The sequence below is a fragment of the Molossus molossus genome, unplaced genomic scaffold (genome assembly GCF_014108415.1).
Source record: "Molossus molossus isolate mMolMol1 unplaced genomic scaffold, mMolMol1.p scaffold_m16_p_11, whole genome shotgun sequence".
In the NCBI taxonomy this organism is placed as follows: domain Eukaryota; kingdom Metazoa; phylum Chordata; class Mammalia; order Chiroptera; family Molossidae; genus Molossus; species Molossus molossus.
Window position 1 is genome coordinate 4012588 of NW_023425346.1, and position 144179 is coordinate 4156766.

Consider the following 144179-nt stretch of genomic DNA (forward strand, 5'->3'; position numbering starts at 1 on the left):
GATTCAATTATCCTAGAGCTTTCACCTGCAGGCTGATTATTAGCTTCAATTACTTAATGTGCCTCAGGTTGTAGCATTCAGCTAGAGGAAACATCTCCCAGGAGGGCAGGGTAAGAGGATTTATAGGGGTGGGACAATTTCTCTTGGGCTGAAGTTGCTTTGAGAAGAAAATGGTTTCTCCAGTCTGGGTAAATGGCTCAGCACAGCGACCCAGGTCTCAGCCTTCACAGCTCAGTCCTCAGAGCCACAACCCCTAACACTGAGAGCCAGGTCCAAAGCTCAAAGCTTTCAGAGGCTCTCCTCTGCCTATTGGCTTGATGGTAGTCTTTGGCTGTTAATGAATCTCAGGTTGTACTCCTCTGGGTGGGTCAGAAGGGTGTTAAGTTCCCAAGGAAGGGCAGTTGCTTCTCCCCCAAACTAAAACCACTCTTATGGGCATACTTGACAGAGATGGCTACTGAAGCATGGTGGAGTGATTCGGCATAGAAACTCAGGCCTCAGCCTTCACTACTCCATCCCCAGAGCCAGAACACCCAACAGTGTGAACTATATCCAAAGCTCAAAGCTGTCAGAGGCTCTTTTCTGCTTACTGACTGGCAGGTAGTCTCTGGCTACTAATGAGCCTCAGATTGCACGTCTCTGGGTCAGGTGGTATTAAATTCCCAAGGGAGGGACAGTTGCTTCTTCCCTAGGCTAAAGCTACTCTAGGAAGCAGCTTTTTGATGAACATGGCTACTATCTTGTGGAGGAGTGACTCAGCATAGAGCTCCTGATTACCTGCTTCCCAGCTCACTCTCCAGTGCCATAAACCACTTACTATCCTCACCCAGCTCCAGTCCAGTCCACCCTTCCTCTGCTGGAGCCCAAGATGCATGGCTGTAGCTGTAATTTAGTGCACAGACCTGCAGGGAAGTGCTGGTGTTCCCAGCGCCTGTCCCTACTGGACAGAACCTCTGCTCTGGTGATTTTCTCAGCCAGATGTTATGTGGGCACCTTTCCCTGTTCTGCCACTGTGCTGGGGAGCCAGCTTGGGGTTTTAACCCTTGCCTTCTCAGAGGGAACTGCTCACAATTAAGAGACCCCCTCAGCTGCTGCCTTGTGTACCGAGCCACAGCTCCTACCAGTCTCAATCCGGGGTCCTTTCTACGTCCCTGTTTATAAGGGTTCTATCCAGCTGCTCTTCCATTGTTTTTTTTCCAGATGATTTGTCTTTATTTTAGTTGTAATTCCAGTGTAGTCCTGGGACACGGTCTGTGTAGCTTCCATTCACTCTGCTGACATTTTCCTCTCCCCTTATCTTGTTCTTGATTTTCCAAATTGCTCTGCTGTTCTTGAGTATCCAAAATGTCATTGGAAATTATAATTAATGGTGTTACATGGGTTTTATATACTTACTTAAAGATAATTTTCATATATCAATTAATAAACTTTGGATATAGCAAGTTTCATTTCCTTCAATTGAGGGTTAAAATTTTCTTGTTTCTTGAAATTATTTTTAATAATTTAATCTCAGTCTTTTTAGAACCATAATATATGAACTCAAAGCTATAGATTTACTTAAAGCTAGTTTAAGTATGTAAGGCTTTATTTATGTGTTGATTGAATAATCATTCAGCTCTAAATCTACTAATGTTAATGTATGTTTATTATAATTTATGAGGTATTTAGAGTGACATTATTTATTTTCCAAATATGTTGGAATTTTTGTCACTCTTACTATTCAGTTATAATTGTATTGCCTTTTGCCAGTAAATGTTTTCCCTTTGACACATCCTCATTGGAATTATCTGTTTTTCATTGGACAGTCAAGTTTCATAAGAGTAAATTGTGTTTTGGAGACATTCTTTTTATCACAATTTTTTAGAAAATTGATTATAATATGAACCAGGTTATGATTTTTTTTTTTTTTTTTTTTTTTGCCTGTAGTTCTTTGAGCTTTGTCTGACTCGTGGTGTTATAGTTTTTCTCAAATTTAAGAAATTTCCATTCATTACTCTTTCATAGGTTAGATACGTAGATCACACTGCTCTCTCCTGGGGACCCTAACCACTTATATGTCAGTGTCTTAGTCAGTTGGACACTATAGCAAAAGTGCCACAGACTGGGTAGCTTAAATAACAAACATTTATTTTTCATAATTGTAGAGGCCCAGATGTTGAAAATTAAGGTACAGATGTATCCATTGTCTAGTGGAGATCCAGTTTCGAGATTTCAGACAGCCCTCTTATTTTTATATTCATATGGTGCAGAGAGCAAGTCTCATCTTCCCTTATGTGGGCTCTAGTCCTGTTCATGTTAGCTCCACACTCATGATCTAATTGCACCCCACAGGCCCCACCTTAAATCACAAATCCTATTTTGGTTTTAGAGTACAACATATGATTTGGGAGATGGGTATAAACATTCAGACCAAAGCAGTTAGATATCGTAGATTATTTGTTAATGTCCCACAGGTCATTAATGTTTTGTTTAGTATTTTTCTTTTTTCTCTCTCTCTGGCATTTATTTGAATAGTTTGTATTGTTATAATATAAGGCAACAAATTAGGATATAAAAAGAAACAGAAAACTCAGGGTTCATTGTCATTTCCTCCACTTTATTTCCAAACTGCTATTATCATAGACAGTGTTTTGTTTGTTTTTTAATTTTTTTTCTTTATTAATTTTAGAAAGAGAGGAAGGGAGAGAGAGAGACAGAAACATCAATAACAGAGAACATTGATTGGCTGCTTCCTGCATGCCCCCACTGGGGATCGGGCCCACAACTTGGGCATGTGCCCTGAACGGGAATCGAACCAGCAACCTCCTGTTGCATAGGTTGATGCTCATTTACTGAGCCACACTGGCTAGACATACACAGTGTTTTTGTTTTTGTTTTAGTTTTTTTAAATTTCAGGTATTGTGTTTTGATGTATAAAATTCTATTTAGTTCTTTTTGTATAATGTGTTTCACTTCTTTTCATGTTCATTTTTCTTTATATCAATGAAAATATGAATCATTTTCATAACAGTGTGCAAATGGCCTTTTCTGTTAAATCTATCATCTCTGAAATTTCTAAGTCAGTTTCCATTGATGAGTTTATTTTTTCCTGGTTTTGAGTAGTATTTTTTGATTTATTTTTTTAAGTTATTTTGGATTGAATGTTTGATATTAGAAATTCTATATTTTGAATCTCATGTTTTTTGTATTTCTCTAAAGAGTAAAAAATGTTGGATTTTTCTTTTTTCTTTTTTTTGGCATGTGCCCCTAGTGGGAACCAAACCTGAGACTCTCTGGTCCGCAGGCCGACGCTCCATCCACTGAGCCAAACAAGCCAGGGCTGTTGGGTTTTTCTTACCAGTCACTAAAGATTCTTTTGGATTACTTTAGTGCTGTGGAAGGTTTTTAGATTGTCTTAGGTAGATTTAGAGTGGACAGTATTCTCAAGCTAATTTAGATTTTTTAAAGGCATGAACTGAAGACTCAGCATACTCAATGGAGTCTCTACACTCTGGGTGAAGAAACATGGTGCAGTTCCTGGCTCTGAGTGACATCTGAGAGGAGTTCATCTTATCATTCTGTATGATTATTCTTTTCTCAGCAGTTGTCCTATTCAGTCCTATGAGATGTCATACTGTGGATATCACATGCAGGGAAGGGCGCACGGGCTCTTACGCAGATTTCTGGAGCTGCACATTTCTGTAGCTGGTTCTCTAGTTCTTTCTGTCCCTCTATACAGTTTCTAGTTGCCTTGGCCTCTGAAAATTACAAGTGAATTTCTGAATTGAGGGGTATTTTCAAGCTTGATTTGAATTTCACCTGTCTTTTGCTGTAGTATAGACATGACTTCCAGGCAGAACATCTAAGCTGTAGTTTGCTAATGAAATTTATGTCCCTTTCCCGGTGGATTACAGCCCAGTGCTGTCTGCAGAACAATGTCTGAAAATAGCCACTTCCCAATTGTCTTTAGTTGTTTGGTTTTCACAGTGCAAAAGAAATTTTGGAACATCTTATTCCTTCTTGGCTGAAGAGCAGAGATTCTCCCAAGTGGTTTATTTGCCTTTTTAATCATGGTTATGCCATCTATTAAGTACATTTTAAATAGTTTAGCTTTCACTCTGTTTATAGTTGTGTAGACTCCTGTGATGTACTCTCCCACCTTTGTCAAAATTCTCACACTGCTCAATTTAATTTTCTTATTTAAAATGTATTTTCTTTTATTGATTCTAGAGAGAGAGGAAAGGAGAGAAAGATAGAAACATTGATGAGGGAGAACATAGATTGGCCACCTCCTGCATGCCACCCACTGGGGATTGGGCCCACAACCTGGGCATGTGCTCTGACTGGGAACTGAACCAGCAACCTCTTGGTGCATGAATTGTTCCACGCACAACCACTGAGCCACATCTGCAGGACAATTTTCTTATTTTAAAATATCTTAAAAAAACAACATGGAAAGATGGCAGCAGGCAGGACCAGAGGGAGGGTAAATGTGTGAGAGAGTGAGAGAGTGTGTGAGAGAGTGTGAGTGGACGTGAAGGTGGACGGCCACTCGTGCAGTGCAGAGATGCAGAGCAGAAGGTTCCTGTGCTGTGGATGGAGTAACCGGCTACTGTGGTAAGCAGCCCTTCAGGGCATTTCTTGCTGAACCAGAGGGAGGTCCGACCATTGTGGAAGATCCGGGGTCTTCCCTGGGAGGAGGCAGTGGGAGCGGTTAGGGCCCAGCAACCTGATCCCACCTGAATACACCTGGCACCATCGGACCAGTGGACACCCTGTGTCAACACAAACCAATGCACAGTAGTGGAGCTCCCAAGGTGCCAGTTGCAGAAGTCACGAATGGCTAGGAACTCATCACCATCTCCCACAGTAGCAGCCCAATTAGAGTTGAGATATACCCCCAGCAACAGAGGCTGGGGAGCAGACATCCATGCCCAGGCAACAGAAGCACAGACCAGAAGCAGAAAACTATCACCCAAAACTACAGCAAAGGCTGAGCAGGAGCTGAGCTCCACGGGGCAGCAGCACTCCCCAGCCTCCAACAGTGGGACCTGGGGCTCCACAGCAGCCTGTGCAACACTGCTGCCCACAAGATAGGTGTGGAACTGGGTCTCCAAAGGGGCTGTGCAATCCAGCTGCCCAGGGGACCTGTGAGGAGCTGGGGCACCAGAGAGGCCTATGCAACCCAGATGCTCACAAGATAAACATTGAGCCAGGTCTCCAGAAGGGACTGTGTGATCCAGCTCCCCACCGGATCAGTGGGAAGTAGGGGCTTCATCAGGGCCTATACAACCCAGCTGCCTACAAGATCAGAAGAGAGCCAGGGCTCCAGTGAGGCCTTTGTGACACAGCTACCCATGGGGCGGTCAGGGAGTGTAGCTCCAACAGGGCCTGAGCTATATAGCTACAGGTTGCACCAGCAGCCAGCTGGAACACAGGTCCAAAAGAGCCCATGTGATCCAGCAGCAGCACCTACTAGGGCACACCGATACCAGCCCCTAGTAGTCAATCCTCTAGGATCCATCACAGGCAAGATGCGACATGCAACAAAACAGTCTGGGAGGCACAATAGCTTAAATTGATATACAGTGAGCTGCCTACACATCCAAACATTCCTCATCGGGTCTAGAGCTACCAGATGGCTAAAATGGGGAGACAAAGAAACAATACCGAAAGGAAGGAAAAAGAGGAATCACTAGGGAAAAAAAAAAAAACTACAGGAAATTGAAGACAGCAACTTGTCAGATAAAGAATTCAAAGCAATGATTTTAAGGGTGCTCAAACAATTTGGTGAGAACTACAAGCAACTTAATAAGAATTATGACAAGCTCACTGGGAACTACTTCAGCTTAAAAAAAAAGGTAGAAGCTATGCATAAAATTCAAGAGGAAATGAAGAATGACATCGTTGTTATGAAAAATACCTTAGAGGGGCTTAGCAGATTAGAAGAAGTTGAAGACTGAATCAGCACTTAGAAGACAAGGTAGAGAAAAACACCCAAATAGAGCAGCAAATGGAAAAAAAAAAAATTAAAAAAGCAGGAGGAGAATTTAAGGGAGCTGTGGGACAATAAAAACATAACAACATTCACATAGGGATACCAGAAGGAGAAGAATCTGAAAAAGAAATAGAGAACCTGTTTAAAGAAATAATGACAGAAAACTTTCCAAAACTGATGAAGAAAAACATCACACAAATCCAGGAAACACAGAGAGTCCCAAACAAGATGAACTTCAGAAGGCCCACAGCTAGACGCATCATAATAAAAATGGCAAATATTAAAGACAAAGAAAGAATCTTAAAGAAAGCAAGAGAGAGACAGAAAGTTACCTACAAGGGAGCTCCCAATAAACTGTCAGCTGATTTCTCAATAGAAATGCTGCAGGCCAGAAGGGAGGGGCATGAAGCATACAAAGTAAGGCAAAGCAAGGGTCTGAGTCCAAGACTACTCTATCCAGCAAGGCTATCATTCAAAATCGAAGAAAAAATAAAGAGCTTCATGGATAAAAAAACAAAAGCTAAAGGAATTTACCACCACCAAATCAGCAATGCAAGAAGTACTGAAGGGACTGTTAGAAGAAGAAGAAGAAGAAGAAGAAGAAGAAGAAGAAGAAGAAGAAGAAGAAGAAGAAGAAACAGAGAGAGAGAGAAAGAGAGAGAGAGAGAGACATAGGCATGAAATTAAAATGGCAACTAATAATCTATCAATAATTACCTTAAATTTAAATGTCTTAAATGCTCCAATCAAAAGACATAGGGTAGCTGATTAGATAAGAAAGCACAACCCATATGTGTGCTGTCTACAAGACACCCACCTCACAACAAAACACACACCAGATGAAAGAGAAGAGATGGAAAAAAATTTCCCAAGCAAATGGAAATGGAAAAAAGCTGGAGTAGCAATACTCATATCTGACAAGATAGACTTCAAAACAAGGGCCGTAATAAGAGACAAAGAAGGTCACCACATAATATTAAAAGGATCAATTCAGTAAGAGGATATAACCCTAGTAAACATACATACCAAATATGAGAGCACCAAATTATATTAAAAAAACTTCTGGAGGACTTCAAGGGAGAGATTAATAGCAACATGATCATAGTAGGTGACTTTAACATGCCACTGACAACACTGGATAGATCTTCTACACAAAAAATTAACAAGGACATAGTCCTTACAAAATGAACTAGATTACTTGGACTTCATTGATATTTACAGAAAATTATACCCCAAAGCTACAGAATATACATTCTTCTCAAGTGCACATGGGTCATTCTCAAAGATTGACCAAATGTTAGGGCACAAAGCAAGTGTCTACAAATTCAAAAAGATTGAAATCATATCAAGCATCTTCTCAGATCACAGGGGCATGAAACTAGAACTCAATTACAATAAAAACAAACAAAATATTGAAACACTTGGAGGCTAAATAGCATGTTATTAAACAACAAATGGGTTACAAATGAGATCAAGGGAGAAATTAAAAATTTCCTGGAAACCAATGAAAATGAACACAAAACAACACAAAATCTATGGGACATAGCAAAAGCAGTCCTGAGAGGAAAGTTCATAGCACTACAGGCCTACCTCAAGAAACAACAAAAAGCCGTAATTGACTTTCTAACCCTACAACTTAAAAACCTAAAAATTAAACAAAAAGAAAAACCCAGACCTAGCAGGATGAAGGAAATAGTAAAGGTCAGAGCAGAAATAAATGCCATAGAGACTAAAAAAAAACAATCCAAAAGATTAATGAAACCAAAAGATAGTTCTTAGAAAAGATAAACTAGATGGATGGATATTTAGCAAGACTCACCAAGAAACAAAAAATGAGAAACAAAATAAACAAAATCAGAAATAAAAGAGGAGAAGTAACAATTGACATCACAGAAATACAAAAGATCATCAAAACATATGCTAACAAATTGGACAATCTAGGAAAAATGGACAAATTTCTAGAAACACACAGCCTCCCAAAACTGAACCAGGAAGAGATATAAAAGTTGAACAGACCAACAACAACAAAGGTAATTGAAGATGAAATTAAGACACTCCAAGCAAACAAAACCCCAGGCTCAGATGGATTCATGGGGGAGTTTTACTGAACATTCAAAGATGATTCAATACCCATCCTCCTCAAACTATTCCAAAAAATCCAAAAAGAAAAAACACTTCCAAACTCATTTTATGAGGCCAGCATAATCCTAATTCCAAAACTGGATAAAGACACTACAAAGAAAGAAAACTACAGGCCAATAACCCTAAAGAACACAAATGACAAAATCCTTAACAAAATATTAGCAAATTAGATCCAGCAATACATCCAAAAAATTATTTATCATGACCACATGGGTTTCTTCCCAGGCATGCAAGGATACTACACTATTTTCAAATCAATAAATGTAATATACCACATAAACAAACTGAAAGATAAAGATCATATGATCATATAAATAAATACTGAAAAAACATTTGACGAAATCCAGCAACTATTTCTGATAAAAATGCTCAGCATTGTGAAAATAGAGAGATCATATCTTGTCATAGTAAAGGCCATATATGAAAAACCTACAGCCAACATCATATTCAATGGGCAAAAACTAAAAGCATTCTCCTTAAGAATGGGAACAACACAGGGATGCCCAGTTTTGCCACTCTTATTTAATATAGTACTGGAAGTCTTAGCCACAGGAATTACACATGAAGAAAAAATAAAGGGGATCCAAATTGGAAAGGAGGAAGTGAAACTGTCATTATTTGCAGATGACATGCTATTGTACATAGAAAATCCTAAAGACTCCATCAAAAATCTACTAGAAAACTAAAAAAGAAAAAAAAAAAACCCCATTTACCATTGCATCAAAAAAATTAAGATACCTAAGAATCAGAAAACTACAGGTCATTGAAAAAAGACATAGAGGAAGATATAAAAAAGTGGAAGCACATACCTTGTTTATGGATTGGAAAATTAAACATCATTAAATTGTCCATACTATCCAAAGCAACCTATAGATTCAATGCAATTACCATCAAAATACCAATGACATATTTCACAGAACTAGAAAAAACACTCCAAAAGTATATATGGAACCCAAAAAACCCCCAGATAGCCACAGCAATCTTGAAAGCAAAGAACAAAGTAGGAGGGATCACTTTACCAGATATCAGGTTATACTACAAAGTCACTGTAATCAAAACAGCCTGGTACTGGCACGAGAACTGGCATATAGACCAGTGGAACAGAACAGTGAACCCAGAAATTGACCCAAAACAATATGCTCAATTAACATTTGATAAAGGTGGCAAGAGCATACAGTTGAGTCAAGACAGTCTCTTCAATAAATGGTGTTGGGAAAAGTGGACAGCTGCATGCAAAAAAGTGAAACTAGACCATCAACTTACACCATACATGAGAAAAAACTCAAAATGAATAAAAGGCTTAAATGTAGCTTGTGAATATATAAGAATTCTAGAAGAAAATGCAGGCAACAAAATTTCAGATATCATATGCAGCAGAATTTTCACTGATACATCACCTAAGGCAAGAGAAACAAAGGGAAAAAAAACACTTGGAACAACATCAAACTCAAAAACTTCTGCACAGCAAAGAAAGCAATCATCAAAATGGAAAGGGAACCCACTGTAAGGGAGACCATAATTGCCAATGATACATCAGATAAGGGTTAATTTCCAAAATATATAGAGTGCTCATACAGCTCAACAAAAGGAAGACAAAGAACCCAATAAAAAAATGGGCAGAGGACTTAAATAGACACCGCTCCAAACAGGACATACAAATGGCTAAGAGACATATGACAAATGCTCGACATCACTAATCATCGGAGAGATGCAAATTAAAAGAACTATGAGGTATCACCTCACACCTGTCAGAATGGCCACCATCAACAAATCATCAAACAATAAGTGTTGGTGAGGGTGTGGGGAAAAAGGGACTCTAGTACACTGCTGGTGGGAATGCAGACTGCTGGAGACACTAAGGAAATAATATGGTGTTACCTCAAAAAGTTAAAAATGCCATTTGACCCAGTGATCCCACTTCTAGGAATATACCTTAAGAAACCTGAAACACCAATCAGAAAGAATATATGTACCCCTATGCTCATAGCACTACTATTTACAATAGCTAAGATCTGCAAACAACCCAAGAGTCCATCAGTAAATGAGTGAATAAAAAAGCAGTGGTACATATACACAATGGAGTACTATGCAGCTGTCAGAAAGAAAGAGCTCTTATCCTTTGAGATGACATGAGGGACCTGGAGAGTATTATGCTAAGGGAAACAAGCCAATCAGAGAAAGATAAATATCACATGATTTCACTTATTTGTGGAATAATATGAACTAAACAAACTGATGAATAAAATTGACCTAGAATCATAGAGGTGGGGTACAGATTGACAAACCTCAGAGAAGTGGGGTTTGGGCGGGGGAGAGATAAACCACAGAACTTATATGCATGTATGCATGACCAATGGACATAGGCAGTAAAGCTGGGGATGGGGTGAGGGGGAATGGGAAAGAAGTTGTCAATGGGGGAAAAAGGAGAAATATCTGTAACAAAAACAAATTAATGAAATAAATAAATAAATAAATATCTTAAAATACTGGAGTTACACAATTAGAACTTGATAACTTTTAATAAGTAGGTTTATTTCTATTTATAAAATGTAAGTAATAAAATCCCTGTTCAAACTATATCAAGGGAAAAAAATATCATTTATGTATTTGAATTTTTAGTTTTAAGTACTGCTGGCTCCAGGGGCCTGAAAACTATATTTCTGTGTGTGTGTGTGTCCTATTTTACCTATTTGATTATAAACTCCTTTAGGGGAGATATTTTGCTTTATACCCGGAGTGTGATCGTGAATAGTTTTTATAAAAGGACAGAGTTTGGAGTCAGATAACACTGGGTTTGAATTCAAGAACAGCCCCTCATTCTGCATAAGACATTACTCGGTCATGTTACTTAATCTCTGGGTACTAAGTGTCTGTGCTTGTCACACGGCGATAATGATATTTGTCTATAATATATAGAATATCTTAGGTCATATTATAGTGGTGTTGATGCACTATCCCCTTTGGAAACTATCAGTAGGCCTCATACCTAGCCAGAGTTGAATAAATATGTATAATTGATTGACTAGTATAGATTAAGTAAGATTTATACTTTATACGTTTTACTTTAACATTTATTTAGTTTAACACCATTAGATAGAAAATAAAAATACAGGAAAAAAACAGATTATACTCTTTGACTTTGCCTAATGTACAGAAAGTTGGAGTTAGAGCTTTTTGGCAGGACTATGGTGATGTTATTACTTTATTTTTCTTTACTTTGAAAAATGTCTGGCCATAATGATTTTATAATATTTATTAATAGAAAGTGACTGGGCATATTAACAAAATCACTTTCTGAACAGCATAGTTTTAGTTTATGATCTTTGGCCATCTTTCTTTTCTTGAAACAGAAATATATTTATGCTTTGTCAACATCACTATGGCAGGAAAGAATCCCATTAATAATGGCCATTATTAATAACACACAAATTATCTCAGTAAGAAGTTTAGTAATTTTATTATTGCGATGGTGAAGTTAAGGCTCATATTTAAATAATTCGCCCTGGCAGGTATGGCTCATTGGTTGGAGCATTGTCCCAGGCATGACCATGTTGTGGGTTCAATTCTTGGTCAGGGCACATACTTAGGTTGCTGATCGGGTCCCCAGTTTGGGTACACTGAAGAGGCAACCGATGGCCCTGGCTGGTTTGGCTCAGCGGTTAGAGCGTCGGCCTGTGGTCTAGAGAGTTCCGGGTTCGGTTCCCACTAAGAGCACATACCTCCGTTACAGTTTGTCTCCAGCCCTGGTTGGGTTGTGCGGGACAAAGGCAGCCACTCAATGTATCCCTTCCACGTTGATGTTTCTCTCTCTCTCTCTCTCTCTCTCTCTCTCTCTCTATCTCTCCCTCCCTCCCTCCCAGTCTATCTGAACAAAAATTGAAAAAATGTCCTCAGGTGAGGATAAAAAAAAAAAAAAGAGGCAACTGATGTCTCTCTCTCTCTCTGTGTCTCTCTCTCATCAATAAAAATATTCTGGGGTGAGGACAAAAAAATAATTTAGGTAATTCAAGTAGGAGAACTATGGGATTAGATCCCAAATATTTCTGATTTGGACACATTATTCATGCCAATATTATGCTAACTCTGACTAGCTTTGCCAAAAAAAAAAAAAAAAATCTATAAATCACCCTATTATGACATGATCATGACAGATCATCTATAAAATCATCTCACTTTTTAAGACTAGAGATGCCTTTCAGGACAAGAGGATTTTCTATATTGTTCATCTTTAAGCTCTGACACATTTTCGCTTCTTTGAAATCCCTACCTTGTATCCACAAAAAATATCCCCCCTCGGCTCCTGCAGCCCTGTCACAAGTGGAAGATCACACAGTGAGGGATGAATGGAGCAACAACGGAGAGTAAACCCTAGCGCTCTAGCAAAACAAAGGTCTGATTTTCAAGGTAATTGACCATGCAGCATGTACACAGCAGGGCAAAGGCAAAGTGCTCCATCTAGGCCCGTGAAGTGTTCTTTGGAAAATATTACCTCATTATGGAGATTAACTGTTTGTGATGTCACTATTTTTTAAAACACCACTTAGGCTATCAGCAAAGCGTTTCTAACTAAATTTTCTCCTGTTTGGAAATCAAACTATGGGTAGGTATTAGTCTGAGGGCTGTAAAAACAGTGAAGAAAAGCTGTGAATGCTGATAATTTGACTTATTTTTAAAACGTATTACATTACACAATGAGTATCCATTTGTCCATGTTTTATTCTCCACATGTTTATAAATTCTTTTAATGTAAAAATGTTGTTTTATGTAAAATGAAACTACAATTCTAAACATTGGCCTGTAATAGTCACTTGCTCTGTTAGTGTGAATTAACTTTATTACATGAATTTAAGTCTTGTATCTGTTCTTATTAAATACATTTTTATTGAAATATCCAAAACATTAATTTATTTAAAATTATTTTGTTATGAAACAATTCCAAGTAATGACAGGTATCTTATTACCCACCTATAAACCACATAAATTGAATATTAACTGGATAAAATACTTAATGACTCTTGCCCTATAAAAACTAGAACAGTCTAAGTTGCTTTAATTGGTTTATTTAATTCCAGACACACTATTACTTTTTACAGTGAAAGTGCATGTAAGATTTTTCACTGAATTTTTCATATATTTCCATCACAGTCAAATTTTTTGAAATATAATTTAATTTTCTTATCTTCCCAGAACAGAAACCATTAACAAAACAAAAGCAACTAATCAAATGGGAGAAGATATTTGCAAACAACTAAGCCAGTAAGGGGTTAATGTCCAAAGCATATAAAGAACTAATATAACTCAACAACAAAGTACAAACAGTCCAATTAAAAAATGGGCAGAGGCCCTGAACAGATGCATCTCCCAAGGAAACACCAAATGGCCAACAGATATATGAAAAGAGGCTCAATTTCACCAGGTATTAGGAAAATGCAAATTAAAACTGCAATGAGATATCAGCTCACACCTATTAGAATGGCTGCTATCAATAAGCAATAACAAGTGTTGGGGAGGTTGTGGAGAAAAATTAACCCCCATTCACTGCTAGTAGGAATGTACAGCCTCTATGGAAAATAGTATGGTGGTTCCTAAAAAATTTAGAGCTACCATATTACCCTAACCCCTCTTTTGGGTGTCTACCTAAATCTTTTAAAACTATTAATTTGCTAAGATATATGCACATATACACTCCTATGTTCACTGCAGCATTATTCGTGGTGAACAAACATGGAAACAACCCAAGCGTGGTACATATACACAATGGAACACTACTCAGCCATAAGGAAAAATGAAATACTGCCATGTGTGACCACGTGGATGGATCTTGAGAATATCATACTAAGTGAAATTATATTTAGTTTGTTTGTTTATCTATTTATTTATTTACTTAATTATTTTTAAAGAGCATCTAATATTTACTTATTTATTTATTTTTACTTATTTTTGTTACAGATGTTTCTTCTTTTTAACCCCATTGACACCCTCTTCCCAGTCCCGCCCTCCGCCCCCAGCATTATTGTCTTTGTCCCTGTTTACACATACATGCGTAGAAATTCTGTGGTTTACCTCTTCCCTCCCCCCACACCCACCTCTTCTGAGGTTTGTCAGTCTGCACCCCACTTCCATGTCTCTTGGTCTATTTTGTTCCTCAGCTTGTTTTGTTCATTATATTCCACAAATAAGTGAGATCATGTGATACTTGTCTTTCCTAAGTGAAATAATTTAGATGAAAAAAGAAAAGAATACAGGATTTCATCATCTGTGGGATATAACACTGAAAGCATCAAATGAACAAATAAGACATAAAGAAATAAAAAGTCATAGACACAGAAAACAGTGTGGCTGTTACCAGAGGGGGGAGAGGGCTACTGGGGGTTAGTAAATGGTGAAGGGACCAGCACATGGTTACAGAAGGAGATTCAACTCTGCCGAAGATACAATGCAATGTTCAGATGCTGTGTCATAGAACTGCACACTTAGAACATAGCATTTTACTAACTGATGTTACCCCAATAAGTTTACATAAAAAAACAATTTCTGCCCATCAAGGTGCTTAAATTTCAAATCAAATAAATATAAGGTACAAAGCACTTGTTTGGATGTGATTTTTCTAGCTCAGTTTTTTGCTTTCTGCATAGTTTTGGAAAGAATAAGCAGAGAAATGAGGCCCACTGCTTACCCTCTTTGGTCCAGAAGTGACACACGGCGTTCCCTCCACACTCCACCAGGTGTGAGTCCGACCTGTGTCCACAGTGACTGTAAAGAAGCTGGAAATGTAATCTATTTTCATGAACAAACCAAAAAATGTAAGTTGAACAAAAATACAGCCCTCCTCTGTAAAAATTATTAATTGTATTTTATTGTAGAAAATGTTTGTAAAAGAAAACATTTACAAAGAAAAGACAGAAAAATAAATAATTAAAAAATAATTCTAAGAAGAGCCAGTAAAAATGATCAGTTGAAAATAGGGGGAAATGTATGATAGTCATAATATATTGTCACTTTTTATATTTTAATTGCTTTCTATAATTCTTCATTTCCTGACTATTTTGAACACTTTTTTCTTCTCTCTGTTATTTTCTCACTTAATTTTTCTTTTATTTTTCTCCTCACATCCTGTGTTTTTATTTCCCTGTTGTTTTTTTTTTGTTTTGTTTTGTTTTAATTTTTATTCTAGATAGAAAGGGAGAGAGATAGAAACATCAATGAGAGAGAACATTGGTTGGCTGCCTCCTGCATGCCCCCCACTGGGGATCAGGCCCACATCTGGGCATGTGCACTGACTGGTAATCAAACTGGTGACCTCTTGGTGCATGGGTTGATGCTCAACCACTGAGCCACACCGGCCAGACTGTTTTACCTGCCTTATCCCCCTTACTCTTACTACCGTACATTCTTTACAAAATTGTTCTTTGCATATAACCCTTGAGGTCTTCAAAAAAATCAAACCAAACAAAACCCCTTTATTGTCAGTTCAGCTAACAGCTCCTATAGCGAAAATTCCAGGTCAGGCAGAAGGACCAGTGGCTTTTGAGGACAGCCCTGCCAGAGTGGCCAACAAGCACTGTCAGACTCTTGGGGCATCATAAGCTCTGAAGAAAACAAGAACTCTCCTATAAACTCTGACACGTTGTATCCATCCCTTCTTTCAAACAGGACAGCCCTCCTTCATCAATGGAAATATATTCCAGGTACCTATCAGCTGAGAAATGGGAGCTGAAGAGTACTAGACCAAAGTCATTTGCTTTTCTGAGTACATGATGAAGTTCTAAAACCTGGTAAGTGTGCAGGCTCTGTCATGGGGAAGCATCATGATCCGGAATAACTCATCTGTCCGGGACGCAGTGCAGATGTGTTTCGGGTGAAACAAGCCTTGTTTTTCCTCCTTCTGAAATGCAATGTTTGCAAATAGAATAAATGGAGAAGAAGAATTACATTTGATTTTCGATTCAAATTGATGTATTACTGAGGAAGATGTAGCTAAGTCTCCTTTCTATTCTCAGTGATTTTATAGTCAACTTAAATCTGTGAATCTAAATAAATGTAGGCTGCTTGGCTTCAAGTGTGATGTGTATGTGCATATGTTTGCTTGTTCTTGACAGCTCTAAGGAATTCTTCCCACTACGTATACACTTGATTTCTAATGTGTATATATACAAGCAGGGAAAAACGATAAGTAAAATTTAGTTTGAGACTGATAAATTCTAAGAACCTCTATTGAACTCAATTCTTTAGATAATCAGAGATGATCCACAACTTCGATTTCATTTTCTAGGTGATAAATTGAGACACGAAAAAGTTATCTACTCAAGGTCATGACTTTTTTTTTTTCCTTTTTATCCTCACCGGAGGACATTTTTGCATTTATCTTCAGATAGAGCAGCATCGACGTGAGAGAGACACATCCACTGGTTGCCACCCACACACCCGAACCGGGGCCAGGGTCAAACTGCAACCAAGGTACGTGCCCTTCGTGGGAACTGAACCCGGTGCTGGAGCCAACATTCTAACCACTGACCCAAACTGGCCTGGGCTGAAGGTCATGATTATGTAGTGAATGAAACCTTCTATCTCCCCTATAAACTTTCAATAGTACCATTATTACCAAATTTTGAAGCTTCAAGTTTGGTCTTAAAATGTTTTGCTACCCAACATTCTACAGATTTTATTTTTCTCTTTATTGTGTTTCTTCATTTGTTCTTATTGTGGTTCCCTTCCATTTCAATGGTGCTATCCATGACAGCAAGGACTTCTGTCTGTTTCTACATCTCCCTCAAGAAGAATAGAGCTGGGACCAATAGATACTCAATAAATGGATTCAAATTAAATTAAATGGGACACCTGGAAGCCATGGACCCTTAGCGATGTATACAAAAAAGGTGCAATTAACATTTGTGTATAAAAAATTTAGGCTCCAAATATCAACTCTTCTACAATCATGATTTTATTTAAAACGTGTATTTGAGTCAAGTCTCAGTTTTCTACACTCATTTTAACTTTTCAAAATGTATATATGTATTGTCACGGCAAAATTATTATATTAAAATAATTTTGAGGTAAAATTAAACGTGAAATTAAATATTTTAAAATAAGCAGTTTGGTGGCATTTAGGACATTCTCAGTGCTGTGCTACCACCTTCTCAATCTGATTCCAAAATATTTCCGTCATGCGAAAGTAAAACCCATTACCCATGAGGCATTTGTTTTTTCCATTACTCCTTCCTCCATGCCCTGGCAACTGCTAATCTGCACTCTGTCTCTCCAGATTTTTCTATTCGGGACATTTCATATTTCACATATAAACAGAATTATACAAAATGTGACCTTTTCTGACAGGCTCTTTCACTTACTACAATCTTTCAAAGGTACGTCCGAATTGTAGTACGCATCAGTCCTTCATTTTTATTATTAAATAATATTCCATTTTATGTAAAGACCACAATTTATTTATCCATTCATTTGCTGGTAAACATTTGGACATTTTCTACATTTTGGCTATTGTAAATAAGTATGCATGTATTCTTGCTGGAGTACTTTTCTCAATTTAGCGAGGTAAGTACCTAGGGGTGGCATTTTGGGGTTATAGAGTGATCTTATGTTTAACTTTTGAAGAAATGCCAAAGTATTTTCCATAGCAGCTGAACAATTTCTATTTCCACCAGCAAAGTATGAAGATCCTAATTTCTACACATACTCGTGAACACTTATAATTTTTCTCCTTTTATAATTATAGTTTCCTTACTGGGGGTGAAGTGCTACCTTAATGTGATTTTTTATTTACATTTTTCTAATATTAATGAAGTTGAGCAAATTTCCATATGTTGGTTGGTTATTTGTGTATCCTCTTTGGAGAAATGCTTTTGCATGTGGGTATCCACATGTCTAAGCACCATTTGTTAAGGAGACTCTTATTTGCTAATCGTATAATCCTTGTTGAAAAGCAGCTGGCCGTGCTATATGGCTTTATTTCTGAACTCTGAACTCTATTCTGTTGATGTACATGTCTATCTGTATTCCAGAAGTACCACTCTCTTCTGGTTACTGTAGCTTGGAAGTGACTTTTGAAGTTCTGATATGTGAGTACTCTGACTTTGTTTTTGTCTATATTATGTTGGCTATTTGTTGCATCTTCAAAACATTCAAAATTGAAGATTGGCTTTTTTCATTGGGATTTTGGTAGACATTTTATTAAATCACTAAATTAATTGCAGAGCACTGCTCTTATAGCAATATTAAACCTTCCATTCCATGAGCAAAGATGGTCTTTTTATTCAGCTATTACTTAACGTATTTCAGCAATATTTTGTAGTTTTCAGTAAGCATTTTTTTTTCTTTTAATTAATTAATTTTTATTATAGATGTTTCTCATTTTACCCCCAATGACACACTCTTCCTTGCTCCCATCGCCCCCCTTCACAGTATTGTTGTCTGTGTCCATTGGTTGTGTATACGTGCATATAAGTTTCCTGGTTTATCTCTTCCTGCCCTCCCTCCCCCTCACTCTGAGGTTTGTCAGTATGTTTCCTACTTTCATGTCACTGGATCTACTTTGTTTATCAGCTTATTTTTTTCATTAGATTCCACAAATAAGTGAGATCATGTGATACTTGTCTTTCTCTGACTGGCTTATTTTGCTTCAAATAATACCTCATGATGTCTCAAAGGGTAGGAGCTCTTTCTTTCTTACAGCTGCATAATGTTCTATTGTGTAAATGCACCACAGCTTTTTTATTCACTCATCTACTGATAGACACTTGGGCTGTTTACAAATCTTAACTACTGTAGATAGTGCTGCTATGAACATGGGGTGGGGGGGCATATATTCTTTCTATTTAGTGTTTCAGGCTTCTTAGGATATATACCTAGAAGTTGAATCACGGGGTCAAGTGACAGTTCCATTTTTAATTTTTGAGTAAACACCACATTGTTTTCCATAGTGACTGCACCAGTCTGCATTCCCACCAGCAGTGTACTAGAGTCCCCCTTTCTCCACACCCTCGCCAGCACTTGTTGTTTGATGATTTGTTGATGGCGGCCGTTCTGGTAAGTGTGAGGTGATATCTCATAGTTTTTTTTAACTTGCATCTCTCTGGAGAGAGTGACATTGAGCATTTTTTCATATGTATCTTGGCCATTGGTGTGTTCTATTTCAAGATGTGTCTATTCAGGGCCTCTCCCTATTTTTTAAATTGAATTCTTTGTCTTCCCTTTTGTTGAGTTGTATGAGTACTATATATAATTTGGAAATGAACTCCTTATTGGATGTATCATTGGCAAATATGTCCTCCCATACAGTGGATTCCATTTTCATGTTTTTTTCTTTTGCTGTGCAGAAGATTTTTAGTTTGATGTAGTAGCATTTATTAAATTTTTCCTTTGTTTCTCTTACCCTAGGTAATGTACTGGTGAAAATTCTGCTACGTGTGATGTCTGAAATTTGTCTGCCTGCATTTTCTTCTAGGATTTTATGATTTCAGGAGTGACATTTAAGTCTTTTATCTATTTTGAGTTTATTCTTGTGTATGGTGTAAGTTGGTGGTCTAGTTTAATTTTTTTTATGTAGCTGTCCAATTTTTCCAACACCATTTATTAAAGAGGCTGTCTTTTCTCCATTGTACGCTCTTGCCACTTTTGTCAAATATTGATTGTTCATAATGTTTTGGATCTATTGACAGGTTCTGTGTTCTGTTCCATGGATCTATATATTTGTTCATGTGCTAATACCTAGCTGTTTTTATTACAATGGCTTTGTAGTATACCTGATATCTGGAATTGTGATCCCTCCTACTTTGTTCTTCTTTTGCAATATTGTTGTGGCTATTTGGGGTCTCTTTTGGTTCCATATAAGCTTTTGGAGTGTTTGTTCTAGATCTGTGAAATATGTCATTGGTATTTTTTTTTAAATGTAAGATTTCCTTTTTCTTTTCTTCTTTATTGATTTTATTTTTTATTTTTTAACTCATCTTTATTGTTGAATATATTACAGATGTTCCTCCTTTTTCCCCTATTGATCTCCTTCTCCCCACTCCTGCCCATTTCCTGCCTTCCCCACACTGTTGTCTGTATCCACTGGTTATGAATATATGCATATAAGTTCTTTGGTTTATTTATTCCCACCCCCACACCTTGTTCCCTTTGAGGTTTTTCAGTCTGACAACAAATTTGTACTTCTTTAGGGAGAGAGAGAGAGATAGAAACATTGATGAGAGAGAATATTGATTGGCTACCTCCTATATACCCCACACTGGAGATTTGGCCCAGAACTTGGGCATGAGTCCTGACCAGGAATCGAACCAGCGACCTCTTGGTGCATGGGTCGACACTCAACCACTGAGCCTTACCAGCCGGGTTAAAATACATATTTTTAAAGCATTTCTTTTATAATATGTATCTTCTGGAAAGAGTGTTTTGGGGTCTCTTGTGGGGAGTAGGGACTTCCATATCATTGCCTTACAGGGTTATGCTTATAGACACACAGGTGTACTGATACTGTTAAAAACAAAATTCAACTCAGTCAATGTAAAGATCCAATTGCTTTATGTAATGTTTTATGAATTGGGCAGCATCCTATCCAGCAACTAGTGGGCACTCTGAGGGTTGTACAGAATATAAGATTTGTATAGGACAATGGGTGTGGCAGGGCGATTTTTAGGAAAAGAAAAGATTCATTTTAGACTCGGCATCTTCTTTTGGGTGGAAAGGAGGCGAGAGTTCTGGCATGCCCTCTTCTTCCTCTGGGAGATGGAAAGGACCCACAAGTCAGACTACGTGCTGGTGCTTAATCAGGACATTTCAGACTAGTTGATTCAGATGGTAATTCTGGGAGAGGTTGAGCTGTAATTAGATCAGGTATTAAACCTAAGTTTGATATCATGGGCTTTTAACACAAGTGACGGTATTTTCGGCTTGTGGTTTTCTCTTTACCAGTAGATACACATGAATGGCTGGCACTGTTTATCTAGTGAAGCTGCAGCCTTGCAAGGAAACAAGGACGTTTAACAATGCGACATTCACTTTCTTCATTAAATAAAACAATGTATAGATATGATTTTTTTAAAGACACGTTAAATACAAAGCAGAAGCCACCAAATTTTAGTCATTTAAATTCACCATGATGATTTTTAATGCTCACTGTGTCTGTTTATTGTCATAGCAAATGTCATTTGTTTTATTTGAGAACAGATGTGTGTGTGATTATTTGTATGAAATACCCAAACATTGGAGTAAAGCAGCAATCTACAACTGCTGCCTGAGACGCGGTTACGTACACAATTTGTGAACAATGAAATCCTCATTACCTCCTATATCTTTACAGTCAAGGAAACAAACAATTAAAATGGGTAACGTGAAGATCTGTGCAGATAAACTGAGATACACATAAACACTCATCACATTGTCCTGACTTTCCTGAAACTGGAAATCTGCTATCTTATTAGACTCTGCTGCAGATGGGAAATTCACCCAGATGTTGGCGTTGTCTTCATATTCTTTAAGTTTTAGATATTTGTTTAAATTTTTACTTACTTTTGAATAAAAGAAGAGGGAAAAACAACATATGAGAAGCAGGTCATGAGGAGAATTAAATCTATTTAGTTATTATCTCTTTGCTGATAATAGAATGATTTCACATTAGCAATTCCTCCAAATGAGATGTTGAGTTTCCGGTAGCTTTACCCATTTTTATACAAATGAAACATATAGTTATTCACTATTCCCTTCTCCAAATCCTTTTTTTTTTCTCTTACCATTGTGTTTATCAATATCATCTCTTCTAAAATACTTTTGATCCTTTTTTTCCCCCTCAAACATGTACCTCTTCCTCCCTCGCAGTTACATTTAGGCAATGACCGTTTTTTCCTCCACTGAGGCACAGGAGCCGCTGTAAGAGAACATTCACTCTGTCCATTCTGAACTGGCCAACTATACGTTCTCCCTTCGTCCCTGGTGCTATGCATGAGCCCTCCCTGAGTGCAACCCAGTTTTATACCCAGCCCAGGTATTTCCTAAACCTCCAGGCACATACATGCAGCTGTCTAATCACCAACACAATGTGTAAGTGAGTTTGGTTGGAAACTTCTGGTCAAGATGGCAAAGTAGGTAAACGCTACCTTGTTTTCTCCCACAAACACCTAAATGTAACATTTAAAGTATAGAATAGCCCTGGCCGGTTTGGCTCAGCGGTTAGAGCGTCGGCCTGCGGTCCTGAGAGACCCGGGTTCGGTTCCCGCTAAGGGCATGTACCTCGGTTGCAGTTTGTCCCCGGCCCTGGTCAGTCGTGTGGGTGACAGCCACTTGATGTGTCCCTTTCACGTCGATGTTTTCTCTCTCTCTCTCTTTTCCTCTCTCTCCCTCCCGCTCTACCTGAACAAAAAATGGAAAAATGTCCTCGGGTGAGGAAAAAAAAAAAAATAAATAAAGTATAGAACAACCACCCATGAGAAACACCTGAACAAAACCCTTATAACTAAGGATATAAAAAAGAGGATACTTCCAGAGTGGTAAGAGGCGGAAACACAGTACAGGCTGCTCCCACACCCACTGGTGGCAGTAAATAATTGGGAGTGATATCGCAGGGGTAGAGGTTCCCACTGAGGAGTGAGGGGTCCCAGCCACACACAGGGCTCCCATCCTGGAGCACAGTGCTGAGGAGGGATGTCCCCACAGCACCTGGTTGTGAAAATAAGCAGGTGTTTCCTTTGCATGAGGAAAAAGGATGTCGCCATCTCCGGGGTTCCTCCTATGGCCCCGCACCGACTCAGCTCCAGGGCTGGGCAGCAGCTTGGAAAGCACCAGGGACAAAGGTGGCAACACTGCATGATCTGGCTACAGGACAAGGCCTGGAGGGCAGCTATCTCTGGGGCAAAAGTGAGGATAGGCACCACTGTCCCTTTGTTGAGTCCTCCACACACACACACACGCGCACACACACACACACACACAGCCAACAGGTGAACATCATTGTTGTTGTTTTGAGCCCTTCCCCATAAATCCTGTAGCAGGTGCCACTGTTTCCTTGCTGAGCTCTCCCCCATCCCAGCATGCAGGTGAAGCTGGGTGCCAAATCTGAGTCTCAATCAACTGGCCCCACCACAGTGATTTCTTGAGAACTTGACCCCCCCACCTCATTCACAGGTGAGCACCTCTTTCAGCAGCTCTTGCTGTAAGAAGCTAGCCTCAGCTCATGCTGCAGACTTTCTGAAAATATCTGGAAGGGCCACAAACACCAATCAGTTGCTGGCCTCTGCATGCCCTGTTTCTCTTGCTGAGTGGCCACCAGCCTGGCACTTGGGGAAGCCATCCCAAGTTCTCAGTTTATCTTCTCCTGGGGTTTCCAACCCCAACATGGGCAGCTGCAAAATGCAGACAACTTTGTAGGCCTTACCAGGTGGCCCTGGGTTCGACGCAGGTAGTGTCTGACCTGGGTCTGAACCAGTGGTCCTCCCAAGATGCTCCAGAAGAAATATACCTGGTTGTTGGCTTCACATCATGAAAGAGCACCACCCAATTAGTTCCACAAATAAACAGAGCCCTAATATATCTAACCCTGCTCTGTGAAGTCAGCTCCTAATTACAGCTCATGCAGGTAGTCACAGCCTTTTTGCAAGGAAGGTCCCAGTGATTCTAGCCAATTGCCCAAGTCTCAGTCTCAGTCACTAATGTGCCAACAGCAATTAAGTCTTAAATACAACAAGAAGGCCCACACATTCCATATAAGGGACACCCCTAAAGAATTCGGCTCAGGTAGACTGTGCCACTGGACCCCACAGTATAAGGCCACTCTGCAGACTGGGACATGTATGGATCAACCTAATATGTAGAAAGAAACACAGGGAGGCATACAAAAGGAGGAGATAAAGAAATTAGTCTTAAATGAACAGGACAAAACTCCAGAAAAATAACTAAATAAAAGGAAGACAAGTAATTCACCCAAAATAGAGTTTAAAACATTGGTTATAAGAATGCTCAATAAACTTAGGGTAAGAATAGATGAATTTAGTGAGAACTTACACAAAGAGAGAAAAACATAAAATTGAACCAATGGGAAATAAATAATTCAGTAACTAAAATGAAGAATTCATTAGATAGAATCTACAACAGATTAGATTAAGGCTTCTGTGTTCTGGAAGAGAAGGTAGCAGAAAACACCAAATCAGAAAAATAAACAGAAAAAAAGAAGAATAAAACAAAAATGAGGATAGTATAAGGAACATCTTGGACCACATTAAGTGTAGCAATATTCACACCAGAGGGGTACCAAAAGTAGAAGAAAGAGAAAATAAAATTGAAAACCTATTTGAAGAAATAATGACTGAAAATCTAATCTGATAAAGGAAATAGCTATTATAAATCTAGCAAGTGCAGAGATGTGGGGATGGGGGTTGGTGGATGGACAATTTGTAACCTTTTGATATGCATTCTGGCAACCTGGCCAGCCTAGAATCAAAGTGTGTGTGTGGACAGACAGGTTTGATTGATAGGCAGAAAGACTGCCTTGGGTGCATATGAATACTTCATTTGCATGTGTCTAAGATAAGGTTTGTATGACAGTTGCTGGAACACGGCCTAAAGTGGACAAATGAGTCATAGGACTCAAGAATGTCTGGGTTGTTAGTGAGTCCTAGGACTCAAGAATGTCTGGGTTTGTTATTTTTTAGCTTTAAAATCTCTTTCTGCAGTAAAAAACGAGAAACAAGGCTTGGCTGTATGGTTTGCAGAGACGCCATCTCAAGGAAATAATTTACGTAAATCCACATGTAACTTGGGGAACCATTCTGCAAATAAATTGGGCTGGATTCAAAGATCTGGAGCATTTGCTCCCTTGCAAAGCTCCCTCTCACTCCTATCCGCATGTGCTTGTAGTTCATCGCATTGTGCTGACCCCAGCAGGCTGAGAGAGACGGCACAGAGAGCCTCAGACAAGATGACCTCAATCAAGCCCACACCAAGACACATCGTAATTAAAATGCCAAAGATTAAAGACAAGGAGAGAATCTTAAAAACAGCAAGAGGAAAGCAGTTATCTTTTTGCAAGGAAGGTCCCATAGATTGTCCGCTAATTTCTCAACAGACACTTTGTAGGCCCAAATTGTTGCCATGAAATATTTAGAGTAATAAAAAGCAAAAACCTACAACCAAGATTGCTCTACCCAGCAAACTGTCATTAAGAATTAAAGTATAGCCCTGGCCAGTTTGGTTCAGTGGTTAGAACATCAGCCCACAGACCAGAAAGTCCCAGGTTTGACTCCAGATAAGGGCACATACCTCGGTTGCAGTTCATTCCAGCCCCTGTTTGAGTTGTGTGGGTGGAAACCAGTTGATGTGTCTCTCTCACATCAATATTTCTCTCTCTTTTACTTCCTCTCTTCCTCCTGCTCTATCTGAAGATAAATGCAAAAATGTCCTCAGGTGAGGATTTAAAAAAAGAGAGAGAGAGAATTAAAGTATAGCCAGGCTGGAGTGGCTCAGTTGTTGAGCATGGACCCATGCACCAAGAGGTTGCTGGTTTGATTTCTGGCCAGGGCACATGCCCAGGTTGTGGGCCAAATCACCAGTGGGGGAGTGTGCAGGAGGCAGCTAATAGATGTTCTCTCTCATCAGTGTTTCTATCTTTCTCTCCCTTTCTGTCTGTATAAAATCAATAAAGAAAAAAAAATTGTATTATTTTAAAGAATTAAAGTATGGATGTAAATAACTTCCCACAAAGGAAAAAGTTAAAGAAATTTAACACCACCCAACCAGTATTATAATAAATTTTAAAGGCACTTTTTTACGAATAATAAGAAAGAAAAATATGAATGATAAAATGACAATAGCTTTATACTTTTCAATAATTACTTTAAATGTAAATGGATTAAATGTTCAAATAAAAAAACATAGGAGGCTCAACCGACAAGAAAAATGAACGAACAAACAAATACATACGCAGCTACTAGAGATCCATTGCAGATGAAAAGGCAAACACAGACTGAAAGGAAAGGGATGGGGAACAATGTTTCACGCAAATAAAAAGAAAAAGCCTGGGATGCCAATACTTAAATAAAATAGACTTTATAATGTAGACTATACAAAAAACAAAAATGGACATTTCATATACAATAGTAAAGACACAGAAGCAACCGAAGTCTCTAATGATAGATAATTGAATAAAGAAATTGTGATACATCTATGCGGAAAAATATTTCTTTACTTTTGGAGTTTCAGCAATTTATTTTGTTAATACTCTTCACATTTTAAAGTTTTAATGTTATACTTTTTACTTACTTTGTATTACAGAAACCATTTTATATTTACTCCCAATGTTCTTGCTCTTGCCTCTTTATGTGGTTCTATAACAATTTGGGATAAAATTATTGACCACTTTTATGATTGCACCAGTAGTCAAGTCATTTTTTTAACCATGATTTTTTTCACATACTTTATTATTATTTTTTCAAATAGATTGTTTTATGTGCTTGTCATTGGTTAATCTGTAAACTTTCAGATGGGTTTAAAAATTCCTCTCTCTTTTTTAAAAACTTTATCTTTACTATTGAAAGTATTACAGATGTCCCTCGATTTTCCTCCATTAAGTCAAAAAATATATTTATGAACCATAAAAAAGAATGTAGTTTTACCACTTATAAAATACATGGACCTGAAGAGTATTATGCTAAGTGAAATAAGTTAGAGAAAGACAAATATCATATTATTTCACCTATGTGAGGAACCTAAAGAACAAGATAAATAAACAAATAAAACAGAAACAGACTCATAGATACAGAGACCAAACAGATTGCAGAAGGGAGTGGGGTTAGGGAACCGGGTGAAAAGGAAAAGGGATTAAGAATTGAAGATTGGATACATATACACAATGGAGTACTATGCAGCGGTAAGAAAGAAAGATCTCTTATCCTTTGAGACGACATGGAGGGACCTGGAAAGTATTATCCTAAGTGAAATAAGCCAAGCAGAAAAATACAAATACCACATGATCTCACTTATATACGGAATATAATGAACATAACAGTCTGAGGAATACGGTAGACCCAGAAATATGGAAGTAGGGCACAGACTGACATCCCTCAGAAGATAGGGTGGGGCGGGTGGGAAGAGATAAACCACAGAACTTATATGCATGTATGGATGACCAATGGACATGGACAACGAAGCCGGGGACGGAGTGGGGGGGGATGGGGAGGGGGGTGCCAATGGGGTAAAAAAGGTGAAATATCTGTAACAAAAAAAATAAATAAACAATTAAAAAAAAAAAAGAACTGAAGATTGGTAGTTACAAAATCGTCACAGGGATGGAAAGCACAGAATAAGACATATAGTCAATGATGCTGTAATAGCTGTGTATGGTGCCAGGTTGGTACTAGACTTATTGAGGGGTCATTTCATAAGTTTTAGAAATGGTTAATTGTTGTGTTGTACACCTGAAACTAATATAATATTGAATGTCAAATGTATTTAAAAACACAAAATAAATATTAAAAACATAAACTACACAAGGTACCTCAAAAATCATGTTTAAATAGTATTTGTTTTAGATTAAAACATGACTAGTCAAAAGTATATAAAATTTGATTGTACAGTTTAATTTCTAAAAAGACAATGTGTTGTTAATCAGCATCACAGAAAACCCTCTTTTGTCATTTGCCTGTAACTATCAATGCACAAGTTATCAATACGTTAATTTCTGACGGAGACTATTTTGTCTGTCATATACTTCATATAAATAAAAGTATTCACTGTTTACTCTTTTGAAACAATCTAACTCAACATTACTTGTGTGGTCCATTCAGGATGTCATAAATAGTTATGTTGCTGTATCATATTGTTATCATATAAATATATTACAAGTTACTGCTGATCATTATTTAGTTTGTTTCTAGATTTAGGGTATTATAATAGTGGTGCTATGAAATTTCTTGTACATGCTTTCTGGTAAAATTGTACACAACTATATTTGGCATATATGTCAGAGTGGAATTCTCAAATATGTGTATAATTTTCCTTAGTAGACATTTTTCCAATGTGACACCAGTTTACCCTATTTAATAAAGAAAGAGAGAAATAACAGGTCCAAAATGAAAGCATTTGCTCCCAGACTGAAAACAAAAACTTAATTAAGTATTCAACCTCTGCTAAGAATGTGACCTTTAAACAATATGAAATGTCCTGATTAACATTAGGGAGGCAATCTGCATGATAAAATCCATGTCTTTGCCTTCCCCACACCAGAAGGTGTCCTTTCTTTTCTGTTACTAATGCCTTTTTGCCGCACTGATTAGGTAAGACCCATAGTTGCTGCTGAGGTACAAGGAGGGAAAGGGGGAAGTAGCAGTGAGTTTATCTCACCCACTGAGCAAAGAAGTAAGCAGACATGAGAACTGACAAGATAAAATCGCCAGATGTTCTCATAAATTCTGAGATAAGCCACAACTATGTAAATGGGGGATGGGACCTTGAAATATGATCTGTTGCCCAAGATATTCAGCAGGGGGACTTTGAAAGCTATAGAGGGGAAAGTATAAAACCCTTGAACCCCACTAGGCGGGGCACTCAGACTAGCTGAGTTGCCTGCTTGTGCTTTGTGCCAAGTGTACTTTTAATAAATTTCTTTGCTTTGCTTCCTTAATAAATTCAGTTGCTTTGCTTTAACACTGCTTTGTCACTCATCTGAATTATTTATCATGAACGGGACAAGGGCCACTGAGGAATGAGCCCCCTCTGACTCGGGCAGCTCTCCAGTAACATATTTCTGGTGCTGAAACTTGAATTGCTGAATTGCCTGCTTTCACCTTACCAGTGACACAGGAACACAGGAACAAGTTTTGTTCCCAGTCAGGGAACCCTTTATGTATATGTGTGTTAGTTTTCTTGGGGGAATTCTTGGGGCGGAAGAGCGCAGTGACATAAGGGATTCAGCAGTTGGAATAAGGTTATATCCATTGATAGACATGAAGGTCAAAGATGGGTACCTAGGAGAGTCTAGGGTCTGAAAAAACAAGTTAATCCCTCCCTCTAGTTTGAGACACAGATGTCCTTACAGAAGTAAACGCCTTACTGAGGTGTCTTGGGTGGAACCCTAAGATATGCAGAGGCCTCATTAACTGACTGGCTCATCCGAGGAGTCACACATAGGGTTGGTCACCCAATGGTTTACCTGTCTACCCCATCAGGTTTTTGGCCTCTCTGTATGTACCTGTATTCTTTCTGTATGGCTTGCGGAAGGGGAACTTGCTGTGTGTGCAGGGCTGTACATTATAAACCTAATTGGGAGTCCCAGAAGTTTACAAGATATTACCCTAGGTTGGGGGCAGAGGTCCTTTCCCTTGATTGTTTATATGAACATTGCAGGGAAAGACATTGGCCAGAAGCTATTAACTGACTTTTATTGCTGTGTGAGAAGGACAGGTGAGAAACCCTGGTTGAACACATTGAAGCTAAGTTCTCAAGGTCATTTGCTAGGCTGATCAGGGCCCTTTACTCCACCCCATTAACTGGGAGACTGGTTCCATGACAATTATAGAATAAATGGGATAAATGGACCTTCTTTATGTATATACTCTGGGCTGTAATAACTAACTGTAAGACCAAAAAAAGTTTGTTAAATATCTTGAGAAGGCTGACAGGTGCAGCAGGAAATGTTGGCTTTGTCTTACTAAACATTAGCAAAATCTAGGGGATATGAGTAAATCACCCGCTTGGATATGGACCAAGGAAGAGTTTCCACTCTATTCAGGCTCCACAGGACCCATGCGATCGGGTTAGGCAAGAGTGCCCGGTATCACACATCCCACTAGACAAAGATATTGGATAGTAAATTTTTTTGAAGGAATACAAATATTGCAAGAACCTTCCTGAGTCCTATCTTTACAACAGCTAGAGGGATTAGAAATATTGCAATTCTTGCTTCACCAGGGCCTTTGGCAGAAAAAAAGGGTTATTAACTGTTGCAATAGTCATCTAAATAGAATAAGAGTGCACTCAGAAGGTATGAGGTCTCCCTCCATGGTACAGGGAAAAAGGGATTGGAAGCAAATGAGGTTTTACGTTAAGTGGGAGTGGAGATGTCAGGAGGGGCTCAGGAGATCAGTGTGGAGTTGAGTCCCCTTTCTGAGTGAGGTGAAATCCATTCCCAGGGCCCCTGGCTAGTGCCCTGGTCATTGGTAAGGACATGCTCAGGGCACAGGGCAAACATGTCCATGGGTAACTGAGCCAGGAATTTGGGCTACACAGTAAGTAGTTAATTCTGGAAATCCATGCCAGAGAAGGGACACCTTTTCCAGGCGGTGGACACAACACTGGAGAAGGGACAGAGACACCCATTCTCTTCTATGATCTCTATTATCTTCCAGATGGGACACCAAAGTTCAATATAACAAGATTTATTGCTGGGATGCATCCTAAAGAGTTGGCAAAAATTTGACTTTCATATCTTAAAAAATAATAATAATAATTTTATTTTGTAATACACCTTGGCCCCAGTATAAATCAGGAGATGGGGAAGTTCTGTCTCATAATGGAAAGAAGCCTAAATTATAATACAATCTTGCAACTAGATTTAATCTGTCAAAAGCAGGGAAAATAGACTGAAATACCATACATCTAAGTCTTGAGAACTCCGAAGAATAACTCCAAAATGTGTAAAACCAGTAAGGTAGATCCTGTGCTCATAGCAGCCATAGCAAAGAAAGATCTAAATCTTGAGGGTGAAGGTCTATTTCACCCCAAGGTGCCTCAACAACCAAGTGCCCCAGAACTAGCACCACCTTCTATTGACTCTGCAAGGCAGCAGGAGGATAAAACAATAAATTCCAAAGGGGGAAAAAAATACTACCTCAGCTGTTCCCTTTAAGGGAAGTCCCAGGACAGGGGGGAATAATAAGAATTCAGTTTCCCCTTAGCATACAAGACTTTTGGGGCATAAAGGACAAGCTGGGGAGCTTTACTGATGACGTTGGCAAATTTACCCAAGAATGGAAAAAGTGCACCTTAATGTATGATTTATCTTGGAGGGATGTTAATCTAATCCTCCAAGAAGCGCTGACCACCTCAGAAAATGATAGCATTAAGGGAAAGGCATTGCCCTATGCAAATGAGGTCCTTACACAAAGATAACTATTCACCGGGAACAAAGGCCATCCTGTATTCCAATCCTAATTGGGACTATAATTCAGAGGATGGAAGATTGGTCAAAGATCACATGCTGTTTTTCCGCTTGTAAGGAATGAAGAGCTCTTTATGGAAACCTGTTAATTATAAAAAACTGGCCACCACTGAACAAGGTCCCTAAGAAAATTCCACCTCCTTCATAGAATGACTAAGGGAAGCTTTAATTAAGTACACTAATCTGGATCCTAGTGATCCAGCTGGAACAATTGTTCTGAAAGACAAATTCATGACCCAACTTTACTGTTCAGACACACATCAACAACCGAACTCTCTCCTCTATCAGACCCTCCCTGTACATGTCTCCACTCACTCCCCCACCAAACACATCTGTTTCTCAAAAGCAAATTACTCTGGAGGATTCTGTCAGGGAAGACCCCTAAGTTGTTCCCACCTGACTTTAATGGCTAATTCCTACTGGGAAAGTACAGAAACCAGCGACTGCTCCCTCAGTCGTAATAATTCTCAGGGAAATTCCTGAGAATGTTTTTGGTAGGGCAAAACTAACAACGTTTCCCACAATAACAACCCTTGGACTAGCAGGTTTTGCCAATAAATACTTCCGGTAGTACACCATTAAAGATAAAACCAAATTCAGTAAATATCATACGCCAAGATAGGGGTTATATTTTACCTGTGGAGACTCCTGTTTTCAGTGTCTGCTCTCCAACTGGACAGAGTTTTGGATCTTAACATATGTTTTGTCCACTATGTATGTTGCAGTCATACAGCTCCAATAGCTATTCCCTTGAGCACCACTCGTCAATCTCTAGAAGAGGAAGTCCTCGAATTCTCAGTCTAATGGGAATCAGCACCTTGGTTGGAATAGTGGGGGCCACCCCTGGGATCCCTGGAGTAGTCTCAGCAAATAGCATCTATGTCCACCTCTCTTCTGGACTTGCTCAGCTGAATATCCAAATTGCAGCCTCTCTCTACCCCCAGACTCAAGTCAACTCCTTGGTGGCAACTGTCCTTCTCTAGAATAGATGGGGTGTGGACATGCTGACTGCAGGACAGGGAGGGAGGTGTCTGTGCCGTGTTTTAAGAGGAATGGCAACAGTGCAAAAAAAAAAAAAAGAATGCTGATTTGGGGTCGACCAAACAGGTCAAGTTTAGGATCACATCCAGTATTCTCTAACCAAAGCCAGGAAACTCCAGGCCCAGGTCAAACAAGGGTGGAATTCTTTGTCCGGTGTTGGCTAACGGAACATTAGGCTGCTACCCTTTCTAGGACCCCTGGCATCCCTGCTTCTCCTACTTCTTGGAACCTGTATTCTTTTTGTTGCTGTTGCTGCTAATCCTCACGCAAGGACATTTTTGCATTGAATTTTTAAAAGGAGAATAAAAATAAGTGAAGGAGGGAAGGACAGAGAGAGACATTTATGTGAGGGAGACACATTGATTGGTTGCCTCCTGCATGACCCCAACCAGGGTTGGGGACTGAACCTGCAACCTAGGCATGTGCCCTTAACCTGAATCGAACCCATGACCCTTTGGTATGTGGGTCAACACTCTAACCATTGAGCCAAACCAGCCAAGGCTGGATCCTGTATTCTTAATACCCTTGTCTGTTTTGTATCTTCCAGGCTAGAGGTAGTTTGCCTACAAAGTTCTTCCAACAAGGGTATTCGAACACACCTCTCAACACTAGACGAGTCTGCTGAAAAATTCTATACAGAACCCCAGTGCCTACCTGTTTAGACAGGAAACAAGTGATGCCATCCCAGAACGAGCTCTACTTCCTCAGTCAGTGGGAAGTAGATGCGGAAAACTGAACATTGAACCTCAAACCCCAAAAGTATTTGGATGAGAGGGAATGTTCGGCAGGATAGATGGCTGCTATGCCGGGGGGTGGGGGGATCAGGGGAAGGGAGTTTATCTTCCCACTGAGCAAAGAAGTCAGCAGTCTTGGGATTTGCTGAGATAAAATCACCAGATGGTCTCATAAATTCTGGGAAAAGTCACAACGATCTAAAAGGGGGACCTTAAAATCTAGTCTATACAGCAGGGGAACCTTAAAATCTATAAGGAGATAAAGTATAAAACCCTTGAACCCACACTTGTGTTTTGTTTGTTTTTTTGTCCTTTATTAATTTTTATAGAGAGAGGAAGAGCGAGAGAGAGAGAGAGAGAGAGAGAAACATTGATGAGAGAGAGCATCGATTGGCTGCCTCCTGCATGCCCCCCACTGGAGATCAGGCCCACAACCTGGGCACATGCCCTGACCGGGAACTGCACCGGCGACCTCTTGATAGATGGGTTGATGCTCAACCACTGAGCCACACCGGCCAGGCAGCCCACTTGTGTTTTATGCCAACTGTATTCTTAATAAATTTGCTTGCTTTGTTTCAACACTGCTTTCTGTCACTTGTCTGTGTCCTTTGTCCTGAGTGTGACAGCAGCTGAGGTGGGGAGACCACCCTTTGACTCGGGCAGCTCTCTGGGAATACACGCTCCTCTGCCTGCAAACTCTTCCACTTTGTTCAATCCCTCTGCAAGTCTTTTAGTTGCTGCATGAGAGGGTATTTACATCATGAATCACTTCATAGCCAATAAGATTTCCGAATTAACTCAGCTGCAATTTTTAACAATGCTTTCATCATGAATTTACAATGTAATGTCAAGAATAGCATAACCAAAATCAAGACTTTTGCCTTCTGCAAACCAATCTCATCTAATGTCATCTACCAATTGATTAAGTGGCAAATTCATTTTTCTGTTGGATCATTCATGCCCCAAATCAACCTTAACATCAGCCTAAACTTTTGCTTATCTTCTTGCTGCATTTCTAATTCTTCAGCAAATCTAAAGCCTCTCTTTTAAGAAATAACACTATATGTACATGTATATGTGTATATACATATATGTGTGTGTGCATATATGTATAGCCATATAAATGATATATAACATGTATATACATACACATGTACAACCACTTGATCTAAACTTCCATTACTTCTTACTATGTTTTAATTTCTTACATATTTTCATTCTATCTCTCACAGTGTGTTTTCCACTGAGCAGCCAGAATAATTATAGAGCATAAGCAATATATTGGCCTTCTTGGTTTCACATCTCACTAAAAGGAACTCCTCCAGTAACCTCAGACAAGTCATTACCATACCTGTGTTTCCTACCTATCTCATCTCCTACTACTTACCCCTTGCCAGCTATGATAGGTCCTCTAATAATGTTTCATTCAAGATTGTTTCATTATAATACTGATGAGAAGAAAATATCAATTTTCAGCTGGAGCCACTGTCTGTGAAGTCTGCACATTCTGCTCATGTCAGGGAGTCTTTTTCTGCATCCTCCAGCTTCCTGCCACATCCCACAGATGTGCACGTGAGGTGAACTGGCATGTCTAACTGGTCCCGGTGAGTGAGTGTGTGTGTCGGTGTGGGTAAGTGCCCCTTGCAACTGCAGGGCACCTGTCCACAGTGGGTTCCCACTTTGCACTCCCGGCTACTAGGATAAGCTGCAGCTACCCTCAACCCCAAACTAGAATAAGTTATTGGAAACAAGTGTCTAATTTTCAATTAATCTTTCTTAAATGTATGTGTACCTCATGTTGGTTTTCATATTAGAAGTGTTTGGATCTTTATGAGTTGGTGATTTTTTTTGTGTGATCAGAAATGTCTTAGACACTCAACTCTTGTTTATATCATTTAGCCTATGATAAAACTGGTTTCATTATATTTTGTTTCATTAAAGTCACAGTTTCCAGTAACTTAATGACTACATTGAGAGAGGAGTCACCGTACACCCAGCCACGCTGACTTTCTTACTAATGTTTGAATATCCCAAGCCTGCCCGGCCTGTGTGGGTCAGGGGTGAGCGTCCACCCTGCACCAAGAGGTCGGCAGTTTGATTCCTGGTCAGGGCACATGCCCAGGTTACGGATCAGATCCCCATTTGAGGGCAGGCAGGAAGCAGCCAGTCGATGTTCTCTCTCATCAATGTTTCTCTCTCTCACCCTCTCCCTTCCTCTCTAAAATCAATAAAGAAAAAAAAAATTAAAAACATATCTCAAGCCTGCCCTATATATGTTTCTTTACATATGCTCTTTTCCACCCAAGTGTGCTCACCCACTCAGTGCCTTCTCAATGGTCACCTCATTAAAAGTCGCTGTTAGCCCTTGGCATCCCCCTTGGTGTCCCCTTTCCCGAACTGTCATCTGTCTGTGGTGCAGCAATGGAAATAGTAACAGATACTTATAAACCTCCAACACTGTAAAACACACATGGAAAGTGTATGAATTTGTTTTGTAATCAGCTTCCCAATTACTAAAGCAGTGCCTTGTTTAGAATAAAAAGGGATTTGTCAACAGGCTTCTCAGTAGTAAGTACTTTTCAAAATAGAGTGGTAATCCCAGGTTATCTTTAAGAATTGAAATATAGTTTTTAAATTATTTATTCCAAATTCTTCTGTTCAAACTGAAAATCATTAGGCAGATGTTAAGCAATATAGATGCATTTAAAAATGCAAAATAGTAGAAGACTTTTAGTAGGACTAAAGCATTTGTATTTCTAAAAAGTAAATTATTTGCATAAATCAATTATAAATTATATAGTATCTATTTCTGATTACTTAAACAAATAATGTTTGACACTATTCAATATTTTCACATATTTCTTGGTTATCTAAGGTTTCCATTAGATACGGAAGTGATTGCTCTAAACTACGATAACATAAATTCTAAGACTTTGTATATTTCCCCCCTTTTTTTCTTATTAAAAAATTTTAATGTTAACATAATTACAGGTGTCCCATTTTTCTCCGCCCTTTGCCTACCTTTCTGCATGGTGTTTACAGATCAGCCTCAGGATGTAGGTGATTAGAGACTTCTGAAGTAATGTTGTGACAGTGATGCAATCTTAAACATTTATCAATATGACCCACATTAGCTCACCTGAGTTTTATTTATTTTATTTTATTTTTTAATTTTTCCCTTTATTGACTTTAGAGAGAGAGAGAAACATCAATGAGGGAGAACATCGATTGGCCACCTTCTGCATGCCCTCTACTTGGAGTTTGACCCACAACCTGACCATGTGTCCTGACCGGAAATCAAACTGGCGACCTCTTGGTGCATGGGTCTATGCTCAACCCTGAGCCACACCGGCTGGGCATCACCTGAGTTTTAAAATATTCAGTTCAATCATAGTAGCAATTAGAAAAATCATTAGATACTAAAATGCTATTTCTGCATGGTTTTAAATAAATATGTAGACTAAATAATCATTCAATACAAATTAGAATATGCTGGTTTGACAGAAGCAAGCAGACCTTTATCTCCAGGTTTTTCCTTCACTAATTGGTTGCTTCAGGTTATTACAAACTTAGCAATAAATGGTTCCCCCTCTTATCAAGTACACATATGAAATAGTAAAAAATACATACACTGGTCTCTGCCCTCTGGCTCCTGACACAGGGATCCTGAAACCCTTGTTGGCTCCTATGTGGTAAGAGCAGGGGGAGCATCTTTGCTCTGTGTAGGTGACTCCGGGGGGACGTTTGGAAGCCTCCTAGGATCGGAGTTGGTCGTCAGACAGATGAAGTCATGATGAAAAGCTTAGAATTCTCAGCCCTGTTCTTCATGCTCTGACAGGGGAAGAAGGTTGGAATTGAAGCTTATAATTGATGGTGCTTCAGTGAGGCAGCTTCCGTAACATCCCAACAGCGTAGGGTTCAAAGAGCTTCTAGGTTGGTGAACATGTCCCCATATTAAGAGGGTGATACCCCCAAATCCACGGGGATGAAAATTCTTGAACTCTGGACCTTCCCAAACCTCACCCTATGTATCTATTCCTGGCTGTTTATCTGTCTTTCATCACATTCTTTAATCATCTACTAAACTTAAATAAGTGTTTGCTGAATTATGTGAGCTGATCTGGCAAAAATAAAAATTAAAAAAAAAAATCAAATTCAAGAAAAGATCACAGGAACCTCCAATTTGTAACCAAGTCAGACAAAAGTTGGAGGTAACTTGGGGACCCAGTACTTGCAAGTGGCATCTGAAGGAGTGGGAGGGCTTAACTTTCGAGATGTTATGCCATCTCAAAGTAGACTGTCGACACTGAGTTAGAGCAGAGGAACACTGAGCTGGTGTGGGAAAACCCCCATCATGTTTGGTGACCAGAAGCTGAGTGTTTTGTTTGAAAGTAGAGAAAGACAAAGCAGACAAATGTTAGGCTTTTCCAATGTAACACATTAAAATGTGATGATTTCTGACTCAAGTTTCACCTAGAAAATTAGAAAAAATTCCTGTTCTCTGGTTGTAAGGGGGACATGCCATAGGAATGGGGAGGGTGTCATGGAGAAAGAAGGCATTAAAATCCAGCTTCTATACCTCCTGGACAAGTAATGTGATTACAAGAATCACTACGATATAATTTGCAGGAATCATTTGTCATGAAAATATGGTTCATCTCAACCTTGCCTTCACTAACTCTACACACTGAGGTTGAGAAACTTACATCATCCGTGTAGCCTGAAATTCTTCACCTGTAGATTAAGGTAATATTATGTTGTGCTAAGAATAAATAGCAAATACATTAAATGTCTGGTTACATGCTGCACATTGAATACATATTAGCCTTATATTTCTTAATTTTATCTACATGTGTATTTAGGCACAAGTCATGTGACATGTTTCTGAGTCTTTTTTGTGGGGAGGAGGAATTTTTTTTTTATTTTTCAAAATCAGAGATTTTGTGTTAAGCAAACACAGACTTAGTATGTAATTTCCTCTCTCTCTCTCTTGACATTTCACAAAATAGTGAGGAACATAGAGTGATAGGTAATGAATTCTCACTTTAAGTCTACTTTAGCCTCTGATGATAAAAGACCTGATTCAAATTCCAGCTACAAATCATCAATTGGACGGACATAGACAGATCAGAATGCATCAACCAACTCCTGCTGAATTTCAAAACATCCAAGATCACTGAACCACCAAGTACATTTGCAAATATATTTTCACTTAACTTTCTTTTAATCAAAGGTAACTTTAAAAAAATTAGCTTAGTAGTGTGAGTTAATTTGCACTTATATTATCAAAATGCCATTTGGCAAGCACTTTAAGCCATTTTGAGTTCTTCTAATATGTTTAAAAGCTTTGAACAAAAGTATGTTTTATATTTAGAGAAAAGTGGATTACATATATTAACAAAAAGAACAATACCCCAGGCACTCAATTCTTCTCAAACACTTACAGTGGGGCTTTCTCAGTGGCAACAGAGGTAAAATTTGATCCTTCTGCAAAGTTAAACATATACCACTTTCCCCAGAATACAAAACAAAACATTTTCTCTTTTATTATTTTGCTTAAGCATAAAAATAGGGTTTAAATAGGAAAGTGAGGAGGATCTTACAGGGTAAGAATTTAGAAAAAAAAAAAAATTAAAAAATGAACTTCCATTTGACCCCGTGATCCCACTTCTAGGAATATACCCTAAGAAGCCTGAAACACTAATCAGAGAGAATATATGTACCCCCATGTTCATAGCAGCACTATTTCCAATAGCTAAGATCTGGAAACAGCCCTAATGTCCATCAGTAGATGAATGGATAAAACAGGGTGGTACATATTCACAATGGATTACAATGCAGCTGTAAGAAAGAAAGACCTCTTATCCTTTGAGACGACATGGAGGGACCTGGAAAGTGTTTTCCTAAGCGAAACAAGCCAAACAGAGAAAGACAAGTATCACATGATCTCACTTATTTGTGGAATATAATGAACATTACAGTCTGAGGAATGGGGTAGTTCCAGAGATGTGGAAGTGGGGTACAGACTGACAATCCTTAGAAGAGGGGGTAGGGCGGGAGAGGTAAACCACAGAACTTATATGCATGTATGCATGACCAGTGGACATAGACAAGAAAGCTGGGGATAGGGCGAGGAGGGAGAGGGAGGAGGGTGTCTATGGGGAGAAAAGGAGAAACATCTAACACAAAAATAAATAAATAAATAAAATTAAATTAAAAAAAAATTTAGAAAAATAGCAAGGTTTATTAATTTAAAAAATAAATTTAGCCTTGCTGGTGTGGCTCAGTGGTTGAGCGTCGACCCATTCACCAAGAGGTTGATGGTTCAGTTTCCGGTCAGGGCACATGCCCAGGATGTGGGTCCAATCTCCAGTGAGGAGCAGGCAGGAGGTGGCCAATCAATGTTCTCTCTCATTGATATTTCTATCTTTCTCTCCCTCTCCTTTCCTTTCTCTAAAATCAGTGAAGAAAAAAAATTTTTTTTTATTTAAATGTGGGAGTAAACTACTCAAAATTATGGAGGGATGCCTCCTTGTAGAATGTTTGCATAAACCCCTCACAGGTCCTGAAGCTCTGGACAGGGTCCCACCTGAAGTCTACCCAAACCCAGAATCCAAAGGCAGTCTATACACAGACCTAAGTTGCAGTTACCATGTTGCTTTATTCTTTAATAGTTCAGAGTGCTTCTCCTGAAACTAACATTTTCATCTCTTTATATAAAATGAATGATTATCAAAATCCAGAATTTAACATAAAAAGAATGACATTATCTGATCTCCAGACCTTATTCTGATTTTATTAATTGTCCTGATTTTGTGCTTTATAATGGAAGTTGTCTTTAGCTTCTTTTTCATGTGGACATTTTCTTCATCTATGTTGGGCTATCTTGACATTAATTTTGATGAACACATCATTTTAATTTAAACAATTTCTCAGTTGGGCTTTTCTAATAAGTTTTTGGGTAAGACTTACATTGGAAATATGAAGACTTGCTCTTGACTCTTCAGTGGTTCAAGTCAGCACTGTGTGACTTTGACCCTGGGTTTATGATTAGTGCCAGGTTTGACTTCTGTAAAGTTTCTATTTCTTTATTTGTAATTAACAAGTGATTTGTAAGATGACACCATCAGATTATGCAAATATCTTTTTATGTCTCAAATTTTCACATGCAAGTCTAACATTCATTAATGGTACTTATTTGAATTACTATGATGGTAGTTACTGGTGATGATTTTCTAACTCTGTTATTCCTTCACTATTTTTCAGATTGCACCCTTCTAAAACATCTCAAAAGTGTTCTATTTTTCTTTGTATTTATGTATTTATCTATTTCAATGGCTCATAATATATATGCCATCATTGGTTATTTATCTCTGCTCAACTGTCCCTTATGGAGCCAATGGAAGCACCGTAAAGGTAATGAAAACAATTGTTTTCCTTTGACGTTTAGAGAAAGCGGAAGGAAGAGGGAGAGAGATAGAAGCCTTGATGAGAGAGATCTTCAATTGGCCAACTCCTACATGCCCCTACTGGGGATTCGGTCCACAACCTGGGCATGTGTCCTGACCAGGAATGGAACCAGCGACCTCTTGGTGCATGGGTCAACACCCAACCACTGAGCCACACAAGCTGGGCTGTAAAACTAATTTTCATGAACTTACATACTCTCATGATTTTTTGAGACCTTCCTTACCTTCTGGTGCAACATTTTGTGGTTTCATTTTGTATTTTTCTTGTTTCCAGTCACAAATCAGCCATTTCTTTAAGAGCAGATGGTTATTGCTGTGTTTCTTTCAGTGTGGTACCATCTAGCATTTCATCAAAACCCTTCACCAGTTTTACATCTAGTCTTTGTAAACACATAGAACGGGAGACAAAGAGAATTTTGGAGAATACTTATGAACTCCCAAAACTATCTAAATGGGGACAATGTATCCCAAGAGGGAAGTGAGGGACGTTTCTCAGCAATGCAGGGAGATGCTCTCAGCTCTCAGCGCTCAGCGCTCAGCGCTCAGTCCCACAGTGCATCAAGGCTTGCTATTCTCATTCTCCAAAGGGATTGCCTTTCACTCAGAAGAGGGGTCTAGAGTAATTTTAAAAATATAGTTTCTCGCTTTTGTTCTTACAAGACTTTGTATTTCCTAAAAGAGGGGAGGGGGCCATTTTAAATCAATATAAAACTCATTTTATCTTTGAGAATTAGATAACTCAGTAATGATGACAAATACGAATATCAAAGTTAATGGCATTAATTTATGTAATGAATGTTCCCCTTTACTGAAGCATAATTATATGTTCCTCAAAAAGATATAAAGGCATATCCTTTAAGGTTTTGTTTTGAGAAAGTAAGTTGCCAGGACACAGAATTTGATGTTCTATGATGCTGAATGATCACAATGTAAACACTGTAGCTAATCTTTCTACTAACTGGCAGCATTGGTGAAAATAATGGAAATACAGTAGTGTGTCTATTGCTGTATGAATTACTAGGGAGGTATAGGAGCAATATATTGGCAAAACCAAACAAATTGTGAGGTTTCATAGGGAAGATCTGGTTTGGGTCTGAATTGGAATCTCATTCAGTCTTTTAATACCTGTTTGATTTGAGCATAAAATGAATCTAAGCCATATTTTCCTCACGTACAAAATGAGAATGATGCACGCCTCCCAACAAGCTGTGAGGGAGCCCTGGTGGGAAAAACCTTAAGTTGCTTGCTGGAGAGATACATTCAGTGATAACAAGTGGGAGTAAATACGCAAGGTCTCAGGTTGCGCACTCGAAGACGGAGTTCTGTAAGTTCAAATGATAGAATATGAATGCTCTAGTTTGACATGTAAGCCACAGCAAACATGGATGTGGTACACCTTATTATGAAAAATGTTATTTATTATTATTATTTTTAAGTATGTTTTTATTGATTTTTAAGGGAGAGATAGAAACATCGATGTGAGAGAGCTGCATTCATTGGCTGCCTCCTGCACGCCCCCTACTGGGCATGGAACCTACAACCCGGGCATGGAGCCCACAACCCGGGCATGTGCTCTGACTGGGAAGGGAACTGGGACCTCTCAGTCTATAGGACAATGCTCAGTCCACTGAGCCACATCAGCTGGGCAAAAAAAAATATTATTTACATGGGATTAAATGGTAACATATATATTGGTGCAGAACTTATTTTCATTTATGTTTTTGCTGTGAGACTTGGTAATATTATCTCACCTTACAGTAGAATTACATCCACCATGTCATATTCTTGATGATAATGAGGATCAGTTCACAGTTTTGAAAATTTGAAAGTTTGGTAATATTACAAATCTGGGCAGGCATAGAATCTATTGATATTGTTGATAGAAATAGGTGTAAACTATTTCATTCATTCATTTAATCGTAGGTCTACTGTGTTCCAACAATCATGCTAGGAACTAGGGATACAAAAGTGAATACATAAAAACTTTGAGCAAACTTTTTTGAGAACACTTAAGAAATATCTTCTAAAATCAGAAATATACACACTTTTCAACAATAAAATTGTTGTCTCCAGATAATTGTAGGAAGAAATGCAGCATATTCCCAATATTGGATGGTGTGATTACTTTATGCTACAAGTTTAATGACTAACTATTCCATAGATAGTAATAAGAAATAGGGAGATTTCATTAGAGAAAAAAATTCTTATATATTATTATCATATATGAAAATATATGTGGGTGTGGGTGTGTGTATTCTTTTATCTAAAAAGAATTTCCTGTTTACTCAGGAAATTAAATGCATGGTCCAAGTAAGAAAAAATATGTTTACTTATCACAAATTTTACTATCATTTTTAGTTTTTAACACATGAGTGCATTATTATTATTTTTTTAAAAATAAATGAATATGGTCCAGCCAGTGTTACTCAGTGGTTGAGCACCAACCCATGCATTAAGAGGTCACCGGTTCGATTTCCAGTCAGAGCACATGCCCAGATTGTGGGCCTGATCCCCAGTGGGGGGCATGCAGGAGGCGGCCAAACAATGTTTTCTCTCATCGATGTTTCTATCTCTTTCTCCCTCTACCTTCCTCTCTCTCTAAAATCAATAAAGAAAAAGAAATTAAAAATAAATAAATGAACATGAAAGAAGATAAAGATAAATATTCCATGATTTAAAACCTTGCCCATTATTTTACCAAATGCCCTCTTTAATCGAAGTTATGGGAGCAATTGCTCCTAAAATCTCAATGAGCTAGCACCCAAGGACAGAACTTCCCCTATGACTGTCTTCCTCTGTTGGAATATTATTCATATAAGAAGGAAACCTTTCTAGCACTACTGAAAACAAAGGTGGGCTCCTCAAAGACTCTGATCATGAAGTGATAGACGTGAGGGTAGACAGAGACAGACAGGAGGCTAACTTCATAGCCTCTGTCACCAAACGCCTGTGAGAACTGTCGGGGTCTCTTCCCAGCCTGGGTCTATCCACACAATTTGCCTTGTAGCCTTCCCAAGGAGCACTGTCTGGTTAGGTGAGTGTGTCAGGAGGAAGAAAGTGTAAATTTTTGACTCCATGGATTGTTTTTGTTTTTAAATGTAATGAGGCCATTTAGATCCAAATACATAGTTAAGCCATTAACAGAATACACACAGGGTTCTCTTATTTATTTACTTTTCAAATAAATAAGGGTATGAAGGGAAACATGATTGATGAAGCCAGAGAGGAAAATTTGTAAGAAAACATAATAAACAGAGAACATGAATAAAGAAAAAAAAATAACACTGACAAATGAGTTTTTCATTTTATAAGATATATATGTGTACATGTGTGATCTGAAAAATCCAGCTCAGTCTCCTTTATGAATGTAGATATAAATTTTTGAAATAAAATATTACCAAATTTATTCTAGCATGTCATGATCAATGACAGTATCATATGGAATGTAATTTCCTTCTGAAAAACATAAAATTTATTAATGTAACATAATATTAATATATTAAAGAAGGAAAAATAAGCTGACTGCATGTATCTTGACAGGAACACTGATTGCATTTGAGAAGGTATTGTGCATGGCAGAACCTTGGGCATTTCTGGTCTCTCCCCAGTAAACACCAGTGACATTCTCCAGTTATGGAAGCAACCGAAACAGCTGACTCTCTCCTCTCACACAATGTTCAAAAACACCCTGTGGAAGACGGCTGCAGTCTCTGGTTGAACATCAAGTCTAGATGGAAGCTTCAAACTGTCCTAAAATTTAAGGTCTATTTTTTTTTTTTATAGTCTTAACAAAGCAGAACTAGTTAAGACTGTTTTTATTTATTTATTTATTTATTTATTTATTTATTTATTAATTTTTGTTACAGATGTTTCTCCTTTTCCCCCCACTGATTCCCCCTTCCCCCTCCCTCCCTGCCCTTTCCCCAGTTTGTTGTTCATGTCCGCTGCTCATGCATGCATGCATATAAGTTCTGTGGTTTATCTCCCCCCCCCTTTAGGAGATTGTCAGTCTGTACCCCACTTCCACATCTCTGGGACTACCCCCTTCCTCAGACTGTTATGTTCATTATATTCCACAAATAAGTGAGATCATATGAAACTTGTCTTTCTCTGTTTGGCTTGTTTCACTTAGGATGATACTTTCCAGGTCCCTCCATGTAGTCTCAAAGGATAAGAGGTCTTTCTTTCTTACAGCTGAGTAGTACTCCATTGTGTATATGTACCACAGCTTTTTTATGAAAACAAAACAGATATATTTCTTAAAAGTGAAATGTTGAACACATTGCTTTAAAGTCAGAAGCAACAAAAATAAGCTGCTTTGTCATTATTATTTTTGTATTAATTTTTTTCTTTTTTGATATGAGAAAGGGAGAGAAAGAGAGAGATAGAAACATCAATGAGAGAGAACATTGATTGGCCGCCTCCTGCACGCTCCCCACTGGGGATCAGGCCCACAACCTGGGTGCCCTGACCGAAAATTGTACCGGTGACCTCTTGGTACATGAGTTGACACTCAACCACTGAGCCACACCAACCAGGCTGGTTTGCCACCATTATTCATTATTGCTGAAAGTTCATGTCTATGACAGCATAAAAAATGGGAAAAAAAGGAGAAATCAGTCTTAATGGTAGTGGTTGTGATTGTCTCCTTGAAGAATCAGAGATTTGTAAGCATTAAAAGAAAAGAAGTAATTGCATGATGGGCAAGTGTGTGTATGTTTGTCTTATCAAAGGAGGCAGCAGCAAAATATAACTGCAAATGTAGAGCGCTGTGTTTATATCAGCAGTAAATAATGAAAAATGCAAGTCCCAGGAAGTAACATGAACTTACTGTGAGAGCACACCATACTTTTGAAGACCTGTACAAACAAATATTAACTTACTCAAGAACATAAAGCAACTTGGAATAAATGGAGAAACTTCCTGTGTTCTTGGATTCTCTCCAAGATCAATCAAAAATTGTAAACAGAACTTCTATATGTGGACAATTAGCATATAATAAAACCAGTATTTCCATTCAGTAATGATAGGATGTAACATTGAATCAAAGCTTTCAGGTCAAATTTTGACAAAACAATTCTAAAATTCACCAGGAAGAACAAGTTCTGTAAAATATATAAAATAATTTTGAAAGAATAAATAGACAATATTTACCCCAGAAAATTCGAAGTTCTGTTATAAAAATATATGGAGTAGTGAAGCAGGATGGTGTTAACATAAAGAAAAGAACAAATGACAAAATTAGAAACACAGTCAACTAAAAAATAATAATTTTGAGTATAATAAAGATTCCATATTATGTTGCTAGGGGAAGGATGTGGGCGGGTCACTGAGTGGACGGAGGAGGGACATCTGTAATACTTTCAATAATAAAGGTAAATTTAAAAATGAAAAAATAATAGATAAATAAATAAAAATAAAATAATTTAGGTCAATATTTGGTAAAAACAACAGCTCCATGTCTACCTTGAAATTTTCACCAAAATAAGCAGTAGGTGGACTGTACATTTAAACGTACTGAAAATCTAAAGAGTGAAATTTAGATGGAGATACACACACACAGTGTCATACACATGTAGCCACATAGTTGATGGCATTAGAAAAGTTTCTTTTAAGACTGATAGTTAAGTAAAAAGCACAAAATAAAAAGAAGAGTAATAGTTATAACTACTTATAAAAGTAATATTTCTCTTTTGTTTGTTAATCCTCACTGATGGTATTTTTCCATTGTTTTCTTTAGATAAAGTGGAAGGGGGGAGAGAGAGAGAGAGAGAGAGAGAGAGAGAGAGAGAGAGAGAGCACGAGGGTGCTTAGTGGCCTCCCACAGGACCCTGGCCTGGGCTGGGAATGAAACCTGAAACCCAGGTAGGTGCCCTTGACTGGAAATCTAACTTGTGTGCCCACTTCCTAACCGCTGAACCAAAGAGCCCAGGGCAAAGTAATGTTTCTTAATGGGAAACATAAGTAACAAATTAAACATCAAGAAATGAACTGACAAAAGTAGTATATAATTGATTTACATAGGATAACAAAGGATTGGGCTGAGAGCATTAATGGACTAATCACAAAAATGAAATATATAGAAAAAGACACATGAATAGACATTCATCCTCACAAGCAAAGAAATGCAAGTAAATACCAGATAATATGGTTTGTCTATCAAAGGATATAGGTAGAGAGAGATATAGATACCTTTAATAACTGTTGTATATAAATGATAAAAACAAACTTTTATGTGTTTTGTTTTATAAAGGATTAAACATTATGCCTTTGTCCAGAAATTTTATCTGATAATGTATTCTAAGGAACTACTAGAAAACACAGGTAAGTTATATACATAAAGTTGCTTATTGAAACACTGTTTAAAAAAGGAATAATAAAAAAAAAAAGAGGTACACCTTCTCTCTGGCTCTGTCTGCCTCTCTCTGTGTGCACAAAGGCACACACATACACTATTATTTAATTAACTAATATTTATCAAAATGAAAATTGGATATCTTTTTCTACTGATAAAATAATGTCCATGACATATCTTTATGCACAAAAAACACTTACCAAGCACTATCAATATAATTACATGTAATTTTTATAAAAATGTATGCTTAAAAACAATTCTGAAATAGTATGTGTGTATATATATATATATATATATCTTTATTAATGTTTAGTATTACTGAGTTTGGGTATATGGGTGAATTTAATTTACTTTTTAATAATCTATATTTTATTTATTTGAAATGCACAATTTTATGATACATCATCTGTATATTGTTATTTTATAGTAGATAGTAAGGTACGAATAATTATAATTGTCTTTCGAATTAGGAAGAACAGTAAAGCTATTTTTCTGAGCCTCTACAACCATGTAATATCTTTCATCTTGAAGATTTTTAAATGTTTTTTATTCATATTATGAGTTATATTTTTTCTTTTTTGTTCAAGCTCACAAGATGCTCAGAGCCTATTGTCATGTTCAATTCAAATGATTAATTTGTTTTTATAGTTTGGTTCCTGCTCTTTTTTAGAGGTTATATCTTTAATTTTTTTACTATACTTTTTATAATTAACATCAATTTGACCACCTCATTTTACCTATATTTTATTACAAATTCTATTGGAAAGAAGTCAGAATGTTAGAACATAAATAGTGTAATAAGAAGTAGTATATTCTTTATATTATTGCAAACATATTATTTTATGATTGAATTCCACTGTCTCTGTGTCCCTCTCCACCAAAACAAGTGAAGTTGAGTAACATTAGCCAGAAAGCTAAGAAATAATAATTTACTTTTTATCACAGACAAGTTTGTGTTTCCTAATAGTACATTAAGTGGTTCAGAGATAAAGTTGCCAAGAAGTAAAATGGTACCAAATAAAATAAAATAAACTATTCTATGCATGATGGTAGATTTTTAGAATTTCCAAAATATGGTTTTCTCTGTTTTCAATTGTTCATCTTGGCCCTTTTTGAATATAGATATACCGTTATAATCATTCTGTATGTCTTATAACATTTATAATGTTTAGTGTTTTTTCTGTTTAAAATTAATATTATAAATCCCTTTGAGGCAGCCACTCCTAGATCCATTTTCCATATTAATGGAAAGAGACTCAGGCAGGTCCAGTGACTTGCCCAAGATCAAATACTTGGTAGTTCTGGCAGAAGTTGGTTTTGATCTCAGCTTTCTTAAGCATTTTTACTACAGCTTACTTACCATCTATCATCACAAATCAGCATCATTTTCACAAATTCTGAAGAGTTCCTAGCATTGCATGTCTGTAACTGTATCCCCAGTTCCTGAAGCAATGACGAAGCAGAGTGAGCTCATCTTTTCAGTCTAAGCTGCCTTACGATTTTAAAGGACTTGATGTAGGAAGACACTCAAAAGAAAAGACAAGGGTGATTCTCAATATGCTGCCTGAGTTTTGCCCTCAGTCAGAACTTATTTGATCTGTTCTTTGAGATGTCTTAGGGTTAATTCTCCACACACACACACACACACACACACACAAAGGTGGAATTTACAATATAGTAAGGGCAATATGAGAGATATGCTTATTTTCAATTAAATACACTAGATGAAGAAGTTCTCTTCAAAAGTTTACTTAGATAGATTTTGAAGTCATGGACACCTAGGTTGATACTCTATTTTCAACAATTAGCAGTTTTGTTACTGTGGGCAAATCCCATGTTTTCTTGAAACTTCGATTTCCTCATCTATCACATGCAGTACCGTTATGGACCTAATGAGACATTTACTGCAGTTGTTTTATCCACTCATCTACTGATGGGCACTTAGGCTGCTTCCAAATATTGGCCATTGTAAATAAAGCTGCAATGAACTAGGGGTGCACATATTCTTTCAAGTGGTGATCTGGGTTTCTTCGGATAAGTTCCCAGAAGTGGAATTGCTGTGTCATAAGGCAGTTCCATTTTAAATTTATTGAGGTAACTCCATACTGCTTTCCACAGGGGATGCAGCAGTCTGCATGAAGATACTTTTTCTCTACATGCCCGCCACACTTGATTTTTGGTTTATTGATGGTAACTGTTCTGACAGGTGAGGTGATATCCCATTGTGATTTTAATCTGCATCTCTCTGGTGATTAGTGATGTTGAACACAGTTTCATATGTCTATTGGCCATTTGTATGTCCTCCTTAGAGAAGTGTCTATTAAAGTCCTCTGCCCATTTCTTAATTGGATTTTGGGCATTGAGTTTTATAAGTTCCTTATACATTTTGGATATTAAGCCCTGATTAGATGTATCAATGAATATATTCTTCCATTCAGTGGGTTTTTATTTCATGTTTCATGATAATAAAGGCCATATATGACACTCATGGCCCACATCATACTCAATGGTCAAAAACTACAAGGGTTCCCCTTAAGACTGGGAACAAGACAGGGATGTCCACGTTCACAACTCTTATTCAACATAGCACTGGAAATCCTAGCCACAACAATAAGGCAAGAAGAAAACATAGAAGGCATTCAACCTGGAAAGAAAGAAGGGAAACTGTTATTATTTGCAGATGACATGACTCTTTAGGTATACAGAGAAACCTAAAGATTCCACCAAAAAATTGCTAGAACTAATATATGAATTCAGTAAAGTAGAAGGATAAAAATAAATATCCAGAAATCAGTGGCATTTTCATATACAATTAATTATCAAGAAGGAAAACTAAAATAATGACAATAATAATCATAATCCCACTCACAGCTGCTTCAAAACAAATAAAATACCTAGGAATAAATTTAATCAAGGATGCTGAAGACTTGTACTGGACAAACAATTAAGATACCAAAGAAAAAAATTGAATAAGATACAAATAAGTATACTATGATCATGGACATGAAGAATTAACATCATTAAAATGCCCCTACCACCGTCTGGCCAGTGGGTGAGCATCTACCTATGCACCAAGATGTCGCCAGTTCAATTCCCAGTCAGGGCACATGCCCAGGTTGTGGCCCAATCCCCAGTGCCAGGTATGCAGGAGGTGGCCAGTCAATGTTCTCTCTCATCAATTTCTCTCTCTCTCTCTCTCTCTCTCACTTCCTCTCTCTCTAAATATCAATAAAGAAAAAAAAATTTTAAAGTCCCTACTACCTAAATCAATCTACATATTCTATGCAATTCCTGTCAAGATATCAATGGTGTCCTTCAAGGAACAGAAACAAGTGTTCCCAAAATTCACATGACCCCAATAGCTATAGCGATCTTGAGAAAGGAAACGAAGTTGGAGGAGCCATGCTACCTGCTATCAAATTAGACATACTACAAGAGTATAGCAGTCAGAACAGCACGGCACTAGCATGAAAACAGACATGTAGATCAATGCAACAGAAAAGAGAGCCCAGAAATAAGCCCATGCCATTGTAATCCATTAATAATTGACAAATGGGACAAAAACATACAAGAGGCTAAAGATAGTCTATTCAATAAATGGTGTTAGGAAAACAGAATATTTGCAAAAAGAAAAAGAATCTAGACCACCTTCTTATACCATACACAAGAATAAGGTCAAATGGATTAAAGAGGTAACTGTTTGATGTAAAACCATAAAAATACTAGTGAAAAACATAGGTAATGAACTGGCCAGTTTGGCTCAGCCATTAGAATGTCAGCCCAAGAACCAAAAAGTCATAGGTTCAATTCCAGTCAACGGTATGTAACTTGGTTGCAGTTGGGTCTCTGGCCCTGGTCGGGGTCGTGTGGGAAGTAACCACTCTATGTGTCTCTCACATAAATGTCTCTCTCTCTCTCTCTCTCCTCTCTCTCTCTCTCTCTCTCTCTCTCTGTCTCTCTCTCCCTCCCAATCTATCTATAAAAGGGAAATACCCTCAGGTAAATATTTAAAAAACAAAACAAAAAAACATAAGCAGTAAAATCTTGGACATTTCTCATAGCAATATTTTTTTCTACTATACCACCTTGGGCATGGGAAACGGAGGAAAAATAAACAAACGGAACTATATCAACACAGTCTTATTTTTTGTATGAGATAAGACTTTAATAGTTGGCATTTTGTTTTTGGTTTTGTTTTTTCAAATTGTATTTAGAGGAAAGAACATTTGGCCAATGGTTATAGCACCCTATTGCTAATTTCACTCCATAGTGACTGGCAACTCATATTGGTTTTATAATCTTCTTCGTGCAAAAGAAACACATAAATTAAGTAAAATTTGTAAAAGTTTAAAGTTTTAATTTAAAAAAATTAGTTTCTGGTTTCAAGTAAAAAGGTTATCAATTATATTTTATATTACCTCATAGAAAAAACAAAACAAAACATTAACTTTAAATAAATCAACCAAGAGATGGTGAACTTAATCAAATGTCAGGAAATGGGTTCCAGTTGCCATTCTGAGCATACAGTTCAAAAGGTATCTGGTACTTGAATGTATTTTATGCTAATATTGCAAAGAATAAAACAAAGATGTAAAAAGCTAGGTAAAGCCTAACTAAGTTGCAATACTTAGTGGGTACCAAATATCTGAAGTCAGGACATCTGATTCAAGACAGCTCCTCTTTACTTTCTCTTTGCGTAATGCTGGTGAACCATTCAGAGGAAATCCAAACCGTGTGAATGTGATGGGATGTTACCCCATTGCTTATTTGTTACACTACAAAGGAAAAGAAATATTGCAAATGCAGTGAAGATCTCTAATCAATTATCTTTGAAGAAATTAAAAGAAGAATATCCTCTGTAGGTCTGACCTAATCAGATGATTCCTAAACAAAATGGTCTAGAAGTTTAATGGGATCTCTAGCTGTCCTGGAAGAAGCTGGTCACAAAGATTTCTAAGGCACAAAAAAGTGAATCTGCCAATAACCACATAACCTTGGAAGAGGACTCATGGCTTCGTTTGAGAGCACAGCCCAGGCTACCACCTTGATCTCAGCCTTTGTGACACCCTGAGTACAGGACTCGGATGAACTGTGCCCAGACCCCCGACCCACAGATTCTGGGAGATGACAAATAGGTATGGCTGTAAGCCACCAACTGTGAAATAAGACATTATGCACTATATAAAACTAATATAAAATAAAGATAATAATGCAATGATTCGATAAGTAACATAGATGAAAATCTCTATGTTGATGTTATCTAGATAATTTTGAACATACATTTTTTTATCCTCTCAGCTTAACTTTTCTCACCTACAAAAATGAGAAACTTGTATTTTAATGTTTACTTTTATGTCATGCCAATTTGCTTGTGACATTATATATTATATATCTCATAATAAAAGTTTTAAATCTTGAATATAGAAAAACAATAAAACTATGAAGGACAACACTTTTTTTCCAGTATTCTAAAACTCACAATTATAGGCCTTTATTCCACTTTAATGATGCCCTGTCGCTACTTTGCTTTGTTGTCTCTGTTTGCATGTCCCTCTTTAACCAAGCCTCCCAGATACCCTGGTATAATGATTGATACGGTCCTATCAGGAGGGTTTACAACTATGCCACAAATGCAGTACTTTCCTTTGTGTAAGAGAACTGCTTCTATTAATAACTTAAAAAAAAACATGATAGAATTCAGACTAGGATCAATTAAAATAAGTAATAAACTCACAACACCTAAAGAGAATAATCCTAATCCCAATACCTGTAAACCCAAGAATGAAACATTTCTGCAAACTCACTTTCAATTAAATTATCTTGTGTAATTTTTCAAGTGCACAGAAAGGTTTATTTTGTTTGTTTGTTTATTTATTTATTTTTATCCTCACCCGAGAACATTTTTTGTTCAGATAGAGTGGGAGGGAGAGAGAGGGAGAGAGAGAGAAACATCAACATGAAAGGGCCACATTGAGTGGTCACCACCCACATGACCAACCAGGGCCCGGGACAAACTGCAACTGAGGTACGTACCCTTAGTGGGAACCAGACCCGGGTCTCCCTGGACCACAGGCCAACACTCTAACAGCTGAGCCAAACTGGCCAGGGCTCAGAAAGGTTTTTTACTTACTAATTACATTATGTGTCTTAAGGTTGAAAGGAAGGGCTTTCTCTTCTCCCTTGATTCCTTCTTTTCCTAGGTTCTGGAACATGCTGGAGCTCAAACAGCTAAATAGGGCACTGAGTGGTCAGTCTAATGTCACAGGAGGGAAATGCCTCTTTTGGGACAATCATGTTGTGAAATGCAGACACCAACAGTGCAGAAACACTGATGTACGCGCCGCGATCCCAGCACCAACACTGTCCTTACATTTTAGACATATTGTTTGATTGCCGTATAAGGAGTAAAAATACCAGGTGAAAAGACCTGAAGGGAGACCAGTGAAAGGAATTTTCTGTATTCCTTCATAAAGACGATGGTGAACTAAACAGCATTACACCAAGAGACACTGGGTGGGGAAACATGACTCAGGAGTGCTGGCGATGTCAGACTGGCAGGACTAGGCTAAGAGTGACAGAGAGAGAGTCACGGTGGTTCAGGGTCACATCTTGAGAGGAAAATATAAGAACAGAGACAAAACACCTCAGGAAGGGAATCCAGTTGCTGATGTTAAAAGAAGGTGACTTTTATTTCTTTCCTCATTTTTATTTATTTATTTAAATGTTTTCTTTTTTCTTTATTGATTCTAGAGAGAGAGAAAGTGACAGAGAGAGAGAGAGAGAGAGAGAGAGAGAGAGACATCGATGAGAGAGAACATTATTGGCCGCCCCCTGCATGACCCCCACTGGGGATTTGTCCCACAACCTGGGCATGTGCCCTGACCGGGAATTGAACTGGGGAAATCTTGGTGCATGAGTCGACGCTAAACCACTGAGCCACACTGGCTGGGTTCTTTCATCATTTTTTGAAACTGATTGTGCCTGGCTGGTATTCTCTCTCATTGATGTTTCTATCTTTTTCTCCTTCTCCCTTCCTCTCTCCTTAAAAAGAAAAATCTATGAAGAAAAAACAACGTTGATTACCTGTGGAACTCCCCAGATTTGTTTACTAGAGAATTATAGCTATTCATCTAAACCCAGGAGGTGTATCCGAATTGAAGAATGCTTGAAAATCATCAGGACTTGCACAAACATCAAAATGGAAGAGCTTGGTTGGATTGAAGGGGAGGATGGGTTATGTTGGGAACGCGAGCTGAGGCCAGACCCCCACATCTATGAATGGGCAGAGGCAGCGGGGCCTGCCAAGCACCAGAGGAAAAGGACAATGAGGACAGTGCTGTGTCACAGAAGTCCAGAGGAGGGAACGTTTCAAGGAAAAGAAGAGGTTGACAGTCTCAGATACCGCTGAACGGATAAATAAGGGCAAGGATGCGCTTGCCTTTGATGTTGGCCTGACTTGCAGGTCTCCCTGTTATAAATGTCTCTGTAATAAGTCAATACCATTTCTCCCTCTGCCTCTCTGATTCGTGTGGCACAGCTGTCCAGCTTCTAACCACCCTGGTTTCCTTTACTTTGTGGGCACAGCTAGACAACACATCCAAGTTTCCTTCCAGTTGGGTGAAGCTGTATGACTGAATTCTGATAAAAATGAAGCCAAGTCATACACAAAATTAACACAAGCTAATCATTTAATATTTATTTATTTAATATTTATTTAATTATTTAATATTTATGCCGTAAGAGAACCCATCTGCCATCACTTAGTGTCAATAGTTTCAAAGATACTTGGAAGAGAGTGAGGTGTGTGGTGTCTTAGGCAGCTCAGGCTGCTGTAATAGAATACCATAGACTAGGGGATCCAACAACAGACACCTGCTTCTCACAGTTTTTGAGGGAGGGGTGTCGGAAGTCAATGGGGTGGCAAGTTTGGTTGCTGGTGAAGGCTCTCTTCCTGGACTGTAGACAGCTGCACTCCAGCAGTGCTCACGTGGCCTCTCCTTGGAGAGAGGAGGAGGAAGCAGACTCTCCAATATCTCCCCACGTAGAGTCACAGATCCCATCACGTGGGTCCCACCCTCCTGACCTAATTGCCTTCCAATGGCCCCACCTTCTAATACAATCTCATTGGGGGTTATAGGGTTAGAGTTTCAACCTAGGAATTTTTGGGGAGCATGGCACACATATTGGATCCATAACAGAGTGAAAAAGAGGAAATACTGAATCAATTTCTCATGGTCAAGCATCCTATTCGTGTGGAATTTGGAATTCAGGAAGCACTTCTTCTTTGTCTTCCAGTAGACTCTATAATTCGTGTTAGGTTGTGAAGTTTAGCAAACCATTTGAGGGGTTTCCAAAGAAGAAATGTCTGCACAAGTAAGAGGCTGATGGTTTTCTATGGCTGATCATTTTTTGGATCAAGTGAAGTTCTATGTGTTGCTTTTTTGCAGGTAAATTATGTGAGGATCCTTAGGGGGTTTGGATTCCTGGTAGGATCTGCAAGTTCTCATGTCTAAGCAATGATGGAGCACAAAGTAAAATGAAGCACTACTTACAAGCTCAGTGGCGCGTATAAACTCCCAAGCATGCTCCTTCATGTGCTTTGTCTCTGCATTTGCTCTGATACCTTGAGAACACTGGGCAAGACCAGTCCATTGGGATCCCTTGGAGGAAAGCCTAATTGAGGATATGTTTTGGGGATTTCATGAGAGATATATAAGCTTCTATTTTGTTTGTCTTTTGGCATTGGAGGTTTATCTACTACCATCCAATAATTTTCAGTGAAATATTTTATAGTACTTTCTCTTCCCTTTAGTTTTTCTTTGCCTTTTAAAATTGTACTGTTAATATGTATTCTATAATAAGAAAAATAGATTATAAAATGTTAAGTTTTAGTTTCTTCATCATTCAATTATTAAAATGAGGAAAGTTTATGGATGTCTTCTTATATACATCTATTCAGGGGAGTGCACCATTTATAAGACCAATTACCAGAATCAAAGAGGGAGGCTTGGCGAACCCATTTATTCATGAGCCAAACATATTTTACTTGTCATTATGATTGCAGATTAAATGGAATAAAATGAGAGAAAAGGATTGTGTGAAAAGGAAAACAAAACAGCCCACAAGGGGTATTGGTTCCTTTTTACTAGAATATCGTATTTTCTGTGACTGACTAGTCCATCCCACTACCGTGGGTGGAGTCAGCCTGAAGGGCTGAGTCTGAAGTTTCATTGTTGTCTTTGCTCTGCACATCAGACTTCCATGTTCAGTTCTCCAAAGTTTGGGGAACAGCAATCTATCTTATTTTTATTGCAATAAATTGCAGATTTATTGGTATCAGTATCTTTTCAATTTTTCTTTGCATCTCCTGTAACATCTGGGGTATTTCCTTAAATACATGAGTCCCTTCATAAATTTTGTTTAAATAACTTGGATTGAAACATACCTATAAATTCGGGAACAGTTTTCAATTGCTAATAAATCAAAATAAATCTCCTCATAACTAAATTATCAATCTTCCTCCAGAGTACGATTAAGTCCAAAAATCCCATTTATTTGATTAATTCAGGAGATTAATTCCAAAAATCCCATTTATCTCTCAAAACATTTAAATGGCTATTACACTGATAACTAGAATCTGGTGTAACAAGTTATGCAGATCTAAACAATATTAGTGATTATATAGGGAGTATTTGCTAATTATTAAATAAATAAACTTTGAAGAATGCTTACTACATCAAAAAAAATTGTTCTAGAAATAGGATAAAGCAATAAACAATAATGACCAAAGTCCTTTCCCATTCCACTTAGCTTAAATTTGCATGGCAGCAATAGTGGCTGCTTAAAAGCAGCCCATGCCTATCAGTAGATGAGTGGATAAAAAAATTTGTGGAACATTTACACAATGGACTACTACTTGACCAAGAAAAAGAAGGAAATCTTAGCTTTTGGGACAACATGGATGGACCTGGAGAACATTATATGCTAAGTGAAATAAGCCAGTCAGAGAAAGACAAGTACAGTATGATTTCACTTATAGAACCTAATGAACAAAATAATATAACAAACAAAATAGAAAGAGGCTCATAGATTGTCCTAGACATTGTCAGAGGAGAGGGGTGGGGGGGCTGCATGAAAAAGGCAAAGGAATTAAGCAAAAATAATGGTGATGGAAGGAAATTTGACTTGGGGTGGTGAACACACAACACAATATAAAGATGATGTGGTATAGATGTACCCGTGAAACATATATTATTTTATTACCCAATGTCATCCCAATACATTCATTAAGAATAAATAAATAAATAAATAAATAAATAGTAAGCAATAGATGTAAATGGTATAATAAAGTGATATCATTACCAGTAAACCTTTCTATTTATAGAGAGAAGTCATTTTCCAAATGTGACATGAATATATTGAGGCTTTAGGAAAGTGATATAATGTGTTTAATGTCACTCTCTAAATGACAGAGTTCTTATTTCATCTTAGGCATACCCTAGTTTCAGAATTAACACTTTGTCCATTATCTACGTACAAAGTTGATTGAAAGTTATAAAGTTATAAAGAAGACTTAAATAATAGCATAATGCATTATGCTTCAGATTAGTTGATAATATATACTGCTGATAAACAATCTCAGCATCTTGTAACTATTGTTTCCTTGTTGTATAAGTTTAAGTTTACACCTCTGGTTACAAGTATCATCCCCATTATATTTCTTAGGGTCCTTTCCTATACATTTTAACTTTTTCACTCTGTACAACTTCTTTCTCAAGGAATTTAGCTATGTGTATACTGTTAATTACTATGTGTTATGATGGAGTATCAGTCTAAACCCTGACCACAATGACTACTGGACATAATTTAGATTGTCTCAAGATAGATCACAGATGTTTTATAAAAACAGAGTTGTTGCAACTCCTCACTACCCTTGCCACCATCAAAAACACACCCAAGAACCACTGCTCTTGTGTATATTCTAAGGAATTGCATCACTGTTCATCAAGTTGTTGATAGAAAAAAAAAAATGAAAACTTGGGCATAAACTTTATTCCCTATAGTTCTTTTATTTCCAAGTCATGCCAATATTATTACTTAAATATTTATCGAAAACATCCAATCTCTTAGACTTATAGTTCTGTGACCTATAGAGCTAAGGGCAAAGGCCTGACTTAAGGCTATGAGTGGATTTGTTTTGTATTCAGGGTTTGCTGATTTTACTGTGGCTCTCCTGATGTCTGCAGTGGTCTCTGACAATATCTTAGAGGGAGAGAGCCTGGTCAAGGACTCTAATTGCGGTCAACATGGATGAGGGTTTCATATGTTACAAAGTGGGCTTAGAGACTGAGGCCAATGAGAACTGATAAATGACCCAAAGATTCTGGTGTCAGGCAGTTCTTAATGAGGTGTGGTGAGGATAGATATTCAGTTACAAAAGCATCTTAACTAATAATCTTAAAGTGGAAGAAAGCAATGTTTCTAAGAATTTCCTGAGACTAATAAATTGAAGAATATTAGACATGCTGTTATGAATTTAAAAGGGACTTACATGAACAGACACATGTTTAGAACATGATGCCACTCTCATACTTCAGAGGGATCAGTTCTGAGAGCCAGGCTGGAGAGTAGCATGATGCCGACCCTGAAGGCAGCGCATTTGCAAGAACAAGTACGAATTCTTTAATATTGTCTGGTTTTTCAACTAATCATCTCAATAAGTTTTCTTAAAACAAATAGAGATGAAAATAATGATGGTCAAGAAGATGAATTAAAATCTTAGTGATGCAGTGGCAGAGGTGGTGAGGAATTAATGCAGTTCATTGAGCATTATTGCACATCATAACACATCTGGAGGAAACAGCTTTGAAAAATCAAAGGCTCGATATGTGTAATAAATTTCACCTCATATTTTTATTGTCTTTTATTTGGAACACTCTATAGAGTACTATTTCACTATTTGTGTTGCAGATAAAGTCAATTTTCCCGGACTGTCTAGAGATAATGAGTTTCTTAGTGATCATAAGAAACCTATGTGAATGAAATGGACAGAACAGGTTCCCTCCCTGTCAGGGTGCCCACATCCTCAGAACCTGTGGCTGTACTAGGTTACATAGCAAATGGGCTTTGCTGATGTGATTAGGTTTATAGACATTGAGATGGGAAGGTTTTCCTAGATTATTTGGGTGGGTCCATTAAAGTCACAGGGCCCCTCAAAGCAGTGAAGTTTCTCAGGCTGCAGTCAGACAGGTGCAGAATAAGGGGGGTGGAGAAGTAATCAACCCCCTCAGGGCCACAATCCAAGACATACAAGTAGCGTCTGAAATTGGTGGTGATCCACAGGGGACATCAGCTTGGAAGAGGGGGCGTGATTCTGCCAGTGACCTGAATGGATCTGGAAGTGGGTTCTCTCCCAGAGACCCCAGGAAGGAACACAGTCCTGCCTGTCCCCTGAGGTCAGCCCACGCAGTCCACGTGGAGAGGCAGCCGAGGGTGCTTCTGTGGGTTTCGATCTGCATAACTGGGAGTCCATGAATGGGTGCTTTTTTCAGTCACTTATGTTGTGGTAAATTTTTACAGTGGTGATAGGCAACCAATACATTGAACCACCAAAAATAACCCAATAAATGTGCTTTCAGATACAGAGGACTTGCCAGCTCGTTACCCATTTACATAGAGGCTGGGAACCTATAAGGCACACGATGTCAATCACTGGCTGTTTCCCACAAAATGAGATATGGCTTAAATATTTTTATGCTTAATTTTTCTCTGTAGCCATTTACAAATGTTAGAATTATACTTTAAAAATATCATGTTAATGTCATAAGGATTATTGCCTTGAAAAAGATGTGACAATGTAGAACTATGCAAATGTAAAGTCACAGTGTTTCATCTACACTCTCAGTTGATAGGGCAATGGTGATGCATCCCAGATCACTTTTTGCATATTTCTATTTTTTTTATTTGAAGAGTCAGTAGATTATCATAAAGTTTATGAAAAAATCTCTCCCCCACCTGTCCCTCTGTGACCGGATCTTCCCCCACCCAAATGGGTGATCACATTTTTATATTCAAGTGTGTTTTTATAGAGATTTTGTGCATATATAAGTACTGATCTATATTTATCCCCAGTTTTAATCAATTTTAACATGCTATTCATATCATTCTTTCCTTTGCTTTTTAAAAGAACTTAATGTATATATTTGGAGAATGTTCACATTATTAAATAAAGCTTCTAAATTAAGAAATATGATTGAATGACCACTATGTTAAGAACAAGTTCTGAGCATAAAGTTATATAGGCGTGTGCAGCGTGGTCCTTTGACTCAACAGTGATCTCATTGGCAAAGGCGCACAGAGACGAGGAAAGGGTCACTGCAGAGCACGGCCTTTGGAAGCCCCCAGAGTGACTGCAGACATTAAACATTAGAAAACCAAAAATCTCTAGAGTGGAAAGTCACTTTCAAATAGAAAATTTTCATATAATTTCACAGTTGACACAAGTAATTTGTGGTGGTGTAAACAACAACAATAAAATAAGTCTTCTTATTTATTTATTTATTTATTTATTTATTTATTTATTTATTTATTTTTAAAGGGAGAGAAAGACAGAAAGAGATAGAAACATCGATGAGAGAACATCGACTGGCCGCCTCCTGCGTGCCCCACCTAGGGTTTGGCCCACAGCCTGGGCCTGTGCCCTGACCAGGAATAGAACCACCACCTCTTGGTGCAGGGTGGATGCTCATCCACTGAGCCACGCCGCCCGGAGAGAAGTCTTCTGTCGAGACAGCAATGACAGGATGTGTCTCATGGTCAGAACACCTGGCATGATGGGAAAACACAAGTCAAAACAAAGCACAACAAAATTCGCCACTGAGGAGATAAGGCATTGGCCCGACAGCGATTGCTCTGTGGAGAGTTTGAAGTTAAAGCAAACTCAGGTGAAAGTGTGGCGGCACTCCCCACTGGCTTATCACTCGGTGAGCTGGGAAGGCCAGGGGCCGGTGTCCGCGGACGGGAAGGCCCTCTGCGCACAGGCTTTGAGCACGCCCAGAAGGAACGTGATGGTGTAGCACGTCAGGACCACGTTGCAGGCAGAGTGTGGGGAACCGGGAGAGATGGAACGAAAAGGCCGGTGTGGCTGAAACGCAGGAAGCAAAGAGGAAATGAAATGAAATAGGGTTGGAGGGGGAGACCAGTTAACGTGGACGCTGTTCTCCAGGATAAGCAGTGGGCATTTAATAATCCCTGAGATGGGAGTCCACGGACGTGCCTCAGAAGGAATGCGCTGCATGCAGAGAGCAGCACGGCTGCCTCAGGGCCGGCATAACAACCATGCCTGCTATTCTTCTTTGTCTTAGATAGCGAGATCGGCATGGGCACCTTTGTAGTGGGTTCTCATAGAAACTTAATCAGTGAGCACTGATTATACAAATATTTTGTAGTGTATGGACTCAAACCAAGATTTAAGCCTGGCTAGTTTAGCAGTTGCACTTGTAAATCACCACGACCTGGCTGATGAGCATGTGTAAGATGTAAGATGCCGTGGTATCAGAATCTGACACCCCACGGGGTCCCTTTGCCCACTTGGGAAATGACAAGACGATGCGCTCATTCACGGGGAACCAGAACTGCCTTTAGCAAAGCAGATGGGAAAAGAGGAGGGTAGATGGGCAAGGGCTAGATTACATAGGGCCCTGCAGGTAGTTGCAAAGAATTCAGGACATGTCCTGGCCGGTTCAGCTCAGCAGTTAGAGCGTCAGACCACCAACCAGAGAGTCCTGGGTTAGGTTCCCGCTAAGGGCATGTACCTTGGTTGCAGTTTGTCCCCGGGCCTGGTTGGGGTTGTGTAGGTGGTGACCAGTCGATGTGTCTCTCTCACATCCATGTTTCTCTCTCTCTCTCCCTCCTTCTCTCCTTCCTGCTCTATCTGAAGATAAATGAAAGAAAGTCCTCGGGTGAGGATAAAAAGAAAGAATTTAGGACACTGACTTCGAATGAGATGGGGATTCATTGAAGGTGTTGAATTGAGGACAGAAATGACTGAACTTACATTAAAAAAGAAAAAGCTCACTCTGGCTTTTCTGTAGCGGGAGAGGTAAAAGAAGGGCGATAATTACAAAGCTCCTAAAATCACCCTAGAGAAAGATGATTATGACAGAACCCAGGGTGGTGGTTTTGGAGTGTTGCTGATTGTTTCCTTTCTGGAAACATACCAGTGGAAAAGCCCATGGGCTTTGGTAATAGATTGGTCCGGCTTGAGAAACAAAATGCCAAGGATACATTGTGACGGAAATAATACATTACCTCTGTTTCGTTCTTCTCCAAACCCATAACTCAGTCTGCTCCGGAGAGAAACATCACATTCTAATAAGGGGCACCCTACCAAGCACCTGATGTGACTGTCCACGTCCTCAGACGGGTGCAGGGCTGAGAGGCAGGCACAGGCAGGAGAGTTGAAGGAGGCATGAAAAGGGAATGCAATGACGGGTCTTGGATGGAAACCTGGAACAGAAAAAAGACATTAGTGACAAGTTAAAGAAATCTGAAAGAAGTAGGAGTTTCCGTTAATAAAAAGGTACTAATATCAGTTCATTAATTGTTAAAATATTTCTATATTAATCAACTGGGGCTTGCCTGGTAGCACAGTGGCTGGGGTGTCGTCCTGTTCACGGAAGGCCTGTGAGTTCCATTCCTAGTCAGGGCACAGATGTAGACTGTGGGGTGGATGCCCAGCCATGTATGACGTACAGGAGGCAATCTATCCATGTCGCTCTCTCTCTTTCTTCCTTTCTCTCTAAAAATCAATAAAAACATATCCTCAGGTAAGGATAAAATAATAATAATAATAATAATAATATAAAAAACTTGGTCAGTGAATATGGGGACTCCCTGTAGTACTTTTTGTTGTTGCTGTTGTTAATGTAAAAGACTCTAAAAGGTAAAGCCAATTAAAAAATAAAATAAAGCCCAGGCCAGTTTGGCTCAGCAGTTAGAGCATTGGCCTGAGGACCAAAAGAGTCCTGGGTTCGGCTCCTGCTAAGGGCATGCACCTTGGTTGCAGTTTGTCCCCGGTCCTGGAGTGGGTCGTGTGGGTGGCGACCAGTCGGCGTGTCTCTCTCACATCGATGTTTCTCTCTGTCTCTCGTTCCCTCCCTCCCACTCTACCTGATGACAAATAGAAAACTATCCTCGAGTGAGGAATAAAAATAAATAAACAAATGAAACAAAATAAAGGAGGAATTGAAGGTGACAGTACCTTTCTGTACTGAGCACGTGGAAAAGTGGTGTTGCCACTTACAAAGGAAGGACAGGGGCTCTGTGAAGTGAGGTGCGTGAACGTCCCCCTGCCTCCTGACACCCCACATCCTGAGGACACAGACACAGGGTTTATTGCCACAGAAGTGAGCTGGGAAGCAGGCTAGTGAAAGTCAGTGTGAATGTTCTGGGAAGGCTTCCTGGAGGAAGTGGAGCTTCAGAAAGAATTGAAAAATGAACAAGATTTATAAATGCAGAGAGAAAATCCTTCACTGGAAGAGACTCAGTTCCTTTCTTTTTAATCCCCACTTTTTATTCCACACGTTTATTAGTCTTTTTTATTGATGCCTTTGCCATTTGGTAGTGTCGTTTTGATTAACTTTTACTCTTACTCACATTCGTTTGCTTTACTTTTGCTCGAATAAAGGTTATTATTAAGTAGCAAATAATGCTTTGGCGACAAATTGATTTTCTTCAGAAGCCTCTCCAAGCTGTGCTGGTTCACCTTTGTCACCTTGTCCATGCGGCTCCGTCAGCACTGATTCCTGTCTTGTGAAAAGTCTCTGATGGATTACGCTGCTCTCATTGCTATTGTTGCGAAACAGATGTGACTTCTTCCATCTGCAATAACAGGGCTTCCAGAGACACATGAGCTGCACTTAAAACAAGTTCTTCTGGGCCCGGCAGTGTGGCTCAGTGGTTGTGTGTCGACCCTGCACCAAGAGGTTACTGGTTCGATTCCTGGTCAGGACACATGCCCAGGTTGTGGGCCCGATCCCCAGTGGGGTATGTGCAGGAGGCAGCCAATCAATGTTCTCTTTCATCAATATTTCCATCTCTCTCTCCCTCTCTCTTCCTTTCTCTCTAAACCTCTCTCAATAAAGAAAAAACACACCATCTTCTGCATTGTTTTCTAAATAATCATTTTGACTGCTAGGAGTAGAAATGGACTTTCAGGCCCTTCGTCCCGACCGCGTTTCGTTCACGGGGCACCACACGGCGAACACACAGGCGTGAACACACGGGACTTGCTCTTAGTAGCCCCACCTTTTTTAGGAACTAGCCAGTTTCCCTTTTCATGCCCATGATGGAATAATTGGAAAATTAAACACTTAGCAGTAATTAATTATAGTAGAAGGCTAATTCTCTCTTCTTTAAATTCTTGTACTCTTCTGCCAATTATCAATGGGAATGGAAAAACATACATTCTCCCTTTGCCAATTTTATGACATTAACAATTTTCTTCTTTCCCTTCTGCCACTTGATTTCACCCTTGAAATTAGTTTATGCTAACACATGTGGTCAGGTGTGGAGGCAAATGATTCAGTGAATAAAATAATCATTATAGTCTGGCCGGTGTGGCTCAGTGGTGGAGCATCGACCCATGCACCACGAGGTCGCCTTTCTACTCCTGGTCAGGGCACATGCCCAGGTTGTGGGTCTGATCCCCAGTGGGGGGCGTGCAGGAAGCAGCCAATTGATGTTCTTTTTCATTGATGTTTCTATCTCTCCCTCTTCCTTCCTCTCTCTAAAAATCAACAAAGAAAAGAAAATTAAAAAAAAAAAAAAAGAAAAGAAAGAAATGGAAGTACTTGGGAGCAGCCTGTGTGTGTAGGGCACTGGCCGCGCGTGTTCACGCACAGGGAGAGACCGCCCTCTGCCGGCTGGCCACAGCGCACTCCAGGTGGCGCGCCTGCGGAGCTCCATCCAGGGCCAATGTTGGGATGGAAAAGAAACTGAAAGGGCCTTTGGTTCTAGAGAACCAAATGGACACCCCTGTGGTCTTCACCAGTGGGGTCCTGGCTGTTCCAAGAGTTATTAAAACACCCAACCCCATGCAGATATTCAACTGTATTCTCAAAACTGCACCCCGAGGCATGGTTGTTTTATCCGTGTAAAGAGCCGCACTATGTGGGAAGTCTCTGGCACAGGCAGACTCGGGAAGGTCTGCAGTGATTTTGCTCCAACTATACTTTCTAGAAACCATTCAATAAAAACAAATGTGAACGGTGACTCGAGGGGCAGCGTTGAAATCCAGGACCCGCTCTTGAGTGAAATACACTTGAGTCCATAGGGGGAGGAAAGCCTGCTATTTAAGATATGCAATGGAAGACAGTCTGGGTAGACGAGGCGGACTCATCCGTATGCAGCACAAATCGAAATGCTAGCTATCGTAGGGAGCAGAGTCACAGAGTGCTTTCAACTATTTTCTTCATTGATTTTAGAGAGAGAGGAAAAGAGAGAGAGAGAAACATCAATGAGAGAGAATGTCGATTGTCCGCCTCCTGCACGCCCCGCACTGGGGATCGGGCCCACAACTTGGGCATTTGCCCTGACCGGGAATCGAACCAGTGATGTCTTGGTACAAGGGTTGATGCTCAACCACTGAGCCACATCGGCCTGACAGTGAAACAATTTTAACTAGAACCTGCCATACCTAATCCAGCGTGTTTCCAAAATCCATTGCTTTGACTGATATCCAAGTGCCTACAAGATCCAAGGACTGCATAGTAAAATAAAAAAAACTGAATAACTGTCACTTTTGCTAACTAATAACCCAAAGAGATGAACAAAGTGTGTCTTTCCTCATCAAGCAACAGAGCACATCTGAGCACAAGAGAATTGCGAGAAATAGAGTTCTTGCCAGGAGCCCAGAATAACCACCTTTGAGAGCTGGTATTGAACCACATGCCTAAATACTGGTTGTGCTGAGTGTTTCAGGCAGAGGTCAAGCACGGGGTCTGGGGCAGCACAGGAGAGTGCAGAAACACTGGGGAAACAGCGTGGCTTTGAGGAACTGAACGCGCTCTGGCTGAGTCCTCGACCACTTGATAACCGAGAAGAGGCCAGAATGATTATGTCTGTTCCTACTATTACATTTTCATTTTACTACACAAGCTGACGAGAGTGGAAGAAATTGAATTATTTAAACAACTGAAGAATTTCTAAGTGGTCATTCCTGACCTAGTCATTGTTGAGGGATACAAATGAAGTAAAAGGCTTAATTCCTCTATTTTTCCTTACGTTCTTATTTGGGTCGTTGAATCATGATGTGTCTGTAGCTAAATAAACCTGGTTTTGAATTCTATTTAATTCAATTTTTAGCTCACTTAGCTTTTAAATTTCAGTGTTCTAATCTGCAAAGTGGTGGGAATATTTTATGTAACAAATGATAGATATAGATACAGATACATATAAAGATGTAGGTAATGTACATATATGCATAGGTATACTTAACTATAGATATGATTATTTATAGATACAGATTGTGACAAGGAAAAGTTGAGATGTCCTAAATTAAATTAGAGCAGGCAAGAGAATGGAAGGAAAAGGGAAATAAAGTAGTTAAGAATAAGTTAATAGTCACACACTGAAACCAGAAAAATATTTCTTATATTTCTGAATATATGTCAAAACTTCCAATCAACTCATTTTCACAGTTCCCAATGTTATTGTTCTTCACTTCCTCCCCACCTGCTCTCTCTCTCAACTTGATGCTATTGGGACTGGGATGGGAAAACCACATCACCACCCTGATTGTTGCCCTGGGGTGTTCTATCCAAAATTTGCCATGTTTCTAAGCCTCTACCACCAATTTTTCACCTGAACATGGAGCAAACGTAACATATATTAGGGTTATTTTTCCATATCTTTCCACTTCTGGGCCAATTTCTGTAGGAATCACAATAATAACAGGAGCTACTGTAATAGACAGACCCGGCATTTTCAGTAACTTTATATTATAAGGGCTAAGTTTTTGCTCACATCACAATCAGCTAGACCTGGGGAGCTCTGTGTAGTGATTCAGAGGTGTGGACATTGAGAAACACACCACCTACCATGAGTGGCCTCCGACGGTTTAACTGGGCTCGAATTAAACCAAAACCAAATACAGAAACAAAACACACAAACTGCACCACAGGCAGAAGCCTGCACTGACCTCCCTGCCCCTTCACTGAACTGCGCGCCTGCACTGTGCTCCCGACATCCGAGCCAGCCCCGGAAAACGAGTTCCCAGAACCCCACTTAACCGAGAGGACTGAGGCTTTGGGGAAGCCTCACTCCGAGCTGCACAGCTACAACCAATCAGAGTGGCTTTATCTTGACCAATCAGGGCAGTGCCTTTTGGACCAATCAAACTAAAGATTCAGAGTCTGAATAAGGATGGACCAGCCAGGGACCGAGTGGAGACTTCTGCCTGCATAAGCCAGCTCCCTGTGACTCGGGGCGCACACTTTCCCTTTCCACTAGGACTGAAGACTGGTTTCCCGGCTCCCAGGGCAGAGCGGAGAAGCCCAGGGGCAGAGGCACACGGGCAGGATGGCACAGTGAGGAGCAGGGCAGAGGGAGGGGAGCAGACCAGAGCTGACAAGAGACGTGGCCCCAAGGCCACCCCACAGCTGAGCTGTGTTGCACTCTTTCCTTCCTCGCAGCCCCTAAATTGAGGATTCTGGTCGGGGTCGAATTGGTGTCAACAACCATTGGTTGATACCTCTTGGTTATGCCATCTGGCACCTAGGACCTCCATATTAGCAGGAAAAGTGAGAAGTACAGGATCCCATGGCGTGTGTGTGTGTGTGTGTGTTTAATTTTGCTATCTCTGAGAGTGATTTACACAATGTACTTTTAAACTATAGGACAGAATTAGTCACAGGACTTAGAGGCATGAGTCCTAGGGCCTGAGGGGAACCACATTCCATACTACAGGTCTTACATTAAACAAACCTAAGAACACCAAGACTGGGAAGAGCATTTACTTCATAGGAAGAAAGACATTGAAGCAGAGTGATTAAAAATATTCTCTGACTTTACAATGTAGCCTCATTATCACACACTTTTGTCTTCCAGTTAGCATGCAATTCTACTGAAAGCCATTTAATCCAAATACACACTTCCTATTAGGGAAAATTTAAATTTCTAACAATCGATAGATTATGCAACTGTATATATATATATATATATATATATATATATATATATATTTGCAAGTCATTTATATTACTCTGATGCATTTTCTACAATTAAACACTTAATGTCTACATATCTTATTTTAATATTATTTTCAGGACATGAAAAATTATTAGAAACTTAAAGTACAAAAATATGAAAAAGCCTATGCATTGGATAAATACATTTAAGAATTCATAAATGAGAATATAATCTCTTTATTCTATAACATAATTAGTAATAGTTAAAAATGGATATCATTTATATACATTTTTGTTGGAATGCTTGTTTATTTAAAGTACATTATCAGAGACCAATTTGTTATCAATGTAGGGGTAGTGACCAATTGTGTTAGGGGCACATGGCTTTCAGTCTACCAGCTTAGGGTCTCGATTTCATGCCTGTTGGGGCACACCAACTCTTAAATACCAATGCCTAGTATCCATGTGCATTTTAACATCATTCCACCTTTCTAATTAGGGAGCCTAATTAGAGATTTGCTTGCTATTTCATGTAGTGCACATTTATCCTGTCATGTCATTTCCCTCTCATGTCGTGTTCTTTATTTTTCTATCCAGCCTGAAAGTGATGATTTAGTCTCTTGCTGCTCTGTCTTTGGAGCACATCTGTGTGTCCCCTGTCAGGGGGTTCCTACAGGAACTCCTGGATGGGCACAGTCATAATGAGCTTTGCTGACAGTGTTTTAGCTTTGAGAGCACAGGCATTCCACTCAAACTAAGTGTGTGTGTGTGTGTGTGTGTGTGTGTTTTACATAACACATTCAAGAAATATGTTACAGATTGAAGAAGAAGAAATTGTTCTCTATTTTTATTCTTATGTGTTTCTTCCTTCATATTAATTTGGGTTGTCTGCCTATCATGGTCACAGATAATGATAGACATTAGGATGATTGTTAAGGAGAAAGAATGATTTGTATATAGAATAAGTGAATACTACTCTATTAAATTATACTGAAGGAGGAGGCTGAGGGGAGTCAGGGTTTAATTTAAATGTAGAGAAGCAAAAAAATAATCTATAGAAAAGCCAACCCCTCTAAGAGTGATTCTAAAAATGTGTAAAACTTAAAAGATCCATGCTTCACCTGGCCGGTGTGGTCGCCGGTTTGATTCCCTGTCAGGGCACATGCCCAGGTTGTGGGCCTGATCCCCAGTGGGGGTCATGCAGGAGGTGGCTAATCAATGTTCTCTCTCATCAATGTTTCTATCTCTCTCTAAAATTAATAACAAAAATTATTAAAAATAAATATAAAAGACCCATGCTTCTTATTTAGGCACTCATTGCTTGTATACTTTGTGGAGAGAAAATAAAAATCAAAAAATAGAGAAAGAGAAATTCCATGAAGTTATTTTTCCAACTTATCGTCTCCTGTTGTAAGTTATATTCTGATTATTTGGTACCCTGCACCATTTTTATTTTCTTCTCACAGAAGACGACAAGAAAGAATCGTAGTTCTGATGTAATTACTAAAGTTCATGTAATTTTATCTCACTTATTACATGACCTAAAGTATATAATGTCAAAGAGTTTTCATATATATTTCTCTACATGATAAGAATGCATTTACTATTATGTCTTTGTGACATTTGAACCAATATATGGTAAAGGGACATTTGTCCCAGGCTACGTCTCAGGAAGTTAGTGAGCGAGAAGTTTAGAAAGGATACCAGTCAATGCCGACAGCATCTGGACAAATGATTCCGTATTTGAAAGGCAGCTTTTCCTAAGGTCTTGTTTTCATCATTCCGCATAGACATAAACAAACAATCATGTCCATCAAAACACGAGAAACACAGCTCTCGGCAGGTGTAGCTCAGTGGTTGAGCATCAGTCGACCCATATACCAAGAGGTTGCCAGTTTGATTCCCAGTCAGGGCACATGCCCAGGTTGTGGGCCCTATCCCCAGTGGGGGGCATGTGGGAGGTGGCCAATCGATCTTCTCTCTCATCGATGTTTCTATCTTTCTCTCCCTCTCACTTCCCCTGTCTAAAAAAATCTAGAAGGGGGACATCTGTAATACTTCCAACAATATTAATTAATTAATTAAATTAATAAATAAAAAACACTCGGGCCACTAAGACTGTTAAGGATATGGGGGTTCCATTTATTTGACTTGGTTGACTGAAGAGTCGGGAGATACAGGCCAGATAAAAATTGGGTGGCTCTGGTGACTAAAACTAAGGTGTGTATGAGCCCACACTGAGCTCACCACTGCTCAGTGTTTATAAAGAGGCCACGCTGGCTCCTTAAACAGCCTCTGGCGCTAATATTCTTCAGAAAGAGGGATGCCCTTAAGATGCTGTTAGTTGCTGCCCATGTTAAGGGCTTCTTATCAGGCTAAATGAGATTATGCAACATTGAATCAAGTGACTTTGTTTCCCTTTCTCTTTTCACCCATCCCCCAACTGCATTCCTATCTGTCAACCATCAATGGACTCACTGTATTTATGAGTCTGTTTCTGTTTGTTTATTTAGTTTTAGGTTACACATACAAGTAAAATCATATGGTATTTGTCTTTCTCTGTCTGACTTACTTCATTTAGCATAATGCCATCTAGGGCTATTCATGTTGTCACAAGTGACAACATTTCTGTCTTTTTTATGGTTGAGTAATATTTCATTGTATATGTGGACCCATTGTTCTTCATGCATTCATCTATTGATAGACACTTAGGTTCTTTCCACATCTTGATTATTAAAATTAATACCATGCCCTGGCCAGTTTGGTTCAGTGGTAGAGTGTCCACTGAATCATGGGTTCAATTCCAGCCAAGGGAATGTACCTCATTTGCGATTCATCCCTGGTCCTGGTCGGGGTCATGCAGGAGTTGATGTGTCTCTCTTACTTTGATGTTTCTATCTCTCTCTCTCGCTTTCTCCCTCTATCTCCTTCCCACTCTATCTGCAGATAAATTAAAAAATATCCTCGGGTAAGTATTAAAATAATAATAATAATAATAATAATAATGATAATAATAATACTGCAATGAACCAAGGGCTGCATATGGCTTTTCAAATGAGTGTTTTATATTTCTTCAGATAAATACCCAGAAGCAGAGTCCAATTTTTAATTTTTTGAGGAAACTCATGCTGTTTTTTATAGTGGCTGCATCAACTGACAATTCAAACAACAGTACACATGGGTTCCTTTTTCTTCACAGCCTCGCCAACACCTGCTTATAGATTTATTGATGGTGGCCATTCTGACAGGTGTGAGGTGACATCTCATTGTGCTTTTAATTTGCTTTTATCTGATGATTAGTGATGTTGAGCATCTTTTCATATGTCTGTTGGCCATCTGTATGTACTCTTAAGATCTTATGACCATTTTAATTGGCTTTTTGATTGTGTGTAATTTGTAAGAATTTCTTATGTAGCCCGGCTGGTGTGGCTTAGTGGTTGAGCATTGACCCATGCACCAAGAGGTCACCGGTTCGATTCCTAGTCAGGGCACAGGCCCAGGTTGTGAGCCCAATCCCCAGTGGGGGACATGCAGGAGGCAGCCAATCGATGTTCTCTCTCATCAATGTTTCTATCTCTCTCTCTCTCTCCCTTCCTCTCACTCTAAAATCAATAAAGACAAAAAAATAAAAATAAAAAAAGAATTCCTTATATATTTTGAACCACTTTTTCCATGTTGATTTTCTGTCTGAATGATCTACCCATTGATGTCATTGTGGTGTTAAAGTTCCATATTATGATTGTATTAGTCTCATGTCTCCTTTTATGTCTATTAATACTTGCTTTATATATTTAGGTGACCCTACATTGGGTATGCAGATGTGTAGGAGAGTTATGTCCTGCTGTTGGGTTGATTTCTTTATCATTATGAAATGCCCTCCTTCGTCTCTTGTTATAGCCCTTGTTTAAAGTTTATTTTGTTTGGTGTAAAATATTGTTTTCCCAGCATTTTTTGTTTCTCTCCATTTTCATGAAATATTTTTCCATCCTCTAATTTTAGTGTCTTTCATACTGAAGTGGGTCTCTTCTAAGTAGCATATGTGTGGGTCTTTCTTTTTATTTTTTATTATTCATTAAGACGTCATGTCTGTTGATTGGAGCACTTTGTTTATTTATATTTAAAATAATTATTGGAAGATGACTGCAGGCAGGACTGAACGGAGGAGGGTGAGTGTGTGAGAGAGTGTGAGTGGACGTGAAGGGGGGACGACCCAGCAGTGCAGAGACGTGAAGCAGAAGGTTCCTGTGCTGCGAAAGGGAGCAGCTGGGTACCTCTGCAAGCGGCTCTTCGGGGCACTTCTCCCTGTGCCACCGGGAAGTCCCACCATTTTGGAAGATCCCGGGTCTTCCCTGGGAGGACACAGGAGGAGTGGCTAGGGCCTAGCAGCCTGAGCCCAACAGCGCACCTGGCACCATCGGACCAGTGGACAATCTGTGACAATACAGACCTGTGCGCAGTACTGGAACTGCCAAGGTGCCTGTGGTGGAAGCCCCAGACAGCCAGGAGCCCAGCACCATCCCCCACTGTAGCAGCCCAATCAGAGTTGAGATATACCCCCAGCAACAGAGGCTGGGGAGCAGACATCCATCCCCAGGCAACAGAAGGACAGACCAGCAGCTGAGACCCATCCCCAAAAACTACAGCAAAAGGTGAGCAGGAGTTGAGCCCCATGGGGTGGCCGCACTCCCCAGCTACAGGACCTGGGGCTCCACAGAGGCCTGTGCAGTCCAGCAGCCCACAAGAGCCGTGGGAAGCTGGAGCCCAAGAGGGACTGGTGCGATCCAGCTGCCCACAGCTGGGAACTGCAGGGTGTGGAGGCACAAGAGAGGCCTGTGCGACTGAGCATCCCATAACATAGGCATGGAGCCTGGTCTCCAAAGGCACTGTGCAATCCAGTTACCTGTGGGACATGCAGGATGTGAGGGCACCAGAGAGACCTGTGTGATGTAGCTTAGAGGATGTGAAAATGGAGGCAGAGTGAATGAAAGCTACACAGAGGATCTCCCAGGACTAAAGGAAATTACAACTAAAATAAAGACAAATCCCCAGAAAAAAAGCAACAGAAATGCAGCAGGACAAGACCATATAACCAAGGACATTGGTAGGATCTGTGGAGGTGCAAGAGGAGGTGCTGGGAACCCAGGGACAGCATCAGTCTTAGAAGTGAGCAAAGCCCTTGGGAAATAAAGACCAAGCCCACTCCACAGTGCAGAGAACATGAACAGAGTGCTAAAATAGCCATAGACACTCACCTGGGGGCTATAGCAGAGGGAGGGCAGACTAGGCTGGAACTCTGTGGGGATAATCGGGATTTGGAGGGCACTCAGAGTTTTTGCTGAGTTGTGGCCACAAATAACAGTGGCCAGTGTGCTCCTTCCCAGAGCTGTGGGGAAAAGCAGAAGACCCCACCACCACCTGTTGGATATTCAGCCTTACCCGGGAGAGACAAAGAAATGCAAATTGAGGCTCATTAACAACCAGCATCTATCCCACACTCTGGAAATCCTCTTATGCAGAACACCAGGGCTACATTCCAAAGCACTGAGTAACTTAGACTACTAGCCACCAGGAAAAAGCTAGAGGATAAATGAGCTTTTTCTGGGTTTGCAAATATACCCAGGAAAGTAAGACTTGACAGTGGTGTTTAACGTGGGCCCACCCAGGCTCATCCAAACCTAGTAGAGGGAACCACAAACAGCAGAATACCAAAACCCACAAGGAAAATTTGGCAGGCTCCAAAATCCACTGAGATAGGCAAAATGGTGAAACAAAGAAACAAATTTCAAATTAAAAAACAAGAGAACTCTATCGAAGATGAGATAAATGAAATGCAGATAAACAAATTATCAGAGGTAGAGTTCAGAACCATGATCTTGAGGAAGCTCAATAGCATGAGTAAGGGCATCAGCACCATGAGTAAAGTTATAGAAACATTGAAAACCAACCAAGTGGAAATGAAGAATGACACAGCAGAAATAAAGAACACATTTGAAAGACTAACCAGCAGAGTAGAGGGCGCTGAGGACCAGATCAATTAATTAGAAGACGGTAGAAAAATTCAACCAATCAGAAAACCAAAAGAAAAAAAAAAAAAAAAAACAATTAAAAAACAGGAAGATAGCTTAAGAGAACTGTGGGACAACTAAAAACGTAATAACATTTGCATCATAGGAGTCCCCGAAGAAGAAGAAAATGAGCCAGTGTTAGAGAATAGATTTGAAGAAATAGTGACAGAAAACTTTCCTAACCTGGTGAAGGAAGAAGGCATTCAAGTTCAAGAAGCACAGAGAGCCCCACGTAAGAAGAACCCAAACAGGCCCACACCAAGACACATAGTAATTAAAATGCCAAAAATTAAAGACAGAGAGAATCCTAAAGGCAGCAAGAGAAAAGCAACAGGTTACCTACAAAGGAAACACCATAAGCCTCTCAGCTGACTTCTCAACAGGAACACTACAGGCCAGAAGGGAATGACATGAAGTAATAAAGGTCATGAAAAACAAGAATCTAAATCCAAGACTACTCTACCCAGAAAAGCTATAATTAAAAATGGAAGGTCAAATAAAGAGATTTCCAGACCACAAAAAAAAAAAAAAAGGCTAAGGGAATATATTAACACCAAACCAGCACTGCAAGATATGCTAAAAGGACAGCTGTAATAAGTAGAAGAAATAGGATGAAAAATAGTACTGCACTAAACAAAAATGGCAATTAATAACTACATATCAACTATCACCTTAAATGTGCATGATTTGAATGCAATGATAAAAAGACATCGAGTAGCTGACTGGATAAGAAAGCAGGACCCACATATATATTCTTTACAAGAGAGCCACCTCACAGCAAAAACTCATATAGGTTGAAAGTGAAGGGATGAAAAAAAATCTTTCAAGCAAATGGAAAGCAAAAAAAAGTTGGGGTAGCAATACTCATATCTGATAAAGTAGATTTCAAAATGAAGGCCATAACTAGAGACAAAGAAGGCTATTACATAATATTGGAAACGGGAAGATATAACCTTGATAAACATATATGCACCAAATATATGAGCACTAACATATATTATAAATCTTCTGGAGGACTTCAAAGGAGAAATAAACAGCAATATAATCATAGCTAAGAACTTCAACATCCCACTAACATCACTGGATAGATCATTTAGACAAAAAATTAGCAAGGAAACAGAGACTCTAAATGAAGCACTAGATCAAATGAATTTAGTAGATATCTACAGAGAATTACACCTCAAAACTTCAGATTTCACATTCCTCTCAAGTGCACATGGGACATTCTCAATGATAGACCACATGTCAGGGCACAAACTAAGTCTCTACAAGTTCAAGAAGATTGAAATGATATCAAGCATATTCTCAGATCACAATGGCATAAAACTAGAAATCAATTGCAGCAAGACAGCAAGAACATGCAAAGACATTTGAAAACATGGAGGCTAAATAGCATGTTATTGAACAATGAATGATTTACCTTGGAGATTAAGGAAGAAACTAAAAACTTTATGGAAACCAATGAAAATGAACATACAACAACAAAAAATCTATGGGATGCAGCAAAAGCAGATCTGAGAGGGAAGTTCATAGTATTACAGCCCTACCGGAAGAAACAAACAAACAAAAATTTCTAATAGACTATTTAACCTCACAACTTAATGAACTATAAAGCAAACAAAAAGAAAACCCCAGAGCAAGTAGAAGGAAGGAAACAGTAAAGATCAGAGAAGAAATAAATGACATGGAGACCAAAACAACAATTCAAAGGATCAATAAAATACAGAGCTGATTCTTTGATAAGGTAAACAAGATTGATGGACCGTTAGCTAGACTCACCAAGAAACAAAGAGAAAAAAACTAAAATACACAAAATCAGAAATGAAAGATGATAAATAATAACTGAGACCACAGAACTACAAAGGATCATTAACAAATATTATGAACAATTATGTTGCAACAAATTCGACAATTTAAGTGAAATGGACAAATTTCTAGAAATAGGTAGTCTCCCAAAACTGAACCGGGAAGAGATAGAATACTTGAACAGACCAATAACAACAAAAGAATTTGAAGATTTAATCAAGACTCTCCCAGCAAATAAAAGCTGAGGCCCGGGAATTTTACCAAACATTAACAGAACTAATATCCATTCTCCTCAAACTATTTTTAAAAAATTCAAGAAGGAAGACTTTCAAACTTGTTTTACGAGGCCAGCATAATTCTAAATTGAAAACCAGAAAACGACACTACAAAGAAAGAAAACTACATGCCAATATCCCTGATGAACATAGACGCAAAAATCCTGAACAAAATACTAGCAAATCAAATCCAGCAACACATTAAAAAAAAAAAAAAAAAAAAAAAAAAAAATTATTCACCATGACCAACAGGGATTCATCCCAGGGAGGCAAGGCTGGTACAATATTCACAAATCAATAAATGTGATACACCACATAAACAAAATGAAAGATAAAAATCGTATGATCATACCAATAGATGCTGAAATAACATTTGACAAAATTCAACACCAATTTCTGATAAAAACATGCAGCAATCTGGGAATAGAGGCATCATATCTCAGCATAATTATGGCCATTTATGAAAGACCTACAGCCAACATCATACTCAATGGACAAAAACTAAAAGCATTTCCCTTAAGAACAGGAACAAGACAAGGATGCCCATTTTCGCCACTCTTATTTAACATAGTACTGGAAGTCTTAGCCACAGCAATGAGACAGGAATAAAAAATAAAAGGCATCCAAATTGGAAAGGAGGAAATGAATCTGTGATCATTCGCAGATGACATGACACTACACGTAGAAAACTCCAAAGACTCCATAAAAAATTTACTAGACATAATAAATTAGTTTAGCAAAGTAGCAGGATACAAAATTAACATCAAGAAATCGACAACATTCTCATACACTAATGATGAACTCACAGAAAGAGAAACTAAAAAAAAAAACCACTTACCATCACAGCAAAAAAATTAAGATACCTAGGAATAAACTTAACCAAAGAAATAAAGAACCTATATGCAGAAAAGTACAGGTCATTAAAAAAAATAGAGGAAGATATTAAAAAAGTGGAAGCACATACCTTGTTCATGAATTGGAAGAATTAACATCATTATAATGTCCATACTATCCAAAGCAATCTATAGATTCAATGCAATCCCCATCAAATTACCAATGACATACTTAACAGAACTGGAACAAATATTTCAAAAGTTATATGGAACCAAAAAAGACCTCAAATAGCCACAGCCATCTTGAAAAAGAGAACAAAGTTGGATGGATCAGATTTCAGGTTATACTACAAAGCCACTGTAATCAAAACAGCCTGGAACTGGCTCAAGAACAGGTAGATGGATCAATGGAACAGAATAGAATACCCAGAAATGGACCCAAGACAATATGCTCAATTAATATTTGACAAAGTTGGCAAGAGCATATGGTGGAATAAAGGCAGCCTCTTCAATAAATGGTGTTGGGAAAATTGGACAGCTACATGCAAAAAAATGAAATTAGATGTTCAATTTACACCATACACAAGAATAAACTCAAAATGAATAAAAGACTTAAATGTAACTCATGAATCCATAAAAAATATCCTAGAAGAAAATGTAGGCAACAAAATTTCAGTCATCATAAGCAGCAGTTTCACTGATGCATCACTAAGGCAATAGAAACAAAGGAGAAAATGAACACATGGGACTACATCAAACTAAAAGCTTCTGCACAGCAAAAGAAACAACCACCACCCTGGCCAGTTTGGCTCAGTGGTTACAGAGTCAACCTGCGGTCCAGAGAGACCCAGGTTTGGTTCCCACTAAGGGCACGTACCTTGGTTGCAGTTTGTCCCCGGCCCTGGTTGGTCGTGTGGGTGGCAGCCACTCTGTGTCCCTTTCACGTCGATGTTTCTCTCTCTCTCTCTTACTTCCTCTCTCTCCCTCCCACTCTACCTGAACAAAAAATGAAAAAATGTCCTCGTGTGAAAATAAAATAAATAAATAAATAAATAAATAAATAAATAAATAAATAGTAAAAGTAAATAAATAAATAAAAAGAAACAACCACCAAAATAGAAGGGCAACCCACTGTATGGGAGAGCGTAATTGCCAGTGATATATCAGATAAGGGGTTAATTTCCAATATATAAAGAGTGCTCATACAGCTCAACAAAAGGAAGACAAAGAACCCAATTAAAAAATGGGCAGAGGAGCTAAATAGACACCTCTCCAAACCAGACATACAAATGGCCAAGAGACATATGGAAAAATGCTCAACATCACTAATCATCAGAGAAATGCAAATTAAAATAACAATGAGGTATCACCTCACACATGTCAGAATGGCCGCCATCAACAAATCATCAAACAATAAGTGTTGGCGAGGGTGTGGAGAAAAGAGGACTCTAGTACACTGCTGGTGGGAATGCAGACTGATGCAGCCACTATGGCAAACAATATGGTGTTACCTCAAAAAATTAAAAATTGAACTGCCTTTTGACCCAGTCATCCCACTTCTAGATCTATACTCTAAGAAGCTTGAAACACCAATCAGAAAGAGTATCTGTACCCCTATGTTCATAGCAGCACTATTGAATCTTGACAAGTTAAGTATGATGTGTTCTTGGTGTGGACTTCTTTATGTTCATCTTGTTTGGAACTCTGCATTCACTGGAATTGCATGTCTATTTCTTTTACCAGATTGGGGAATGTTACATTATTATTTATCCAAATAGGTTCTCAATCATTTTTTCTCTCTCTTTTGCTTCTGATACCCCTATTATATGATTGTTATACTTGATATTGTCGCAGAGGTCCCTTAAATTACCTTGATTTTAAAATTCTTCTTCTTCTTTTTTTTTTTCTGACTGGGTGTTTCCACTAACTTACTTCCAGATCACAAATTCCATTCTCTGCTTCATCGAATCAGCTGTTGATACCCTCTAATATATTCTTCATTGCAGTTATTGTTTTCATCATTTCTGATTTTTGTTTTGTTTTCTATCTTTGTTTTTATGTTTTCTATCTATTTGTTGATGTTCTCATTAGCTTGATCAATTCTTCCCATAAGTTAATTTAACATCCTTATAACCAATATTTTGAACCTTGCATTTGGTAGATTGCTTATCTCCATTTCATTTAGAAAAAGTTCTGGAGTTTTGGTCTATTCTTTCATTTGTGGTGTGTTTTCTTGTTTCCTCACAGTGACTAACTCCCTGTGTAAGTCGCTATGAATTAATTGTATCTGCCATTTCTCCTGGTCTTGGAAGAGTGGCCTTGTGTAGTAGATGGTCTGTGGGTCCCAGTGGCATAGTCTTTCAGGTCATCTGAACCAGGTGCTCCAGGGGTATTTCCTATGTGGGTTGTGTGTGCTCTTTTGTGGTAGTTGAACCTTTATTGCTATTGGGACTGAGTGGAGTGGGGCTGATTCTCAGTCTGACTGGTTGTGAACAAAGGCCATGATTATTGTGGGGCCTGACCCCATGGGGCAGATTCACTTTATCAGAGCTCCTGTTCTTGCCAAATCTTCCCCTTTGGTGTGTCATTCATAGAGATGTGGTTGGCACTTTGGTGTGGAATATACTTGGCCACAAAATCTATTTGTTATGGAGATTCTTGGGAGGTGTTCTGGTGTAGGCCCAGGTCAGCCACTGCCTGTTTCTTATCTAGAACCTCCTGGTGAGAGATATAAATTGTTCTTCAGCTGTTTTCCTAATTCGCAGGACTTCGAGGCACCTGGGAGAGGCCAGGCTATAAGTCGATGCCAGCTTCCACTAGCGCTAGGTGTGGGAATCCTTCGCAAGAGATATAGGACACACTGAGATCAACTGCTGTTAGTTTGTATTTGTGAACTATTGAAAATTTTAAAGAAAATCCACAGCATGAGCCAAAATAAAAGGTCACCTGTGTGGGAAAAGTGTTGTAAGAGTTTGTGGACATGTGCATGTTTTAGGTGGGTTAGGGGTCTCATAAAATCACCTAACCGGGTAAACAGTGTTAGGCAAGTCAGTGGAGGCCTCAGATTTGGCATTCAGCTGTACCTGCTGAATTGGTTGGTAGCCACCTCAACAAAGGAACAGTGACATCTGCCCACGCTTCTGTCTCCAGAGAAAGCTGCCCAAACCCCTGTCTTCTAGCTCTTGCCCGGAAGCTAGCCAATTCAGCTACTTTCATATGTCTCTGGGTCTCTGGAACTTTCTGAGCAGCTGTCCCAGCTCTGGAGCTCAGAGTGAGTGAGTTTGTGAGTGAATGAGTCTGTGTGCAAGCCTTTTAATACCTACAAGGTCTAGGTCTGAAGATCTACATGTGACTCAGCTGCCATGCCCGCTGGTTTTTAAAACCAAATGTTACAGGGACTTTTCTTTCAGGCATTGAATCCCTGGTGTCTGGAGCCAGTGTATGACTAGGAATGCTTTACCTCAGCAGCCAAGACACCCCTCTCATTTCTTAAACTCTACATCATGGGTGAGAACCCTGTCTGTTCCACATCTCTGGCCCTCTTATGTGTCTTAACGTGTCTTCTTTCTATCCTTTGTTATAAAAGTTATCTTTAGCTAGTATTCTGGGGTTCTCAATGATGTTGTTCTGTAATATAGTTGTAATATTTTATGTGGTTATGGGAGAAGGCCAGCCCTGCATTTACCTACTGCACCACTTGGACAGAAAGGAAGTCTGATCTATATCTGAGTCAAGTGACTTCTATTACTCAGGGTATATTAATTCATTTGAAATATGGTGTCAGAAGAGAGTGCTAAGAATATCCTGGGTCACTAGAAACATAAGCAAGTCAGTCATACAGCAAATTAATCCCCAAAAGTACTGTAGGCAAAAAAGACAAAATTAAAGCTGCCCTAATTTGGGCACAGGGTTCTTTGGGGGAAAAAAAATGCTGTGAAAAATAGAAGTCAACACAAAAAGAGGAAGATCAAATATGAGATTAATTTACTACATAAAAGAAGCCACAGGCATGAGCATATGGGAGCTGAGTAGGGCTTTTCAGGACAGGACATTGTGGAAATCACTCATTCACAAGAAGACTAGAAATCAGAGCTGACTCAAAGGCATAGAACACATATAAATCATTCACTGGGATGATACTGACAAACCTTTAACCAGACTCATCAAGAGAAAAAAAAAGAAGACACACATAAATAAAATCAGAAATGAAAGAAAAAAGTAACAACTGATATTAAAGAGATGCCGCAAGCAATCATACACAAACAAAGTTGATAAAATGGATAACGTCTTAGAAACATGCAGTCTTCAAAACTGAATCAGGAAGAATCAGAGGATGTGAATAGACAGGTTACAACTAGTGAAAGTGAAGCAGTAATAAACAAACTCACAGCAAACCAAAGTCCTGGACCAGAAGGTCCACAGGTGAATTTCACCAAACATTCAAATGACTAAATCCTATCTGGCTCAAACTATTTCAAAATTTCAGGAGAAGGTAACACTCCCATGCTTACTGTGTGAGTCCGCACTGTCCTAACCCCCAAACCAGATAAAGACACTACAAAGGGAGCAAGTATAGGTCCATAACCTTGATGAACATAGATGCTACATTCTCAACAAAATAGTAGCAAGCTGAATCCATCAACACATTAAAAAGGTCAGCCCTGGCCAGTTTGGCTCAGAGTTTGGAGCATCGGCTCATGGACTAAAGTGGTACAGATTCGATTCCAGTCAAAGGCATGTACCTCGGTTGTGGTTTGGTCCCTGGCCCTGGCTGGGGTCATGTGGGAGGCAACCAACTGTTGTGTCTCTCTCACATTGATGTTCCTCTCTATATATATTCCTCACATTCTATCTAAAAATAAATGGAAAAATATCCTTGGGTGAGGATTAAAAAAAAAAAAAAAAAAAAGAGGTAATAACACATGAAGAAATGGTATTTATTCCAGAGATGGAAGTTTGGTATATATCTTCAAATCAATAAATGTGACACACTACATTTAAAAAATGAAAGATAAAAATCACATGGTCATATTAATAGATGCAGAAAGAGCATTTGATAAAATCTAGCAACAAATTGGAAATAGAAGGACCATGCATCAACATAATAAAGGCCATATATGACAAATCGAAAGCCAATATCATACTCAATGGGAAAAATCTAAATATATTTCTTTTAAAACTGGGAACAAGACAGAGATGTTAGCGCTCATCACTCTTATTCAGCATCGTACTAAAGGTCCTAGCCACAACAATCAGACAAGAGGAAGAAATAAAAGGAATTCAAATACAAAGGAAGAAAGAAAGCTGTCATTATTTTCAGATCGCTTGCATGAGACTTAATATAGAGAACCTTAAAGATTCCACCAAAAACCTACTGGGACTGTTAAATAAATTCATTAAAGTAGCAGAATACAAAATAAATATCCAGAAATCAGTTCCATTTTTAGATACCAATAATGAATTATCAGAAAAAGAAGCTAAGAAAACAAGCTCATTCACAATTGCTTCAAAAATAAAATAAAATACCTGGGAATAAATTAAACTAAGGATATAAAAGACCTGTAGTGGAAAAATGGTAAGACACTGAAGAAAAAACTGAAGAAGTTATATATAAGTGAAAGCATGTACCATGTCCTAGGATAAGAAGAATTAACATTGTTAAAATGTCTATACTACCCAAAACAATCTATAGATTTAATGCAATTGTTATTAAGATACCAATGCACTGTTTCACAGAACTAGAACAAATATTCCAATAATGTATATGAAACCACAAGAGACCCTGAATAGCCACAGCAATCTTGGAAAAGATGAACAAAGTTGGAGGAATCACACTACCTGATATCAAACTATACTACTAGGCCATAGTAATTAAAACAGCATGAAAGCACCCTGGCCGGCTTGGCTCAGCAGTTAGAGTGTAGGCCTGTGGACCAGAGAGACCCAGGTTCTGTTCCCGTGAAGAGCACATACTTTGGTTGCAGTTTATCCCCAGCCCCAGTTGGTGTAGGTCGGTGGCAGCCAGTCGATGTGTCTCTCTCACATCAATGTTTCTCTCTCTCTCCTGCCCACTCTATCTGAAGATAAATGCAAAAAATGTCTTCAGGTGAGGATAAAAAATAATAATAATCATAATAAAAAAATAAAATAAAACAGTATTAAACCTTGTCAATGCGGCCCAGTTGGTTGAGCATTGCCCTGTGTAACAAAAGGTCACTGCTTTGATTCCCTGTCAGATAACATGCCCAGGTTGCAAGTTCAATCCCCGTCAGGGTGCGTGCAGAAGGCAGCTAATCTATATTTCTCTCTCACATGTATGTTTCTCTCTCTTTCCCTCTTTCTTCATCTTTATAAAATCAATAAAAACATATTTAAAACAATTCAATAATTATAACAGTATGGCACTGGAAAAAAAACAGACATCTATAGCAATGGAATAGAATAGGGAGCTCAGAAATAAATCCATGCTTCTATGGTCAATTAATATTTGACAAAAGAGGCATAGAAAATAACAGGGTAAAGACAGTCTCTTCAATAAGTGATGCAGGGAAAATTGGTCAGATATGCACAAAAAAATTAAACTAGCTCACCTTCTTACACTACATAAGAATAAACTCAGAATGGATTAAAGTCTTAAATGTTAAACATGAAACCATAAAAATTCTAGAAGAAAACCTAGGCAGGAAAATCTTGGACATTTCTCATATCAACATTTTTTTTCAACGTGATAACGTTGGTCAAAGAAAATGAAATAAAACATAAAAAAATGGGACTACATCAAACTAAAAAGGTTTTGCACAGCAAAGAAAACCATCAAGAAAAAGAAAAGACAACACATTGAATGAAAGAACATATCTGCTGATACATCTAATAAGTACTTAATATCCAACATTTATAAGAAATTCATAAAATTCACACCAAATATCCGATTAAGGATTGGGCAACGAACCTGAATAGACATTTCTCCAAACAAGACATACAGATGGCCAATAGACATATGAAGAGATGTTCAACATCACTTATCATCAGAGAGATGCGAATTAAAACCACAACAAGGTATCGCCTCACACCTGTCAGAATAATTATCATCAATAAATTGAAAAAAAAAAAGTGATGGTGAGAATTTGGAGAAAAGGGAACTTTTGTGCATCGTTGGTGGGAACGCAGAATCGTGCAGCCACAGGAAAAGCAGCATGGAGTTACCTCAATAAATAAAAAAGGGAACCGCCTTATGACTCAGCATACTGTGGGAATTTATCCAAAGAAACTCAAAAGAGAAAGAATCATCAAAACGGAAAGGGATCCCACTATGTGGCAGACCATAATCTCCAATGATGCATCAGATAAGGGATTAATTTCCAAAATATATAGAGTGCTCATATAACTCAATAAAAGGAAGACAAAGAACCCAGTTAAAAAATGGGCAGAGGACCTAAATAGACACCTCTTCAAAAAGAACATACAAATGGCCAATAGACTTATGAAGAAATGCTCAACATCACTAATCATCAGAGAAATGCAAATAAAAACAACTATGAGGTATCACCTCACACCTGTCAGAATGGCCGCCATCAACAAATCATCGAACAACAAGTATGACAAGGATGTAGAGAAAAGGGGACTCTAGTACACTGCTGGTGGGAATGCAGACTGGTGCAGCCACTGTGGAAAACACTATGATGTTACTTCAAAAAATTAAAAATTAAACTGCCATTTGACCCAGTGATCCCACTTCTAGGAATATACCCTAAGAAACCTGAAACACCAATCAGAAGGAATATATGTACCCCCATGTTCATAGAAGCACTATTTACAATAACTAAGATCTGGAAACAGCCCAAGTGTCCATCAGTAGATGAGTGGGAAAAAAATCTGTGGTACATATACACAATGGAATACAATGCAGCTCTAAGAAAGAAAGATCTCTTATCCTTTGAGATGGCATGGAAGGATCTGGAGAGTATTATGCTAAGCAAAACAAGCCTAGCAGAGAAAGACAAATATCACATGATGTCACTTATTTGTGGAATATAATGGACTAAACAAACTACTGAACAAAATTAACCCAGAGACATAGAGGTGAGGTACAGACTGACAAACCTCAGAGAAGGGGGGTTGGGGAAAGAGATAAACCACAGAACTTACATGCACGTATGCATGACCAATGAACATAGAGAACAACGCTGGGGAGGGGGCAGAGGGAAGGGGACGAGGGTGTCAGTAGGGGAAAGATAAGAAACATCTGTAACAAAAACAAATTCATATATAAAAAAAAATAAAAAAACATTTAAATTAAAACAAAAAACTCAAAAGAGAAATTTAAAAGAATATATGCACCCCTATGTTCATTGCAGTGTTATTTACAATAGCAAGATTTGGAATTGCCCCCTCCCAGTGGTTGAGTGGATAAAGAGGCAGAGGCTTATTTTCTCAATGGAATACTACACAGCTCTAAAATAGAAAGACATCTTAATTTTTGCAATAGCATGCATAGATCTGGAGAGTACTATGTAAGTGAAATAAGCCAGTCAGAGAAGTACCATATTATTTCACTTATATGTGGAATCAAATAAACACAGTAAACAAACAAAATAAAAACAGATTCATAGATACAGTCAGCCCTTGTTTATCACAGTTAATCAGTTCCAGACTCTACCAGGATAAGTGAATTTCCGCGAAGTAGGATTCTTTATATACACAGTGGTCCCTCTCCACTTCATGCTTCGAATTTCGCGGCTTCACTCTATCAAGGTTTTAAAAATACTATACTATACTATATTATACTATACTATGCTATGCTATGCCATGCCATGCCATGCCATGCCATGCCATGCCATGCCATGCCATACCATACCATACCATACCACAGCATACCATACCATACCATACCACAGCATACCATACCACAGCATACCATACCATACCATACCATACCATACCATACCATACCATACCATACCATACCATACCACAGCATACCATACCACAGCATACCATACCACAGCATACCATACCATACCATACCATACCATACCATACCATACCATACCATACCACAGCATACCATACCACAGCATACCATACCATACCATACCATACCATACCATACCATACCACAGCATACCATACCACAGCATACCATACCACACCACACCACACCACGCCACACCACACCACACCACACCATACTGTACTATACTATATTTGAAAAAAACCTGATAGAGTGAAGCCATGAAAGTTGATGTGGGAAGGGGGGAGGGACGACTATGCAGAGAACAGACTGACAGCTGTCTCATGGGGGCAGGGTAGGGGGCTAGGTGAGAAGGGTAAATGGATTAATAAGAATAAAAAAAACAACCTCATAGACACAGACAACAGAATAGTGGTTACCAGAGTCTGAAAAGGAAGATGGGGGCAGGTAGAAGAGGGTAATGGGATAAATGTTGACAGAAGGAGACTTGACTTGGGATGGTAAACACACAATACAATATACAGATAATGTAGGGTTGCATATCTGAAACCTACATAATTTTGTTAACCAATGTCATCCCAATAAATTAAATAATAAAAAAATTAAAATGAAAAAAATTAAGATTCCCCCAAAAGTATTTTTGATTGAAGTTTATTTATCTAACATGACAGTTCAGTTCATTAAATACAGCTGGGAAATTTCTCTCCACAAGGTCCCAAATTCCTTCCACTTTGTTGCTGCCAAAACCTCCGGATGGTTGTCCTTATCTGTGTGGTAGAAGGTGAACCTTTGAGAGATTGATGTTTCAGACCCAGGGAAAGGGAAACCATCCAAGTCCAAGGAGAGAGGCCTTCTTAAAAGTTTCAGGTGGTTGAGAAGTTACTCATGTCCTTTTGTGTTTAGTTGTTGCAAACCTGGTTGCATTTTCCTATCCAGATACAAGACACATGGGGAAAAGAGAGTGATGTGTCTCAGAAAAATGGGTGAACGCTTACTGAGGAATACTAAGCTGTGCCGTAGCACCGTGTCTTTGCATAACTTTCCATCTCCAACCTTCCATTCCGTCTGCTTGTCTATCACGATCTGAAGCACATGCTCAGCATAATGGTTTCACTTGGATGGATTAACTTACCAGCTAACTGTGGGGTCAAGGTCTTGTCTGCCTGAGTGTCCCAGGACCTAGCACCGATTAGAACTGTGGTATTTCTTCTCTCGTCAAAGCCAGTAAATCTACAAGATAGCTGCAGAGAATTATAGCCACAGACCGGACACATTCTTCATAAAGTAAGAGTTTAACTTGCTATCCAGCACTGAAATGTGTAAAACTGTCAGGATGATAAAGAGTTGTGGGAATTTGAAGGCTGAAAACAGATTTCCAGATTTTGGACACTGAGCAGTATCTCAAAATTTACTGTGTAATTGATTTAAAAACAGAATTATTCAGTAAGATAATAAACCAACTGTTTAAAAAGATTAATGACAAATAAAATATCTAAAATGACTCAAGCAGCAAGCTATATAGCTCAATCTTGATCAAATTCTTGTTGGAAACTGTGATGTGATCATTTTTAGCCAAATGTCCCTATAAATCGTTCCGTGATTAAACCAGAAGCATTTATTTACAAATTGTAATTTGGAAGACATCTAACATATGTTTTTTCAGTCTTAATTTCCCTAAGTACCCTCTTGGACACTTTAGTCTTAACAAGGCTTTTTTTTTTTTTCATTATGTCTTAGAGCCTTGAATAATTTTTCCATAGTGAAAATGATTCATGGGAGCAAATGTGGATTATGGACACATGTCTTAGGTGAGATCACCGGTATGAGAGCTGCTTCCACCTGAGAGAAAGCTCCCTGAAGAACAGGCATTTCCTGCAGAGGTTACCTGAAGACTCAAAGCAGCATCAGTGAGCCACCACCAAGCCCTGTGCGGGGACACTTGGTGTATTACAGATCCCAGGGAACACACCGCACCCAGTTCCTTGTACTCACATACATCTTCTCGCTGTCAAACAAATCTCCTGATTGCTTGTCAGTCTTCTTCATATGGTCCCTTGGTAACCAGAACAAATAATCATAAAATACCTGTCAGAGGCTTAAGTCAGCTCTGTGTTATCAGCCCGTGGCCAAGTGAAGCCTGTAAATCCTCCCTTCATAAACATCCCCGACGCAGCCTCCTCCTTCACACCCATATCTCATCCAGCAGAGGACCATCTGCTCTCCCAGGGGTGACAGCTTTGGAAAGGACAGCCGAGCAGGACACCTTCATCTGCGTGGAGTCCCACTTGTCCAGGGGCTTTGCAGTTGCTTGGTTGGCCCTGTGGAAACAGGAGGTGCAAGTAGGGAAACATCAAGTGGAAGGGAAGAGGGGGTCAGGGTGGAAAAAGAAGATTTTATGTGATTTCTGTGTGTATGAGTGTGTGTGTGAAGGAGATTCTTAGTTTGTGGTTGGGTTATTTTTATTCAGTCATTTATTTATTTTAAATATGTTTTTTTAATTGATATTTTTAGAGAAAAAGGAAGAGGGAGAGAGAGAGAAACATCAGTGGGAGACAAACATGGATCAGCTGCCTACTGCACGCCACTCCTGGGGATCGAGCCCACAACCCGGCACGTGCCCTGACTGGGACCTCTCAGTCCATGGGATGATGCTCTGCCCAGTGAGCCACACCTGCTGGCAGGGGCTCGGTTATTAATATGCTTGCAGAAATTAAGTCAGAAAAAGCAGTAGGTAATCTGACAGTGAGCACCTTTTTGTATTGCATCGCGTTTTGTTATTTATTTTGGCCAGTGCTGGGATGTTTGCAGGACTGACAGCTGTCTTCCGTGCTGAGCCGAGGGCCTCCTCGTTTCCCCCCAAAGGTGCATGGCCACTGCGCTGCCTGCTCCCTGAGAACTGGGCGGCCTGACGCGACTTGCTTTGGTGCCTGAGACAGGCGGAGGCCAAGCACCGAGTATTCTGACCCCAGTGTTTGAAAGAATCCGTGAGTGTTCACCAGTAAGCTTGTGTTTCTTCTTCGTTCTGTTTCCACAGACAAACGGGCCAAGGTTTCGTTCTCTTCCCTCCTACATCCCTGGCAGAGACGTGTGTCAGCCAGAAGTATTTCCCTATTTACACTGCATGCCAACCCCTCTGGCTGCCCTGCCTGGGGGGTGTTAGAACACAGGTGACTCAGAGGACTGTTCAGTTGGTTTCACACCAAGCTCTGCTGAAAAAGGTGAAAGGCATTCACCTCAGGAAGAGTTTTCATTTGTGCACATGCCTGCATGCTAGTGTCCTGTGACTTAGTGCGTGATTTCATGAAAACAAAGGGCCGTGATTTCATTTTGAACCTTTAGGGCCATTTTAAAGGGAAAGGAGAGACACATCAGCCTAATGGGATACAGATAAAAATGTAGGCAACTGGTCCTCCAGGAAGTAAATCGGAATAGAAAACATACCAGTTCACAAAAGTAGTTATAGATGGTAGGCAGAAAATGGCACAGATAGGATATATCATAAGAGGTTGAGAAATGGGGTGATTTAGGTGCCTATGGAGGCAGCAGGGGGATAAATTGAGTGAATAATTGACAGAGCCAGTTGTTGGAGAGCACTGCACAGAGCCCTACAGCTCATGTCTTTAACATGAGACTGCATTGCTTTTGTGTTTTGTAAGGAAGGGCTGACAAGATGTTTACTAAGCTTTCTCATTCTGAATACAAATACAGCTGATTATGCCAGATAGCTCAGGAATCTCCTTACAAAAGAGATGAATCTGTTCCTTGAAGGATAGAAAGACTGATCTAAGAAAAGAATCACGAGATATAATGAGAAACATTATAAAGGTACAAAAACACAAAATATATATGTGACAAAATTATGATAATTAGCACTGATTGAGTGCTTGTTATGTGTGTGAAATAATGCAGTAAATATTTTATGGGGATTAAAACACTTAGAACTTTCAATTCAATAAGGCCAGTCCTTTGCCCCCATTTTACAGATGTAAAAAGACAAAATGAGGTTAATTTGTGCAAAGATGGAGTTGTACCTATTCCCAACTTACCTGTTATATTTCATTTGACAAACTTTTTTTTTTTTAATCCTCACCCAAGGACATTTTTACATTTATCTTCAGATAGAGAAGGAGGAAAAGAAGGAGGAAAAGAGAGAAAGAAACATCGACGTGAAAGGGACACATCAACTGGTTGCCACCCACATGACCCCAACCGGGGGTGGGGACAAACTGCCACTGAGGTACATGCCCTTGGTGGGAACTGAGCCAGGTGTCTGGTCTGCGGGCCCACACTCTAACCACTGAGGCAAACTGGCCAGGGCTCATTTGCCAAACTTGACAGAAAGACAGGTTCCTGCAAGAGACTCTCTGGAAGCAAGGGTGGAAAGCTGGGCGAAGTCAGCTGATGGGAATATCTCAGGTGCCATCTAACGAGTTGTCATAAATTCAAAAGATATTAAATACTTTCTACACGCTATATTATTGAGACAGGTGAGCATTACAAAGAGTAAAAAGACAGTATATAGAAAAAATATTTTGCATTCACACACTTACAGACCTAGCACAGACAATGTGTGTGGAAGCTACTCAGCTTCATGTTGGATAAAAGAGTTGCTACCCGAACTTGAAATGAATTCTTCTATGCTTTAAGTTGTTATTCATACCTGGGGGAAGCTTATTGCTGAATTCAGAGAGATTACATCAAGTTCACTCTGGCAGCACTTAGATATTACTTTTGCAATATCCACTCGCTGTTTTAGACAGAATGTATTCACGTTCACTTTTCACCTATAACTAGAGTATTCCCTTTCTTATCTTAACTGATGTTCTCTGTTGGTTGGAAGAACCTCGATTCATTTCTAGCTATGAAAAAGAGATTATTTTATGCTGTAGGAAAATGGCAATCTTATTTCCTGGTTGTTCAAAAGTCCAGATCTTAAATGCAAATAAATGCTGTAGATTTCCTTATAGAAAAGGTCCTCAGACTCGGAGCTTTGCATGCCAGCATAGTAAACACGAACTTGACTGCACTTCTCATAAGGAGATTGAGAGGCTGGGGAGCCCCCTTGCTCTGTCGGTCCCTCCATCCTGGAAGCACGTGCTGCATCCCTCTGAGGCAGGTGAACGGGAGATTCTCCAGCCTTGGTTTCTTTTGGGTCATTTTCTTTCAGGGCAATCTCCATTCATATCCACATGTCTCTGACCACATATGGGTGCTTCTTGCTGAAATTCGTGATAGTTCTAAACTGGGCAGAGAGGACCAAATGTTTCTGCTCTAGAACAATCTGGGATAGCCCTCTTGTACTGGGATGGGGGGGGAGCATTGATAGTTTTCCCTCCAGTGGAGATTTCCTTGTTGTGTGGCTTCCCTCCCCCTTGGTGGCCTCTTGAAAAAATAAAAAATAAATAAATAAAACCACTTAGACTCTAGCATATTAAATTTTTGAAACTCAAAATAGTGTGGTGAGAAGATTCGTAATTATACCTATCTCTCAGGGCATAATGACTTAATTAATATCCCCTTCCTGAGACTGTGCGCTGCGGGGCCGCACAGCTGCGCCGGGTGATGGAAATTAAGGCGCCGTGAAGAGCAGCAGCCGGGGTGTTTGGATTGCGTGTGTTTCCCGAAGTTTAATATAGATCTATTTTTCTGTCTTTGGGTGTCATTAATGCTTAGAAGTCGCCCTCCCTTTCAGCAGCCTGCCAATGATTAAGGTGAAGGAGGACACACATGTGTGAATTCGAAGCTACTGGAGTCACAGAGGCTACGATCAATCATGGCTGGATACTCCCAGAGCAAGAATATTTCCAAAGACGCATTTTATTATGTTTGTTCTAGTGCTCAATTATTAACCTAAGGGTATTTGAACAAGGTTTAAGGGTACTTGTTTCATTTTGAATCTCCCACCCACAAAGATTCTTAGAGACGTGTGTGTGTGTGTGTTTGTACATATATATATGTGTGTGTATATATATGTATATATAGTTTAAGTTACTATATCACATTTCAGTTTTCACTTCTAAGTGCGTTGCTTATTAGAAGGGAGCAGGGAGAACTGCCTGGGCTATTTGGGCTCCCTGCCCGGCACCTCAGCTGCCAGTGAGCCCCCAGGCCCCTGAGCGCTTCCCGGCTGGGAGATTGGGGAGCAGCCCCCTGGAGGCCCAGGCAGCATTCCAGCATGCAGCATGGCTGGGGTCTCTCCCCTCACACTCCCTGCCCTTCTGCTCCACCATCTTTCTCTTTTATTTTTACAGAAAACTTTGGGAAGTGGGAATTGCATAGAATATGAATTTTTCTTTCTTTTCATTATTATTATTATTATTTTTTTGTTACAGATATTTTACCTTTTTAACCCCATTGGCACCCCCCTCCCCACCCCACCCCTGCCCCGTCCCCGGCTTAGTTGTCCATGTCCATTGGTCATGCATACATGCATATAAGTTCTGTGGTTTATCTCTTCCCACCCCCCACCCCTCTTCTGAGGGATGTCAGTCTGTGCCCTACTTCCATGTTTCTGGGTCTACTGTATTCCTCAGACTGTTATGTTCATTATAACAGTGATACCTCGGTTCTCGAACGCCTCGGATTTCGACCAAATCGGTATTCGACCAGGAGATTCGAGAAACTTTTGTCTTGGAATCTGAACAAATATTTGGAACTCGAACTTCCGAGATGAGCCGAGTTGAGCCGAATGGCGTTCATTCGGCCCAGCGCGCCTTGCTTGCGTCATCAGTGTGAGTGCAGAGAGAGAGTCACGCTTTGTGGAGTCACGCTTTGTGGAGAGAGTCACGCTTTACACTGAATTTAACCCTTAGACATACTGTACACTTTTATTTCTTGTTGAGACTTATGTTTTTCTACATATTATATACAAATTAGGCCAGTAAATAGGCATTTTCTGGGGCTTGGAACGAATTAATCCAGTTTCCATTATTTCCTATTGGGTTTCATTGCTTCGGTTCTCGAACAATTTGGTTCTCGACCGTCCTCCTGGAACGAATTATGTTCGAGAACCGAGGTATCACTGTATTCTGTATGTAAGTGAGATCATGTGGTATTTGCCTTTTTCTGCTTGGCTTATTTCACTTAGGATGATACTTTCCAGGTACCTCCATGTCGTCTCAAAGGATAAGAGATCTTTCTTTCTTACCGCTGCATAGTACTCCATTGTGTATATGTACCATAGCTTTTTTTATCCATTCGTCTACTGATGGACACTTGGGCTGTTTCCAGATCTTAGCTATTGTAAATAGTGTGGCTATGAACATGGGCGTACATATATTCTTCCTGATTGGTGTTTCAGGCTTCTTAGGGTATATTCCTAGAAGTGGGATCATTGGGTCAAATGGAAGTTCAATTTTTAATTTTTTGAGGTAGCACCATATTGTTTTCCATAGCAGCTGCACCAGTCTGCATTCCCACCAGCAGTGTACTAGAGTCCCCTTTTCTCCACACCCTCGCCAGCACTTGTTTGATGATTTATTGATGGCGGCCATTCTGACAGGTGTGAGGTGATACCTCATTGTTGTTTTAATTTGCATTTCTGTGATAATTAGTGATGTTAAGCATTTCTTCATATGTCTCAGCCATTTGTATGTCCTGTTTGGAGAGGTGTCTTTTCAGCTCCTCTGCCCATTTTTTAATTGGATTCTTTGTCTTCCTTTTGTGGAGTTGTATGAGCACTCTATATATATTGGAAATTAACCCCTTATCTGATATATCATTGGCAATGATGTTCTCCCATACAGTGGGTTGCCTTTCTATTTTGATGATTGTTTCTTTTGCTGTGCAGAAGCTTTTTAGTTTGATGTAGTCCCATGTGTTCATTTTTTCCTTTGTTTCTGTTGCCTTAGGTGATGTATCAGTGAAAATTCTGTTCCGTATGATGTCCGAAATTTTGTTGTCTACATTTTCTTCTAGAATTTTTATGGATTCACAGGTCACATTTAAGTCTTTTATCCATTTTGAGTTTATTTTTGTGTATGGTGTAAGTTGATGGTCTAGTTTCATTTTTTTGCATGTAGCTGTCCAATTTTCCCAACACCATTTATTAAAGAGGCTGTCCTTACTCCACTGTATGCTCTTGCCACCTTTGTCAAATATTAATTGAGCATATTGCCTTGGGTCCATTTCTGGGTTTTCAGTTCTGTTCCACTGGTCTATATGCCTGTTCTTGTGCCAGTACCAGGCTGTTGGTCACAGTCACTTTGTAGTATAACCTGGTGTCTAGTATTGTGATTCTACCTACTTTGTTCTTCTTTTTCAAGATTGCTGTGGCTATTCGGCGTCTTTTTTGTTCCATATGAACTTTTGAAGTATTTGTTCTAGTTCTATGAAATATGTCGTTGGTATTTTGATGGGGATTGCATTGAATCTATAGATTGCTTTGGGTAGTATGGACATTTTAATGATGTTAATTCTTCCAATCCATGAACAGGGTATGTGCTTCCACTTTTTTATATCTTCCTCTGTTTCTTTTTTCAATGACCTGTAGTTTTCTGCAAATAGGTCCCTTACTTCTTTGGTTAAGTTTATTCCTAGGTATCTTAATTTTTTTTGGCGCGATGGGATTGCTTTTTCACTTTCTCTTTCTGTGAGTTCATCATTGGTGTATAAGAATGCCTTCGATTTCTTGACGTTAATTTTGTATCCTGCTACTTTGCCAAATTCATTTATTAAGTCTGGTAGATTTTTGATGGAGTCTTTAGGGTTTTCTATGTATACTATCTGGTAAACTAAAGTTTTGCGCTGGGAACAGAGTGACTAGACACCAAGAGAAGCATAATTCAGAAATTGGTAACATTGGGAAACAGAGAGGTCAGGTGAACGGATGGTCAGTGGAACCAGAGGCGGCGTCAGGAGACACTGCCGGCGGCAGAGAGCACAGTGAGTGCAGAACTCACCCTGCTGCCCTGTGCTCCGCAGCGCCTCTCACTTCGGTTTAAGGTGCAGAAGGTCAAACGACTCAGTTGTTCACATTCATTTTTTCATGAGAATGACTGAGGAAGGACAAAACAAATAGGGAAGAGCAACAGCCAAGCCAGGTTCATGAGAACTATCAACAGACACAGTTTTTAGTGATTTAGTTTCACATCAAAAATCCTTAGAAATTATAGTCAGACGTCCAAAATAATCATGTGGACCCAGATCATTTTGTTCTAAGCCCCTGAATATGCACAGATTGGGTCATGAAGACTGCAGAGGGCGACAGGAAGGGGTAGGACCGAGCCAGGGACTCTCTCAGGAGCAGGACTCTGGTGCTGGAGGCTGGACTCTGCCCACTGCCGACGTGTGACGGTGAGCTGTGCTGAATGACTGACCACATTTTACCTTGGCCTCCCTCTATACCCGACCATATTCCTAAAGGTGACCCAGCCCCATGCTGAGCCTTGGCTTAAGAGAATTCAAAGAAACAAAAGTGCAAATGTCCTTCACCCCAGCCCACCCTGCAGACTACTGCCAGTCATTTCCAGTCCTCCTCCTCCTGTGATTTCCCATTTGCCTGTAGCCTCTCTCTTGGTTTCCCAGTGGTTGAGCATCGACCCAGGCACCAAGAGGTTGCTGGTTCGATTCCCGGTCAGGACACATGCCAGGGTTGTGAGCCCGGTCCCCAGTGGGAGGCATGCAGGAGGCGGCCAGTTGATGTTCTCTCTCATCGATGCTTCTATCTCTCTGTCCTTCTTCCTTTCTCCCTCTCTAAAATCAATAAAAAAAAAATAAGAAAATAAATAAATAGAAATCAAGGTCACTGCCCCAGCCAGTGTTGCTCAGTGGTTGAGCATCGACCCACACACTGAAGGGTCATGGGTTTGATTCCTGTCAAAGGCACGAACCCGGTGCAGGTTTGATGCCCAGGCCCAGTCGCAGTGGGTGCGGGAGGCAACCAGTTGATGTGTCTCTCTCACATCGATGTTTCTCTCTTTTTCCCCGTCCTTAATTTCCACTCTCTCTAAAAGAAAAAGAAATACACACGCGCACATACACACGCACACGCACATACACACGCACACACACACAGACCCTGGAGTCTGCCCCCACCGTGTGGCGAGGGGACGCGTGGTGCTGCCCTGACGGGCCCCTGGCCTCTTCCCCAGCAGCGCTCTGTATGCCTGTGCCCTGCCTCCAAGGTGCTGCTCACTGTGTCCTCCTCTCGGTTTCACCACAAGGGTTAATGCAAAAAATATTTGTAAATGGCCTCATTCATGTTGATTAAATTAAATTAGATTCATTTTCTAGCTAATCTTTGGTGACTCTATCAATACAAGAATGTAAACGTCAATGTGACTTGTCCATCATAATTACACACGGGCTTGTATTGATCTTGTGCCCTCTCTACGACCCCGTGTCAGAATTCTGACTCACTCTGCTTCTGCCTGCAAGGCTTATTCCTCTAAGTTCTCCGACACAGTGACATCGTGTCCAATCTTTGCAGTCCTGCTCAGTGAATTATTTTTTAATTTTTTAAAAATTAATTCCAGAGAGAGAGAAAGGAAGAGGGAGAGAGAGATAGAAACATCGATGAGAGAGAACATCAATTGGCCGCCTCCTGCATGCCCCCTACTGGGGATCAGGCCCACAACCTGGGCATGTGCCCTGACCGGGAATCGAACCAGGCCCTCTTGGTGTGGGGGACAAAGCTCAACCCCTGAACCACACCAGCCAGGCAAGTGAATCTTTCTTTATAAAATTACGTGTTCCTTTCCTCTGTGATATCAAGCCTTGTCATCATACATATGTCATAACAACTGGTACATGTATGTACATTTATTTCTGATGTCCTGATACCACAAGGACATCTACAATGTTTGTTTGTTTGTTTGTTTTGTTTTTATCCTCACCCAAGGATATTTTTCCATTTTTTGTACAGATAGAGTGGGAGGGAGAGAGAGGAAGGGAGAGAGAAAGAGAAACATCGACGTGAAGGGACATACCGAGCGGCTGCCACCCGCACGACCAACCAGGGCCGGGGACAAACTGCAGCCGAAGTACGTGCCCCTAGCGGGAACCGAACCCGGGTCTCTCCGGACCACAGGCTGATGCTCTAACCGCTGAGCCAAACTGGCCAGGGCTACAATGTTTTTTGTTTTGTTTTGTTTTGTTTTCAGTTACAAAGTGTTTTTATGCACAGTGTCTCATTTAATTCTTATAAAATTAAAAATATATTTTTATTTTGTTACCAATATAATACATGAAGAAAAAAGACTTGGAGAGTAAATATTTTAACGCATTTGCTTCGCTTGTAAATGGTGAAGCCAGGTCCAACACTCTTCCCGGGGTAGACATCTGGCTTTGCTGCTTATTAAACGGCTGGTATTTGGATCCTTTGTTTGATGGGATCATGACACTCCCTTTAGAAGTCCGTTGTCATACCCTAAAACCTAACATATATTAAAAACTTGGAAGTGCCTGTCTCAGAGAAAATACTTAAAAATGCTACAGACTGAAATTACATATCCTCCCCCAATTCAGATGTTGCACCCTCGTCTCTACCGTCATGGTAACTGAGGGCCTTTGAAAGTGGGTGAGGTCATGATAGTGGATCCCTCCTGAGTGGGATTAGCACCCTCATGAATGAAGCTAAAGAGAGTTGCCTTGCCCATTCTACAATGTGAGGACAACAGCAAGACAGCTATCAGTGTCCAGCTCATGCAGCTCAGTGGTTGAGCGATGACCCAGCACCAAGAGGTCGCTGGTTTGATTCCCGGTCAGGGCACATGCCCAGGTTGTGGGCCCGATCCCCAGTGGGGGACATGCAGGAGGCGGCCAACTCATGTGTTCTCTCATTAATGTTTCTCTCTTTCCCTTTCACTTCTTCTTTCTCTAAAATCAATAAAAAAAAAATAATAAAATGAAAGAGCTCTCAGTGAGCCAGACACAGAACTGCACTTGATCCTAGAATCCCAGCAGCAGAACTGTGAGCAGTAAACGTTTGTCTTTCATAAGCCACACAGGCTATGGTGTTTCGTGATAGCAGCCCAAATGGACTGAGACAGAATTGTTGTCTCCCTTATTTTTGTGAAATATAGTGCATGGTGTATTTAAATCTCTAAGAAAATATATGTTCACAAACAACAACAAGTACAAGTTAGAGAAAACAAAGAGGGTATGCCGATGTCGATTTAAAATGGCCAGGGTGGAACATTTCATGGAACATAAACTGGGAATGCTCCCCTTTAATAGAGTAGGAGGTTTCACGATGCATTACCGAGTTTCTAAATAGCCCAAAGAGTCTCTTGAGTATTTTGCTTTTTGCTATTAAAGAAAGTACTGTCTAGGCTTGAATGATGCCAGTTAACTATTGTATTAAATAATCAGGACATTTTGGTAATTGATTGAGCAATTAGCAAAATAATGAAAATAAAAACATAAGGAATGTAAATGTAATGTGCAGCATGGTGACTATAGTTAATAATACTGCACTGCATATTTGAAAGTAGCTAAGAGAGCCCGGCTGGTGTGGCTCAGTGGTTGAGCATGACCCATGCACCAAGAGGTTGCCGGTTTGATTCCTGGTCAGGGCACATGCCCAGGTTGTGGGTTCGATCCCCAGTGGGGGGCATGCAGGAGGCAGCCAATCAATGTTCTCTCTCATCGATGTTTATATATCTCTCTCCCTCTTCCTTCCTCTCTCTCTAAAATAAATAAAGAAAAAAAAAAGTGGCTAAGAGAATAGATCTTAAAAGTCCTCATTACAAGAAAAAACATTATTTTTGTGGATATATGGCCATGAATGCTAACTATACTTAGAAAAATATAAAGAGGAAATATTTTAATTTGGTTCAACTTATGACAATTAATGAAAATAGAAATTTCATCTAACATTTATTTCAATAGTAAAATGATTGTTTCTTGTACTAAAGATTTTATATTCACAGTGTATTTAGCCTTACTAAAATTATATAGGCAGTCACTAGCGTTACACGGTCTTCTCTGCAGGGGTACCTAGGTTTTGGAAAGGCGTTGTGACAATCTCAAAACTTCCTGTGGAAAAGACACTTAGTGCCATGTTGCATTGTGGGAGAAAAATAAGGAGCTTCAATTAATAAAACTAAAAATGACCAAGAAATCAGAGGACAGATGTGTGTGCAAAATTGCCATTTTAATATGTGAACTGCCCATACATTTGGAACATATAGAATAAAAATTGGCCTCAGACACATCCAAGCCAGTCCCAAAGCAGCTTACTGACCTACATGCAAAACCACAGTGAAGCAGTCAGCTCTGCAATAGTTTCTGTAATTTCAGAATCCCAATGCTCGTGGGAGGGAAGACCACTTGATAATCCATACAGTTTGCAAAAAAACTATTTTTTATCCTCTTTTCATACCAATTCTCTGTATTTTTCAAACATTATACAGGGTTGGGCAAACATAGGTCTATGGTTGTTTGTATGGGAAATAATATAATTAATAGATAATAATAAAGGAATAAACTCTGTTTCATGTACTCACAACTCTAACCCTAATTTTGCACCATCCTGTACATCTCTCTGCAGCTTCTGTGCAAAGATACCTCAAATAACATGAAAACCAAAACAGTCTTTCATTCACTCTTGTGGAGTGATAGGCATTCATGAATAATAGAAAGATAAATATTTGTTTACTGTACTGACCCTCAATATACTGACTGTCAACTGTTGGAGCCAATGCAATATTAACAGAAATCCCCAGTTTGGGGTGTGGTGAAGATGGAACCTTGATTCGGTGCAAAGCAGCATGGCTGTGAGGCAGCCTGCGACCAGGCCCTTCTCTTAGACACCTCGGTCTGCTCCACGCTGATCTGCTTTGAGCTGTGCTGGTTTGCTCTGCTCTGTTCCTGGGAGACATCCCCAGTGTTTCAGCCCAGCCAGCAAGACAGACTTCAGTCTTCCATGGAAAGTGACAGCACCAGAGGGGAGCTGGCATATGTAGACCGAAGTCCTATCCCCGTCCCTAATGGATGCCTCCTCATGAAAATGAGGACTCCAAGTGCTCGAAGTTTGATTGGTCCAAAAGACACTGTGCTGCTTGGTCAGAATGGAGCCACTCTGGTTGGTTGAAGCTGCACAGCTCTGATTGGGTGAGGAAAGCTTCAGTTCTATTGGTTGAAATAGAACTCCAAAAAGTTCTTTAAAAAAAGGTGGGCTCAGCTTGGAGACATAGTGCCAGCTGGCAGGTCAGTGCAGAGGCAGGAGCTCAGAACACGCAGTTTACATTAGAGGTTTTGTGTAGAAATGGCTGCCAGGCTTTGTTTTTTAAAATTTGAGCTCTGTTAGCCATCAGGAGACCTTCTTAGTAGTTGCCTCCTTTTTAAGGGTTTATAAGACAAATCCAGTATTTTTATAGCCAATAAACATGTGGTAAGTAAAAGTTAGAAGAAGTGTAAAGGGAATACTATTTTGATTTACTAAGTTAAAGAATTAAAGTAGTGCACTGGTAACAATACCTGCATAGACTTTACACTTAAGGAGAGCTTAATTTAAGGATTTCTCCACTTAGTCTCAGAATGAACTTAAGCATGTCACTTTATTGTAATATCAGAATAGTCTTCATCTATGTAGTCAGTGTGCTGATTGATGGAAATTAAATTTTTCTGAAAATTAAATTAAATAACATAGTTATTACTTTTAATACTTCCTACATGGCATATAAATTATGATATACTGGTTATAGTTAGATGAATAAAGTATAAAATAAAATGTTCAACTGATAAGCACTAATTGAAAACTATTAACAGTTGAGCATACAGTGCAAGAAATAGTCTTTTGTAAAGAAGCTTTTAAGATATTTGAAAAGATGGGCCAGCATACCTTTAAAATAAGAATAACATTTCTTATTTTAAAATTCATATAAGCAATAAAGGTCACTTCATCACATTTTTGCAGCTATTGGCCTCATCAGGGTAGAGCATAGTATATTGGGGAAGATATGATAAGTAATAGATTTTGAAACATCACTAACTAACTTGCTATCAAAATAACTTAGTGTGTTTGGCGTCTGTGAAACTCTGGATGGAGAATCGAGCTACCTCTGCAAATTAAGTGAGAATCCAGGACTCTGTGTCTCAGCAAGCAATTTGCCCTTGGGAGTACGTGTTAGCTGACTACAATTGAGTTTGGAAGAGAGAGAATTACAAGTTGAAATAGATTCAATTGGCACACGGCCTACAGAGATGTGTTGGCTAGAAGAAGCTGACTGGTTGGGCGCCAAGGCCCCTTGTTCCCACAGTGAAATCTACCATATTCTGGCCCAGAGTCCTACAAGTTCTGAAACAGACTCGTCAGCACTACTTTTTGATAGGATATGGAGATACCAGTTTATGCTAAAAATAATAATAATAATAATAATGATGATGATGATGGGACGAATATTTAAAACTAACGTTTCAGCTAAATAATTCAAAGTAAAGAAAAAGAACTACAAAGTATGCTGGAATCTTGCATAGGAGCGACTAAATCATTCTCTCTCTAGTGACAGATTATATTGATGGGAAGACAAATGGAATTTGCTATTTCAATATAATATCCCCTACTTTCTTATTTATGTCCATCTGGACATATAAAATCTAACTAAAGACTGTGCAACTAGTGTTAGCCATGCATTCAAGATCTTCCCAATGCTCGTACGGATGGATTTGATGAGCACCTGTGGACGAAGGAGCTATCCCACGCAATGCTGGCTGGGTGCAATGTGTGGTGGCAAAAGCCAGAAAGGCCCCTTTACTTTAAAAGATATCATATTGAGTCCGGCCGGTGTGGCTCAGTGGTTGAGCGTCGACCCATGCACCAAGAGGTCACCTGTTTAATTCCTGGTCAGGGCACATGCCCAGGCTGTGGGCCAAATCTCCAATGGGGGACGTGCAGGAGGCGGCCAAACAATGTTTTCTCTCATCGATGTTTCTGTCTCTCTCTCCCTCTCACTCCCTCTCACTCTAAAATCAATAAAGGAAAAAAAAAAGATATTATGTTGAGACTGGCAGAGTACACATTTGAAGAATTTTGTTTCTCACACATGGATTGTCCACGTTAGTCCTACACCCTGTGGTGGGCTGCTTGATGGATAGACAATCAAGCATCTAGGCTTTACATTCCTGATGGTTTGTCCTTTATCAAAATAACCATATCAGTTCCTGATGAATAACCACAACGATCCCTGGCCAGTTTGGCTCAGCCGTTGGAGCGTTGGCCTGCAGACCAAAGAGTCACAGGTTCGCTTGTGGGCAAGGGCACGGCCCTCGGTTGCGGTTCATCCCCAGTCCTGGTCGGGTCATTCTGAAGGCAGCCAGTCTATGTGTCTCTCTCACATCGATGTTTCTCTTTCCCTCTCCACCTCGCTCCCAGTTTATCTGAAGATAAATGGAAAAATATCCCTGGGTGAGGATTAAAAATAATAATGATAAATAACCTCAGTGACACCATTCCACCTTACTGAAGTGACGCTCTGGCCTCGGCCATGTAGCACTTGCGCCGATTTCAGCACAATGGAAGTTGGGAGAAGTTTGCAGTCAATGTGTTTTGGAAGTTTCATAGAATTACACATGGGTGGATTTGGCAAGATAAGGCCACGCTGAGCAGAGGCCAAAGAGAAAATGAGTGTGACATGTAGAGAGAACAGTGGGAAGCTCATTACACCTGAAGTAATAAGGTTAATTTTGAAAACAAAGTCAGATAAATGAGACAGTAGCACACTAATTATTAGCTAGATGACTTGATTCAATTAAGAATTCTGTTATTTTTTATAATTCTTAGACATTTCTAGGGAGAGTACAGAATGAAAAAATTGAGAAATCCATTACATGGTCTCCATATTCTTATGACCTGTTTCATTTGTCTGCTGTCCTATTGAACTATTTTGATGCTTCTAAGAAATAAGTCCAGAAAGAGCAGCTAAAAGCACAAAGGACAACAACAGAGGTATAGAGTATAGCTGTCTATTTCCTTCACGCTTCTAAGAGGAAAACTCTCATGTATATCTAACCAAAAAAAAAAAAAAAAACCCAAACCAAAAAACAAAACAAAAAACCATAATGCAAGTGTGAGTTTTATGCTTCAGGTTTGGGAATGATTCATGATTCCAGGTAGCTTATTAGTTGTCTAAAATAAAAGCTGGTTTTTCAGTGATGTTAATTATAGCAAAAAAGAGGAGAGATTAAAGCAATGGATACAAATAGGAGGAGGAAACAAAGAGTAAAATGATCACACATGAAAATGTAATCTTTGTAGAAGAATTAGTTACCTTTCCCATTGGGCTATTTTTATGCTGTTTCCAAAGCAGAGTCTCGGGGTTAGAAGGACCTAGTGTTGCTCTGGCCCTGCCTCTCTCACGCCAGAGCCTCTGATGCAGTCTACGCCCCTCAAGTCGTCACGTGTTGGTTCTGTCTCTTCTCTTGAACAGGATTGCTTTTTTTTTTTTTGGTACGTGACCCTAGTGGGAACTGAACCCCGGACTCTCTGGTCCACAGGCCGACCCTCCACCCGCTGTGCCAAACTGGCCAGGGCTTTAACAGGATTGCTTTAGGATAACTTTTTAATGGAAATGCTGTCTTTGTTTTATAAAAGTAGGGTTTTATGCAGTTGATAGCTATTGAAAAGTGGCTAATTGCCTGGCTGGTGTGGCGCAGTGGTTGAGCATCAACCCATGCACCATGTGGTCACCAGTTTAATTCCCAGTCAAGGCACATGCCTGGGTTGCAAGATATATCCCCACTGGAGGGCATGCAGGAGGCAGTGATCAATGCATGTCTCTCATAGCTGTTTCTCTCTCTCTCTTCCTAAACATTAGTAAAAACAGCCTGACCTGTGTGGCTCAGTGGATGGAGCGTCGTCCCATGGACTGAGAGGCCCTGGTTCAATTCCCAGTCAGGGCACATGCCCAGGTTGTGGGCTCAGTCCCCAGTAGAGGGCGTGTAGGAGGCAGCTGATGGATGTTTCTCTCTCACATCGATTGTTTTCTCTCTCTCTCCCTTCCTCTCTCTCTCAAAAATCAATAAAAATATTTTTAAAAAATTACTAAAAACATATTTTTTAAAAGTGTTTAATGGGGATTAAACATTTATTGGGCTATGTGCTAGTGTTGGACAATTTCCTTTAAAATGTACAGATGGCTCAGTCTGATTTAATACCCATTAGGTGGTTCCTGCAAAGGTAATGGTGCCAGGGTCTCTCAGCTGGAACGTGTCTGTGCGACTACCTGCCCGGTGTCTGATCTCACAGCCGCTGAGGAAGGTGCCACGGAAACAGGCGCCCGAGTCATCTGACTCAGAGTACTTCCATGTGACCCTTTATCATTTCCTACCTACAGGAATATGTACTCTCTGTTTAGGGTTAGAAGCTAGCAGCTGTGGGTGACATGGGTAGCCATGGGAGGATTTTGAGGCTGAATCATATTATTTAAGCTTTATTTAACATAATCACGATGGCCCTGGTCAGTGTGGCTCAGCGGTAGAGTGTTGGCCTGCAGACCAAAGTGCTGCGGGTTTGATTCCGGTCAAGGGCAGGTACCTCGGCTGCATTTGGTCCCTGGCCCTGGTTGGCATCATGCAGGAGGCAACCAGTCGATGTGTCTTTCTCACATTGATCTCTCTCTCTCACTCACTCACTCTGAAGATAAATGGAAAAATATCCTCCGGTGAGGATTTAAAACAATAATAAAGAAACCTTATCACCATGGATGCTGGCTGGAGAATGGACTGGAGAGACAAAGACAGAAACAGAAAGATGATGAAGAAGCTACTTCAAGGCTCACGTACAACCGTGGAGGCAGTGAGAAGCAGTAAGGATACAGACACACTTTAAAGCGGAGTTAATAAGCTGTCCCAAAGAATGGGACATTTCTGTACGAGAGAATGAGGGGAGTAAAGAAAGGAGTCAGCTTTGTTCCCAGGAGTGCAAGGCTGCCATCGCGTGCGGTGGACACGGCCCAAGGTAGAGGGTGCAGGGAGCCCGTGTGGCCAATTCTGAACAGTGTCAAATGCAGACAAATATTGTGAATAGTCTCATACTTTTAATACATGGAGCAATATTCTGCCGTCTTCAGAATGGGGAGGCTTACTCTGAAGGTTCCGACAACACTCACGTCTGTGCACGCCCAGGTCCGGAGAGGCCGCCGTGCAGGTGCCCCTTCCACACTGCACACCTGCCATGGCACCGGCAGGAGGGGAGGGCGGCTGAGCTGCGTTCCTGCTCAGCAGCAGGCTACGTCTGAGGTGGCATCAGAATGTACATTGGGGGAAACAGGGCTAAGCTGCCACAGATTTCAGTCACCTGAGTGGCATAAACATGACTAACATACATAGCCACATGGTGCCATGGTGACTTACAGAATGAGCCGCTGAGACACCTGTGTTACCTTTAAGAGATGAAGAGCATATGGACACATGGCCCCTACAATGTCCTACATGGCGACATTCACCAGAAAGTTATCTGAGACAGTAGCATTCAAGTTGTCTATCTCACCAGCTCCTACCCCAAGTTTTTGCCTAGTAGATTTCTCAGGAATTTCCTGTTCTGCCAAGGGCAAGCTCCATTTAAAGATGAGCAAGATAAGAGGACCAGGGTGAAGTCTATGGCTATAAATGAGAAGAAAAACAAAAGAAAGAATCATAACAGTCAAGGCATAAAATGGATGTAGGTCAAAAGAAGTATCATATTATAATGTTGATAGCAAAGAAATATTTCTATGTTATGTCAAATAAACTATGCCCTTCAAAAAACAACTCAATAAAACAAAAAAGATGTAAATAACAATTGATGCAATCCAGTAAAGAATTAAGAAGAAAAATCAATCTATTGGTATAAATATTCACCTTACAAACAAAAGCATAGAAAGCCACTAGCAGAATAAAATAAAGAACAATAGAATGTTAAAAAAATGAGAAGAAATAATGATATTATAAACCAAAGACAATAATTCAGCATATGTTATCCCTAAAATGTAGAATGCATAAAAATAAAAGAGAAGTATTGCAAGTGTAGTACAGAAAAACTTTTTGAAAAAGAATACCTGGATCTGCAAATAGAAAGAATGTACCATAGCTTCAAAGATTGATAAAGAACAGTCAGATATAACCAGTCGAAGGTACACAATTTATGATAAAAAGCGAACATTCTTTCTCAATCCAGGCCAAAAATATATACAGCAAAAAACTTTAAAAAGGGAACAATTTAGCCCTGGCCGGTTTGGCTCAGTGATTAGAGCTTCAACCTGCGGTCCAGAGAGACCCGGGTTCGATTCCCGCTAAGGGCATGTACCTCACTTGCAGTTTATCCCCGGCCCTGGTTGGGTCATGTGGGTGGCAACCACTCGATGTGTCCCTTTCACATCAATGTTTCTCTCTCTCTCTCTCTCTCTCTCTCTCTCTCTTTCTCTCTCCCTCCCTCCTTCCCTCCCCCCCCCCCCCATCTGAACAAAGAATGGAAAAAAGTCCTTGGGTGAGGATAAAAAAAAGGGAACAATTTAGGTTAGTTGAGACTTTCTAGCAACAATAGAAAACAATAAAAAAGGCCACAAAATCTTCATGTGAAGAAAGTGTGTTCCAATAGTTTGATGCTTACAACTTTGTTGTTTCACTACAACCAAGAGCCAGAAAGTTTATCTGAAACTGTAGAAATCAAGCTCTTTGTCTCACCAGCTCCGGTCCCAAGTTTTTGCCTGAACTTGGCTCCAGAATGGTTCAAAAACACAAGAATTAAAGACACACAGCAAGCACGGTTCTTTTTTTAAAAAAAAATGGCTTTTCCTAAAATCTAGATAATTATGTTTTGTTTTTTTAAAAAGTGTGTTGAAAATTTTATTAATTTACATATATAATTAAAGCTTTTTAGCTGTGGGGATTATGTTGAGGGAAAACTGCCATTTTTTTAAATCCTCGTCAAACCAAAACGTAAAAAAGGCAGAAGACGGGCCTAGGATAAGCTTGCTTAGTTCCTCAGTTTTTATCCCGTGTCAGTGAATACGCCTTGAGAGTAAATCAAGAAAGACAGGCCTAAGCACACAGCACTTTACAGTTATAAAACAATCAACTACAACCAGGACAAAAATAGACTGTAAATCTTTCAAAGAATAAAAGTATAACAAAATGTAAAAAGCAAAACTTAAACTATGAACACAAATATTTAAAATATAGGAGAAAATAAAACAAGATAATTATGCAAATGACATATGAGTCTGCCTTTGATTCAAGCGCAGTGCTGGGCACATCACAGACACCGCATGGCCCAGGGAGCCTAAAAGGTTCACTGGCCCTTGTCAGAAAATGCTAGTCACTGCTTGACTGCTGGGTGACAGGACTACTAGAGATATACATGCCATGTCCAGCCGGTGTGGCTGAGTGGTGGAGCGTCGTCCACCCTGCACCAGAGGTCGCTGATTCAATTCCCAGTCAGGGCACATGCCCAGGTTGTGGGCTAGATCCCAGTGGGGGGCATGCAGGAGGCAGCTAGTCGATGTTCCCTCTCATCAATGTTTCTCTCTCTCTCTCTAAAATCAATAGAGAAAAAATTAAAAGGTGTGCATGTCATGAATCTTTATTCTTCATATATCATTGCATCAAGATATATAAATAAAAAACATATACATTTAGAAAAAGTAGTAAAAAATGCAACTGGGTAATAAGTAATTAGCCTGACTATCTAACTTCATGATGGACCAAGGAGCAAAGGAGTAACACAACTGAGTATGTAAATAAAACAGCCCAAACTAAAACAGGATGTGAATACAGGTACATCAAGTATTGTTGGTTAATATCAGTATAGACTCAACAGAGGGCAATCTATTTCTTTCATGTGATGCAAAAATTTTTGTACAATTCTGTCTTTTGAAACATTGCTCATGACAATAAACAGACAAAACTTCAGAAAAACAAAACTAGAAATAACCTAAATGTTAACCAAGAAAAGAGTAGTTTATTTATAAAGATGATGATAGATGTAATAGTCATTAAAAATGATAATTTATTTTCTTCCAAGAAATATCAAGTGAAATATGAGCAAGGAGAAAAATATAATTATTGACAATCACATATGTATGTAAATGCATGTGTGGAGAACTTCTAATATATTATATTAAAAATATTAAATGAGCCCAGCTGGTGTGGCTAAGTGGATTGAGTGTCATCCCACCAGTTTGATTCCCGGTCAGGGCACATGGCCAGGTTTCGGGCTCACGCCCCAGTGTGGGGTGTGCCAGAGGCAGCTGATTGATGTATCTCTCTCACATCGATGTTTCTATCTCTCTCTAAAAAATCAATGAAAACATATTTTTAAAAATATTAAATGAGTTTATCTTTCAGGATTAAATTTAGGAATGAGGGTTGGGAAGAGGACTGATTATTTTAGCTTTTTTTTTTTTTCATTATATATTGATCATATTTTAATAATAATAAAATATTTATTTAACATTAAGAAAAAAGTAAGTGTCCCAGTTAAGTGGGAAGAGCATTGTGCTGAGGTTTCGTTGTTAGATAAGATGGAATGTATTAGAACCGAGAGCCGTCTGAGGCTTCTTCTAGGGGCTCACTCTCACAACCTTCCACGTGGCTCCCCATCCTTGGTTCTCCGGGTCCTGGCGAGACGGCCACACGACGCCGGTGCAGAGGAAATGAATCATCTGCTTCTCCTGGAGAACTTATTTGAATAGAGTCGAAAGCTTCAGTTTCCTGCTCTGCTCCCAGGATATCATGACCTAGCACCGGAACCACCTGCTTGTATAATTTTGTAATATCCGAGCGCTGCACATTCAGAGACGGGCGCAGCCCTCCAGCCCCCGTTGCCCTGTAATGAGGTGCCCGCTCGGATGTCTCATTTCACACCGAGTGGTCTCCCTGCAGGGGGTGCGGCCGCGGCCCCTCACAGGCTGAGATCCCGAAATGCAGCACATAGGCCCCTACCGACTGCTCCTACCCAGCAGTATCCCGGTGCTGATTTAATGAGAGCCTTTATGTGTTGTAGAATTTCTTTTTCTTCTCTTAGGTCATCTCAGCTCTGTAATTCAGTTTCCTGTTTGTCTGTTTGTTTTTATCTTAAGGAAACCTACAATTTGGGGAACAGACCCTACGCTTTAAAACCTAATGAAGCCCGGCTGGTGTGGCTCAGTGGCTGAGCAGTCGACCCAGGCACCAAGAGGTCGCTGTTCGATCCCCGGTCAGAGCACATGCCCAAGTTGTAGGCCCAATCCCTGGGGTTGGGGACCGGGGTGCAGGAGGTGGCCAGTCGATGTTCTTTCTCATCAATGTTTCTGCCTCTCTCCCTCTCCCTTCCTCTCTGTCTCTAACATCAATAAAAGAAAAAAATGTTTAAAAAAACAAACCCAATGAAGAAACAATTTATTTAATTCATATTAAAAAGCAAAATACAGCCCTGGCCAGTTTGGCTCAGCGGTTAGAGCGTCAGCCTGTGTCCCGAGAGACCCGGGTTCGGTTCCCGCTAAGGGCACGTACCTCGGTTGCAGTTTGTCCCCGGCCCTGGTTGGTTGTGCGGGTGGCAGCCACTCGATGTGTCCCTTTCACGTCGATGTTTCTCTCTTTCTCTCTCTTCCTCTCTCCCTCCCACTCTACCTGAACAAAAAATGGAAAAAATGTCCTCGGGTGAGGATAAAAAAAAAAAAAAGCAAAATACAGCTGAAGTGTTATATCTTTTGACATATAAAAGGTCATTATATAGAAATGATAATTTTGGTAGGTGTCTTGTGTCTCTGCACATCAGACACGGAAATCCACGTAGCTGACAGGTGCAGAGTCTCCCATGCTGTGAGCGGTGAGCACACGGCAGGTCGGCATGAAGGACCACTCGCCGTACAGCTTTCCATCCTGCTTGGCAGGAGAGAGCTGCTCACCCGACACTGCCTCTCCCGTGCTTGGGTTATCCCTTCGGAGCTCAGATTGAGTCATTGAACACACTTTGACTCCAGGATTGCTACGGACTGGATTCTGTTCCCCCAAATTCACATGTGGACGCTTTGGGGACATGGCCTCGAGGGAGTCCAGGTGAAATGTGGGCTCCCTCTCTCTCTCTCCCCCTCCACACACACAGAGGGACGGGCATGAGGGACACAGAGAGAAGGCAGCCATACACAAGCTATGACAGCTGGTATGGACTGTCTGAATTATTTTTGCCTGCCAATTTTTGTTTAATTTTTCTGACACTTTGCCATCTTTGATATTAACTTGTTGATACGCCTCAATCATTCTAAAAACATGCAAAAGTTCAATTTCTCTCTCTCTGGAATTGTTTATGGAGATGTGCAGAGTGGAAAAGGACTGAATTAAGAAAGAGAAAAGAACCCTGGCCAGGTGGCTCAATTGGTTGGAACATTGTCCCACACACCCAAAGTTCCAAGTTTGATTTTGGGGTACTTCCTAGTTTGTGGGTTCGATCCCGGGTTGTAGCATGTACAGAAGGCAACCTATAGATGTTTCTCTCTCACATTGATGTTTTCCTCTCTCCATCTCACTCTAAAATCATCAATAAAGCCTGGCCAGTGTGGTTCAGTGGTTGAGCGTTGACCCATGCGCCGAGAGGTCGTCAGTTCAATTCTAGATCAGGACACATGCTCAGGTTGTGGGCCTGATCCCCAGTGAGGGGCATGCCGGAGGCAGCCAATCGATGTTCTCTCTCATCGATGTTTCTGTCTCTCTCTCCCTTCCTCTCTCTTTAAATTCAATAAAGAAAATTTTTTAATATTTTAAAATAATAATAATAATAATACTAAAGCAAACCAATAACAAAGAAAGATGGTAGGGCTCCACACTTGCACATAACACATCACGAGCAGGAGAGGGACCGCAGTGCGCGGGGCTGCCACACATGGCAACACAGCAAAGTAAATGGGCCAGTGCAGCAGACGCTCTTTTTATTTAAGTGATTTTTATGTTTTGACCTTTAAGATATATTATATATATGTGTGTGAATTTTGCTTCTTTTTTTTTAATCCTCACCTGAGGACATTTTTGCATTTATCTTCAGATAAGGCGGGAGGGAGAGAGGTGAGAAGAGAGAGAAACATTGACGTGAGAGAGACACATTGAGTGGTTGCCACCCACACGACTCCAACCGGGGCTAGGGACAAAATGCAACCGAGGTGCGTGCCCTTAGCGGGAACCGAACCCAGGACTCTCTGGTCCGCAGGCCGAAGCTCTAACCACTGAGCAAAACTGGCCAGGGCTTGCTTCTCTTTTTAAACTTTATTTTTATTGTTGACTATTAGAGATGTTCCCATTCTCCCTCTTTGCCCACTCCACCCAGCCCCCACCCCCCTTCCTTTTGACCATCACTGCACTGTTGTGTGTGTCTATGGGATGTGTATATAGGTAAGATTCTTTGGCTAATCTTTACCTTTTTTCATCTAGTCCCCTCTCCCCTGCAGACAGCTGTCAGTCTCTTCCATGGATCCTTGACTCTGCTTTTATCTTGTTCATTAGTTTATTTTGTTCATGAGATTCCACACATAAGTGAGACCACAGGGTACTTCTCACCAGTAGATGAGTCGATAAAAACGCTGCGGTACATTTGCACAATGAAATACGGTGCAGTTGTGAAAAAGGAAATCTTACCCTTGGTGACAGCATGGGTGAACCTGGAGATTCTTATGCTATGTGAAATAAGCCAGTCAGAGAAAGACAGACGCCCTTTTAAAATATTAAGGCAAGAAATAGCGCAGAACACTTTCCACTTTTTGCTCATTGTTTTTTGTTTGTTCATTTGTTTGTTTGTTTTCCTCCAACTTCGTGTCTTTAATTTGTCTGACCCACCCACTGAAGGCCATGTTTACAGACACAATAGACTAACTGAAATCTGCTGGGTTGGCCAGCCTGCAAGTGTGAGGAACTTGACTCTCCGTCTCTGTCTCCCCACTCCTAGACTCACCAAAAAGAATGCCCACCCCTGCCCAGCCAATGTGGCTCAGTGGTTGAGTGTTGACCCCTGCACCAAGAGGTCGTCGGTTCGATTCCCGGTCAGGGCATGTGCCCAGACTGTGGGCCTGATCCCCAGTGGGGGGCATGCAGGAGGCAGCCAGTCGATGTTCTCTTTCATCAGTTTCTCTCTCCCTGAAATCAATAAAAGAAAAAATATTTAAAAAAAAAGAAAAAAAAAAGAGTGCCTACCCCAAATATGGTACCCAGGGCTCAGGATCCAAAACACAACCAGCTGAGGAAAGTTACCATAACAACAGTAAGAATGATGCCTTTTGAGACGTGTATTTCCTTCCTGATTGGTCTTTAGAGGTAGGCGGAGTAGATGGGTTAGCTCTGTCTGCTGTATGAGAAAGCTTTGGTGTAAAGGACCCATGATCTGGTTATTAAGCGGTTCCTGATACCCCACTATCTTTCCCATGACTGAAGGCTGCCGAAGGAGATTGGAGCCCTACCTGCTGAGCCACCTTCTGGGCGGCTTCCAGGCTTCCACACAGAGTGCCTCTGCCACCTTCAGTCATACCCTGCAGGAGTTCCTGAACCGATGACACTGTTGCAGGCTTTATAAAATGACAATTAATGGTACATCTGGAACAGCTCTTTTCTCCCTACAGTACATGTAATTCAATTATAATAGCATGTTTAGTAATAATGCGGTACTTTAGCATGAGATTACTTTGCCATTGTTAATTAATGCTGTCTCCCAAGGACATGCATCTTTTTGCCTCAAGTGCCTTTGGTCTGTCTCTTGTAGTTTAAAATAAATCACTCAAATGGCATCCGGGGCACACACACTGTGACTTGAAGCATGAGGTCAGGTTAACTAGTTCCTATCTGCGTCAGTCACAAATTAAACTGTCATTGTTGAATACACAGCACAGGTGGGCATTGCATTTCTAAATCTATATTATATAGCTTAGTTTTAATTAGAGATTAAAAGTCAACAAGTAGTTGGCCTGTGTGGCTCAGTGGTTGAGCATCGACGCATGTACCAAGAGGTTGCCAGTTCGAGTCCCGGTCAGGGCACATGCCCAGGTTGTGGGCCAGATCCCCAGTGGGGGGCATGCAGGAGGCGGCCAGTCAATGTTCTCTCTCATCGATGTTTCTATCTCTCTTTCCCTCTCCCTTCCTCTTTGTCTCTAAAGTCAATAAAAATATATATAATTAGAGGTTTAATTCCACTCAGATGTGAACACTTGCTAGGTTAGCTTGGTCTTTTAATTCCTGTGTCCCAGGATAGGTGGTACATCAACCATTTAGTTTATTTTTAGTTCCTGTTTTACATTTTAGAATACTGTATCGCAGAGTCTCAGAAACAAGTCAGACTACAAGTACACATGTTTCAGCATCTTCCAACCAAGAGACTGGATGAGCACATCTCTCAGTAGCTTTAAATTCACACTGAAATAGACGTGCAGAAGGATCGCAGTGAGTTGGGGGAGTAAAAACATCATGCATGACTTTAAAGAATGTTAAACTGAAGAGACAAAAATAATAAAAGGATTCTTGTGAACTGAGTGATGGACCTAATCTTTATGTAAACCATAGATCGCTGCTATTAGTCTATTGATATTGAGGATATCTCTGTCAGGACGCATTTCCTCATGTCTAGTGCAAGAACATTAAGGACCCACTCTGCCCAGGGCTGTGCTGGATACTACAAAGGTAGGGATCCAAAAAACCCATCGGGCATTAAAACCACAAATGCCTTTAGGTTTTGTTTGTTTGCTTGAAAAACAGATGCCCCATCTCCTTTTAGCCCTAAAGAATCAGAATCTGAGTTGGGGGTGGGGCAAACATGTAATTTATCAGCATGATAATCTCAGCTAATTCTGCTGAGCGCAATGGGTCCTTAGAAACTTGTGCTGTCAGGACAGAAGCAGCAGGGCGGCCCGACTGTCCTCTGTGCCTGTGCAGAAGAGGGGATCATTCATCACTGGAGGCACTGACCACAATCTCTATCCTGGGGGCGAGCAAAGCAACACCTGTGGGCCAAACCAGGCCCTGGATTCTGCTTTTTCTTGTCCTAAGAATTCAGAATGGTTTTGATAGTTTCATGTGTTTGAACAAAATCAAAAGAAGAACAATATTTTGGGACCCATGAAATTCAATATGTATAAAGAAAAGTCTGTTGGAATACAGATGCAACCATTTGTGTACGTATTATCGTATTATCTGTGACTGCTTTCACATGACAATATGTGGGTTAAGTATTTGTGATGGACACCCTATGTGAACCGTAAAGACAAAAACAATTAAAGTCCAATCTTTTACAGAAAATGTTTCCCAGCATTTCATCCCACCTTCAGAACAAAAAATTCAAAGAACATGCTTTACCAAAGCGCCTTAGTGAGAAATAAGAAGGGCACATACATCAAAAAGCTAGTATGGAATGTTACTTTTCACGAACAGAAACTGAAACGCTTCATCCTTGGTTTTCAGAAATCCACAGCAAGAAGGGTGCCCCTAGGACAGTTTTCAAAGTGTGTCCCTGGACCACAGCAGCAGCGCTGCTTGAGAATGTGCCAGGAATGTGAATTCTCAGGCCCGACCACTGACCAACACCATCCGACATTCTGGGGTTGAGGCCCAGAAACCTATGTCTTAACAAGCTTTCCAGAGGATTCTCAGACACAGTTGCAGTGTGTGGGGGCCAGTGTTTGAAAGTCCCTGGGCTAAGAAACAGAAATCAGAATAGTTGCCATCCAGTGGGCAGACTCCTGTGTGACCGGGGGTGCAGGTCCATCCGTGTGCCCACTGCCTGATGTGGACAGAATAAAGGCATTTCTAGACAAACACACAAGAAAATAAAATCCTATTCTGCATGATCGGACACATAAACTTGGAAGTCCCTTATCTGAGATTTTCGGGTAACAGTGGCTCTAAATCGTATGTTGACATGCACTTCTTGACAGAGATCAAACACTGAGTGAAACCGAGCATGCCTCTGACATCCTACCAAAAAATAACTTGTGGCAGGTGAACTCGGCTCACTCTGTATGCAAAAACCACCGGGATATCATTAGGGTAACTGATGCTTTAAAATGATTCTCTCATCTCACGCTCTCAAAAAACCTAAATAATGGGCTGTGAAGTTTCTCACTTCTTCAAAACACATTTTTAACAAGTTATCTTACCTCCTTTGGAGAAATGTAATTCTGAAAAGGATTCAAAAGGAAAAAAATATATGTATATGTATATATATATATATATATGTGTGTGTGTGTGTGTATATATATGTGTGTATTAAAAGAAGATCATAACACCAAAGAGTCTCCAGACGCCTTGGGAGCTTCTCCAGCAGTGACAGAGCAATCCGAGTCCTCAGGACTGTCCACGGTGTTGTGTCTTAGCTTCTCATCTAAACAGACAACACAAAGCAAAAAAAAAAAAAATCCAGAAGCGTGTTTCTTGGTGGTGATGACAGTCCTTGTGCAATGATGCTCCCGTTTACGAGCTCTCTCTATGTACCGTGCACTGTTGCAGAAATTCTCCACAGTTCAATCGTAACGGAAATCCAGTGACCACGGCCTTCCAGCAGAGAACACAGACCGATTTCGAGCCCCGTCTGCACCTCCCACCACGGCTTGGAGGTTTGAGGGGGTCCTCGCCCAGGTCTCAGCACCCACCAGGGCCCTTCCGTCTGGAGGGCAGCCCCAGGGCTGCGAGCGGGGCGGGGTCCGGCTGCTGGGAGCGGCCAGAGGCGCTGGGGTCTCCAGGTCTCCTGGGGAGCCTGGGGGGTAGTCCCTGCTCTACCGAGCCTGGGAGCTGGTCCCTGCTCCACGTTTCTGGAGCACCTGGATACCTGCGTTCTGATATGTCTTTCAAGATCATATTATTATTCATTTGAAAACTGAAGGTGGTCCCACCAGGTCCTTTTTCACTGACTTCGTAGCAAGCGCACAGGGATTGAAATGGATGGTAGCATTTTTCTCTGCAGTCTCAAGGAACAAAGCCTCAACATAATCTCTCAGAATAGAAAAAAAAAGGCTTGCGACTCCGGGCCCCTGGGTCAGCTCAGGAGGCGGAAGAATAGAACGACCGCAGAAGTAGTCCTTTTGACCTATTGAGCACCTTCCCGTCCGACCTTCAGACCCGAGGACGCTGCTGGTGGGTCTGCCCGAGAGAGCCGGCTCCTGGGTCCAGCCTCCGGGACCAACCTCTTGACAAGAGCTGATCATTTTCTCTCCCAGAAAGATCTGTTTCGGGCTCTTTCTCGCACACGCACACTCAGAGGTAGACGCGTCCACACTGATATTCAGATCCACACGGAGAAGGCACTCTGCAAACAATCAGGATGCTTCCCGGCCCGCGCGGTGCATCCGCTCGCACTGCTAGTCTGGAGAGACGGAGAGACGATCGGGAGCAGCATGAGGCCCCGGGGACAAAGCTCGGCACACTGATCGCCACGTTTAATATCCAAACTGACCCAGTACAGACATTATCACCGCTTTTCCGAGGAGGAAACAAGGTCACAATGCATTCCGTCATTCTTAGACTTGCCCTGGGTCTTTTAGTGACGCCTCGCATCCCTTGGATTGTGCGGGTGATGCCGCTCGCTCTCCGGCTCTGGCTGTGTCTCGAGACTGCTGCTGCAATGAATGCTGCCGGCTCTGCTTCCCCAGGCCTGTCAGTGCTCTTGGTTATCCCAACACACCCTCAACCTGGTCCTGTCCCTGGACATTTACAATAAATTTGCCCCTTGGAGCAAACAACAGATCCAAATGAGCACGAGTGATCAAACAGTTTTGCCTTTAAGACTGTTTCACTGGGTTTTTAACCATGTTATTAATCCTGATATTTCAAAGAAAGAAAGCACACTTTGGGGTATTCACCAACATTTGACTCTGATCTCTCTTCCTTTCTAGGCAGGTCCTGTGAAACTATGGAAGATGAGCTCACCTTGCCTTTAGCCTCAGTTTTGTCCCAGAGAACCTTTCAGGGATAGCTGTTTTATCAGAGAAACAGTGGTCAAACTGATTATTTAAATAAATACAGTACAATTCTGTTAACCTATGACTTGAGAGAAATATCGTGGCGGGGCAGCTTCTGACCGGGTGATGCTGTTGGCCACAGGCTGCCCGTCTCAGGGCAAGGCATTCCCTGGATTTTAATTCAAAGTGAAGCTACTCTTTTGCTATTATGCATTAATTTCTTAAGTTAATTTTAATATCCTTGAGATGTAAATCTTTTACAACTTAGAAATGAACTAATATAAAATATTTATGGGTTCTGAATGGAACTGGACAATTTCAGCTCTGTCCTACAAGCTTTGGCAAATGGAACAATAGTTTAGATACCATTCTGAGTCATGATTAAGATTATTTTATACATATTTAGAAGTTGTAGACTCATGATTTTATCTGTAGAAACATTTATTATTGGCTACAATGATTTTCAGTTAACAAGTCAACCCTGCATTGTGACTTAAGCAACATTTCTCCATCAGTTAAACGTGTTAATCTTGCTGAAGTCTTTCAGTTTGCAAATGGTTTTGATACCATTTTAATTAGCTAGTTATTAATAATAGGAAAGGAGTAAAGAGGAGGCTATACATGATAGGCAAGTCATTTTGGTAGCTTCACCAGGAAGCTGCAATTTCACACTCTCCAGGGACAGGACAAACGAAAGATAAACACGTGCTAAGGAATCTTGGGGTGTCTGGGAAAGGTGCCTGTTATTCACACTTGGAGGCAGAGATCATTGGCCAGAATGGGCATGGCCAATGCAAGTGCATGACTATTTGGGAGCACATAATCCCCTAGACAAAGAAGTTCTGTCTCTCGTTGCTTCTCTCTTTTGTTGCTTTTGATACACTTGGCTCTTAGCTTCTGGGGCTCTCTTGCCTGTGTTTTCTCCACAGCAACACAGCCCTATAGATTCCACATGCCATGGACTGAAGGACCACAGCTAGAAAGACAAGCTAAGCTAGACTGATGCTGGGCTGGACCCGGCTCCAACATGGAAAGTGGACTCTGGACACTGGCTCTGATTGTAGCTCTACTGAAGCCCAGCTACACTTCTTCTGTGACTGACTAAAGGAAATGGGACTTTGGAAAACCAGGGGTGTAATTCCATGGAAATAAAGCTTTTTGTTACATCTCATCCTCCTGTTCAGGCTCAGAACATTATTTTTCTCAGGTTACTGCAACAATTCCTCCCCAGCACCAACAGGGGGAGATGACCTCCTCTCCTGTTTGTTAACTGATATCCCTTCTGTTGGATTCCTCATCTCCCCTGTCACCTAGTCACCTCAACTTTCCTGGTCATGTGTCTATCTTCCTTTTGTCCAGTTCCCTGGGGAGCGTGAAATTGCAGCTTCCTGGTGAAGCTACCTAAATAACATGCCAATAATGGCCTGTCCTTTGCTCCTTCCCTATATTAATAACAAGCTAATTACAATGGTATCAGTTTTACATAGAACAGCCTTTTATTTGAATTGTATTGAGTGCACTTACTCATTGCTATTTTTGCCAAAAAAACAAACAAACAGAACAGAAATAACATGTTACTAAGAGAAGAAAATATACATCAATTATATATACATATACATATTTCTTTAAAATATGTAATTTACTTTATTTTTAAAATGTAAGGCCTGAAACTTCTCCAGTAGTAAAAATCCTTGAATCATCTTACTCTATTGAAAGGGTTATTTTTTATATAGTATCAAAATTATCCCCCACAAATCTCTATGAATTTGGCATTATTGTTATGACTCTTTTAAAAGAGGAATCTAAGGCTCTAGCTCTTATCTACCTAGTGTAGACTTGCACAGCTATTGATTCATTAAATACCTCAACAACTCCCAAACTAATCATTTTCTACTGTGTTTTATAAAAGAGGACCTGTATTTCAGGCGTATATTTCCCACTAACACAACTCACAAACTGAATGTGACAACTATACCTATTCCTCTTTCCTAAAATAAACTGCCTCAGTTGTTAGAGAAGGCATTCTTTAAAAAAAAAAAGGAAAATGTTTCCATTGCCTGGTCAGTGTGACTCAGTGGATTGAGCATTGTCCCATGGACTGAGAGGTCCCAGTTTGATTCCCAGTCAGGGTACGAGCCTGGGATGTGGGCTCCATCTCCAGTGGGGGGCATGCAGGAGGCAGCCAATTGATGTATCTCACATTGGTGTTTCTTTCTTTTTTTTTTTTTTATCCTCATCCGAGGACATTTTTCCATTTTTTGTACAGATAGAGTGGGAGGGAGAGAGAGGAAGAGAGAGAGAGGGAAACATCGATGTGAAAGGGACACATCGAGTGGCTGCCACCCGCACGACCAACCAGGGCCGGGGACAAACCGCAACCGAGATATATGCCCTTAGCAGGAACCGAACCCGGGTCTCTCCGGACCACAGGCGGACGCTCTAACCGCTGAGCCAAACTGGCCAGGGCTTTCTTTTTTTTTTTAATCCTCACCCGAGGATATTTTTTCCATTTATCTTCAGATGGAGTGAGAGGGAAAGAGGGAGAGAGAGAGAGAGAGAAACATTGACATGAGAGAGACACATTGATTGGTTGCCTCCTACACAACCCCAGCCAGGGCTGGGGACTGAATTGAAACCAAGGGACATGCCGTTGACTAGAATCAAACCCACAACTCTTTGGTCTGTGGTCTGACACTCTAACTGCTGAGACAAACTGGCCAGGGCTCTCACATCAATGTTTCTATCTCTTTCTCCCTTCCTCTCTCTCTAAAAAAATCAATAAAAAATATTTCAGAAAAATAAAATAATTTTTAATTGATTTTTAGAGAGAGAGAAAGGAAGGGAGAGGGAGAAAGAAACATGGATGAAAGAGAAACATTGATTGGCTGCTTCCTGCATGGCCCCACAACCCCGGCATGTGCCCTGACTGGGAATTGAACTGGCAGCCTCTTGGTGCATGGCACGACACTCAACCACCGAGCCACACCGGCTGAGTGAGACGCATTCGCAAGCAGGCATCTCTAAGAGACACATGGAGCAGATTGTTTTCATAAACCTTTTTTGTTCACAGACCCCTCTTTCTAGCACAACTTTCTAGTGCACAGCCTTGTTCTTCATGGAGCTATGAGACACTTCTAGTGAGATTAGAAACACACAAATGTGATTTTCTAAAATTTTGGGTTTCTGTAAGGCTTTTTTTTGTTTTTTTTTTTTTTTAAATAGCATGCTCTTAAAAAATGTTGAACAAGGACGTTGTTTTAATATTTAGCAAGGAGATAATAGTCTAAATTAGTTTAGGATTCTATGAGGTTTACACAACCACTATCAACAGTTCCCAACAATTGTGATGCCATATTCAAATTAGTTCATATGGACGTTACAAAAAAAAAAACCACAACAACAAAAAAAACGAGCCAAATATTTATACGTTGTCTTTCTATAGAATACTAAAATATCTTATTTAACTAGAATTGATAATTTATAACTTGTTTGCCTCCTGTTTGGTCATTATGTAGAAATATCTCGACCGACCTTAAACTAAGCTGTGCTTCTTTACATCTAGCACAATCTGTCTTGGCTAGAGCTGCCAGAGCTCAGCTATCACTCTTAGGCAATACTCAAAGATTTTTTTTTTAATAGTCAGTACATTTAAAAATAAAGAAAATAGGTAAAAAAGATGATGAGAAAAATAATATGAGAAGGACAGACTCCACGGAACACAGACACAAGACCTAACGATCTCCTGGACCGATTTCCTAGTCTTCACAGGAGTATTTGCCCCATTACGTCCCTGACAGTGCCCTGTAAATCATGCTCTCTCCTTGGCATTGGCATCTTTGAGTTCCATATGTTGTTCTCATTACTGTAACTCGCCTGGGGCTGTGATGATAAGAATCAGATACGTGCAGAAATGGAATGGCATACGAATGCTCATGGGTAGTTTCCCCCTAGCTATTACTAGGTCATAATAGACATGCTCATTCTTCCCATTTGACTTCGTCAACACCATCCTTCCAAGTCCCACTCAATCTCTTTGGGTGTGAGTGATCATCACCGTCCAGAAGCACTTGCTGAATGTACGCATGCAGATGCAATTTGTTACTCAAAGCAAATTACACAGCCTAGAGTTAGTCACCTTGCATTCCAATGTCAGGAGAGAGGCTAAGCGCAGTAAAGTTACCTGTAAAAGAAAGAAAAGCCGAATGTTTACCTGCAAAAGAAAGAAAAGCTGATCAGTGGTGCCACAAGTTTAGATGATGGGTGTGTGTCTCATGTCCTGGCCTTTAGATCTGTCACTGAGGTGATAGAAATCCATACAAGGTAACCTTCGTAATTTTACACGGGAGTTGGAATAGTTAAGTAAATTATTCCAATATTTAATGAGCATTTATTTTATAACTTAAACCTGCAATGACATTGCAAATTGCCTAAAGAAATGTTCCCTCCCTCATAAATTATATAGAGGTGAAACCTGAAATAAAGCCATGACCACACAGATAAACCCTGGCTCACTCATGTGTTCTACATAATCCAGATTTAATCTGTTTACTTTCCTGATTTGAGAGATCAAAAATGCAGGCTTGGAAAGTTCATCAGAAGGAAAATCAAAATGTAACAAACATCTCATGGGTTTGAATTGTGTTTCCTTTTCCACGTCTCTATGCTGATGATAATTCAAGAAAGTAAATTAAAATGTCCTTTAAGGAGTCCGAGGGGCTTTACAAATGATGTTGGAAGCCCAAGAGGAAGGAACACAGGAGGAGAAGAGACACAGAGGAGACAGCCTGGGGAAGGTTTAGAAGAACACATTTGCAGACAGAAGCTGACGGATTCCCGGTTAAGGAACCAGCCCACATGAATACACCTCTAGGACAGAGCAAGCCCCTTATGAAGCAGGGTATGTGTGCTCTTTTTGAAGACAAATGGTGGTGACAGAGAACTATAATTTTTTCCAGGTCCAGACACACCCTGAAGGTCTGCCCGCTCTGCAGCTGGAGCCCAGGGCTGCGCTCTGCCACACCTGGAGCAGGGGAGGTGTGGGGGTGTCCTACCCCTCCAATCAGGTTAGAATTCACATTAGACGCCGCCACTCTGCTTCTGAGCATCTTCAAAATGACCACATTTAATTCACATCCATTTTTTGTTTATATCCACAGATGTAATGTCACTTTCTGTGGAACTCCAGTATCTCCCATGTTACCCGAAGGCTTCACAATTTTTATGGGTGTTTTAAAGTCTGCATAGAAGCAGAGTTGGAAGCCTAGATGTTACTTTAAGGATTCGTTGAAGAAAATAAGATCAGTGCTCTGAGAAGAGCTCAGGCAGCAGAACCTTCTCTTCACCTGAGCCATGAACAGAGTAAATCCTGCCCTCCCCCACCAAGCAGGCGGCTCTGCCCCTGCCTTGTAGCATCACACAGCTTGTTAAATGGTTGCTGGTTAAATTACCAAAATGCTAGCTCAATTACAATTAGAGTCTCTTTCTCTCTCCCTCCCACTCACCAAAACCTTACCATTATTATTATTTTTTTCTTTATTGATTTTAGAGTGAGAGGAGGGAGAGGGGGAGAGAGATAGAAACATCAATGAGAGAGAACATCGACTGGCCGCCTCCTGCATGCCCCCCATGGGGAATTAGGCCCACAACCTGGGCATGTGCCCTGACCAGGAATTGAACTGGTGACCTCTTGGTGCATGGGTCGATGCTCAACCACTGAGCCACACCGACTGGACTGAAGACATGATTTTTATCCTTAATCCTGCAACTTTCTTCTTGTAAAAATGCAGTGCCGGCCCGTGCCTTTATTTAGGTGTACCTTACCTTCATTCAGGTGCACCTTCCCTTCATTCAGGTGTGCCTTACCTTCCTTCAGGTGTGCCTTACCTTCATTCAGGTGCACCTTCCCTTCATTCAGGTGCACCTTCCCTTCATTCAGGTGTGCCTTACCTTCATTCAGGTGCACCTTCCCTTCATTCAGGTGCACCTTCCCTTCATTCAGGTGCACCTTCCCTTCATTCAGGTGTGCCTTCCCTTCATTCAGGTGCGCCTTACCTTCATTCAGGTGTGCCTTACTTTCATTCAGGTGCACCTTCCCTTCATTCAGGTGCGCCTTCCCTTCATTCAGGTGCACCTTCCCTTCATTCAGGTGCACCTTCCCTTCATTCAGGTGCGCCTTACCTTCATTCAGGTGTGCCTTACCTTCATTCAGGTGTGCCTTACCTTCATTCAGGTGCACCTTCCCTTCATTCAGGTGTGCCTTGCCTTCATTCAGGTGCGCCTTCCCTTCATTCAGGTGTGCCTTACCTTCATTCAGGTGCGCCTTACCTTCATTCAGGTGTGCCTTACCTTCATTCAGGTGTGCCTTACCTTCATTCAGGTGCACCTTCCCTTCATTCAGGTGTGCCTTACCTTCATTCAGGTGCGCCTTCCCTTCATTCAGGTGTACCTTCCCTTCATTCAGGTGTGCCTTCCCTTCATTCAGGTGTGCCTTACCTTCATTCAGGTGCGCCTTACCTTCATTCAGGTGTGCCTTACCTTCATTCAGGTGTGCCTTACCTTCATTCAGGTGCACCTTCCCTTCATTCAGGTGTGCCTTACCTTCATTCAGGTGTGCCTTCCCTTCATTCAGGTGCACCTTCCCTTCATTCAGGTGTGCCTTCCCTTCATTCAGGTGTGCCTTACCTTCATTCAGGTGCACCTTCCCTTCATTCAGGTGTACCTTCCCTTCATTCAGGTGTGCCTTCCCTTCATTCAGGTGCACCTTCCCTTCATTCAGGTGTGCCTTCCCTTCATTCAGGTGTGCCTTACCTTCATTCAGGTGCACCTTCCCTTCATTCAGGTGTACCTTCCCTTCATTCAGGTGTGCCTTCCCTTCATTCAGGTGTACCTTCCCTTCATTCAGGTGTGCCTTCCCTTCATTCAGGTGTACCTTCCCTTCATTCAGGTGTGCCTTCCCTTCATTCAGGTGTGCCTTACCTTCATTCAGGTGCACCTTCCCTTCATTCAGGTGTACCTTCCCTTCATTCAGGTGTGCCTTACCTTCATTCAGGTGTGCCTTCCCTTCATTCAGGTGCACCTTCCCTTCATTCAGGTGTGCCTTCCCTTCATTCAGGTGTGCCTTCCCTTCATTCAGGTGTGCCTTCCCTTCATTCAGGTGCACCTTCCCTTCATTCAGGTGTGCCTTCCCTTCATTCAGGTGTGCCTTCCCTTCATTCAGGTGTGCCTTCCCTTCATTCAGGTGCACCTTCCCTTCATTCAGGTGTGCCTTCCCTTCATTCAGGTGCACCTTCCCTTCATTCAGGTGTGCCTTCCCTTCATTCAGGTGTGCCTTCCCTTCATTCAGGTGCGCCTTACCTTCATTCAGGTGCACCTTCCCTTCATTCAGGTGTGCCTTCCCTTCATTCAGGTGTACCTTACCTGCAGTGTCCAGAGGGAAGGCTTGGGAAATTTGTCCACTCACCAAAACCTGTTAATTTTAACACTAGATCCCGAATAAGCTAATACTCTTGGGAGTTCTATGTTGTGAATACCTCTGTGGCTTGAATTTGTTTTCGGCTTTCCTGACTTTACCAATGTTTACTGAAGTTATAGACTTTAGAGATTATAGTTTGAAGTTGGATAGTTTGCCATAGTTCGTAGAAATGGTATTTTCTGTTTCTTAGTCTGTTTGTTTTCATCTGATTTTAAAGAGAAGAGTACATATTTAGCTAACTTTTACTTGAAGCCTAGAATGATCTTTCTAAAACAAAATCCTGACTCCTTCCTTTATAATCCTTCAAAAACCTGGCTCTCTTCAGGGTATGTCTACATTCCTTAAGTTGGCCTTATCGTCCCTCCTGACCCAACGCCTGCCAATGTTCCAGCTTCATTGCCCAAATTCTCCTTCATATTCTAAGCTCAATGCACCCTGAGTCAGAGCCATTCACAGCCCTCTGCACAGGTTCAAATCCTGTTCACTCCCGGCCTTTGTCTTCTGTCCAGAATGTCCTTTAAAGTGAGACAAGACGACCCCAGACCAATGAGTTCTGGATTTGATTCGGGTCAAGGGCTCATACCTCAGTTGCAGTTCATTCCTGGCCTAGTCGGGTCAAGTGGAAGGCAACTAGTTGATGTGGCTCTATCACATCGATGTTTCTCTCTGTGTCTTTCTCTCTCCCTCCCTCCAACTCTATCTGATGAAAAATAGAAAAAAATTCTTAGGTGAGGAATTAAAAAAAGTTTGAATGGATTTTTGTTTGGCTGGTGTGGCTCAGTGGTTGAGTGTCGACCCTGAACAAGAGTTCGTCAGTTCAATTCCCAGTCAGCGCACATGCCCAGGTTGTGGGCCAAATCCCCAGTGAGGGCATGCAGGAGGAGGCCAATCCATGATGTTCTCTCCCATCTATCTTTTTATCTCGCTCTCCTTCTCACGTACTCTGTCTCTGAAATCAATAAAGGAAAAAATAATTTAAAACAGTAAAATTAAGTGAGACAAGATGATTTTAAGTTGCTCATGGGTAGAATGCCGAGATAATTATTCTAACTAGTAATTTGTATTTATAATAGGATGTATGGTAAAATAAAAGTTATGTTTTTATTCTCCAGGGAATTAGTTTTAAAAGTTTGATTCATTTTCATTAAAAAAATACTGTAAAAACAAATAATGTCTATCTAGTTTTTTCTTATCCCAGCAGTATGTTAATGATAGAATGAACAATGGTACCTAGAAATAGCTGGTATAGAAATTATTGTCACTTAATTTTGTATTAATTAGAGTACTAGCAGCTACTCTGTAATTAATGCCCCACTTTTCATAAGTTTATTTCTTCCTTTGCAATAGTCCGTTGCAGGTGGTTCTAGTTGGGGAAACTTACACCATATGGCAGTTGAGGGAACCGGCCAGCCTCCATTCCACGGCTTTGGAACATTTCAGTGCTTCGGAGTTTTCCGCATCCAGATGCCAGGTCAGGAAAGAGATAACAGAGACAGCACAGACTCTTCTGAAAGGCCCAAGACCACAGCAGCATGTTGGACGTGGGCGGCATGCGGCAGGTGAGAGCTCGTCACAGGGCCAGGCTGACAGGTAGAGAGAACCGAGACGTTTACCTCGTGGCTGGGGCTCCTTCCACGGGCACCAGAGGGGAAGTGGGGATGCTGAGCACTTCTGACGTAATTTCATACTTACTCAAGTATTTTCTGTGATTCCATCTTTCAGTAGATTCTCTGGGAAAGTTTGTGTCGCAGAATTCATACCTTGCTTTATCCATCAATGTCAACAGTAATAGAAAGTAAAGAATGTGAATGTACAGGGAGCATCTGATACCACGTAAACCTGGCAAATCAGCGGACCAACTTCTCTCCAGTGAAAGTGGGAGAGGCAGATGCTTCTCCAGTCTCCAGACACAGGCTCTGCTTGGCCGAAGCCAATCAGCAAACCCATCTTTGAGGCAGTTGCAACTGGCCAAGAATGGCCATATGCCCCATATTTTAGATAAACAGAGCCAGGCAGAGATATTTTGTTTGACTTTCATAGAAAGCGAAAGGTTGCCTCTGTGTGTGTGTGTGTGTGTGTGTGTGTGTGTGTGTGTGTGTGTGATTTTAAAAATGAGAAGCTGTATGACATGGAATTGATGTCAATAAGCAAAGAAGGAAAAACGGAGACCTGTGGACACAGACCACAGTGTGGTGACTGCCCGAAGGAAGAGGGTGGTGGGGTAAAGAGGGTAAAGGGGGGATAAATGAAGATGGAAGGAGACTTGACTTGGAGTGGCAAATGCAATATACAGATGATGAATTGTAAAATTGTATATCTGAAACCTGCATAATTTCATTATCCAATGTCACTCTAATAAATTCAAAGCAAAATACATATAAATACATAAATAAATGAATAAATAAATAAAAAGGAGAACTCAAAAGTAAAGTTGACACAAGAAGGTGGTGCTCATGGGAGGGAGAGAGGGAAAGGGGGGGAGAGAAAACTGATGTTGAAATGCTTTGGGCATCTGAATCAGTCTCTCTCTCTCTTTCTCTCTTTTCCTTTATTGATTTTAGAGAGAGAGGGAGAGAGAGATAGAAACATCGATGAGAGAAAACATCAATTGGCCGCCTCCTGCATGCCCCCCACTGGGGTTTTGGCCCACAACCTGGGCTTGTGTCCTGACTGGGAATCAAACTGCAACCTCTTGGTGAGCCACACCAGCCGGGCTCAATATCTCTTGATGTCTTCTATTGAAATTTTCTTTTTGCAGATAAAATTAATTTCATTTTGCCTATGTCTATCTTCTTTGTTTTTCTGCCAATTGAAATAGAATACCAAACAAACATTGAGTTTAAAAATCTGATAAATATAATTAGAAAAAAACAAATTACCTATAAAATCTAAAGGAAAGACTCACAAACTATTAACACTCCAAACAAATTTAAATGGACATGCATCCATTGATAAACATGCTTCCATTTAAGGGAAATGCTGATGAACTTGTCCAGCACCCGATGGAATAAAAAAGGGGGTGGAAAGAAAATAATGAATTATTATTCATTTGAATTTGAAAGGAATAAAGGGAGTGTTTCCTCATTGATTTCTAGAGGTAGAAAAGTAGAGTTCAATAATACCAATGCATTTCTTACATAATCCAAATTTGGTCTAAACAAAGACCTGAAGGTACATAATTAATTGGAACAAAACAGAACAAGGAACTGTACTGTAATTATGCAAGATGTCAAAGTATGAATTGTGTGAATGAGTGTGTGTATGTCTTTTATATGTTATATTTACAAATAAATGCCAGATGCTTCTTCATCAATGATATAAATATTAACACGTCACAGTCTTTGTTGAGTCACATCTGGTATGGATAAAAGAAACCAATAGATAATACAAAAACATGTTTATGTAATACAAAGTGTTAAATACATGATAAGAATGATTACCGTGATTATGATTATGCAAGATCAAAAATTAATTTTCATCAAAATTCAAGTGTGGGGATAACAGCATTCAAGTAGACTAGAAAAAAAGGAGTCATTTATAAAATAACACTAAAAACTAATAACTAAATTATTTTAAAAGAAAGTCATTTGCATTACCTGTAAATACAAAGCTTTCAAAATGCACTTAAACCTATAAAATAAATTTTTCAAAGAGCATTACCTGGTAGATAATGAGAATTATAAATGCAAATATGTAATTATATCATTAACATTATAATGTTTATTTTTTAAGTCAACAGCATTTATGCAAAACACTAAATAACACAAAATTGTGCAGGAGATATGGCATTGTCCAACCACTGCAGAAATCAGAAAGGATCAAAAATTGAAAAGTGAAAACATAAAAGTGGTATAGAAATATATTTAAATATTCTGTAAAGCAGAAGAAAACCGTGCTAAAAAGCTCAGATGGCTTCCATGTGATTCATATTATATGTGAGATTTTTCAATCATCTGAGTTTCTTTTATTTCAAACCTTTATGCTGTGTGTGAGTCAATTTAGCAAACAATTTTAGAGATAGTTGCAACATCTCCTGTTAAATTGTCTTGTTTTTCCCCACAAAACACTTATATAGCGCAAATACGTTGTCAGATCAATAGTTAAACACTCTCTAAATGAAAACTGAAGGCCATTATTCAAACCTAAATCAAAGTAAACGGCTTAACTTTACTCCGTTTGGAGATTAAATCTAAGCATTTAAATACACACACCATAAAATACATGGTTTACAATATTTTTCATCTATTCAATTTCTATATGACTGTAATCTTGCCCAATTTGAGCATTATTTTATTTGGGAGCTGTCTTACAAATTACTTTACAAAGTATTTGCTATGCTTTAATAGCAGAGACCAATGTTCAAAATAATTCTAGAAGACATAAGAATTGACATGTGGAGGTCCAAAGGGAGTCAGTGACAATCTAACTGAGGTGTAAGCCTGGGGCTTTGAGACTCATGGGATCCCCATCGCCCCAGCAACCGTGCAGCTGTTTCCTCCCATGCTCCTAGACCACCCCACCTCTCCTAGTCTATTCCTCTTCAAATGAAGACCAAGATAGACATGTCTGACTTAGCAATCCACCCTGTGTTTGTTGATGAAGTCCCTGCCTTCCTCTCTCTCCTGGCCACTTTGGGAGTGTTTGAGTTCTGCTCTTTCCTCCCCACCACCCACTGGTTACAAGCCTTTGGATGTCTTATCCTTTTCCAGCTAAATGCTGGTGTTTCAGCCGCCCCAGGGTTCACGGCCCTCAGTGCCTAGACGTTTTCCCTAGCTCTGAATGTCCAGGTGGCATTCTTCCCCACAGGAGCCGTCTACTTGGGGCTGACCCCCGCTCGATCTGCCAGGGTGCATTACAGGATTTCTGGCTTCACATTTTTTTTTTTTTTATCCTCACCCGAGGACATTTTTCCATTTTTTTGTTCAGATAGAGTGGGGAGGGAGAGAGAGGGAGAAACATCGACGTGAAAGGGACACATCGAGTGGCTGCCACCCACACGACCAACCAGGGCCGGGGACAAACTGCACTCGAGGTACGTGCCCTTAGCGGGAACCGAACCCGGGTCTCTCTGGACCACTGGTCGACACTCTAACCACTGAGCCAAACCGGCCAGGGCTTCATTTTTTATTATTATTATTATTTTATTTTTGATCTACAGCCTAGAAATAGCTCCCCAGAGTAAACCATCACTAAGGGCATATAGAAATCTCTACCTTCCACTAAAGACTAGGACACATCTTTCATTTTTTGTTTCTTGAATTTGAAAGAAAGCCAAACAACAGACTCTTCTGTAAAAATAAAATAATATTTATCATAATATTATTCAAATACGTACCTCTTATTACAAAAAAATCAAATATTGTCCTCATAATATTTCTATACATGATATAAAAGGTAAGCTACCTGAAACTAATAACTTAAGTTTGAACTAAAATATACGTTGATTGATTATAGCGGAAGAAAAAGAGCTACGTAAGAGCTATAAGCTGTTTCTGTCTAGCAAGCGATAAAAACTAAATTCATTCTTTGGGAAGTTTTCATGTATCTAGGGCTAGGGAAAGCTGGAAATTGATCTTTTAGTAGCCAAGTAATCAAACAAGTGCTTACTCATTATTATTGACAAAAACATGAAGTCACCGGGTGTATGTTGTTGACTGAGACCGACGGGGTTTGATAACCTACATAACTGTACATATGTTCTAGCTGTCACAGTTAAGACTTTGTCTACCTGGTAAGAATGTGTTTGATTGACATGCACAGTGTGCAGTGACACGTAGTCTATTGCAAGATACTGACAAGAGTGTGCTCTTGTTTGAGCTGCTGTTCCTGGGAAGAGAAGCTGAGAGGCACATGCTTAGAAGGAGCCTCCGCCTTCCTGCTGGACAGGAGGTTGTGACCAGGTGCTTCAAAGAGTTTGCCATGATCCACCTGGGCTGGAATTTAAATGTCCTGCACATGGCATTATTTAGGAAAGTGATGGTGTTGGACTATGTAGTTTGATGTTATTGCTATATTGATTTAGCATAGGATGAGATGACCTATGGATCAAGTTTTCCTTGAAGGAAAATTATGTCTCCAACACACATATCCTGAGATGAGACTTACCTTTGGATGGAAGATGAGAAATGGGAAAACTGTCCATACATTAAACAAAGGCAAGAGAACCTTCTACTCTTAAGAATGTAAAGATAATGGAATTCCTAGAGTGCAAGGATTCACAAAATAAATCTCATTGTGATATTAGCTGATTCTCAAAAAAAAAAAAAAAAGAAAAGAAAAGAAAAGAAAAAGAAAAAGAAAGAAAAAGAAAATAACTTGTTTAAAAATATCCCAGATTGTAGACACTTCCTATTCCAAAGCCTACTTGCGATGAATGGCAACTCATCCTTTACGTAGCTCAGACCAAGGGTCCTAGAACCATCCTCAATCCCTTTCTTCTGCTCACAGCACATATTCAGTCTTTAAGAAGACCTTTTTTTTTTTTTTTTACTTTATATACTGTACAAAATACAAACACTTCACAGCACATTCATGTGCACCGCTTTGCCCACAGTGAATTACGGGCACCTGCCAGTTAATGTATCACTGCTGCTTCTGACCAGCACCAGTGAGTATGCGGCTCCTCTACCCATGATGCCTCCCGACTTCTTTCAAAACAAGAATGACGTGCCTTATAGTGGTCTAAAAAGGCCCAATAGTATCTGGATCCCCAATACTTTTGTAAACAGAAATTCCATGTTTCTCCTCTTTGTTCATTCTGCTTGTACCACTTTTGCCTACTTGCTTTTGTTAAAAAAGAAAAAATGCTAGGCCAGGAGTGATATTTGCAAAAGGTAGAGTAAGGGACTCTGGCTCCTGGTTCCTCTCCAGAAACATCATATAAGCAGTTAGACACTGACTAAAACAACATTAGAGAACCTTTGAAAATCAATTTAAAAATCTACAGCAATCTGCCTGGCTGGTGCAGCTCAGTGGTTGAGCGTCGACCCAGGCACCACGAGGCTGCCGGTTTGATTCCGGGTCAGGACACATGCCCAGGTTGTGGGCCTGATCCCCAGGGGGGGCATGCAGGAGGCAGGCGATCAATGTTCTCTTTCATTATTATTTCTGTCTCTCCCTCTCCCTTCCTCTCTCTGTAAAATCAATTAAAAAATTTAAAATCTCCAGCAATGAAGAGGCTGTCCAACAGGAAACACACCAATGGTAGGAAATGTTTGTGTGCCCCCTTGCTCCACCCCTGCCTGGCCGAGTGAGAGAAGCGGAGGCCGACCCTTAGTCCCATCCCTGAGACCCGGAGAGCAGAACAGATACAACGGCATTGACCCTCTGGGTGCAGGTGCCCAGTGACTTGTCCATGGCCTAGATCGGAGCTCAAGCAGCCAGGAGAGGCGGGCAGCAGTGGAGGTGGATGTGAAAACAAGGGGCTGCGGACCTGCAGACACATGAGGCAAAGAGGCCGCACCCCTCCCGACACCTGAAATGCACACTTTCCCCAAGTGAACATGTTATAGTACCTAGCCGATCATGCCTTAGTCCAAAAAATGAATCTTCATGCATTTATTAGAATTGAAATCATACAAAGTATTTTTTATCACAATAGAATGAAACTAGAAATCAATAGCAGCAGGTCCAGCTGGTGTGGCTCAGTGGCTGAGCGTTGACACGTCCTCTCTCTCTCTCTAAAATCAATATAGAAAAAAATAAATAAAGGAAAATAAATCAATAGCAGCAGGAAAACAGAAATTTATGAATATGTGGAAATAAACAGTACACCCCTAAGCAACTAATGAGTCAAAAAAGAGACTGTAAGGAAATGTTTAAAATATGTTTGTATTGATTTGAGAGGGAGAGGGAGAGGGAGACAGAGAGAGAGAAACATTGATGTGAGAGAGAAACATGGATCGGGTTACCTATTGTACGTATCCTGACTGGGGACTAACCCACAAGCTGGGTATGTGCCCTGACTGGAATTCGAACCAGCAACCTGTCGGTGCATGGGACTATGCTCCACCCACTGACCCACACTGGCCAGGGCAAGAAAATTAAAAAAGAAAACACGAATGGTTTTTGAGAATATCATGTTAAGAGAAGTCAGATAAAAAAAGTCAAGAACCATATGATTTCACTCAAATGTGGGATATAAAATAAAAAGCAACAAATGGACAAACAAGACAAATAAATAAACAAAAACTCATAGAAAACAGCATGGTTGTTCCAGGGGAAGAGGGGGGTGGGGTAGGCAGAGGAGGGTAAAGGGGGTCAAATATATGGTGATGGAAGAGACTTGACTTAGGCTGGTGAACACACAGTGTAATATACAGACGATGTACAGTAGAATCGCATACTTGAAACCTATATAATCTTATTAACAATTGTCACACACCCCCCATTTAATAAAACAAAAAAAGTGAAAACAACATATTGAAACTTACGGGATGCAGTGAAGACAGTGCTAAGAGACAACTGTATAGCTGTAAATGTTTATATCAACACAAAGAAAAAACCCTAACTCAAATCAATAACCTAATTTTATACTTTAAGAAACTAGAAAAATATAAACAAATTAAACCCCAAGTTAGCAAAACAAAGGAAATAACAATAATTTTAAAACTAGGACAGAGCCTAGCCAGTGTGGCTCAGTGGACTGAGTGCCATCCCATGGACTGAGAGGTCCAGTTCGATTCCCCTCCCAGTCAGGGCGCATGCCTGGGTTGTGGACTTTATCCCCAGTAGGGGGCATGCAGAAGGCAGCCAATCTATGTTTCTCTCTCACATAAATGTTTTTATATCTCTCTTCCTCTCTCACTAAAAAAAAATCAATAAAAACATATTGAAAAAAAAACTAGAATAGTTAAATAAAATAGAGAATATAAAATGGAGAAAATCAAAGGAATTGTGTTCTTTGACCAGAACAACAACATTGACAAAACTTTCATTAGATTGACAAAGAAATAAAGAGAAAGGACAAGCAAATACTTAAGAAATGAAAGAGTGGACATTCTTACCAATTTTACAAAAATAAAGTGTCTTATAGGAGAGTGTTATGAACAATTGGATACCACAAATCAGATTACTTCAATGAAATGACATGTTCCTAGAAAAAACACAACCTATTAGGACTAAGTCACAAATGAATAGAACACATAAATAGATATTTAACTAGTGAGATCAAATCAGTGGTCTACAGTCTCATCACAAAGCCGAGGACCAGATAGCTTTACTGGTGAGTTCTATCAAATATGTAAAAAAATTAATACAAATTCTCCTCAAATTTTTTCAAAATATTGTTGTGGGGGAAATACTTCCAAACCTGTTTTATGAGGCTAATATTGCCCTGATAACAGAATCAGACAAACACATTATAAAAAGGAAATTATAGTTCCTGATTTCAAAACTTACGTCAAAGTTACAGTAATCAAAATCAAATGGTACAGCATAAATGTGGAGATACAAGTCAATGGAGTAGACTAGAAACTCTAAAAATATACTTGCTCATATGTGGTCAAACCATTTTCAACAATGGTGTTAAAACCATTTAAAGGGGAAGGATAGCCTTTTCAACAAAGGGGGTCCATAAATTGAATATCCATATGCCAAAAAAGAGAGAAGTGGGACCTAATTTCATACCGTAGGTGAAAATGTATTCAAATGGATCAAAGATTAAACAGATCTGCTATAAGCTCTAAAACTCTCAGAAGAAAACATAGGGTGGAAGATTCTTAACAATTACTTTGTCAATGACTTTTTGGATATGACACAAAAAACAGGCGATGAAAGATAAACTAGATACATTGGACTACATCAAAAGTAAACACTTTTGAGCATCAGCAGTAACTGTGAACAGAGTGAAAAGGAAACCACAGGATGGAACAATATTTGTAAATCATATACATGATGATGTGTTAATAGCAGATCAATTAAAAACATAGGCAAGAGACTTAAATAAATATTTCTCCAAGGAAGATATACAAATAGGAAACAAATACATGAAAAAATGTATAACACTACAAATCACTAGGGAAATGGAAAGGGAACCTTTATGCCCATTAGAATGGCTATTAGAGAAAAAACAAAAACAGAAAAAAACCCAAGTGTTGGTAAGATGGTATACAAATCAAAACCCTTTGCCTGTTGGTGGGGATGTAAAATTATGCAACTGCTATGGAAAACACTATAAAATTAATTACTGGCTCACCATGTGATCCAGCAGTTGTGATCCTGGGTATGTACCAAAAGGACTGAAAGCAGAGAGACAAGCAGGTATTTGTACAAGCACATGCATCACAGCGTTACACAGGGGCTGAGCGGTGAGCCATCCATCAGTGTCCATAAGTGGGCCAATAGTTAAAGAAAATGTGGTAAATACACACAATGAATCATTTTTCAGTCTTAGAAAAGAAGGACATTCTGACATATACTATTACATGGGATAATGGAAGATATGCTAATAAAATGCCAGTCACAAGGGAAATATACAGAACATTTCCATTTACACGAATACCAAGTGTGCACACGTTTATGGAAGCAGAGAGTAGAACGGTAGATTAAGAGGCTGCAAGAAGAGGGGTGGGGAGCTCTTTAAAGGCGACTGAGTTTCAGTTTGAGAAGATAAAAATGTTCTGGAGATGGATGGTAGTGATGATAGCACAACTTGTGAATATACTTAACTCTATGGAGTTATATACTTGAAAATATTTAAAATTGTCAATTTTATATTATGTGTATTTTACTACAATTTTTAAAAAGGCCAGCAAGATCCCACCTCAAAGTATTTACATTGTCATTTACCTCTGCATGGAGCACTTATCCCAATTGATCAACACCATCACTTTTTTATCTCTTTTAATCTTAGCTCAAATGTCATGTTTTAATGTGTCTAACCCTGAGCATCCCATGTAAATACTAGCTTCCTACCCATAAATGCCCAAACTACCTACACCGACCCTCTTTTTGACCATTCTTATTGTATTATATCTAACCAATTATTTATTTATAATGTCCACCGTTTTTGTCTTTCTCCACTAGAAGATGTACACGGAAACATGTTCCCCACCTGAGAGCAAAGATTTGTATCTGTTTGCTCATGTTTGCTCACACCTGTGTTTCCAGCGTCCATGCCGGTGCCTAGCCAGCCCATAGCAGATGCTTTATAATCCTTAATCCTGAATGCTGAAAGGAAATTGCGGAATAAATAACCATACATGTGATCTCATGCCTGGGCCCATAGTTACAGAGACATATCAAGTCTAATTATAAGCTACCGTGTAGGTTTTATATTCCATTCTCATTGAGTCTTTATCAAAATGTCCACCATGGTATCAGCTGATTTGGGAGGTAAGAGCAAACAACATCTGTCCAAGCTTGAAAATGGTATAGGAAATAAACAAGATTCTATGGGATTTTTAGTCTAGAATATCCTAGAGATGATCTCAACAAAGCAAACTGAAGAGAGTACAGAGATCAGTCATCAGAGCCAGATAAATGGTCAAGGTATAAACAATAACTTGATTTCATTTGCGACTCTCTCCAGGGTGTACCCAGACATATCTGGTATTGTGGAACCTGGTAGAAAACTAGTTTCTAGCAGTCAAAAATGACATCCCAGCCCAGCCCGTGTGGCTCAGTGGTTGAGCGTAGACCCTGCACCAAGAGGTCACCCGGTCCTTTCCCCGTCGGGGCACATGCCCAGCTTGTAGGCCTGATTCCCAGTGCGGGGCATGCAGGAGGCGACCAATCGATGTTCTCTCTCATCAGTGTTTCTATCTCTCTCCCTCTCCCTTCCTCTCCCTCTCTAATATCAATAAAGAAAAAAAAATTAAATGACATCCTTAAGCCACTGTTTTGTAATATTACCAGAAATACTACTTCATAATCTTATAAAATAAAATAATCCACTTAATCTCATACTGCTGCTACTCTAAGATAGATGTTAAATATTTTTTATTTATTTTTTTAATCCTTACCCGAGGATATTTTTTCCATTGATTTCTAGAGATAGTGGGAGGAAAGGGAAAGAAGGGGAGAGAAGAGAGAGAAAGAAACATCGATGCAGAGAGACACAGTGATTGGTTGCCCCCTGCTTGTGTCTCAACCAGGGCCAAGGACCAATCCACAACCCAAGTGTGTGCCCTTGACCAGGAATTAAACCCATGACCCTTCGGTCCTGGGCCATTGCTCTAAACACTGAGCCACACTGGCCAGGGAAAATATCTTTTAATTTTATAAATGAGAAACCTTAACCCAGAAACATCCCATGTTGAACTCCCATCTACCTAATTTGAACATAAAATTGTCCAAGAAGCAAAAATCTTGTTATTTTCTTTTCTTATTTTTAAAGAAAGAATAAAATTTGGTTCCAGAAAATTATTTTACTTTCATGGTAGTAAGAATTAAAGAAAAAAAAATAACACAAATCAAAACTTTCTTGATGAATCAGTTTATACACTCTTATGTACTGTAAATGCAAATGTTACAAAGCAGTCAACAAAAGAAAAAATATATAAAAATACGTAAAAGATATAAAAAGGATATTGATAACAGGTAACATAATTCACAAGATATATCTTTCAAAATATACCATATTTAATGAACATCTTTTGAATATAGTCAAATAGTTTTTCTAAAGTATTTACCTCTGAGGTTGCAGTGATATGTGATATCTCCAAATATCTATTTCAGTTGCAGAACACAGTGCATGGGGGTATAGCTTGATGATTTACATATTAATTTTCTCATCTCATTCTAATGAGCAGAAAAATGCTTCAACATAAATGCAGTTATATTTGTCATTTTATATCTACTTAAAATAGCTCCCCAAATTTATTATTCATATAATCAAATTATTCTTACCTATTTCAGAAGCATTTGGGGAAGAAAAATATATCAAGTTGAAGAGGAAGTAAAACTTCTCTCAATATGACTAATGTCAACATTTTTTTAAATTTTTATTGCATGATCAATTATTTTAGAATGCTATAAGATAATACAATAAAATTTTGATTGATACTCCTAACCAATATTGTAGCACTTCGGGAGGTAAAACAAATTTCAATAAAAACAATTATAATAAATCCTACCAGCAACAAAAAAGTAACTAGTTCAACTGAGATTTCTCACTGGGCTTAAAAAGGTATGAAATTAAGGGCAAATGAAAAAGCATTACAATCTATGACTATAGGGTACCCCCAACATTTGATTGATTTACTCCATTTCAGGACACGTTTTTAAGCTGATTACTTCTACTTGTGTTACAGGAAACAATTACTTTATGTGAAGGTGTCTGGTGATTGCCTGAGTGTGGCCTCTTCTGGTAACTGTGTAGACACTGTAGTCGAGTATTACCGGATCTAATTTTAATGCCTGTTCATAATTCTCTTGTAAACTAGACTTTACTGTCTTAACTTGAGATCCTGGACCTTCCTACAAATAGTAAATCTGTTTTAAATCCGGTTATGATTTACACAGTTATTTGGATGAAATCGGGTATAATTCTGTATATATGTATACATATATATTCTAACTAAATCTTTCTTTTTTTCTTTTTTCTTTTTTATACCCACCCGAGGATGTTCTTTTGCATTCAGTTTCAGATAGAGGGGCGGGGGGAGGGGGAGGCATGGATGTGAGAGAGACATATGGACTGGTTGCCACCCATATGACCCTGACCAGGGCTGGGGACAAATTTCAACCGAGGTACATGCCCTTAGTGGAAACAGAACCCGGGACTCTCTGGTCCACTGGCCAATGTTTTAACCACTGAGCCTAACTGGTCAGGGCAAGAAAATATTTCTTACAATTAAGCAGACCTTATTTGAATAATAAATGGCTGCTGTTTTAATTTTCTTTTAAATCCACAACTACGTACTATTAATTGCAAAACATATAAGTAAATAAATATTACTGGAGTGCTTTTAGGCCCCTTGCTTAGCCCTGGAAATACAGGCAGCATCTCTGATGTCAAGGTGCAGGAACCAGAGTCAAGCAAAGTCGCCTGTAGGAGGCAGTCTTGCATATTAAAGACACATTAGGAGTTAACCGAGCACAGGGCAGGGCCAGAGGGCAGTGGATGTAATTCCCAGCAATGCCATCAAAAAGAGAAACAGCACAGCACTCACAGGAAACCCATAAAGTGCTTTTGAATTGCTGACTAATAAAATGTAAGGCAGGAGGAAGATGAGCCAGGACAGGTGGGAAGGTACCAGCGAATGAGCTGTGCAGGGAGCTGGAACAGCATCTCTGGGTGATCCAGAGCCATCGGAAGGTTTTAGCCAGGGAAGTTACATCATTAGATAGAAATAATTAATTTCATTAGGTGAGGCAAAAATAAATAAAGAATCAAAGCTTACCCTGGCCGCTTTGGCTCAGCGGTTAGAGTGTCGGCCTGCGGTCCAGAGAGGCCCAGGTTCGGTTCCTGCTAAGGGCATGTACCTCGGTTGCAGTTTGTCTCTGGCCCTGCTTGGTCATGCGGGTGGCAACCACTCGATGTGTCCTTTTCACATCGATGTTTCTCTCTCCCTCCCATTCTATCTGAACAAAAAATGTCCTCTGGTGAGGATAAAAAAAAAAAAAAAAAAGAATCGAAGCTTCCTAAAATAACCATTAGGAACATGTTTGATGATGTAATTTTATAATTCTTAGACAATTTTTTTTCTCTGCTATGTAGCTGTTGCTCTGATTATGTGAATATAATTGATAGCTTTCAACCTAAGCATTAAGGAATCAGGAAATTCTCTACGAAGGAGGAAAAAAAATCTCAGCTGTACCTTAAAATCTGTACGGAATAAATAGGCTCAAAGGAAGACTGAAATACAGTGTAACTGGTTATGTTTCTTAACCATTCCCTGGAGCTCCCATGCAGCCGTGGATGCTTCCATGTATGTATCATGGCTAAATTCACATACAACACCGAGCTCCTCGGGATCTGGAAGATGGTGGAGTAGGCAGACGTTCCTGTACCTCCTCCCAGAGCCAGACTGGAAATAAAAGTGAATTGGGCGACATTCACGCAGAATCACCAGCCGAGGTCCCCTGCGGAGGAGACGGATGAAAAGGAAGGACAGAAACCAACTGAAGACTGGTAGGGAGGGCGAGATGGACAGAGGGGCTGGCCCGGCCTCCAGGGGCGACAGGCCGAGAGGGAGAAATAGCTCAGCTTTAGGCAGGGGGCTTCCCGTGTGAGGATCGGCGGACCCCAGGCTGGGCTCCCCAGTCCGGAGACCCGGAGCCATGTGACATCCAACCAGGGGCAGCTGGGCTTCCGGCCGCCAGGGAGACTGGAGCCGCTTAGAGATAAAGCCAAAGGTTCACTTTTTAAAAATCAAACCAACAAACAAAAAACAGCGCAGGGTTTTGTTTTCAGCTTCTCCAGCAGGCTTCCATGAGGGAGGGCTGTGGGGACTGGGGGTGTCTGAGGAGGGGCTGGGCTGGGAAACTCTGGGGGAGACAAGGAAAAACAGCCAGCTGCTGACCTGAATTCGGTCACACCTGCCCAAACCGAACTGGCCATTTTCCCCCAGAGGTGCCAGGCTCTCCCAGAAGACCCAGCTCAGGAAAAGAAAAAGATCCTGCCCTGGGGGCTACAGCTCGCCCCACCCTCAGCAACCCTGCCTGCCACACTCTACCGCTCAAGCCCTGGAGAGGAGACAGCAACAGAGGTCCAGCTGCAGGTTTGAACAGTCCAGTCATTGACGGGCTTGGGCGTGGGGCCGTCTGCCCCAGCGTCCTGGGGACCGGCTGGTGCTTTCTCCGCAGGGAGAGCCCATTGGCTCCGGGTTCCCAGCTGATCCCACTGGACTGCGTGGGAGGACCTCTGCCCTGCGGAGGGAAGGAGAGTATTCTGGACCACTCCCGGAGGGGTAGCTCTGAAACAGAGAAACACACCCACCACTGTCCTTGAAAACTGAACAGCACCTCCCCTCCTGGGAGACCCAGAGATTTTATAATCCCAATCCCTAAAGCCCCTTAAGAAACAGACTTTTCAGTGGTTAAGACTGATTGACAGATGGCCAGCAGGTGAAGGAGGAGCCTGGGGAACCTGGGAAGCTTGCTGACTCACACCTGGACCCTGTGCTATGGCAACTGTCCATCCAGAGTAGCGGGGCCCTTCGCCTGCAGCTACACCCTGTGGATACCTGAAAGCACCCGGCAGGTGGCTAAGAGCCAAAGGAGGGCAGTTTCCGGCTGTGGCTGGCACCTAAGTAGAGCAAGACCCAAGGGGAGCTCCCAGGAGGCACTAAAACTCTGCTGAGACAAATGCCACTTCACTCTCGTTTTTAATTTTTTTCTTTATTGATTTTAGAGAGAGAGGAAGTGAAAGGGGGAGAGAGATAGAAACATCAATGAGAGAGAACATGGATGAGCCGCCTCCTGCACACCCCCTCTGGAGATTTGGCCCACAACCTGGGCATGTGCCCTGACTGGGAATCAAATCAGCGACCTCTTGGTGCCTGGGTCGACGAACAACCACTGAGTCACACCAAATGGACTTAACTCTTTTTTTTTTTGCATCACCTTCTTTATCTTTCTTCTTTATTGATTAGATATTATTGTAGTATCTCTTTTCTTTCACATCTCTAATTCTTCTCTTCCATTTTCTTATTCTATTTTTTCTTCTTTCTCCTGCTTAATCTTCTTTTTTCTTTTTCCAATTTATTGCCTTTCTGCTCTCTTATATTTACCTTTCATAAGTTTTTCTTCCTCTGTTCTTTTATACCTTTCCTTCCCCTGTCCTCTGTTCTTATTTTATTTCATTCATCCCTGCCCTTTCATAATAATTTTACTCACCACCCCCATCTTTTTTGTTTCCTTGCATTTTTATTTCTTTCTTCTGTTATTCCTGTTCTCTTCTCACTTTTATAATTCTCTCTCCTTTTGTGGTTGCTTTGGTTGCTGTTGTGGGATCTTTTGTATGTTTTTGTTTTGTTGTACTTAGTTTTGTTCTGTTAGCACCTGCAAAACAGCTCATACAACGTGGTGAAAGGTGAGGCTCACAATCAGCCTGAGAAGAATTCCCATCCACGAATGGCACAACAAAATCCAAGACCCAGTTACAACAGGAAAGCCCAGATAAATCACACAAGGGTCATTATTAGCACACCCAGGTCAGGAGATTTGAGAGAATGCACCCCTGGGTTCCACAAAACACTTACTACATAAGGCCACCCCACAAAGACTGGGAGATATAGCAGTTTGATCTAATACATAAAAACAAATAAAAAGGTTCAGCAAACATAGGGAGACAAAAAACAACCCCCAAATAAAAGAAAGGGAATAAACTGCAGGAAAAGAGCTAAACCAACTGGAGGCAAGCAATTTATCAGATATAGAGTTCAAAGTAATGATTAAAAGGATGCTAAAGGAACTTAATGAGAATTTCAAGAAACTTAGTGGGAACAACAGCATGGAAGAAGACATAGAAATCATAAATAAGAATGAGTTAAAAATGTAGACTATAATATCTGACATTAAGAATACACTGGAAGGGAATGTCTGGCCAGTGTTGCTCAGGGGTTGAGTGTCAACCCAAGCACCAAGAGGTTGCCGGTTTGATTCCCAGTCAGGACACATGCCCAGGTTGTGGGACCAGTTCCCAGTGGGGGGCATGCAGGAGGCAGCTAATCGATGTTCTCTCTCATCAATGTCTCTCTCTATCTCTCTCCCTCTCCCTTTATTTCTCTCTGAAATCAATAAAGAAAACAAAAAATTAAAAAAATTAAAATACACTGGAAGTAAATCAAAAGTAAATTGAATGAGGCAGAAGATCGAATTAGTAATTTGGTAGGCAAAGTAGACAAAAACATCCAATTATAACTGCAGAAAGAAATTAAAAATAATTAAAAAGCAGGAGGATAGTTTAGGAAAAATTTTTGGACAATATGAAACAACAACATCTGCAACATAAGGATACTAGAAGGAGAAGAATGCGAGCCAGGATTAGAGGACTTATTTAAAGTAGTATTGACAAAAAACGTCCATAATGTGATGAAAAAAAAAAGTCATACAAGTCCAAGAATCATAACAAGATCGAATCAAGATGATCCCAAAGAGACCCACTCAAAGGCACATTATAACTAAAATGACAAACATTAAAGACAAAGAAAGAATCTTAAAGGCATCAAGAAAGAGACAAGAAGTTATCAACAAGTGAGTAACTATTAGAATATTAGCTGATTTCTCAATAGAAACACTTCATGCCAGAAGGGAGTGGCATGCAGTATTCAAAGTGATGAAAAACAAAGACCTGTGCCTAAGTCTACTGTATCCAGAAAGGCTATCATCTAAAACTAAAGGTGAAGAAAATAAGCTTCCCAGACCCATCCCCCAAAAAATGGCTAGAGGAGTATATTATCACCAAGCCAGCACTGCAGGAAATGTTAACGGAAGTGCTTTAAAACAAAGAAGAAATTTAGAGGAGAGGAATATATTTATAAAAAATAAAAATGGCAGTAAATAAGTACCTATCAATAATAACCTTAAATGTAAATGGCTTAAATGCTCTAATCAAAAGACATAGGGTAGCTGAATGGATAAGAAAACATGACCAATATAAATGATGTCTACAAGAGACCCACCTTAAAAAAAAAAAGAATCACAGAGATTGAAAGTGAAGGGATGGGAAAAAAAAAAAAAAAAAAGATTCCATGCAAATGGAACTTAAAAAAGAAAGAAAAAAGACTGGGGTAGCAATACTCATATTTGACAAAATAGACTTCAAAGTAAAAGGCATAATAAGAGACAAAGAAGAAAATTATAGTGCTAACGGCATCAATCCAACAAGCTGACATAACTTGTTAACATTTATGTATCAAACACAGGAGCATCTACGTATAAAAAAAATCTCTTGATGGACTTTAAGGGAGAGATTGATAGCAATGTTATCTTAGTAGGGGACTTTAACACCTCACATATGTCAATTGAGAAATCTTTCAGACAGAAAATCAACAAGAAAACAGTGGCCTTAAATGACATACTAGATCAGCTAGATCTAATTGATATTTACAGAACATTCTACTCCATAGCGGCAGAGTATATATTTTTTTCAAGTGCACACGGATCATTCTCAAAGATACAATATATGTTAGGACACAAAATAAATGTTCACAAATTCAAGAAATTGTAATCATATCAAGCATCTTCTCAGAATACAACGTCATAAAACTAAAAATCAACTACATTAAAAAAAACTCAAAAAACATTTATTCTTTAATCCTCACCCAAGGACATTTTCCCATTTTTTGTTCAGATAGAGTGGAAAGGAGAAAGGAGAGAGAGAGAGAGAGAGAGAGAGAGAGAGAGAGAGAGAGAGAGAGAGAGAAACATCGACGTGAAAGGGACACACCGAGTAGCTGCCACCCGCACGACCAACCAGGGCCGGGGACAAACTGCAACCGAGGTACGCGCCCTTAGTGGGAACCGAACCCGGGTCTCTCTGGACCGCAGGCCAACACTCCAACTGTTGAGCCAAACTGGCCAGGGCTCAAAAAACATTGAAACTCATGGAGACCAAATAACTTGTGATTAAACAAAGAATGGATAACAACTGGGATCAAGGCAGAAATCAAAAACTACCTGGAAACAAATGATAATGAATGCACAAAAGCAATAATCTATGAGACACAGTGAAATAGTTCTGAGAAGTAAGTTCATGGCATTACAGGCCAACCTCAAAAAAAACAACCAAGAAAAATCTCTAATAAATTATCTAACACTACAACAAAAACAATTGCAAAGAGAACAACAAGAAAAGCTGAGAGTAAGTAAAAGGAAGAAAATAATAAAAATCAAAGCAGAAGTAAATGACATACAGAATAGAATAAAATACAAAAGACCAGTGAAACCAAGAACTGGTTCTTTAGCCACACTTATCAAGAAACAATGAGAGACGACC